This window comes from Triticum aestivum, chromosome 5D (assembly GCF_018294505.1).
Source record: "Triticum aestivum cultivar Chinese Spring chromosome 5D, IWGSC CS RefSeq v2.1, whole genome shotgun sequence".
Taxonomy (NCBI): Eukaryota; Viridiplantae; Streptophyta; class Magnoliopsida; order Poales; family Poaceae; genus Triticum; species Triticum aestivum.
The window spans coordinates 60,264,838-60,394,731 of NC_057808.1; the positions used below are offsets into that span (position 1 = coordinate 60,264,838).

General features: G+C 46.9%; 2 protein-coding genes across 2 annotated transcripts; both read right to left on the bottom strand.

Annotated features, from left to right (window-relative positions):
- Nucleotides 1–11,749: 11,749 nt before the first annotated feature.
- Nucleotides 11,750–21,285, bottom strand: LOC123120256 (DNA topoisomerase 2-like). Its single transcript, XM_044540230.1, has 13 exons — nucleotides 21,181–21,285; nucleotides 17,885–18,160; nucleotides 17,580–17,750; nucleotides 17,345–17,478; nucleotides 16,114–16,279; nucleotides 15,842–16,009; nucleotides 15,579–15,765; nucleotides 15,443–15,492; nucleotides 14,998–15,360; nucleotides 14,788–14,919; nucleotides 12,582–12,656; nucleotides 12,403–12,499; nucleotides 11,750–12,315 (listed from the first exon to the last, which is right to left on the bottom strand). Exons 1-13 carry the CDS (start codon nucleotides 21,283–21,285, stop codon nucleotides 11,816–11,818), a joined length of 2,424 nt encoding a protein of 807 aa, XP_044396165.1. The 3' UTR covers nucleotides 11,750–11,815.
- Nucleotides 21,286–22,359: 1,074 nt separating this feature from the next.
- LOC123120257 (DNA topoisomerase 2-like) lies at nucleotides 22,360–121,483 on the bottom strand. Its single transcript, XM_044540231.1, has 23 exons — nucleotides 120,888–121,483; nucleotides 98,154–98,443; nucleotides 97,995–98,061; nucleotides 97,651–97,921; nucleotides 97,462–97,565; nucleotides 96,866–97,191; nucleotides 84,848–84,918; nucleotides 82,109–82,299; nucleotides 80,153–80,320; nucleotides 79,894–80,049; nucleotides 79,645–79,778; nucleotides 79,514–79,572; nucleotides 79,243–79,352; nucleotides 78,902–79,135; nucleotides 78,635–78,821; nucleotides 78,489–78,538; nucleotides 78,012–78,254; nucleotides 23,964–24,137; nucleotides 23,747–23,881; nucleotides 23,573–23,647; nucleotides 23,396–23,489; nucleotides 23,096–23,305; nucleotides 22,360–22,991 (listed from the first exon to the last, which is right to left on the bottom strand). Exons 1-23 carry the CDS (start codon nucleotides 121,443–121,445, stop codon nucleotides 22,588–22,590), a joined length of 4,311 nt encoding a protein of 1,436 aa, XP_044396166.1. The 5' UTR covers nucleotides 121,446–121,483; the 3' UTR covers nucleotides 22,360–22,587.
- Nucleotides 121,484–129,894: the final 8,411 nt, after the last annotated feature.

The window sequence follows — 129,894 nt, forward strand, 5'->3', positions numbered from 1 at the left end:
GGGTCATTTTTGAGCTAACTTGGATGAACTGCATCATTTATAAGCTAACCTAGGTAAAATGGGTCATTTTGGAGGAAAATAAGCTAACTCTAGGTCATTATGGTAAGCATATTGGAGGAAATAAAGCTAAGTCTAGGTCTTTATGCATTTGTTAAGCAAAACACTAGAGAAACTTACCGTGATCAGGGAGGTGTAGGAGCGGGGTGGCTAGTGCCGCTACCTGGAGAAGGATCGTGCGATGCGTTTCTGGAGTTAAGCTGCACCAAAGATCATTTCCAATGTCTCGTTAGCATTACGACACTCAAATGTTAAGACTACCAAGTAATGTCCATTCAAACTAAACTCACCGTGCTCCCAGGAGCAATCACTGGCATCGGCGGAGCGGGCTGACCGGACTTCTCGCACACAGACTGCACATTTGGTTTTCAGAACAGAGTCATACTAGTTAGTAATGAGACTCAAATGTTAAGACTAGCAAGTAATCTGCAGAAGAAACTTACCACAAGGAGCTCGTACATGGCCCTTGCCTGCATGTCATTCCGTGCCCTCTCCTCCTCCATCATCTTTCTCGTCCTCTCCTCCATCTCCCGCTGCCTCTCCGCCGCCTCCGCCAGAAGTTTCTCCGTTCTATCTCTCTCAGTCTGTATAGCAGCCTGCAACACCACTCACATGACCATTTGTAATCATTGATGGAAGCGCACACAATGTAATGGAGAAAGATAACTGAGTACGTATCACTAACCTTGATGGCGAGTTGCACTGGCCGTTCACGAGGCCTTATCTCAGGAGCGGAGCTCGACTGGCGCGCCTTGATCTCCGGGAGAGTGCTAGGACAACGGATAAGTCCATCTCCAATGGCTATGGAGCCATGGGACCTCCCGCCACCAGATATCATCACCAGCTCTGGATCAATGGGACCCTGGCTCGGGTTAAAGTCCTCCCCTTTCCTCGCCTTCCCCTCATCTCTATATCTCACGAGCTTGTTGTGGGAGGAGATGTTGGTGAAGTTGTTTGCATCATCGAGGTCAGACTGAGAGAAAGCCTTGACTTTCTTGTAAGAGCCAGTGTGGGCCATGGCATACAGGTCGTACACCTCTGGCACCTTATCCGCCTTATTGTGGCGTGCCTGAAAGAGAGAAACAATGAAAATTAGTAATTAAAGGGCTCAAGCTAGCATGATGAATGAATTGCATGAATCATGAAGCAAACCACATACCCAGTTGCGCCCGAACTGATATAAGTTGGAGCTGCCTTGATGGTGTGGCACACCTTCCATTTGGGCACGTTTGTCCTTGGCCTGGTTGTGGAGGGCTAGCCATTCTTGTGAGCACCACTCATCGACCAACACCTCCCAACAATCCATCCGATCCGCACACCATCTCGGAGGCGCCTAAGTTAGCAAATAGAAACTTGAGCGCTACGGCTAAGAATTACTAAATGAAGGAACTTAAGTAGAAGGCCTTAAGAATTACCTTCATGTACTGCTCCTTACTCAGGAACTTATCGCGGCACGCCGGCTTGGTCTTCTTGATACCACGCAAGGCGTAGTAGTCTCGAACAGCCTGCACCCGAGCCTCGTGCCGTAAGTTCTGGAGTAGGCGCTTGCAGACGTTCTGGATAACATTTGCGCAGTCCTCCTCGTATCCCTCCTCACACCTGTAGAATGTCTGCAATCAAATGAGACAATATTGATTAGTACAATTAATAACTAGCTAGTTGAAGATTTTGAAATGTGTAAAGGAGAAATTACCCAGAACGTCCTGATCACCATGTCTGCCCTCGTGTCGCACACGACACCGTCGATAATGACATCCGGCGGGGCCGGGGCAGCCACGTAGTGCTCCCAGCTCAACCCAAGCTCTGGAAGCCGACCCTCACCAGGCAACGTGACAAACCCCGGGAAGTTTTGCCGGCAAAGAACTCCAAGGACGGAGTTGGGCCGGCGGACACTATGATGGTGGTCCCAACCCCTGCAGCATGACAAGGCCAACGCATTAGTTATTTGAAGAAACGTGAATGCAGAAGGTACAAAAATATTAAATGCACTTACGTACCTCTCCCCATCAGGGAAGATCAACCACCTCTGCTCGCGGGTCGCCGGCACGGACGGGAGCCGTGTAGCACCACGCTGGTAGACGGTGCCACCCTCCTCCTCAAGATCAGTCGGCTCCCCGCCATCATCAGCATGGCCACTCGGCTCCTCGGGCTGATCCGGCCAGGTACCCCATCCGGACGTGTGCTCCTCCGGGGTCTCGTGGGCCGAACTCTCGTGGGCCGAAGGCCAGTCGACCCGAGGCTCGTGGGCCCAAGACCCGTGGACCGGAGGCTCGTGGACCGGAGTCCGTGTAGCCTCCTCCTCGGACGAGTCCACCCTAGCAGTCACGTGCTCGGGTGAAACAGCTGGGGGTGGCGGCGAGGAAGGCGCCCTAGCAGTCACCCTACCTCCTCTCCCGCGACCACGTGCCCCACCTCCTCTCTTCCTACCTCGTCCCCTGCTGGGCACCGCGGTGGACGAAGAAGGGCCCGGCGGTGTGGACATACTGTCCAGCAACGCTCGGCGAAGAGGTACGTCTGGAATCGAAGACCTCAGACCACGCGCCGAGGAAGAAGGGGCCTTGGCGCGCTCCCGACCAGCGCCCACCATCTTTCAACACCTGCCATGACAAACAGTAAACGAAATTAGTACAACATAAAAAAAAGACCGACATGAATAATAATATGTGTATCACTTAAGTGTATCATCATCAAGTACAACATTAAAAAATTTAATACCTGACACTACTAATAATCTCGATCAGTATCATCAATAAATGCATAATCATCATCATCACTATAATCAATGACGGGCTCATAGGGTTCAGTGGCATCAACATGTGCAAGGCCACCTTGACGTAATCGGTCAAGCAATGACAGGTCATCCGCAGCAGTAACCTCTTCTTGTTCCGGCTCTTCTTGTTCCTCCTCTGGGGTGATGTCGGATTCACTGTCACTGTCTACTTCAATGTTTTGGGGTGAAGTATAGCGGTTCTTGAAACGCTTTTTGGAAAGACGTGTCTCTTGGAAGAATTCTCCTTCATATGTGTCTGGGTTAATGTGAGGTTCATAATCCTCTTCCTTTGGGGGAGATAGTCTAGCACGTGGCGGCACTTCATAAACGACATCCCAACCTTTCAGATTTGGATTAGTTTGGCAGGCCCACGGTAGATAGAATACTTGGGTCGCCTGTTGAGCCGTAATATAGACATCAGGAACATCTAAATGGGTGCTTTGGTTGATTTCAACTAGCCCTATATGTTCATGAGTTCTTCTAGTCTCCTTCGGCTGAAACCAATAACATTTGAAGACTACGACATTCGGTGGGTTTTCACCATAGAATAGAAGTTCATAAATTGCTTCAACTCTCCCATAATACTCGGTACCTCCTTCGCCGATAGCAGATACACAACAATTTGTAGACTTTCGGTCGGCCATAGATAGCTCTTTGCCATAGGTACGAAAGCGATACCCGTTGATGTCGTATTTGTCAAATGAACGGACCTTATAGTCAAAACCATTAGCGACTTGTCTCAATTCGGCGTCCATAGACTCTGAATTAGCCTACAAGTTTAATATGAAAGGATTGTTGCATTACGCACAAATTAGCGAATGAAACCGGGATAGCCGCCTACAAATTAGCCTACAAGTCTAATAGAAATTACCGTTTGTTTGAACCAAGAGATGAAACCGGGATAGCCGCCACCTTGCTTTGCGAGAAGCTCATACTCTTCGACAGAATCCTTTTGGATCACCGCTCCATACGAGAATAAGGCGACGTATCGACTGTATGAAATATCCAGGAATAAGAGCAGTTCAAAGGAAATAGAAGTTGCGAAACTATGTACCGAGAACTTACTCGATGTACGGCCGCACTTCTATCAGGTTGTTGAAGATATACAACGAAATGGTCCGCCATTGTTCGTTATCCAAAGATACTGGATTTGAAACACTGGCTGGTGCGAGATTCCCTTTGAATAGGCTGAGGTTGGATCCACCCTTTTTAGGGTCGTCAGCATTGTACCGAGGCTTCGGATTATGCAAATGACGATTTTTGGCTTCGTAGTGTGCTGTCACGAAGTTTGCCGCCTCCTCAGTGATGAATGCCTCAGCCATCGATGCTTCAATTCTACGTTTATTTTTACATTTTTGTCGAAGCGTCTTCTGCATCCTCTCAGTTGGGTAGCACCAACGATTTTGCACGGGCCCCCCCAATCTTGCCTCGGTCGGGAGATGCAAAATCAAATGTTGCATTGGATTAAAGAAGCCCGGTGGAAAGATCTTCTCTAACTTGCAGATCAACTCCGGCGCCAACTCTTCCATTTCTTCTAGCACGCCAGGCGATAGTTCTTTCGCACAAAGAACACGGAAGAAATAGCTGAGTTCTGCCAGTACTAGCCATTCATCCTCAGGGATGAAGCCACGCAACATCACCGGCATTACCCGCTCAATCCATATGTGCCAATCATGACTCTTGAGACCAAATATCTTCAATTTATCAAGACTGGCTCCCCTCTGTAGATTCGCTGCATACCCATCGGGGAACATCAACTGCATTTTCACCCACAAGATAATTTCCCTCATAGCCGGCCTTCCAAGATTGAACCATGCCTTTGGCTTCGTCCAGTTCTGCTTTCCTTTCGGTTCTTTCATGTTTTGTAACGGCCTATCACATAGCGCCTCCAGATCGACTCTAGCCTTAGTATTATCCTTTGACTTCCCATCTATGCCGAACAATGTACCAAAAAGTGCCTCGGCGATATTCTTCTCAGTGTGCATCACGTCGATGTTGTGTGGGCAAAGGAGGTCTTTGAAGTAAGGCAGATCCCATAAGCATGTTTTGTGAGTCCAGGCGTGCTTAGAATTATACCCCTTGAAGTACCCTGGACGCTCGGGATCTGGCTCGAGAGCGTTTAACTGATCCAGGGTCTGTTGGCCTGTCAATGCATGTGGTGCAGAGTTTTTGACAACTCTACCTCTGATGAAGTTCTTCTTGTCTTTCCTGAACTTATGGCGAGGATTCAGGAACTCTCTATGCATGTCGAAGCAAGAAAACTTGCGACCGGCCTGAAGCCAACGAAACTCAAGAGCTCCCTTGCATGTGGGGCACGGGAACCTTCCATGCACACACCAGCCAACGAATAGCGCATACGCCGGCAAGTCATGCGTCGAGTACATGTACCAGACACGCATTATGAAGTTCCGTTTGCTATAGGCATCGTATGTCTTGAACCCATTATCCCAGGCTTCTTGCAATTCGTCCTTAAGCGGTTGCATGTACACATTCATATTTTTCCCCGGATAGTTGGGCCCTGGAATTATCAACGTCAGGAAAATGTTCTTTCTTTGCATAATCTGTCCGGGGGGGAGATTGAGTGGAAAGACAAATACGGGCCAACAACTGTATTGGGCTGCCGTCATACCAAACACACTGAACCCATCCGTGCTGATGCCGACTCGAGGATGCCTCGGATCTGCCGCTTTGTCACCATGTAATTCATCAAACTTTTTCCACGCAACACCATCCGATGTGTGTACAATCATCAGATTCCCATCTGCATCTAGTTCGGTTCTTTTGCCCGTTTTGTGCCATGTCATCTGTCTGGCCGTCTCTTCGACCATGAAAAGACGTTGAAGTCTTGGTACGATTGGCATATACCGAAGAACACTAACGGGGATTTTGGTCTGTGTCTTCTCACCCATACCGTTGTCTACCACAACATACCTGGAAGACTTGCAAATGGGACAACAGTTCAAGTCCGCATAGTCAAGCCTAAACAAGACACATCCTTTCTCACAGGCATGTATCTTATCATAGGGCATCTTCAGTGCACGGAGGATTTTGTCCGACTGGTACAGGTTTGCAGGCATTACATGGCCTTTGGGTAGAAAGCGTCCAAATACTGTCATCATTGCATCGTAGCATTCTCTGCCCAAGTTGAACTGAGCCTTCAGAGCCATTACTTGTGAGATGGCATCCAACTGACAAAGCTCAGTGTGCTCATGGAGCGGACGTTTTGAAGACTCCAACATTTCATTGAAGGCCTTTGCAGATTCCTCCATCTCCTCGTCCGAATCCCGAGCATCATCAAAGTCTTGCACCATGTTTTCCATACCGGTACCATGCTCGTCGGTGCGACGACGATCCACCTCAGCTCGGTCACGTTGGGCAGACTCACCATGAAATGTCCACACCGTATAATCGGGCGTAAAACCACTCTTCTGCAGGTGTTTGCCCATTTCAGCCTCTGTCCTCTTTTCCCAATTGCCGCACCGTAAACAGGGGCACCAGGTTTTCCTCTGGCCATTTGCAAATGCGGCTCGCACAAACCCCTTGGTTTTTGTGAACCATTCAGTGCTCCATTTGTTCTGACCAGTGTGACCGGTGTACATCCACGCACGATCACTCATCTTGACTTTCAGAGCTACTAGACACACAACAAATATATATATATATAATTCACCATGTATGTATTCATCAGTTGATCTACTTTGTCAATTTTATTACGTCCATGCAACCTACACTCTAATAGGTAATGATAGGTCCTAATCCCACCCGAGTATGTTTAGATTGGGTTCATTTTCCCATGCTATGCCCCGGATCCTACGCAAAATTTCGGCAGCACCTCCCCGCTGTTCTCCTGATACACGTCTCTGCAATAAACAGAGAGGATGTGTACCCGGAGAACAACAGGGGAGGCACTGACGAAATTTATGCGTCGGATCCGGAGCAAAGCATATGGGAAAACGAACCCAATCTAAACATACTCGGGCTGTCCATGGATAGCGTTGGACAATTCGAAAGAATCAAGGTTATAAATATGCAAATGCATGCATATTTATAACTATGACGCTTTCGAACGGGAGACACATATTGGTTACGCATACTGATGATTCAAGACACATATATATCTAGCTATCAAGTTTCATCGGAATAGATCAAATAATTAATGGGGGAGGAGGACATGTCATTTGTGCTCACCCACGAACGAAGGGGCAGAGCTCGTCAAACGCACGGCGAGGTCGTCGAACACCAAACCTCGCAGCGATGAAACAACTGCACATTTAAAACTACCCGATCAACACAATTATATATGATGTTTTTCATAACAAAATCGAAAGATATATGACCTAACTAATAATTCACAAATATATGACCCCGTCGGCTTCTGGAAGGCCAAAGAACACCTTTTCGGGGTCGGGGTCTCGGGGTGCCGTGTCGGGGTCGGGGTGTCGTGTCGGTCTCGGGGTGCCGTGTCGGGGTCGGGGTCTCGGGGTCGGGGTCTCGGGTCGGGGTGCCGGGTCGGGGTCGGGGTGCCGTGTCGGTGTCGAGGTCGGGGTGTCGGGTCAGGCTCGGGATCGGGGTGTCGGGGTCGGGGTCGGGGTCGGGGTCGGGGTCTCGGGGTCGGGGTGTCGGGGGTGTCGTGTCGGGGGTCGAGGTGTCGTGTCGGTCTCGGGGTGCCGTGTCGGGGTCGGCGTGTCGTGTCGGTCTCGGGGTGCCGTGTCGGGGTCGGGGTCTCGGGGTCGGGGTGTCGGGTCGGGTTGCCGGGTCGGGGTCGGGGTGCCGTGTCGGTGTCGGGGTCGGGGTGTCGGGTCAGGCTCGGGGTCGGGGTGTCGGGGTCCGGGTCGGGGTCGGGGTCGGGGTCGGGGTGTCGGGGTGTCGGGGGTGTCGTGTCGGGGGTCGGGGTGTCGTGTCGGTCTCGGGGTGCCGTGTCGGGGTCGGGGTGTCGTGTCGGTCTCGGGGTGCCGTGTCGGGGTCGGGGTCTCGGGGTCGGGGTGTCGGGTCGGGGTGCCGGGTCGGGGTCGGGGTGTCGTGTCAGTGTCGGGGTCGGGGTGTCGGGTCAGGCTCGGGGTCGGGGTGTCGGGGTCGGGGTCGGGGTCGGGGTCGGGGTGTCGGGGGTGTCGTGTCGGGGGTCGGGGTGTCGTGTCGGTCTCGGGGTGCCGTGTCGGGGTCGGGGTGTCGTGTCGGTCTCGGGGTGCCGTGTCGGGGTCGGGGTGCTGTTTCGGGGTCGGGGCTTCGGGGTGTCTCCTCCTCCTCCTCCTCTTCTTCTTCTTCTTCTTCTTCTTCTTCTTCTTCTTCTTTCTCCTCCTCCTCCTCCTCCTCCTCTTCTTCTTCTTCTTCTTCTTCTTCTCCTTCTCCTCCTCCTCTTCCTCCTCCTCCTCCTCCTCCTCTTCTTCTTCTTCTTCTTCTTCTTCTTCTTCTTCCCCCTTCTACTTAACCTAAACCTAAACTAACCTAAACTAAAAACCTAAACTAATTAAAACTAAACTATTTAAACTAATTAAACCTAAACTTAAACAGAAAAAAAACAAAAAAACAGAAAAAAAAAACAAAAAAATAGAAAAAAAAGGGGAGGAGGGGCTCACTGTGGGGGGCGGCGATGGGTCGGGGAGGGGCCGGCGACGGAGGGCCGGGGCGGCGGGGGCCGGGGCGGGGCGGTGGAGGAGGCGGGGCGGCGGGGGCCCGGCCGGCGGGGGGCCGGGGCGGCGGGGGGATGGGGGGCGGGGGGCCGGGGCGGGGCAGTGGAGGAGGCGGCGGGGGCGCGGGGCGGCGGGGGGCCGTGGCGGCGGTGGGGCGCGGGGCGGCGGTGGGGCGCGGGGCGGCGGGGGGCCGGGGCGGGGGGGGCGACGGGGCGGTGGGGCGGCGGGGAGCCGGGGCGGCGGGCCGACGGGGCGGCGGGGGCGACGGGGCGGCGGCGCGCGGCGGGCGGCGGCGGCGGGCGGCGGCGTGGGAGGAGAGAAACGGCGAGGGAGAGGGAAGAAGTGAGTAACGGGCGGGGGGTACGGGCCGTTAGGTAGTAGGCTCTTTGCCGTCCGCCCCCCTTTGTCGTCCGCCTTTTTGCCTCTTTGCCGTCTGCTAGCGGACGGCAAAGAGGTGGCCCGTTAAGTTTTTCAAAAACGGGCGGGGGGTGGGGGCCACCTCGCTCTTTGCCGTCCGCTGGCGGACGGCAAAGAGCTTCTTTGCCGTCTGCCCTTTCTTTGCCGTCTGCTTTTGGGTAGCTGATGGCAAAGAGCTTCTTTGCCGTCAGCTAGCAGACGGCAAAGAGCTGGCAGATGGCAAATTAGCTGATTCCAGTAGTGTGAAATGATGATACCATGCCAAGTTTCAACCTTTTCAGAGTTCATTTGTAGTGCTTTTCAATTTCAGGGTCATTTAGCTCAAAACAAATCATTAAATGCATGGAAAATAACAAATGAAGGCAGAAAGGGTTAAAAGTTGATGACGTGGATTTGAATGGTGCATACTGAACGCACAAAAAGTCTGGAGTTGTAATAAGTTTAAAAAATGAAATGTCTTTTGTAACAGATGAGTTTTCTTCCGAAACCCTCATACTTCGAAAGAGATTATCCAGTTTGTACACAAAGTGCATCCAGTTTTTGCCGTAACCCTCTCAACTTTTTAGCACATGCTATCTGGGTGAAATGATGATACCATGCCAAATTTCAACCTTTTCAGACTTCATTTCTATAGTTTTTCAATTTCAGGGTCATTTAGCTTAAAATAAATCATTAAATGCATGAAAAATAGTAAATGAAGGCAGAAAGGATTGAAAGTTGATGACGTGGCTTTGAATGGTGCATAATGAACGCACAAAAATTCTGGAGTTGTAATAAGTTTAAAAAAATGAAGGAGAGGCGCAATGCTCACCTGCACGTTGCTTAGCTTCAGGCCTTGAGAAACTACACATAGCTCCGTGCAGTCTATACCATTTCCTCAAGGCCTGAAGTTAAGCAACGTGTAGGTGAGCATTGCGCCTCTCCTTCATCGTCGTTCCTCGTCTCTGCACTCAGGGCTTATAAACCGCTGCGAGTCCCTCTCGCTTGGCGAGGTGGGACTAAAAAACCGCTACAAAAAGAATCAGCTAAAGAACTCTAGTACCGGTTCATGGCATGAACCGGTACTAAAGGTTCGCCACGAACCGGTTCTAATGAGCGCCGCCCGCCTAGCCGTTGGAACCGGCACTAATGGTCACATTAGTGCCGGTTCAGTTACAAACCGGGACTAATGTGCTTCACATTAGGCCCTTTTTCTACTAGTGTATACCCACCGTATGCTATTATTATGAGAGAGAAGCCTCTAGTGAAAATTATGGCCCACGGGTCTATTTTAATTATATTACAAAAACCAAAATACCTCACTGCAATTTTCTTTTATTTATTTTACTTTGCAATTTATCTATCTACCATTATCAGATTTAATCCTTGCAATTAACGAGTACAAGAGGGTTGACGGGTGTTTGCGTGAGTCTCCTATTGGTTCGATTACCTTGATTCTTTACTGAAGGAAATACTATCTGCTACTTTATTGCTTCACCCTTCCTATTCGAGAAAAATCCCAAGGCAGTTCACAAGTAGCAATTGTATGTATGGCAGGCACTCCCTATTTCGACTGTCGGTGATAGTCATTCTTCCACATCTCCTCCTGTTGTACAAATGTCTAAGAGGAAGAGTGACCCCCTACAACAACAGTCGATATCCTTCCTCTTGGAATATATTTCATCTCTCAAGTGGTTGTATATATGGCGGACACTCCCTCACTCGTATTTTGACTGCCGACGATGGTCGCTCCTCTCTCTCCTTCCTTGTTACCAAGGTCAGCAAAGGGAGAAGAAAAGAGGAATGCCCCCCTACGACAATAGTCGAGACCTTCCACCGGGAACATCTCTTACAAAGGGAGCCCCGTCGGACTGAAATTTAACACACAAACTCCGTGACGCTAAACCTAAACCTTAACCTAGAAGGCTCAAAATAATTGAACACTACACATATCATCGCTACTACGATGATAATTAAACACGAATACAAAATGTTCAACATTAAATGACCAGATGGTTCAACACTAGTACTCCCTCCGTCCCATAATGTAAGACGTTTTTTGACACTACACTAGTGTCAAAAAATGTCCTATATTATGGGACGGAGGGAGTACAACATAATAAAATACTACTACTACATAGATCCCTTAAACCACGTTGACTTTCGTATAGGGACCCAAGGCTGATTGGAACCCTATTCCAACCGTCTGCACTATATATAAAGTAGAGGAAGAACCGACGTCTTGATTTTTAGATCGCCCACGCCTCTTTGATTCATCAGTTCAACTTCTCGCAGCCGTCATCACCATTCCCATCTACAACCGCCATCTCCAAAGCCATCTCCGCCGCCATAGCCTCCATCTCCATTAGTTTAATCACTTGTAATCAAGAGTACATCGCAATCAACAAAATTGTAAGACTTCCAATCATTCATATTCATGAAAGTATTTTCAAAATGCTTACTGCTTGTGATTTATTCACGATGTGTGAGTAGTCCCCTCGGGCTAACGACGCACTATACCTTGAAATTTCACTCGATGCCTGAGCTACAAGAAGCCTGAGGTTTTAGTATCCTCAATAGTTATGCTTGGTTTGGTATGAGTTCTTGTGTTTCATTCTGGTACTTGTATGTATTTGACAACTTGAAAGTTAAAAATTAAAAATCTTTTTAGCATAAAAGAGTTATAGAATTGTGACACGATGCATGGGTGAACCATATACTCCTCCTAGGCTTGTGCGAAAACATGAGCATGTGCTAAGGCCAGCTGTGATACCACAGAACAAGCCTAGTATATGGCTCAAATGGGGTTCAATGGATGGGAAATCATTCTCACCCGAATATTTTGCTCAAAATATTTACCCGCACACGACATCCGAGGAGAAGAAAAGAGCGCCAAAGAGTAGCGATTGTTTGGCAAATCACACCACAGAACAGTCAGCGCCAAAAAGAGGCACCAGGAGTGTGACTAGATGGATGATCTATGTTTTAAGTTGACCACCGTGTCAAATGTCACAACTAGATGGAATTGAAAAAATGTAAATGGTGATACCAGACTCGCTGACCTTCTCGGTGCTATAGGCTGAGCAGAGCTGCCAGAGGGAAGAGGAGCCTCAGCATCTTCTGTTGCTGTTGAAGCGCTTGCAACCGTCTGTGGAACCAAGCCGCTCTTCTTGTTGAAGGAGTCACTCATCTTTCGCACCTTCTTCTCAGGAGAAGGATCACCGGAGTTGCTCTGAGCAGGCGCCCTCTTCCTGTTGGTAGTCTTCTTTGGCTTCTCGGCAGCAGGCTTTCTTCCACCGGTTTTATTTGCAACTTGCACTTCTTCGACGGTAAACTTCTTGTCCTCGTTCTCACTAGACAACTCGGTTAAGGGTGTCGTGGCCTTATTTGCCGGGCCTCTTTTGCTTGGCTCGTTCTTCCCCTTTTTTCCTTCCTGTTGTCCTTCTGTAGTCTCAGTCTTAATGGCTGCACAAACATAACATTGTAAGTGATCAGCTTAAACTTTTGTAAGAGATATGAATATTTTGCTGTGCATAAATACATGGCTATTACCACTATGTTCTGGAGGGGAGTCATCAAAATTATAAACAGCCAGACGATCTGTTAGTTCGAGCGCTTCGTCCTCATCATCTTCCATCGATGCACTTGCCTATGAAATTGTTAGTTTGACTTGTAAAAGCAACAAGGAAACTATAACACACACAGTAAGAAGGCTTGCTCGAGGACCCAACCTTGTTGGGTCGTTTCTTCTTTTGTGCTGCAGGCTTCGTTTCAAAATCTTCATTGTTGCTCCCAGCAAAATTTTCCTTGAAAAATTGATTGTTTTATCAGTAAAATTGTAAAAGAACAATATATACTGCCTGGTCCTCTGTAATTTAAGAAGTGTATCATTGGTGTTACTCTCTACCTTCTGAGGTTTCGCTGCAGTCTTCTTCTTTTTTTACGAAACGCAGTCGGAGCAGCTTCTCTTTTTCATTTATAAGAGGAAAGGTGTTACAAGTATTTGGTCGGAGCAGGCCGCTATACATCAACTATGCCAACAGCCGGCAACCCAGCAACATACATCAGCACATAATTCAGTCTGCTCTCGAGGTCTGTCCAAAAACAGCTGAATCCTATGACGCCCAGCCTGGTTCCATATCCTAAATTCATCAATCATCAAGTTGAAGACCGCACTGACGGTGGACGCCTTGCTTTGGAAAATCCGGGCATTCCTCTCACACCACGTGAACCACCAGATTGCCACTGCCAGACCACCCCAGCCCTTTGAGTTGGTCAGGTTAGCGTTCACCACGTTGGACTCCCACCAGTCAGCAAGGCTGGTTGTCGCCGCCGTCGGCGCAAGAGTGGTGGGAAGGTTGCAGCGGTTGAGCATCAGACTCCATAGAGCTTGGGTGTAGGAGCAGCGTGCTAGGAGGTGATCAGCACACTCGTCCGCCGCCCGGCAGAGAGAACAAATTGGGTCGTGCGGCCATCCTCTTTTCTGCAGGTTATCCGCTGTAAGACATTTTCCTAGGATCACAAGCCAGGCGAAAATTATGCATTTTAGCGGAGCATCAGCCGCCCATATGTGTCGCTGACCGGCGAGGCGAGTACACCCCTCGAACTGCACGGCATATGCAGTGGCCGAGGAGTAGGCGCCATTCGGCGTCCATCTCCAGATCACTGAGTCGGGAGTTCCCAGCAGCAGGTGCACATCAGCAACCGCCTGCCAGAGCTTTGTGTATTGGATAATAGCTGCTGGCGTAAGAGGGCGACGCAGGTGTCTGATCCAACGGCCATCTTGTAGGGCTTGGGACACCGTGAGGTTTTTGCGAGTGCAACAAGCAAATAGGTCCGGCGCTGCACAACTCAAGGATACCCCATTCAGCCAAGGCTCATACCAGAACTTAATCCTTTCCCCATTTCCGAGAACAAACTTGACGGATGCATTGAAGAGGTCGTTAAGTTTCTTGTCCACTGTCATAGGTAGGCATGCCCATGGCTTGTCCGGCTCGTTCCAGGATTGCCAAAGCCAGCGAAGGCGGAGTGCCATGCCTTGAGCTTGCATGTTGGAGATCCCAAGTCCCCCATACATCTTTGGCCGACACACAAGCTTCCAGCTCACCAAGCATTTGCCCCCAACGGCAACCTCCTTGCACTCCCAAAGAAAGCCCCTTCTTATTTTGTCAACAAGTTTATGTAACCAAATCGGTTGCGCCAGGGCAATCATCTGGAAAACCACCATCGCAGACAGGACCTGCTTGACAAGCATAAGCCGCCCGTCCAGGCCCAGGAGCCCAAGCTTCCAACAACGAACTTTGGATAGTATCTTGTCTATATATTCCTCATAATCAACCATCTTCAGTCTGGAGTCAGAAAGCGGCATTCCCAGGTACTTGCAAGGGAATTTTTTACAGGCATCCATTGAGGCACCCATAATCAACGACAAATTCAAGCCCTCACAGCGGATGGGTGTGAAAGAACTCTTTTCAAAATTTGTGTGTAAACCGGTCGCATTGCCAAAGAGTTGGAGCAGTTGCTTGATGGATGCAATTTCATAAGGGTCCGGGTTGATGAAGATTACAGCATCATCGGCATACAACGAGGTGCGAAAAGGCATGCGAGATGATCCAATAGGCTTGAGCACCTCGGCTTCAACAGCGGCACTGATGAAGGCAGAAAGGCAGTCCATCACAATGACAAAAAGCAGCGGGGACATAGGGTCTCCCTGCCGAAGGCCCTGCTGATGGTGAATTGAGTCTGTGAGTCTTCTTACGCTGTTTCTTATGCGCTGCTTTACACACCTTCTCGCCTATGGAGTATTTTGCTAGTCTACGTCTTGTCTCCTGTTCAGCTTCTTTTGCATCAAGCACCTGTATCATAATAAATGAGTGAGAAAACGTGAAACACACATAACATGGAGCAAAACTCTAAAAAGAAACATTGTTCAATTACATCCAGTTCCTTTTCAAGAGCAGCAGTCTTTTTAGGCGGGTTTTTTAGCGCTGCTTTACACACCTTCTCGCCAATGGAGTTTTTTGCCAGTCTACGTCTTGTCTCCTGTTCGGCTTCTTTTGCATCAAGCACCTGTATCAAAATAAATGACTGAGAAAACATGAAAGACAAATAACATGGAGCAAAACTGTAGAGAGAAGAACTGCTCACATCTAGTTCCTTTTCAAGAGCAGCAAGGTCTCTCAGCCAAAGAATTTCTGGAGTTGCTTTGCCCAGACTTTCAAGTTCGTCCTCTAATTTCTTCTGCCGTGCAACAAGCTCCTGTACCTTCTCCAGAGTCAAGGTACCAATTGGCATTGCGAGAAGATACTCGTAATCATTTTCTTCATCTACTTCTTTAGCAGTATTTTTTCTCTTTGGTAAAGGCTCATACCCCTTGTGTTTAAGCTCCAGGAATAGCTCTGACCTCTTTCTGTTGCTGACTACGATATCCCCGGAAATAACGGCAAGAATAAACCTCACTTGGTTCTTAGGCTTCAACAACTCTTTCCCAATATTTTCCAACATTACTTCCTGCACGGCATAAATATTAGTTAATGCGGCAGTTTGCACTCGAGCATCATCATGACAAAGGAAATGGTCAAACTGTACGTACCTTTCTTCTCCGATAGTATTCGAGCCTCAGTTTGAAGAACTCTGTAAGTACTGAAAAGGTAACATGACTTTAGATTCAAATCCGCAAAAAGGGTTTTGTAGTTCAATACAGGTCCATATTAGATAGAGATACTCACTGTCCTCTGGGGTGTCATATTTTCGAATTTTACCATCCGAGTCAAACAAGTGCATGTTTGTTGTTCCTATTGTGGTTGTCAGATTGAATTTCTTCTCGAGGCCTTCTTGCTTAGCAATGTTCATGTTTTGTTCACTCAAGAAAATGTCAAACTCCACATTCTCATAATTCCATCGCCACCGTATTTCCTGTAAATTGGTTGCAACTGACGAAAGTCAAAACATCTGAAACACAAGAGAATGAGCTATTTGTATGATTAACTACCTCTAGAAACGATGGACACATGGATTTAAGAAATTCTCTGTAATCCCGAGTCCAGCAGCGGATGGGAAGCTCGGTAATTTTAAGTTTCATGTCATCAACTTGCTCTATAACACCAGCAATTGTATATGTGGCAGCAGCTGCCTTTGAACTTGTCTTCTTCAAAGAGCCCTGTCATGTTATTAGCAGAAAATTTATATCAAAAACCAATTGTTGAATTAAGGAGCCAAATTGCGAGTTTAACAAAACCATGCTAGTAAAAGCATTTCACGGACCTTGAACCCCTTGTACCAAGGGTCCATTGGTACAACGGCCTCTTCATTTAGCAACCTTTTCAGATTAGCGATAATGTCTCTTGGATTGTAGTTTGGGACATAGCTGCTCGATCCAGTGCCAATGCCACTCCCATTGACCAAAACCATGGGAATGATTGGCATATACTCTTGGAAATACCCCAACAGGCCTTGGGTTGGATCGCAACTCCCTTGCACTTGTACTGACATGCAGCTATTCAACACCTCCACAACTGTCAAGCTCGGCGACGGTCAAAGGGCCAAGTTTTGGAGTAGTACGTGGTTAAGTGGAACAGCTCCTAAGGACATTGCCCCAAACCTCCACAAGCTTGCAAGGAGGAAAAATTCTTCTGTGGCTGCTGCTCTCCACCAAGGCCGCTGGATGAAAGGAATCGAACGTCTTAGCACCACTGAAGACCTGCTTTCTTTTATTGACCTTTAGCACCGGATTCAAGGGATTACTCTTTCGGATCATCCAGACGACATTGAATGGAAATGGAACGACAGCAAAACGCACACTGCTGCTTGCCTATGATGCCCAATTCATCGGAACCATTGCGAAGCCAGAGTTAAATGCCATTTGGAAAGCAAAGGTGGAGGGAAAAATCAAATTTTTTGCTTGGCTGCTAGCTCAAAATAGACTGCCAACTGCTGACCGTCTCTGTGCGAGAGGATGTGAACACAATGATACCTACTCCCTCTGCGATCAAACGATTGAGACTGCCGCCCACCTGATCAGTTCCTGCCCTTTTGCAAAGGAAGTGTGGCAGAAGATTATTGTCATGCTCCCTAACTGTCAGCTACAAACAACCTTGCCGTTCACCTCTACCACATCCTGGTGGAGAAGCTTTGCCTACGGGCAGCAAAACAAGGCAGCAGCTGCGCTTTACTTCGCCTGGAACATCTGGAATGAGCGAAACTGAAGAATCTTTCAAAACCTTTCTTCAACTGCTGATATAGTGGCTTGCTTAGTCAGGTCTGACTTAACATACCTGGACTTGGCTTTTTCGAGGCCTCTAGCTATGTAATTCTGTTCTTTTTCTCTTTTTGTCTGCCCTAGGGCTTCAGACTTCTCTCTTGTAAATTCCTAATATATAATGAAAAGGCAGAGCACCTGCCATTAGCCCTGAATAAAAGGCGACATATTTTTTAGTACACAAAAATCAACCAATTTGCAATCATGCGGGATGAGTGTTCGAAGAGATTATATTACCAACTGGGTTCGATTGACTTTCCAGATTTACTCAAATAATTGAGAAGAAGATCATCATCCTTTGGAAAAATTAAACGGGTGATAGGTTGCAATCTAGTGTAGATATACAAGGCTTCAGCAGCATCTTCGCCCCCCTGAAATGGATGATTGTAAGCAAGGAAAGAATCATGGGAACTTGTTAATTAGTAATTACAAGCAGGGTTTATGGTATTCGGCTCTCGCAAGGCTAACCCACCGAATTCCTGGTACCAAACTGCCCGCGGGGCTCCAAAAGAGGAATGTTGTTGCTGCCAACAAAATCTTGAGCCATGCGTATAAGCATAACTACCCATGCTATAGCCTGCTCAACATGGTCATCATGGTATGCTGATTGTTTTGACACAATATCACCAATAAAATGTGCCACCTGCAGTCAATCAAAGGCAACGTGTTTAGGACACGCGCACACACACCTTGGCACAAATTCGAAAACTCCTTAATTTCTTTAGAACCAATATATAAACTCTGCCACCTGCAGTCAATGAAAGGCATACGGCGCACCTTTATTTCTTTAACCAGATTCTTCTTGAAGGAGGAAAACAAAACCTTCATCTGCCCTGGTTTCAGGCCGTCGACCATTGAAGGAGGTGTCGACCGTTCGGGGTCCGCCTCTGGCTTCAAGAAGGGACTGAGGTCATGGTCGTAAAACATCGGCGAGGATCGCTCCGGCTCCGGCTCCGGCGAGTTCTTGGGCTGGGCGCTCGTGAGTTTCAGAATCCAGAATGGAGCGTGCTGCTCGTTTCCATTCCTCTTGAACGTGCAGCCGCGTGATATGCGCTGGGAGGCCGCGGGCCAATCGCGTGCGGTTAAGACGGATGCGTATCAATCAAGATTTCCCCGCGATGGTAACCAATCGTCCCGATTTCTGGTCTCCCGGGCCCAAAGGCCTGGTGATCTGAAGGTGCGTTTCTTTCTCATAAAAAAAATCTGAAGGTGCGCGTTTCTTTCTCAAAAAATAAAATACTACTGTAAATCTGAAGGTGCGTTTGCCCCTCCCAAAAAAATACTGAAGATGTGTATACATTCAGTAGGACTGCGATCGATCGACGTCACAAATCCCTTTTGGAGATGCTGACATACCAATTTTGTAGACATGCTTGCCACAGGAACGAGCATCCAGATTGCAATCATCGTCATCAACTCATCGTCCTACAAACAAAATGAGCAACAATTTTGATGTTGATCCGCGAGATTACTTCACGTCTTCGGGAACATGGTGAATTCTTAGTTAAGCTTGTGAGGCGTGAACAAAACGCTGTTAGTCACATTTTAGCGAACTTTGGTCGAATAAAGAAGCGCACTGCGATGTGGCTTTGTTCTGGGCCGGACGAGGTTCTGGACCTATGTAATGCAGACATGGCTGCCACTTAATTAATGAATTTCCCTTTTTCCTCGCAAAAAAAAAGAGCAACAGTTCTAAGAAGAGCAGACACGACTGTAAGACTTGCAGGCTTGCAACATCACTCGGATCAGTTCACGGCAAACACTTATTCTTTTGAAAAGTCTGGCAAATGTGGCGTTTCATTGATAAGTAGGGAGCAGTAGTCCAGTGCCGTGTTAAACGGCAAGGAAGAAAAATGAGAGAACGAGAAAAGGAGGTCCCCCTAAGGATCTCCAAACGGGCTAAGCGAACACTTAGTGATTGCAGCACACCAAATCCTTTTATGGAGCAGCAGCCATGCAAAAAAATTCGCACCTCGATGGCACCCAGGCTTTCCAGAATCCGGATCAGCGATTGCACAACGGAAACCTCCCTACCGCAGAACAGACCCTTGTATACTGGATCTCAAGTGGGCAATTAGGGCATGTAGTTTGCTCCACTGCCGAGAATGGTGGGCTGAGTATACTGGATCTCAAGTGTATGAACATTGCTTTGCTTGTGAAATGGTTGTGGAAGATGGGAACTAAAGAGAGCCTTTGGCAGCAAATCATGCAAAGTACTTCGTTCATAAATACGAAATGTTTTGGATATTTCAATAAAGATTGCATACAAACTGAAATGAGTGAACAAACACACTCAAAGATGTCTATATATATCCGATTCAGAAAAAAAGTTAAAACATCTTATATTAACCGAGGGAGTAATATGTTCTCGGGGAGCGAGCTCGAACCAGAGGACTCCTGTTTCCAGCAGGGTTTATGTATTTTTTTATTCCTGCTGCACTAGGGTAGTGGGTGATGGCAAGAAAACAAGATTCTGGGAAGATGGGTGGCTGGGAGATGTTCCTTGGCCACCAAATTTAGAAATTTATAATGATATTTGCACCAGAGTGGCAGCCACTGTCGAATGGAGTATTTCATCTCTGCGGGTTTTGATTGTCTTAACTTCCGCAAAATTCTCACTGGCGCAAATTTAATATGTGGGAGAAGCTTAGAAGTATGTGTTCTGGGATTACTCTGTCTGATCAACTTGACACACTAACGTGGATGTTGGACTCTTAAGGATTTCTCAGTTACCACCTTTTATGGAATGCTTAAATGGAACGGCCTTGGATTAACCATAAATTCTTATGGAAATTCAAATTGTTCACTAAAATCAGTGTTCTTGTGGCTGTTGTTGAAAAGAAGTGTGGGTACCAAACATGTGCTTCACGGGAGAGGATGGAAGAGAAAAGACGATCTGCGTGAATTTTGTGGAGATAAAGAAATAGTAAATGAGTGATCATATGTTTTTTTTCTTTATTCCATGTGTAATTTGGCGTGGAATGTGGCCTGTTACGCCTTAAATTTTCCAAGGAAACCTTGCTCTATGAGTAATCTTTTCGATGATTGGTTACTGGTTTTGCTAATTCCCGTTGACTGGTGATATGGGTATATATGTAGTTGTTTGGTCGATCTGGAAAATGCAAGATGATGCTTGTTTCGGAAACATACACATTTCTAATCTTGTACTCCCTCTCTCCCAAAATAAGTGTCATTGATGTAGTACAACTTTGTACTAAATCAGCGACACTTATTTTGCGACAGAGGGAGTAGTCTTACTAACAGGTTTCAGTATTGGATTTCTGCTTGGTCTATGGTACAGGTCAAGGAAGGCCGACGCAAAGCTCTCAGCTGGGAAGACATTGTAGGCGCAACAATCAAATGAAGTTTACCAAGTGGGCTTGGGGGTGGAAGCACCAGCCGCTGCCCAGAAATTCCCGATATGATCCCTCCCTATAATACCTTCTCCTCTCTGGCAAACCACATCAATGGCGCCATCGATGTTAATCTTAATCCAGCCCGGTTCAGGTGGGCTCCATTTGATTTCTACTCCCTCCGTCCTATAATATAAGATGTTTTCGCAAGCTAAAACAGCTTGCAAAAACATCTTATATTGTGGGGCAGAGGTAGTACATCTCAAGTGGACTCCCCCCCTCCCCTCGCGTCGCCCCTGCTCGGGCGATTCGGGGGCCCCAAACCCTAGCTCCGCCGCCTCCCCTTTCTTCTCCCCTCCTCCTCGCCGCCGCCTGAGGCCGCCGCCGGGCAAGCCCGGGGTGTCGCCGAGGAAGGTGGCGGCGGGGCCCTGGCGCCCCTGCCTCTGCTGCGGGGGGCCGTGTTCCCTAGGGCGGCGGCCCTGGTCGGAGAGGCGTCACCGGCCCGGCGGCAGGCGGTGGTGCGGGCGTGGGCCGGCGTTCCTGGCCGTGTGGATGGCGGGTGCCCCGATGGACGGGAGCCCTGGCGGCTCGCGGTGGCGCCAGATCTGGCCGCCCCTGCCCCCCTGTTTCGAGTGCTACGCCCCGGCCAGATCTGCCCGGCTCCTTTGCGGGCCGCCGGATCTTGCGTCGTGGAGGTGGTGGAGGCGAGGATTCGCAGACCGGGAGAAATTCCAGGCCGGCCTCGTCGGTCTTGGCGGCGGCGACGCTCGTGGCGCCGTTCCCCTCCCTGGAGGCGCCGTTCAGGTCAGATCCGTCGCCCCCCATCCCTCTAGTCTCCCGGGTGAAAACCTCAACTCTGTTGGGCGGCGGCGGCGCCCTCGGCGTCGCGTCCTTCCTGAAGGCGCCGTTTTTGGGAGCTAGGTGGGCAGTGGGCTCCTCGGCGAAGTGATGGGTGTGTAGCGGCGGCAGTAGCTGGTCTTCTTTGTCGGCGGCGAGTTCGTCAGCGGCTCAACGCCTACAGGGACACTGTGCTACTGCTCCTCCGTCCGTCCCGGCAGTTCTTCCTCATCCGTGTCCAGTCCGTGGGTGTTGGGTGGTGCTCTGCTCCTTGAGATCATTTCGTGGCTAGTCGGGTGAGCTAGGTTCCTTTCCAAATGCAGTCTGCCGGTGTCTTTCCTCCCAGGTTCTAGGGTGAACTGCTACACTGTCAACGGTTCGGCGCCTTCGAGCCAGGCGAGGAGACAGGGGTCTTCTTTGACAGTGGAGCTGGGAGGACATGGCAATCCGGGGCCGCTGGTGATTTGGCGACGGCGTGCCCTTCCTCGCCGTCCGTAATGCTGCTCCTGTGCTGACATTCTCCTTCTCCCTGGTGATTTGTATGCGATTGAGGACCTACATATCCCCGTGCTGCGTGCTTCCTTGTTCGATCCTTTAGCTGGGTGTGTGTGCGGCTTGTGTGCTGTTGTCCAGCGCCTCTGTATCTTGTCATTTTTTCGCTTTCTTGTGTTGGTTTCGAGTTTGTAATCCTGGCCGGTTGATGGCTTTGTTAATTCAAAGCCGGGCTCTTCTGGAGCCTTCGTTCTAAAAAAAAGAGTACATCTCAAGTGATCGCACAATCTCGTCTATAATTATCAGACTTGTGTGGCTGGCATTGGGCCTATATATGTTTCATTAGCTGATCCTGGTGTTTCCTCCCTACTGTTTCATGTTTGTTTTAAATTTTAGCTTTTGAACTTTTGCGTGCTATCCAGTTTGTAGTAATAGAAAATGGGGGGCCACCCCTTTTGCTCAAAAGGTAAAAATAGAAGTGGACTAGTAATCATATATGGTTAAGTGCTGCTGCTGACAGTGCTGAGACACAACTCAAGCCGGGAGAGCAGCACGTCTCAAGCAAATCACTAACCGAAGGAGCACAAGACGCATCACTGCTTAAAATCAGGATATACGCTTTGCGTGCACGCACACAACGAAGAACATCCAGGGGGAAAATAAAAATAAGAAACACGAAGAGTTTACGACTAGATGGATGATCTAACCAACGTGTCAAATTTCACAAGTAGATGGATTTGAGAATTAGCTAAAAAAAATCTCAGAAACTAGACATTATTTTCAATCGATTTAGATTGGTTACGCCTTCCCGTGCCTTGCTGACCTTCTCGGTGCTACAGGCTGAGCAGAGCTGCCGGAGGGAAGAGGAGCCTCAGCGTCTTCTGTTGCGGTTGAAGCGCTCGCAACTCTCTGCGCAACCGAGCCACTCTTCTTTCGCACCTTCTTCTCAGGAGAAGGAGCACTGGACTTGCTCTGACCAGACGCCCTCTTCCTGATGGTAGTCTTCCTTGGCTTCTTTGCAGCAGGCTCTGGTCCACTGCTGTTCTTCTCAACTTGCACTTCTTCCACGGCAAACTTGTCCTCGTTCTCACCAGACAACTCGGTTAAGGGTGCCATGGCCATCTTCACCGCACCTCTTTTGCTTGGCCCGTTTCTCTCTTTCTTTCCTTCATGGTGTCCTTTTGTAGTCTCAGTTTTAATGGCTGCACAAACACAACATTGCAAGAGATCAGCTTAAACTTTTTGTAAGAGATATGAACATTTTGAGGTGCACAAACACAACATAGTGCATGGGTATTACTATTACCACTATTTTGAGAGATGCTTTTCTTCTCAATTTGTGCTTCTTCCACGGTAAACTTCTTGTCCTCGCTCTTGTGGATGGGCACTGCTATGTCTTCACCAGACAAGTCGGTTAAGGGTGCCACGGCCTTCTTTGTTGTGCCTCTTTTGCTTGGCTCGTTCCTCCCTTTCTTTCCTTTCTTATTATGTTCTTTTGTAGTCTCAGTTTCCATGGCTGCACAAGTGGTCACGCCATCAGCTTAAACTTTTGTAAGAGATGGACATTTCAAGTGCACAAACACACAAAATTGTACACAGGCATTACCACTAAGTTCTGAGGACACGCCAAAACTATAAACATCGAGACGATTTTTTAGTTCCAATGCTTCGTCCTCACCATCCCTCGCCAGTGAACTTGCCTATGAAATTGTTAAAACTGACTTGTAAAAGCAACAAATCAACTATGACACGCACAGTAAGAACGCTTGCTCGAGGACCAAACCTTCTGGCGTGGTTTCTTCTTTTGTGCTGCAGGTTTCGTTTCAAAATCATCGTCGTCGTTCCCAACCAAATTTGTCTCAAAAAGTAAGATTATTTTATCAGTTAAAGAGCAACATATACTGTCTAGTCCTCTCCTCTGTAACTTGAGAACTTTATCACTTGTGTTACTCTGTACCTTCTGAGATTTGGCTGCAGTCTTATTAGGCCGTCGTCTCTTGGGTGCGGCTTTAGACGCCTTCTCGTCTTTGAAGTAATTTTCCCGCTTACGTCTTGTCTCCTCCTGTTCAGCTTGAAATTTTGCATCAAGCACCTGTATCAAAATCAATGAGTCGGAAGAACGGAGAAACAAATAACATCGATCAAAACACTAGAGAGAAACATTGTTTAATTACATCCAGTTCCTTTTCAAGAGCATCAAGGTCTCTCAGCCAAAGAATTTCCGGAGTTGCTTTGCCTAGAAATTCATGTTCGTCCTCTAATTTCTTCTGTTCTGCAAGGAGCTCCTGTACTTTCTCCAGTGTCAAGTTACCAATCGGCATTGCGAGAAGGTACTCATAATTACTTTCCTCGTCTACTTCATTAGCTACAACTTTTTTCTGTGGGAAAGGTTGATAGCCCTTCTGCTTAAGCTCCAGGAATAGCTCTGCCCTCTTCCTGTTATTGACCACGATGTCCCCGGAAATAACAGCAAGAATAAACCTCACTTGGTTCTTAGGCTTCAACAACTCTTTCCCAATATTTTTCAACATTACTGCCTGCACAGCATAAATTAGTTAATGTGCCAGTCTGCACTTTATCGTCATCATCATCATGAAGGAAAGGTCAAGATGTACCTTTCTTCTCCAATAGTATTCGAGCCTCAGTTTAAAGAACTCTTTAAGTACTGAAAAAGGTGCAATGATTTTAGATTCAAATCCATAGGAAGAGAACTGGTTTGCAGTTCAATACAGGTCCATATTACATGAAGATACTCACTGTCCTCTGGGGTGTTATATTTTCGAATTTTTCCATCCGAGTCGAGCAAGTGCATGTTTGTTGTTTCTATTGTGGTTGTCAGCTTGAATTTCTTCTCAAGGCCTTCTCGCGTAGCAACATTCATGTTTTGCTCACTCAAGATAACCTCAAACTCCACACTTGCATGATCGCATCGTGATTGGCATTCCTGTAAATTGGTTGCAATTGAAGAAAATCAAAACATCTGAAACCCGAGGGAAGGGACTATTTGTGTAATTAACTATACCTCTAGAAACGTTGGTTCTTTCCAAACATGTATGGATTCAAGAAACTCTTTGTAATCGTTAGTCCAGCAGCGGATGGGAAGCTCAGTAATTCTAAGCTTGGTGTCATCAACCTTCTCTATAACACCACTGATGGTATATGTGGCACCCGCTGCCTTTGACCTTGTCTTCTTCACAGAGCCCTTGTTATGAACAGAAAAAATGCATCAAAAAGCAATTGGTAAATTAAGGAACCAAACTGTCAATGTAACCGAACTATGCTAGTAAAAGCATTCCACTGACCTTGAAACCCTTGTACCAAGGTTCCATTGGTACGACAGCCTCTTCATTTAGCAACCTTTTCAGATTAGCGATAATGTCCCTTGGATTGTAGTTTGGGACATAGCTGCTCGATCCAGTGCCAATGCCACTCCCATTGACCAAAACCATGGGAATGATTGGCATATACCTGAAGAAAAGGTGGCATATTACAGGACCGCAAAACCAATCCATTCGAAATCTTGCATGATGAGTGTTAGAATAGATATTATTACCAACTGGGTTCAATTGACTTTCCAGCTTCAGTCAAGTAGTTGAGCAGAGCATCGTCGTCCTTCGGAAAAATTAAACGGGCGATAGGTTGTAATCTGGTGTAGATGAACAAGGCTTCAGCAGCATCTTCGCCCCCCTGAAATGAACGATTGCAACACGCAGAGAAGCATCAGAAGTGATTAACTAATTACAAACAGGGTGATAAGGTACTCTGCATTTATACAAAACTAACCCACCGAATTCCTGGTACCATACTGCCCGCGGGGCTCCAAAAGGTTAATGTTATTGGCGCCAACAAAATCTTGAGCCATTCGTATGATCACGCATGCCAGACTCTGCTCACCGTGGGTGTATGCCGAGTGTTTTGACACATAACTAATAAAATCTGCCACCTGTATGTAATCAATAAGAGGCGACGAATTTAGGATACAAATTCAAGAACTCCTTGGCACAAATTCAAGAACTCCTTTGGCACACAACAGACCTTGGTTTCTTTAACCAGATTCTTCTTGAAGGAGCAGAACAAAACCTTCCTCTGCCCTGGCTTAAGGCCGTCCACCATTGAAGGAGGCGTCCGTGGCGGCGGCTGGCGGCGCTTGTGAGTATTTCAGAATGCAGGATCGAGAGCGGTGCGCGTTCCCAGTCCTCTTGAACGAGCAGTCGCGTGATTTACGCTAGCAGGCCACGTTCAAAATGGCGCACGGTTAGGTCGGACTCGGATGCATATCAATCACGATTTCGTCGCGATGGTAACCAATCGTCCCGATTTCTGGTCCCGCGGGTCCAAATGTGGAACGTGGGTCAGACGACCGTTCAGTACCTGGAAGCTGGAACAGGGGAGAGAGCTCCTCGTTGACGCTCGTTTTTTTGTTGTTGTTGTTGTTGAGAAATGCTCGTGTGCGTCAACTTTTTTTTTTTTGAGTGGTCTTCTGCGTCAACTTTTTATTTTTGGAAGCCTACGCGAATGGACCGACCCACCTTGCCCACGACGCAGTTTCTTATATTTTTCCACTTCGTGTTTTTAGTCCGTTTTTCACCGAAAACCAGCTATTGTTTTCTAGAAGATAGACATTTTTCTAACCTATTAAAAATAGAATATATTTTCAAAGAAAATCAGTATATGTTCTATAAAAGTATAGTTTATATTAAAAAAATCAGCGTGCGTTAAAAATTATTCAATGTTTATACCAAAATTGTTCATCATATATAAAAACATTCAGTGTGTGCTTTGAGAAATGTTTTCCGTATGCTAAAAAGGGGTTGAATTATGAATCTAGACGGTGAGAAGGTATGGATATCAATATGGTGTATTACTTACCTGTCGAATTTCGTACTAGAGAAGTTAATATGGTGTATTACTTACCTGTCGAATTTCATACTAGAGAAGAACGGGAGGTAGCTCAGGTGGATTTTGGCCCTAAGAACGCCATCTTCGAGAAGTCAAAAGAACCGGTGAAACAAAACTAGAGCCATTGTACCTCAAAGATCATATTAATGGATCGCCGGTTGCTAGGATGCTCGTTCATGATGATGCCGTAGTAAATCTTATACCCTGCTCGATCTTCAAAAAAATTGGGTTAGATGATGAGGCATTAATTCTGACACTTCGAGGAGACCCCATGACTGCGACAAGGACATTTGAGATTAGGCAGGAGGAGCAGGCATGACGTCGGTGCCCAAGAGGTGGTCGATTGTGACGCCCGGATAATTAAGCTACAATAACCTATGCTAATCATGCCACGTCACCTCTGTTGGAGTTGCTAATCTCGCGTTAGTTCAAAAAACCGATTCAAAATCCAAATTCAAAAACAAGCCAAACGATAAAAGTTTTTAAAAAATTAAAATTAAATGTTCGGGTTGTGCCAAATAATGCATAGGTAATTATGGCGGAGAAACCACACCTTTATAAAATATTAAAATACTCTAAAATGAGTAAAACAGGGGCTAAATCAATTATTTAAATGCTTTTAGGATAGTAAATGAATACAAACTAATTAATTAATGTGCCAAATTATTTGTGGCAGTGGTATGTTTTGAAACACTATTTTAGGTGCTACTGTGGTATTTTATAAAACTAAGTTTATTAGAATATAAACAGAAAACAGTAAAAGACAATAAACAAAAGAAAAATCAAAACTAAAACAAAAGACAAAAGGCCCCCCCGGGCGTTCGGCCCAACTGGGCATCCAGGCCACCGGCCGGCCCAACTAGCCACCGTCCCCTTCCTCCTGTTCATAGGGGGGGGGGGGGGGGGGGGGATCGTGGCAGAGATCCCCCGGCTGTGGTCGGGGCATGTCGCCGTGGCGGCCATCCTCGCCTCCCCGACGACTACAAGAGCCCCCAGACGCCCTCGTCCCCTGGATCAAACCCTAGCGCCATTCCCTCCTTCCCCGCTCACTTTTCTTCTCCCCTGCGCACACCCGAGCACCTCGTCGCCATGGCCGTCGTCGATTCACGCGCCCACCGTCGACCTCGGGCCCAAGGACCTTGTCCAGAAGAACCGGCACCGTCTGCTACATCGCATATGCTGACCAGGTCGAGTTGGGATCCCCATCAACGAGCGCATCATCGTCTTCTTCCTCTGCCCGTCGGCAATCTCCTTCGATCCGCTGCCGTTCGTCCACCCCAGCGTCCACGAGCCGTCCGCACGACCTTAGGGTGAGCGCCACAGAAAAAGCCCCCTATTTCCTATTCGATTCCACCCCGTAGTTGCTATCCCACCTGTAGCCGACCCCGTTGTTCGCCTTGGCCGCTAGCTTGACCGTGTCGAGCTCGGCGAGCCTCGAGCGCCTCTGCCTCGTGCTCTCGCATGCCTATGGCCGTCGTCGTTCCGCCGTGGTCGCGCGCTCGCCGCGCCCGCACACGCCCGTGGCTGCGCTCCCGCGAGCCCCTGCCAGTCGGCCGTGTTCCCCGTGCACGCCTACCCCTGCCGCTGCTTGCTACTGCTACTGTGCTGCCTACCGCTGCTCTGTTGGCCGCGTAGCTGCTGCTGCTGGCTGCGCTGCTGTACTGCCGCTGCTGCTATATTGCTTAGCTGCTTAGTTCCTGCCGCTTTAGCTGCTGCCGAGCGTTTCTTGCTGCTGCTAATGGACATGGCCGTGGCTATGCTATGTGTGTGGGTGTGCACAACCATCACTGGCCGGCCGTGCAATTAGATTAGGGACTAATTAGTAGTACTAGCTAGGTTAGTTACTACACTATGACATAGGGCCCCACTGTTAATTAAAGAAAATGACTAATCTAATTAAGCTAGAGAAAATGACAAGTGGGACCCACAACACTATTCACCTTTTGACCAGTCAACTTTTGACTGGGTCAACTCAGTCAATGACCCCACCTACCAGCCTGATATGCAACACCCTAGGTACATTTCTGTGTACCCATAGCAATTTAACATTTAATTTTCAAATTAAAACAATTTAGAAAATGATTTAAAACTTTGATAAATCATAGAAAATAAACCGTACCTCGGATGGGAAAACTTTATAAATGAAAGTTGCTCAGAACGACGAGACGAATCCAGATACGCAGCTCGTTTGTCCGCCACACATCCCTAGCATAGCGAACACACAACTTTCCCCCTCCGGTTCATCTGTCCGAAAACGCGAAACACCGGTAATACTTTCCCGGATGTTTCCCCCCTTTGCCGATATCACCTACTACCGCGTTAGGGCACATCTAGCACCGCGTTTGTCTTGTTATGCTTTGTGATGCTTCGATTGCTCTGTTATTTATTGTGTTCCCCTTCGATACTTCTTTCCGGTAGACCCTGAGACCGATGCCGATACCCCTGGGCTCGACTACATCGACGACGAACCCTTCTTGCCAGAGCAACCAGGCAAGCCCCCCTTGATCACCAGATATCGCCTATTCTTCTCTATACTGCTTGCATTAGAGTAGTGTAGCATGTTACTGCTTTCGGTTAATCCTATTCTGTTGCATAGCCTGTCATTGTTGCTACAGTTGTTACCCTTACCTGCTATCCTACTGCTTAGTATAGGATGCTAGTGTTCCATCAGTGGCCCTACACTCTTGTCCGTCTGCCATGCTATACTACTGGGCCGTGATCACTTCGGGAGGTGATCACGGGTATATACTATATACTTTATATACATGACACATGTGGTGACTAAAGTCGGGTCGGCTCGTTGAGTACCCGCAAGTGATTCTGATGAGGGGGCTGAAAGGACAGGTGGCTCCATCCCGGTAGAGGTGGGCCTGGGTTCCTGACGGCCCCCGACTGTTACTTTATGGCGGAGCGACAGAGCAGGTTGAGACCACCTAGGAGAGAGGTGGGCCTGGCCCTGGTCGGCGTTCGCGGATACTTAACACGCTTAATGAGATCTTGGTATTTGATCTGAGTCTGGCCATTTGGTCTATACGCACTAACCAGCTACGCGGGAACAGTTATGGGCACTCGACGTCGTGGTATCAGCCGAAGCTCTTCTTGACGTCAGCGATGGAGCGGCGCGCGCCGGATTGGACTGGAACGCCTGCTAGGCTAGGTGAAAGTGCAAGTATCACTTAGATTATATTTTGGTGTGATGACAATGTGGTTAGTGGAACTAATGTTGGTTGCTAAAGTTATCTCAGGACTTTGGTTCCAAGGTGTCCATTGATGGAGATGTGCGACCCCCCAGTCCAAAAAGATCAAAGGCGTGGTTACCGGCGACTCGAAGGTTTTTCGTTTTGGTTCGATTTGAGTCGTAGGTAAAACCGCACTATCAAGAGGGGTCTTCGTGGAATTAGTGTCGTGTGGGAATGCCTCCAAGACAGATACACCAGCCCTCCTACACCTCCTCAGATATTCCACTTGTTGTGTGCTTTGCCGTGGTGTCCTGTGATGTTTCATCAGAAATCTTCTGGACACCCCGTGTGCACGGGGTCTCTGACCCCCGTGCGCACGGGGTAGTCAGAATATTTCTGGACACCCCGTGCGCACGGGGCTGACTTGGCCCGTGCGCACGGGGTACCTCGAAACTCACTGGACACCCCGTGCGCACGGGGCTGACTTGGCCCGTGCGCACGGGGTCCAACGGGCAGAAATCCCCTCCCGGCCAAGAACCCTATAAAAGCCCCCTTCTTCCTCCTCCATCCCCAACCCTAATGTCTTGTTGAGCTCCTCCATTGCTACACCCCATTTTGCTCACTACTCTCAATCCCTCCACCCAATCTTGTTGAAACTTTGGGGATTGGGAGAGCAAGACCCGATCTACACTTTGACCAAACCAAATCGCATTCCCCGCAACATTCATCCACCATGACTTGTTACTCTTGGAGCTTGGGCTCCTAGGCGGTTAGAGGTTCCTCCGGAAGCTTCCTTGCTTGTGGTGTGCTCCGGAGAAGTTTGTAAAGGTGTGGTGGTCGCCTTCAAGACCAACCCCGAGTGATTCGAGGCTCATCCGTTGGGGGTGACTCGAAGGAGATTACGGTGAGCCTTCGGTGGCGTTCCGCAAGCTTTGGCTCCGGCACCGCTCCAAACGGAGAGTAGCTCTTCCCCAAGGAAGAGTGAACTTCGGGATAAAATCCGCGTCCTCGTCTCACTTGTGGTTAATCCTTTCCCGCACTTTACTTAGCCTTGTATGCTTGTTGGCTTGCTAATTAGTTTGTTGCCTAGCATATTTAGCTTAGAGCTTGCTTGTCATATAGGTTGTGTTCACCTAGTTGCATATCTAGTGAACCCTTTTTATCCGCTAAGCCTTAAAATTGACAAGAAAGAGTAAAATTTGTAGTCTCCTATTCACCCCCCTCTAGTCGACCGTATCGATCCTTTCAATTGGTATCAGAGCCTCGTGCTCTAATATAAGGTTTTACAACCTTAGAGGATATGGTCGATCTAGGGAATGAGGGAGGTGACGCACCACTTGCGGAGGATGGTCAAAACCTACCCCCCGCCGCGGCCGACGCACTTGTTGCTCGGCCGTTGCTCCCGTCGCCCCCATTAACCCGGGTGCCCCGTTGACCGCGGCCGATATTCTTTCAATGTTTGCGGACCTCAAAACTTCTATGTTGAAAGAAGTTTGCTCCTCGGTCAAGGAGGAAATTGATGCTCGCTTAAAGCCCTCGACATCCGCCTCAAACTCATTTTATCCAAATGCGGTTCATGATGCGGATGATTCGAGAGAACCTCTTGCATCCCCGGCTCGCACTCAAGTTCCCAAGTACAATGCCGTGGAACCCTTTTACTCACCACAACCCTTGCAGCACCCTCGCATTAATCCAGTGGGGCCTCCGCCCCCTTTGAAAGCTAACGTGTTTGCTAAGTGGAAGCTAGATATGGAGTCTCATATTCGCAGTGCATCTACACAACTATGGTGGATTGTGGTCAACGGTTTCAACCCCAAGGATCCCATGAATCTCACTCCAAGAGAAGCAGTTGATGATCAACTCAATGCTACCGCCCACCACATGTTGCGCACCGCGGTGACCGATGACTATAGTGACTCCATTGCTCTACTCAAGACCGCCAAGGAAATTTGGGATTGCCTTGAGGAGGCCCTCGAAGGTGATGAAGCAATTCGAAGATCTCGGTTGGCTTTGCTCAAGCAAGAAGTCAACCTATTTGTGAGAAATGAGGGTGAGTCCGCGGAAGAGGTATATCGAAGGTTGAAGTCTCTTGTGCTCAATTTGAGAACCTTTGGGTGCACTTGGGCAAATGATGATTTCATTAAGGACAAGTTCATTGATGCTATGGTTCTCACGGAACATACCATGGTGATGATGATACATCAACGCCCGGACTATCAAAAGTTGACCGCGGCACAAGTTGTATCCACTTTCTCAACTCATGTTCTTTTGGAGACCAAGTCCAAGAAGACCTTTGCCATAGCTCAAGCCACCAAGAACTCAAATCTTGCATTGAAGGCCAAGAAAGTAGTTGCCCAACCCTCAAGGGATGAAGAAGTTGTTGAAGAGACTTGTGAGGAAGATGTTGACACCTCATGCCCGGCAAATGACTTTGCGGAAGACTTGGCTCTCTTGGTCAAGAAATATTCCGGGACCATGGCAAACAAAGGGAAGAATCTGCAAGGAAGATCGTTTGGACGAAGAAAATGCTACAATTGTGATAGCCCAAGACATTTTGTGCACGATTGTCCTTATGAGAGACGTGAAGACAAGTCCGAGAAGCTTGTGCTCAAGAAGAAGAAGTTCACCAAGTTTTCCAAGAGGAAAGATGACAAGGCTCTTGTTCATGAGGAGTACATGTCCGGAGATGAAGATGATGATCATGTGGGCACAGCCGCCATTGCCATGCATGCCACTACCTCCTCCTCCACCACCGGCCTCTTCGACTCTCCCAACGAGGACAAGCCGTTCACTCATCATTGCCTCATGGCCAAAGAGGTAAAAACAAAGTCCAAATCTCAAAAACCCTTCATCCACACTCCCAATGTTTCATGTGAGATAGTGGAGGATGAGTGTGATGATGGTGTGGATAATGATGAGGAATCCTTGATGGCTTTCATGAAAACTCTTCATGGTGAAGCTCGTGCTCGTTTTAGCGATCTCCTTAAATCACTCGCCGAACGCGATGATTTTATTGAGAACGTTGAAAACCTCCTCATAGAGGAAAAAGAGAGAGTCGAACTCCTTGAGCACGAGCTACATGAAGAGAGTGTCATGAGAGCATCACTTGAGGAAGCTTTGTCTTCTCATAAAATTGACTTCGTCAAAACCGATGATGCGTTGCAACTTGCTCTTGAGAACAACGATGCCCTTAAAGTAAGGGTTGAAAAGCTTCTAGTTGATCACACGAGACTTGTTGAGGAACATGAGCTCCTTGTGACTAGTTCCAAGGTTGTCAAAGGTGACCTCATTGCCCTCACCGAGTCTTATGCTCAACTTAAAGCTACAACCATTAAGGCTCTTACTTCCGTCCCTCATATTGATTTAAATGATGAATCTTGTACGGCTAACTTTGCTCATGATTGCACCTCTCTCCAAGAGGAGAATAAGAAGTTAAAAGCCCAAATTGAGAAAGGGCTTGTGTCGTGCATTCAAGGGGAGAAAAACCTCAATGACCTCCTGAGCAACCAAAAGGAGTGTGTTGCCAAGGAGGGAATTGGGTTTGACCCCTCTTCTAAGAAGAAGAAGACCAAGAAGAAGAGCCACAAGAAGAAGATCGGTCCTACTTCTCCTCCCCAACAAAAGATAGCATTTGTTCATGAAGGACACAAGGAGAAGGAGAAGGAAAAAGGGAATGTCGGGGATGGCAAGGTTATTAGGGACAAGGCCATTCCCAAAGAGTTTGCCGGCAAGAACAACCCATCTTATGTCCTCATGAGAGGAGATGATGGTCATACCTTTGCTAAATTTGTTGGCACTAACTATGATGATTATGCTTGGACTATTTGGGTTCCTAAGACCCTTGTTGCTAACTCTCTAGGACCCATTGCAAAATGGGGACCTAAAATCAAAGCTTGATTCTTGTAGGACTATACCTCCGGTGGAACACAATGGGTGATCGATAGTGGTTGCACCAATCATATGACCGGAGAGAGGGAGATGCTTGTGGAGTTCATTGATTCGCTCAAGGCCACTTCAAACATCTCTTTTGGTGACAATAGCAAGGGCAAGGTATTGGGTTTGGGCAAGGTGGTAATCTCTAGTGATGCATCACTTAAGAATGTCATGCTTGTTCAATCCCTTCACTACAATTTACTTTCTACGATTCAATTGGCACGTGCCGGTTATGATTCTCATTTCGGTGAATTTCATGTGACCGTCTTTAAGGGAAGCAATCTCAAAGTGGTCTTTGTTGGGCATGTTGAAGACAACCTTTACGTGGTTGATTTCTCAAATGAGAAAACTTATCTTGCAACATGTCTAATGGCCAAGGCCGACGTGGGGTGGCTTTGGCACCGTCGGCTAGCACACGTTGGCATGAGAAATTTACAAGCTCTCTGAAAGGGGGAGCACATCCTTGGACTAACCAATGTGTCTTTTGCCAAAGATCGTCCTTGTAGTGCTTGCATTGCCGAAAAACTTCATGAAAAAGCTCATAAGGTGTCGACTATCATTACCACTTTGAGGCCTCTCGAGCTCATTCACTTGGATCTCTTTGGGCCTCCATCTTATGATAGTTTGGGAGGGAGGAGGTATTGCCTTGTCATTGTCGATGACTATACAAGATATACATGGGTGTTCTTTCTCAAGACTAAAGATGAAACTCAAGACACCTTCATCAACTTTGCCAAAGAAGCTCAACGTCAACATAATTGTGAGATCAAGGCAATTCGAAGTGACAACGACACCGAGTTCAAAAATTACACTATGAACGAGTTCTTGAGCGATGAGGGGATCAAGCATCAATATGCCGCGCCATACACTCCCGAACAAAATGGTGTTGCGGAAAGGAAGAACCGGACTCTCATTGAGATGGCAAGGACCATGCTTGACGAGTACAAGTCTCCATACAAGCTTTGCGCCGAAGCCATCAACACCGCGTGCCATGCTACAAACCGGCTTTATCTTCGTAAGCTCAAGAACAAGACTCCCTACGAACTCCTAATCGGGAGAAAGCCTAACGTCAAATACTTTCGAGTATTCGGTTGTAAGTGTTTCATTCTAAATAAGAAATCCCGTTTAGCTAAGTTTGCGCCTAAAACTTATGAGGGCATATTTGTTGGATATGCATCAAACTCGCATGCTTACCGTGTTCTCAACAAATCCACCGGATGTATTGAGGAAACGGTAAATGTGGAGTTTGATGAAGATAATGGTTCCCGTGCGGAGCAAATTGTTCCTAGTGTTGTAGGTGATGAGGCTCCTTCACAAGCTATAAGGACTATGGGGATAGGCCACATTCGTCCACAAGAAACACCCCAAGTCCAAGTAGAAGAAGAAGGAGTAAGAGCCCCTCTTGTGGATTCTCCACAAGGGAAGTCATCACCGCCACCACAAGGTCAAGATGCTATGGAAAATCATGAACCTATCCAAGAACAAGATCAAGTCCCTCATGTTCCCGAGCAAGATCAAGGGCAAGCCCAACCAAATGGCGAAGAACCAATCTGTGAGGCCCAAGGTCAAGCTCTTGATCAAGATCAAGATCAATCCCAACCTCAAGTGTCTTCCACATCATCACATCCAAGTGATCAAGAACTAGAGGTTGTGAAGAGAAGGGTGTCTCCAAGGCTAAAGCATTCTCAAGGCCAAGCTTCTTCCACAAGTTCAAAACCAAGTGAAGAAGAGCTTGCCCTCAAAGTGCAAAACGCGGCCGCCAAGTTAAAGCATCTTCAACATCTCACCGACAACATTTATGGTAGCATCAACAAAGGGGTAACTACTCGTAGACGTTTGGCAAACTTTTGTGAACATCACTCGTTTGTCTCTTGTGTTGAGCCCCTTAAGGTTGAAGATGCACTTGACGACCCGAATTGGGTAAATGCCATGCATGAAGAACTCAACAACTTCACCCGCAACAAAGTATGGACTCTTGTGAAGAGACCCAAAGAACATCATAATGTCATTGGAACAAAGTGGATCTTTAAGAACAAACAAGATGAGCATGGACAAGTCACTAGAAACAAGGCAAGGTTAGTGGCACAAGGGTTCACCCAAGTTGAAGGTTTAGACTTCGGTGAAACCTTTGCCCCCGTTGCCCGTCTTGAGTCCATTCGTATCTTGCTTGCATATGCTTCACATCATGATTTCAAATTGTATCAAATGGATGTGAAGAGTGCATTTCTTAATGGTCCTCTTAAGGAGTTGGTGTATGTCAAACAACCTCCCGGTTTCGAAGACCCCGATCACCCCTCTCATGTTTATGAACTCCATAAGGCGCTCTATGGACTTAAACAACCACCTCGTGCTTGGTATGATCACCTTACGGCGTCCTTAAGCGAGAAGGGGTTCCAGATCGGGTTAATAGATTCCACTCTCTTCACGAAGAGGGTAAAAGGAGAATTGTTTGTGTGCCAAATATATGTTGATGATATTATTTTTGGTTCCACTAACCATGCTATTAACGGTGAGTTTGAGAATCTTATGACCAAGGAATTTGCTATGAGCATGATGGGAGAGTTGAAGTTTTTCCTCGGATTTCAAGTGAAGCAATTGAGAGGAGGAACCTTCATCAACCAAGCACTTTATATTCAAGACATGCTCAAGAGGTTCAAAATGCAAGATGTCAAGACCATGAAGACGCCCATGTCCACAAATGGCCAACTTAATCTTGATCCCAATGGTAAAGATGTGGATCAAAAGGTATATCGCTCTATGATCGGTTCTTTGCTTTACCTTTGTGCATCTAGGCCGGATATTATGTTGAGTGTGTGTATGTGTGCAAGATTTCAATCCGCTCCCAAGGAGAGCCATTTTTCGGCAGTGAAAAGAATCCTTCGATATTTGGTTCATACCCCAAACTTGGGCCTTTGGTACCCCAAAGGAGCAACTTTCAAGTTATTAGGATATTCGGATTCGGATTGGGCCGGAGACAAGGTAGACCGCAAGTCTGTTGGAAATATGCCCTAGAGGCAATAATAAATGGTTATTATTATATTTCTTTGTTCATGGTAATTGTCTATTATTCATGCTATAATTGTATTGTCCGGAAATCGTAATACATGTGTGAATACATAGACCACAACGTGTCCCTAGTAAGCCTCTAGTTGACTAGCTCGTTGATCAACAGATAGTCATGGTTTCCTGACTATGGACATGGGATCACATCATTAGGAGAATGATGTGATGGACAAGACCCAATCCTAAGCATAGCATAAAAGATCGTGTAGTTTCGTTTGCTAGAGCTTTTTCCAATGTCAAGTATCTTTTCCTTAGACCATGAGATCGTGCAACTCCCGGATACCGTAGGAGTGCTTTGGGTGTGCCAAACGTCACAACGTAACTGGGTGACTATAAAGGTGCATTACGGGTATCTCTGAAAGTGTCTGTTAGGTTGGCACGGATCGAGACTGGGATTTGTCACTCCGTGTGACGGAGAGGTATCTCTGGGCCCACTCGGTAATGCATCATCATAATGAGCTCAATGTGACTAAGGCATTAGTCACGGGATCATGCATTGCGGTACGAGTAAAGAGACTTGCCGGTAACGAGATTGAACAACGTATTGGGATACCGACGATCGAATCTCGGGCAAGTAACATACCGTTTGACAAAGGGAATTGCATACGGATTGATTGAATCCTCGACACCGTGGTTCATCCGATGAGATCATCGTGGAACATGTGGGAGCCAACATGGGTATCCAGATCCTGCTGTTGGTTATTGACCGGAGAGGCGTCTCGGTCATGTCTGCATGTCTCCCGAACCCGTAGGGTCTACACACTTAAGGTCCGGTGACGCTAGGGTTGTAGAGATATATGTATGCGGAAACCCGAAAGTTGTTCGGAGTCCAGGATGAGATCCCGGACGTCACGAGAGGTTCCGGAATGGTCCGGAGGTGAAGAATTATATATAGGAAGTCAAGTTTCGGCCACCGGGAAAGTTTCGGGGGTTACCGGTATTGTACCGGGACCACCGGAAGGGTCCCGGGGGTCCACCGGGTGGGGCCACCTATCCCGGAGGGCCCCGTGGGCTGAAAGTGGAAGGGAACCAGCCCTTAGTGGGCTGGGGCGCCCCCCTTGGGCCTCCCCCATGCGCCTAGGGTTGGGAACCCTAGGGGGGAGCTTCCCCCTTGCCTTGGGGGGCAAGGCACCCCTCCCCCCCACTTGGCCGCCGCCCCCCTTGGAGATCTGATCTCCCAAGGGCTGGCGCCCCCCCAGGGGTCCTATAAATAGTGGGGAGGAGGGAGGGCAGCAACCTACAGCCTTGGGTGCCTCCCTCCTCCCCTGCAACACCTCTCTCTCTCTCGCAGAAGCTCGGCGAAGCCCTGCCGGAGACCCGCTACATCCACCACCACGCCGTCGTGCTGTTGGATCTCCATCAACCTCTCCTTCCCCCTTGCTGGATCAAGAAGGAGGAGACGTCGCTGCACCGTACGTGTGTTGAACGCGGAGGTGCCGTCCGTTCGGCACTCGGTCATCGGTGATTTGGATCACGGCGAGTACGACTCCGTCATCCACATTCATTGGAACGCTTCCGCTCGCGATCTACAAGGGTATGTAGATGCACTCCTTTCCCCTCGTTGCTAGTAGACTCCATAGATGCATCTTGGTGAGCGTAGGAAAATTTTAAAATTATGCTACGATTCCCAACAGTGGCATCATGAGCCAGGTCTATGCGTAGTTACTATGCACGAGTAGAACACAAAGCAGTTGTGGGCGTTGAGTTTGCCAATTCTTCTTGCCGCTACTAGTCTTTTCTTGTTTCGGCGGCATTGTAGGATGAAGCGGCCCGGACCGACCTTACACGTACACTTACGTGAGACAGGTTCCACCGACTGACATGCACAAGTTGCATAAGGTGGCTAGCGGGTGTCTGTCTCTCCTACTTTAGTCGGAACGGATTCGATGAAAAGGGTCCTTATGAAGGGTAAATAGAAATTGGCAAATCACGTTGTGGTCATACGTAGGTAAGAAACGTTCTTGCTAGAAACCTACAAACCACGTAAAAACTTGCAACAACAATTAGAGGACGTCTAACTTGTTTTTGCAGCAAGTGCTATGTGATGTGATATGGCCAGAAGATGTGATGAATGATATATATGATGTATGAGATTGATCATATTCTTGTAATAGGAATCACGACTTGCATGTCGATGAGTATGACAACCGGCAGGAGCCATAGGAGTTGTGTTTATTATTTTGCATGACCTGCGTGTCATTGAATAACACCATGTAAATTACTTTACTCTGTTGCTAAACGCGTTAGCCATAGAAGTAGAAGTAATCGTTGGCGTGACGACTTCATGAAGACAGAATGATGGAGATCATGATGATGGAGATCATGGTGTCATGCCGATGACGAAGATGATCATGGTGCCCCGAAGATGGAGATCAAAGGAGCATGATGATATTGGCCATATCATGTCACTATTTGATTGCATGTGATGTTTATCATGTTTTTGCATCTTATTTGCTTAGAACGACGGTAGTAAGTAAGATGATCCCTTATAATAATTTCAAGAAAGTGTTCACCCTAACTGTGCACCGTTGCGAAGGTTCGTTGTTTCGAAGCACCACGTGATGATCGGGTGTGATAGATTCTAACGTTCGAATACAACGGGTGTTGACGAGCCTAGCATGTACAGACATGGCCTCGGAACACACGCAATACACTTAGGTTGACTTGACGAGCCTAGCATGTACAAACATGGCCTCGGAACACGGAGGACCGAAAGGTCGAGCATGAGTCGTATAGAAGATACGATCAACATGGAGATGTTCACCGATCTTGACTAGTCCGTCTCACGTGATGATCGGACACGGCCTAGTTAAACTCGGATCATGTTTCACTTAGATGACTAGAGGGATGTCTATCTGAGTGGGAGTTCATAATCAGATGAACTTCATTATCATGAACATAGTCAAAAGGGTATTTGCAAATTATGTCATAGCTTGCGCTTTAGTTCTACTGGTTAAGATATGTTCCTAGAGAAAAATTTAGTTGAAAGTTGGTAGTAGCAATTATGCGGACTGTGTCCGTAAACTGAGGATTGTCCTCATTGCTGCACAGAAGGCTTATGTCCTTAATGCACCGCTCGGTGTGCTGAACCTCAGCGTCGTCTGTAGATGTTACGAAACATCTGACATACACGTTTTGATGACTACGTGATAGTTCAGTGCGGTTTAGAATTGTGGCACCAAAGACGTTTTGAAACGTCGCAGAACATGTGAGATGTTCCGAAGACTGAAATTGGGATTTCAGACTAGTGCCCACGTCAAGAGGTATGAGACCTCTGACAAGTTTCTTAAGCCTGCAAACTAAGGGAGAAAAGCTCAATCGTTGAGCGTGTGCTCAGATTGTCTGAGTGCCACAATCGCTTGAATCGAGTGGGAGTTAATCTCCCAGATGAGATAGTGATAGTTCTCCATAGTCACTGCCACCAAGCTAGTAGAGCTTCGTGATGAACTATAACATATCAAGGATAGTTATGATGATCCTTGAGCTATTCGCGATGTTTGACACCGCGAGAGTAGAAATCAAGAAGGAGCATCAATTATTGATGGTTAGTGAAACCACTAGTTTAAGAAGGGCAAGGGCAAAAGGGATACTTCATGAAACAGCAAGTCATTTGCTGCTCTAGTGAAGAATCCCAAGGTTGAACCCAAACCCGAGACTAAGTGCTTCTGTAATGAGAGTAACGGTCACTGAAGCAGTACTACCCTAGATACTTGGTAGATGAGAAGGCAGGCAAGGTCGACAGAAGTATATTGGATATATGTTATATGAATGTGTACTTTACTAGTACTCCTAGCAGCACCAGGGTATTAGATACCGGTTCGGTTGCTAAGTGTTAGTAACTCGAAATAAAAGCTGCGGAATAAATGGAGACTAGCTAAAGGTGAGATGACGATATGTGTTGGAAGTGTTTCCAAGGTTGATGTGATCAAGCATCGCATGCTCCCTCTACCATCGAGATTTGGTGTTTGCGTTGAACATGATTGGATTATGTTTACCGCAAAACGGTTATTCATTTAAGGAGAATAATGGTTACTCTGTTTATTTGAATAATACCTTCAATGGTCTTGCACCTAAAATGAATCTCGATCGTAGTGATACACATGTTCATGCCAAAAGATATAAGATAGTAATGATAGTACCACATACTTGTGGCACTGCCACTTGAGTCATATTGGTGTAGAACGCATGAAGAAGATCCATGTAGGTGGATCTTTGGACTCACTCGTTTTTGAAAAGATTGAGACATGCGAACCATGTCTATTGGTATATATGCATGAAGAAACTCCATGCAGATGGATCGTTTGGACTCGCTTGATTTTGAATCACTTGAGACATGCAAATCATACCACATGGGCAAAATGAAGAAAGTCCTCGTTTTCAGTGAGATGGAACAAGAGAGCAACTTATTGGAAGTAATACATTTTGATGTACGCAGTCCAATGAGTGCTGAGGCATGCAGTGGATATCGTTATGTTCTTACTTCACAGATGATTTGAGTAGATGCTGAGTGTATTTACTTGATGAAACACTAGTCTGAATTATTGAAAGGTTCAAGTAATTTCAGAGTGAAGTTGAAGATCGTCGTGACAAGAGGATAAAATGTCTGTGATATGATCATAGAGATGAGTATCTGAGATACGAGTTTGGCACACAATTGAGACATTGTGGAAAGTGTTTCACAATTAATACCGCCTGGAACACCATAGTGTGATGGTGTGTCCGAACATCATAACTGCAACCTATTGGATATGGTGCATACCATGATGTTTCTTATCAAATTACCACTATCGTTTATGGGTTAGGCATTAGAGACAACCGCATTCACTTTAAAGGGGGCACCACGCAATTCCGTTGAGACGACACCGTTTATAGAAACCTAAGTTGTCGTTTCTTAAAAGTTTGGGGCTGCGATGCTTATGTGAAAAAGTTTCAGGCTGATAAGCTCGAACCCAAAGCGGATAAATGCATCTTCATAGAATACCCAAAAACAGTTGGGTATACCTCCTATTTCAGATCTGGAAGCAAAAGTAATTGCTTCTAGAAACGAGTCCTTTCTCGAGGAAAAGTTTCTCTCGAAAGAATTGAGTGGGAGGATGGTGGAGACTTGATAAGGTTATTGAACCGTCGCTTCAACTAGTGTGTAGCAGGGCACATGAAGTTGTTCCTGTGGCACCTACACCAATTGAAGTGGAAGCTTATGATAGTGATCATGAAACTTTGGATCAAGTCACTACCAAACCTCGTAGGACGACGAGGATGCGCACTACTTCAGAGTAATGCGTGATCCTGTCTTGGAAGTCATGTTGCTAGACAACAATGAACCTACGAGCTATGGAGAAGCGATGGTGGGCCCATATTCCGACGAATGGCTCGAGGCCATGAAATCCGAGATAGAATCCATGTATCAGAACAAAGCATGGACTTTGGTGAACTTGCCCGATGATCGGCAAGCCATTGAGATAAATGGATCTTTAAGAAGAAGACGGACATGGACAGTAATGTTACCGTCTATGAAGCTCGACTTGTGGCAAAGAGTATTTTCACAAGTTCAAGGAGTTGAGTACAATGAGTTTTTTCGCATCCGTAGCGATGCTTAGGTCCGTCGGAATCATGTTAGCATTAGCTACATTTATGAAATCTGGCAGATGGATGTCAAAACAAGTTTCCTTACCAGTTTTTCGTGAGGAAAGGTTGTATGTGATACAATCAGAAAGGTTTTGTCGATCCTAAGGATGCTAAAAGGTATGCTAGCTCCAGCGATCCTTCCATGGATTAGAGCAAGCATCTCGGAGTCAGAATACACGCTTTGATGGGGTAATCAAAGTTTTTGGGTTTATACAAAGTTTGTTAGAAACTTGTATTTACAATAAAGTGAGTGGGAGCGCTACAACATTTCTGATGAGTATGTGTGAATGACATATTGTTGATCCGAAATGATGTAAAATTTCTGGAAAGCATAAAGGGTTGTTTGAAAGGAGTTTTCAAAGGAAGACCTGGATAAAGTTGCTTACATATTGGGCATCAAGATCCATAGAGATAGATCAAGACGCCTGATGATACTTTCAAAAGACAGCACACCTTGACATGATTTTGAAAGAGTTCAAAATAGATCAGCAAAGAAGGAGTTCTTGGCTGTGTTACAAGGTGTGAGTATTGAGTGAGACTCAAGACCTGACCACAGCGGAAGATAGAGAAAGGACGAAGGTCGTCCCCTATGCTTTAGACATAGGCTCTATAGTATGCTATGCTATGTACCGCACATGTAGTGTGCCTTGCCATGAGTTGGTCAAGAGGGTACAATGGTGATCCGGGAAAGGATCTCGTGACAGCGGTCGAACTTATCCTTAGCACCTAGTGGATTAAGGAATTTTCTCGATTATGGAGGTGGAAAGGAGTTCGTCGTAAAGGGTTACGTCGATGCGAACTTTGACACTAATCCGGATGACTCTGAGTAGTAAACCGGATTCGTATAGTAGAGCAATTATTTGAAATGGCTCCAAATAGCGCGTGGTAGCATCCACAAGATGACATAGATATTCGTAAAGCACACGGTTCTGAAAGGTTCAGACCCGTTGACTAATAACCTCTCTCACAAGCATAACATGATCAAACCAGAACACATTGAGTGATAATCACATAGTGATGTGAACTAGATTGTTGACTCTAGTAAACTCTTTAGATGTTGGTCACATGGTGATGTGACCAATGAGTGTTAATCACATGGTGATGTGAACTAGATTATTGACTCTAGTGCAAGTGGGAGACTGTTGGAAATATGCCCTAGAGGCAATATTAAATGGTTATTATTATATTTCTTTGTTCATGGTAATTGTCTATTATTCATGCTATAATTGTATTGTCCGGAAATCGTAATACATGTGTGAATACATAGAACACAACGTGTCCCTAGTAAGCCTCTAGTTGACTAAGTCGTTGATCAACAGATAGTCATGGTTTCCTGACTATGGACATTGGATGTCATTGATAACGGGATCACATCATTAGGAGAATGATGTGATGGACAAGACCCAATCCTAAGCATAGCATAAAAGATCGTGTAGTTTTGTTTGCTAGAGCTTTTTCCAATGTCAAGTATCTTTTCCTTAGACCATGAGATCGTGCAACTCCCGGATACCGTAGGAGTGCTTTGGGTGTGCCAAACGTCACAACGTAACTGGGTGACTATAAAGGTGCATTACGGGTATCTCCGAAAGTGTCTGTTGGGTTGGCACGGATCGAGACTGGGATTTGTCACTCCGTGTGACGGAGAGGTATCTCTGGGCCCACTCGGTAATGCATCATCATAATGAGCTCAATGTGACTAAGGCGTTAGTCACGGGATCATGCATTGCGGTACGAGTAAAGAGACTTGCCGGTAACGAGATTGAACAAGGTATTGGGATACCGACGATCGAATCTCGGGCAAGTAACATACCGTTTGACAAAGGGAATTGCATACGGATTGATTGAATCCTCGACAACGTGGTTCATCCGATGAGATCATCGTGGAACATGTGGGAGCCAACATGGGTATCCAGATCCCACTGTTGGTTATTGACCGGAGAGGCGTCTCGGTCATGTCTGCATGTCTCCCGAACCCGTAGGGTCTACACACTTAAGGTCCGGTGACGCTAGGGTTGTAGAGATATATGTATGCGGAAACCCGAAAGTTGTTCGGAGTCCCGGATGAGATCCCGGATGTCACGAGAGGTTCCGGAATGGTCCGAAGGTGAAGAATTATATATAGGAAGTCAAGTTTCGGCCACCGGGAAAGTTTCGGGGGTTACCGGTATTGTACCGGGACCACCGGAAGGGTCCCGGGGGTCCACCGGGTGGGGCCACCTATCCCGGAGGGCCCCGTGGGCTGAAAGTGGAAGGGAACCAGCCCTTAGTGGGCTGGGGCGCCCCCCTTGGGCCTCCCCCCATGCGCCAAGGGTTGGGAACCCTAGGGGGGAGCTTCCCCCTTGCCTTGGGGGGCAAGGCACCCCTTCCTCCCCACTTGGCCGCCGCCCCCCTTGGAGATCTGATCTCCCAAGGGCTGGCGCCCCCCCAGGGGTCCTATAAATAGTGGGGAGGAGGGAGGGCAGCAACCTACAGCCTTGGGCGCCTCCCTCCTCCCCTGCAACACCTCTCTCTCTCTCGCAGAAGCTCGGCGAAGCCCTGCCGGAGACCCACTACATCCACCACCACGCCGTCGTGTTGTTTGATCTCCATCAACCTCTCCTTCCCCCTTGCTGGATCAAGAAGGAGGAGACGTCGCTGCACCGTACGTGTGTTGAACGCGGAGGTGCCGTCCGTTCGGCACTCGGTCATCGGTGATTTGGATCACGGCGAGTACGACTCCGTCATCCACGTTCATTGGAACGCTTCCGCTCGCGATCTACAAGGGTATGTAGATGCACTCCTTTCCCCTCGTTGCTAGTAGACTCCATAGATGCATCTTGGTGAGCGTAGGAAAATTTTAAAATTATGCTACGATTCCCAACAAAGTCCACTTCCGGGTCATGTCAATTCCTAGGGAGGTCATTGGTAAGTTGGTCTTCAAAGAAGCAGAATTGTGTGTCCCTTTCAACCGCCGAGGCCGAGTACATTGCCGCAGGAAGTTGTTGTGCACAATTATTATGGATGAGGCAAACTTTGATGGATTATGGTGTCAAATGTGACAAAGTGCCTCTATTTTGTGACAATGAAAGTGCAATCAAGATCGCCGACAATCCAGTGCAACATAGCCGAACCAAACATATCGAGATTCGTCATCACTTCATTCGAGATCATGTGGCTGTGACACCCAAAATTTTATTTGGCTTTTTTTCAAACCTTTATTTGATTTGAGGGATGTTATTTAAAATTTTCTGAAGAACTCTCCCTCTCAAAATTTTCTTTATGACAAGTGTTTTGTTTGGATTCACCCAAGACTTGATTTTTGGTCTTGGAAGTTTTTCCTTCTTATGTGGACTTAAAACCAAATGCTTTTCACTTGGGAAATTTCTTTTGAAAAATCTTTTAAATAGCCCTATGGCATTTGGAGTGATCTTCTCCCCCTTTTCAAAATCTCTTCTTGCCATGACATAAGTGGAAATCCCCCCCCCCATAAGCCTTTCCCCATCTTTGGATCATGATATGCTTCAAATCCAGCAAGTTGAACCTCCCCAAAAAATTTCTTCCATTTAATTCTTATCAAAAATAATTTCTGCCTTGGGCCAGCGATGGGTGTTCACTAACGTGCCCGAGGGGTTTGTCAAACTCCTCGTCTCCATCACCAAGCTCGCGATTGGGCCAGCGACGCGTCCGGAGTTCACGCTTTACCAGCACAAGCTCAGCGACGACGTGTCTATGCACTAAGCCGTGGTGCAATTCAAGGGAGGACGTTCTGCGTCACGCCACTTCCGTTTTGTGGGAAGGGCCATGCCTACGGAGAGGCATGCCATGCAGATGGCCGCCCGTGAGGCGATAGCTCGCCTTCGGGATATCCTTCCTATGATGAAGACTCCTCGCTACCGCTACCTCCCATGCCATGTGCCATATACTTGTCACTATGCATTCGCCTGCCATAGGGGAGAGCGGGATGAAGCTATCGAGATGCTTGTCGAATACCTCAAAGCTCTGGAGGAATCTTTCGACAACCTCGTGGACGATCTTGTGGCTGCCCGCATGGACTTAGTTCGGGGCGGTCCTGCCAGCAGGAAGGAGCTCCTCCACATGGCACCGCCACTGACATTCGTCTCGTCCTCGGCATCTTATTCACCGGCCATTTTGGCCACTGCTCGCCGTCTGCCTACCACTGAGGAGTTCGACCGAGTCATCGCTCCTACTCCAGTCAGAGCTGCACCGCCTACCGCACCCGCACTGCCGCCTGTCGCTCCCGCGCCATCACCTCAGCGCAGTGCTACGCGCCTGGAGCCTACTAGGGAGGAGGTGGAGGTTGAGTCTCCTGCACCGCTGGGTCTTACCCTCGGCAAGGGGAAGGACATCTTCACCATCTCCGACTGAGTGCGCCTAGTAGCCGCGCGATGTGTCTGCATGTATGTTATGTTTTATGTACTTAAGTTTGTAGTAGTTGTGTGCGCTACATTCCGGAGGAGTGTGCTAGTCTAAATAACATGTCAGGAATGTGTACGCACATCCTGAGTGATGTACCGTATGTTTGCGTATCGCGTGTAAGATATGTGCTAAGCAGTCCTTCTCCGTGCGCAGTCAAATATTTTCTTGGAAAATCTTGAGGTCTTTTAAAAAATTTGTCTTTGCAAGATTTTCCTTGTGCCACACAGTTCTTCTCATGATTTTTGCAACATAATACCCCAGAGTGGAAAATGTCTCGTCCGTGGACTCGTTCCATGCCAAATCCAACCGAAGAAGTTTATGGAACACACACCAACAACAATTTCACTCAGGGACAGTCTAGTCAACAGGACAGTGAGGCAGCCTTATCTCAAGTATGCCGCCTCTTCGAACAAAGCCAGCAACAGCACCAAGAGATGATGAATCACGTCATCAATATGGGAAATTGCCGTGAGCCATACCAACCACACTCCAAGTTGTCTGAACTGCAGAAGACACGCCCTCCAACGTTTGCTCACACTGATAGGCCGCTTGAAGCCGATGATTGGCTTCGTGACATTGAAAGAAAGTTGATTATTGCTCAATGTTCTGATCAGGAGAAGGTGCTCTATGCACCTCACTACCTCACTGGAGCAGCTGCAGCATGGTGGGAAAACTTCCTACACATGCATCCCAGTGAACACAACATCACCTGGGAAGAGTTTAAGGAAGGCTTTCGTGGGGCACACATCCCCAGGAGCATCATAAAAATCAAGAAAAGAGAATTTGATGACCTCAAGCAAAGAGGCATGTCAGTGACAGAATACAACGGTCAGTTTACCCAGCTATCTCGTTATGCCTACGATGAACATATGACTGAGAACAAAAGGATGGAAAAATTTCTGGACGGCCTGGCGCCAGCATTAAGATGCCAACTGGTCGTACACACTTTCCCGGATTTTAAAACTCTGGTTGACAAGGCCATTACCTTGGAGAATGAGCGCCGCAGTCTGGAAGATATTCGTAAGCGAAAGAGGGACAAGACGACCCTTGCTCGCAACAACCGAAGCAAGACTGATGTTCAGAGGGTTGAAGTGAGAAAATCCACGACTACTGATCTAGGGCCAACCAGACAGTTTCATTCCAGGGACAAGGACTTCACGTACCGTCCAAGGGTCACTTGCTATGCTTGTGGTGAAGAAGGGCACTATGCCAAACAGTGCCCAAAACCAAGGAACTCGGCCCCCAAGTCGAACAATGGTGGGAACAATCCAGCCCCCAAGCGCAACAATTTCAATCCCAACAACAATCACAGGAAGGGTCACCTGAACCATGTGACCAGGGAAGAAGCCCAGAATGCCCCAGACATCGTACTCGGTACGTTCCCTGTCAACACAGTACCTGCCACGGTTTTGTTTGATTCTGGAGCTTCTCACTCGTTCATTTCGAAGAGTTTTGTTTTGCAACATGGTTTTCCGATACTTCCCTTGGAAAAATCTATGATCATCAAGTCCCCCGGAAATAAGCAGATCGCTCAGAGTTACTGCCAAGGAGTGATCATTGAGTTCGAAGGACTAAAGTTTCAGGCTAATCTCATCGTGTTGGAAAATAAAGGACTGGATGTCATCCTAGGGATGGACTGGTTGACCACCAACAAGGGATTTATTGATTGTTTCAATCGGACTGTGATTCTCACTCATCATCACGGCAAGACAATAAAGGTTACAGCTCAAGAGAGACCACGGTCACGGCAACCAAAGCTGAACAAAGTGGACATTTCAGAATTGAGAAAAGTTCCAGTGGTGTGCGAATTTCCCGACGTATTCCCTGAAGAACTACCAGGCATGCCACCAGACCGAGAGATAGAGTTCAGCATTGAACTAGCACCTGGCACCACTCCCATCTATAAGAAACCTTATAGAATGGCACCCTCAGAGTTGGTAGAATTGAAGAAGCAAATAAAGGAATTACTGGACAAAGGATTTATTCGAGCCAGCTCCTCACCTTGGGTTCGCCAGTATTATTCGCCAAGAAAAAGGTTGGGACACTGAGACTGTGTATAGACTATCGAGCTCTCAATATGGTCACCATCAAAAACAAATATCCGATGCCACGGATAAATGATTTGTTTGACCAGCTCGCACAAGCCAAGGTGTTCTCAAAAATTGATTTAAGATCGGGATATCATCAATTGAAAGTACGGACAGAAGATATCCCTAAGACAACATTCACCTCCAGATACGGATTATATGAGTTCACAGTGATGCCTTTTGGACTGACGAACGCCCCCGCATATTTTTTCCACCTCATGAACAAAGTGTTTATGAAATTCATGGACAAATTTGTAGTGGTGTTCATTGATGATATTCTGGTATACTCAAGGACACCAGAAGAACATGCCGAACATCTCAGAATTGTTTTGGGAGAATTAAGGAAACATCAATTGTACGCCAAATTTAGCAAGTGTGAATTTTGGCTAAGACAAGTTGGTTTTATAGGCCATATATTAACCCAAGAAGGCGTGGCCGTAGACCCAGAAAAGGTCAAGGCCATACTTGACTGGAAACCACCAGCCAACGTGACCGATGTACGGAGTTTCCTGGGAATGGCCGGATATTACATAAGATTTATTGAAGGATTCTCCACTGTGGCAAAACCAATGACCCAGTTGCTCAAGAAAGACAAGAAGTTTGTATGGACGGAAGCATGCGAGAAAAGCATCCAGGAACTCAAGAAGAAACTAACAACAACACCAGTTTTGACCGTGCCAGACATACACAAGAGTTTCGAAGTGTATTGTGACGCATCCCGGAAGGGCCTCGGATGCGTACTGATGCAAGATGGCAAAGTTGTCGCGTATGCTTCCAGGCAACTACGGAAGCATGAGGAAAATTATCCTACTCATGACTTGGAGCTAGCAGCCATCATCCATGCACTCAAAGAATGGAGGCACTTTCTGTTGGGAAACCGTTGCGAAATATATACGGACCATAAGAGCCTCAAATATATTTTCACACAACCAGAGCTAAATTTACGGCAGCGACGCTGGTTGGAATTGGTCAAGGACTATGATGTCGGTATTCACTATCATCCAGGGAAGGCCAATGTAGTGGCAGATGCTCTTAGTCGGAACCCCAGCCCGGGCAACGACAGTCCACAGAACTTGAGACCTGAGTTTCAGCAGGAGTTCGCTAGACTCAACATGGTGTTAGTCTCTGAGGGCACCGTATCAAATCTGGAGATACATCCCACCCTAATGGAACAAATTAAGAAGGCTCAGCAGGGACATCCCAGCATCGAAGGTATAAAGAGAAAAATGAGCCTAGGCAAGGCTTCAGAGTTCGTCACAGACAATGAAGGAATATTATGGTACGGGGACAGACTTTGCGTACCAAACATTGAGGAATTCAAGCAACAAATCCTAACCGAAAGCCACACCGCTCCATACTCGATCCACCCTGGAGGAACCAAAATGTACAAAGACATTCAGGAAAGATTTTGGTGGCACGGTATGAAAAGGGATATAGCCGCATTCATTGCTTGTTGCGATTCATGTCAGCGCATAAAAGCCGAGCATCAAAAGCCAGCAGGACTGCTACAGCCAAACCGGATACCTGAGTGGAAATGGGATGAAATTGGAATGGACTTCATCGTCGGACTACCTCGATCTCAACGCGGAAATGATGCCATATGGGTCATCACAGATAGGCTCACCAAGGTAGCACATTTCATTCCCGTGAAGACGACCTACTCCACTCAAAGGCTTGCCAAGCTTTATCTCTCCCGTATAGTTTGTCTGCATGGAGTCCCAAAGACTATAATATCCGACCGAGGCACTCAATTTGTCTCTAAATTCTGGGATCACTTACAACAAGCCCTGGGCACTCAACTAGCATTCAGTACAGCGTACCACCCTCAGACGGATGGACAAACAGAACGCGTGAACCAAATCCTAGAGGACATGCTGAGAGCCTGTGTGCTCACCTATGGATCCAGTTGGGAAGAAAGTTTGCCATATGCCGAGTTTGCTTACAACAACAGTTACCAAGCCAGCTTACAAATGGCACCCTTTGAAGCATTGTACGGACGGAGGTGTCGTACCCCACTAAATTGGTCAGAGACAGGTGACAGTCGTATCTTCGGCCCAGACATGCTCAAGGAAGCCGAGGAGAAAGTTAAACAGATCAGGGACAGACTCAAGACAGCTCAAAGCCGACAAAAGAGCTACTACGATCGAAAACATCGTGAGGTCAGCCTTGAACCCGGTGATTACGTATACCTACGAGTATCTCCTATGAGGGGCCTACAACGGTTCAAAATTAAGGGGAAGCTAGCCCCAAGATTTATTGGACCATTCTGTGTGATTGCACGAAGAGGCACAGTAGCCTACCAGCGAGACCTACCCAAAGAGCTGTCAGACGTCCACAACGTGTTCCACGTCTCACAGTTAAGGAAATGTGTGAGTAACCCAGAAAAGCATGTATCTCATGAGAGCGTTGATGTGCAACCAGACCTCACCTACAGAGAGCGGCCAGTAAAGATTTTGGAAGAATCTGAAAGGAGGACCCGTCAGAAAACAACGAAATTTTCAAGGTTCAGTGGAGCAACCACACCGAGGATGAAGCTACATGGGAAAGGGAAGATTTTCTCCAGGCAGAGTATCCATATCTATTTGAGGATCAGCAGAAATCTCGGGGACGAGATTTTTCCTAAGGGGGTAGGAGTTGTGACAGCCAAAATTTTATTTGGCTTTTTTTCAAACCTTTATTTGATTTGAGGGATGTTATTTAAAATTTTCTGAAGAACTCTCCCTCTCAAAATTTTCTTTATGACAAGTGTTTTGTTTGGATTCACCCAAGACTTGATTTTTGGTCTTGGAAGTTTTTCCTTCTTATGTGGACTTAGAACCAAATGCTTTTCACTTGGGAAATTTCTTTTGAAAAATCTTTTAAATAGCCCTATGGCATTTGGAGTGATCTTCTCCCCCTTTTCAAAATCTCTTCTTGCCATGACATAAGTGGAAATCACCCCCCCCCATAAGCCTTTCCCCATCTTTGGATCATGATATGCTTCAAATCCAGCAAGTTGAACCTCCCCATAAATTTTCTTCCATTTAATTCTTATCAAAAATAATTTCTGCCTTCTATTTTGACCCTTGGAGGTTTTCAAAGGAACTACCATTTCTACTTTGAGTTTAGCCTCCAAACAAGTTTCCCTGGCTAGTCCTTAGAGCCCTCAACCAAGATCCATGAAGATCCACTGGTCTCCAGTTCAAATATTTCAAATTGTGCTTGCTACAAGTTTGGACCATTTTTGCCAAATTTGATGAAATTTATTTGAATTCTCCTCCTAAAAATCTGAGAAAATTCAGGCAGCCTCTGGGTGCATTGAGAGGTCACCTCACCAAGTCCCAGCTCTAGAAAAAAAATTCTTCATGCCAAATCATTTCGTCGAACACCTGATGGACACTGTTGCTGTCAATGTTCAGAGTTCAGATAAACAGTTTCAGTAAACTGCTGTTGTTTTCTTTAGAGCCCGATGTCAATCTCGCCAGTACCACGGTGGCGCCTTGCTCCCTGTTCTCTCCTTCTTATCCCTGCGCCACACGATCTCCTGGAGGTTTGCGGGCGTCGGCGACGAGCAGGAGGAGGTGCGCCACCCGTGAGCGACGGCAGCGGCGGCTTTGCGGCTGCCAGAGAGAGGCGCGGCGTTGGACGGCGCCGTCCAGCGCCGCCCAAGCCACCGGAGGACGCCGCGTGGCCATCCACTCACCCGTGCGCACTGCCATCCTTCGTCGTGAACTGCTAGGCGCGGAGCGCGCTCTCTGCCGCCGCTGTGCCCGTACGGCCGCCCCGTCGAGGATCGGCGCATTACGCCAAGCCCGACCGAGGTTTAGCGGGGGAACGGCACCAGTGAACCTCCCTGATGTTGCCTGGCCACTTAAACTCCCTGCCCAACCCCTGCCTCGCCGTAATCGCTCGCCTGAGCTATCCCGTTCACGGCCACCCCCTCGGATCGCCTATAAAAGGAGGCCCTGAGCTCGAACTCGAAACCACACCACCTCTACACACCACCAATACCACGCAAAGCCACTGGAAGAGCCCCGAGGGAGCCTTCTTCCCCAACTCCGGCCGCCTCGACCCGCCACGGGACCCAGCTCGATTCGCTCCCGTGCGTGCACCTCTAACCCTCAGCTCTTGCCAATAGCTTCCTAGTACATCCACTCTCCTGACCCGCGCTTCAATTTGGAGTTTGCAGCACCCACCGGAGTTCTCCACCATCGCCCGAACCACCGTCCGCCGGAGAAAGTGTCGCCGTCGACGTGGTGCTCTCCGACGGCCAAGTCCACCACCCACCGACGCGGAAGAACACACTGAACCTCTTGGTATCCTCCGATCTCTCTATCTCGCCGTGGTTCAACGCCGGCGACCACCGCAGCCTTCGGGCGCCGGCGAAGTTTTAAACCTGACGTGTGGGACCCCCCCCCGTCAGCCTCTCTTCTGTCCCCCTCGAACCGTTTTCTGTTGGCGCCTTCGGGCAAATGCGCTTTCCCTTTGGGCTGGCGCATTTCTTTCCGAACCGTTTTTCTGGTTTTTCAAACAAGTCCCTGGTTCTTTTCTGTTTCATCACAGATTAGTCCCTAGACTAAAACCCTTATATCTTTTTGATAAAAGATGATTTTTGATTGATTCTTTTTCTGTCAGTCTTATAATTTTGTCTAGTTTTGTCTAGTATTTATTTGGAAAAAAATTGGAACATTTTTTATGCACGCGATGATTTTTACATTAGTGTACGGTTTCGTTATACCGTAGGTTCCGGAGGAGGTGACGGAGCCGCGAACTTCGCCGAGCTAGACTCCGACTTCTCCGAACCAGGCAAGCATGTTTGAACCTTTGATATGATAGGTGTTTTGCATGTTTGCTTGAATGGTTGTGCATGGCATATGAGCATCGGTGAGTATCTCGTTGCATGCAAGGCAACTATCTGTGTGTTCCGAAGTTACCGTGATCTTTGATGAGAGATGACCTGATCATGTGGTGACATGAAAGGTAGCGAGGTGGTATTGTTGTAGCATGCCAGCCTTACATCATCCGTTAAACTCCGACGTTAACGTGGACTGAGTCACGTTACCGATCTTCCCCTTTTCGTGCTGCCACATGTTTTCTGCAAAGAATGCGGTTTAGTAAGTGGTTAACCTCTTTCCTTGTACACACCAAATAGAGGGGCCGGGATGAGGGTTCCATGGCCCTGGATTAAAGCCAGTCATCCGGTCAGGGGGCATGGGTGTTTCCGGTTGGGACCGAGAGGGGGGCACCCCTTAGAGCGCGTGTATATAAATTTGATCCCATGCTACGCGAGGTTGTAGCCTCCCCGTCTCAAAGTTTTTCTTGAACGTTGCCGAGGGTGATTCCTGGCATCGGAATGTTGAATGGGTGTGTACTGGTTAGATGTGTTTCTCCTAAAACACCGTAAACGGAACTAGTCCCTTGTGACTACTGAAATCCGTTAGCTGTGGTTAAATAGTACAAGCTCTGCAGAGTCAAATCTTTCCGAGTCATCGTGTCCATGGTCAAGGACTGTGGCCAACTTATCTATATCCATGTCAGTTCCTATGTCAATCTCCATGGTAAATCCCCGGTGAACAAGTCCGAGTGGTAAACCCGGTTAAATTGTTATTCCTGTGGATGGACTAACCTTATATTTATCTCGTACTTGAAATGATATTCTTGAGCTACTGAATTATTAAGTTATGCTATAAGCCCTTTATGTGATGTCGCTCAGACGTCCGACTGTGGCACTCCTGTTATTTACTTTTGATATAAGCCCTTTATGTGATGTCGCTCAGACGTCCGACTGGGGCACTCCTGTTATTTACTTTTGATATAAGCCCTTTATGTGATGTCGCTCAGACGTCCAACTGTGGCACTCTCGTTATTTACTTTTGATATAAGCCCTTTATGTGATGTCGCTCAGACGTCCGACTGTGGCACTCTTGTTATTTACTTTTGATATAAGCCCTTTATGTGATGTTGCTCAGACGTCCGATTGTGGCACTCTTGTTATTTACTTTTGATATAAGCCCTTTATGTGATGTCGCTCAAACGTCCGACTGTGGCATGCACTGTCTTTTATTCTATTATAAGCCCTTTATGTGGTGTCGCCTTGACGCCCGACTGCGGCATTGTTATTTCATTTTTACCCTTCCGAGGAGTCTTTCAGACACTCGATTGGCCTTCAGTATTACTTTGGGACTTCGGGAGGACTACCGCCCGACTTCCCTTTTATATTTCCATGCATTGCTATCTCATTGTCTGAGTGCGCTCTATTAATCTGTTCATATGCACCATGTTTACATTTGTTATATCTTATGTCCGAACTGTCTTGCGAGTACTTTCATAGTACTCACCTGGCTTGTTGATTTGGCCAGATATTGACGAAGGCGATCTCATGGATGAAGAGTTTGATAGTGAGTCCGACGCCTAGAGGAATCCCAGTCAGTCCCGTGCGATCCTGGATATTGGTCACTTGTATTATATACGCTTCTGCCACCCACAATAAGAATCCTCGAGCCTCACCCAGACGCTCAAAGAGTTATTAGATTCAGGAGTCATGTCACCCACTTCACTGTGACATATCTACCACCGTTGTCTCTTTGAGAGTCAGTAGTATGCCACCCTATCCGCCTTTATGTATAATTGGTGTGCTTGTAATAAATTGTTGAGCAGTCTCCGCTCAGCCTTGTATTATATTTAGTACTCCTGGCTTTTCTTCTGTGATCAAGATTTTGTCTACCAGTGGGAAGGATTCTTCTTTACTGGTCCGTAAAAGGGATCGATTTCTCAATAAATATTTTTATTGGAAAACCGGTCGTGACAGTGGCCAAGGGAGACATTGATTTATTCCATGTCAACACCGAGAAGCAACTTGCCGACATTTTCACCAAGCCACTTGATGAAGCAAGATTCCGCGAGTTAAGGCATGAGCTGAATATCGTGGATATAAGTAACTTGGATTGAGGTTCTTGCATACACACACATACTCTACTAGTATCTTGTTTTAGATGTAGGCACCTAAGTAGGGGGAGTTAGCTCAACTAATGAGCTATCTTATCCTACTAGTGCATAAATTGATCAAAATCTTTCACATTAGCCATTTGAAGATGGCATTTGTGCTTCAAAGATGAGTATTGGTCTTGGGCCCAAGGTTCATATCTTCGCGGTGCCATACCAAACAAACTCAAACATGGTGGCTTCGGCCACCGCCCTCCGTTGGAGGTTGGATCGTTTTTTTTTCTTTTTTTGTGTGGTTCTTCTTGTCCTTGTGTTCGTGTTTCCGTGTGTGTGTGTTTCTCGATTCTCTTCCAGTGCAAGTGCTACACATACTCCTTTCTAGTAGTGTTGGATTTCTTCTGCGACGTGTTCAGAAGTGAGGCGGGAATGCTCATTGGGGTGTTGGTAAGAATTTGCATTCAGCAATAACCCAACAAGCTTCTTCCTGTCAAAATCCTTTGGATACCCCGTGCCCACGGCCCTTGTACCGTGCGCACGGGGACCCCGTGCCCACGGCCCTTGTACCGTGCGCACGGGCCTCCGTGCGCACGGGGCCTTTAGCCCGTGCGCACGGGGTCTGCGGTTTCTAGCCCTGAAGAGGTGGGACGTGGGGGGGGGGGGTTGGGTTCTTTCCCACCCAGTCGCCCCCTCCACGCCCCAGATCGCCTCCAGGCCGCCGCCGTCGCCTCCTTGTCGCCGGTGCTCCTCCGTGCGCCGTGGGACTTCGCTGCTCCGTGGAGATCTCCTGGGATGGGGTCCTCCTCTGGTATCCCCCTCCCCTTGTTCTTCTTTTTCCTCCTTTGGATCCTTATGAGTCTAGGGTTTCCTCCTCTACTAGTCTAGGCCAGTTGTTCCCTTGTGGTAGACTAGAGGCGGATGGGCATTACTGTGGCGGTTCTCCCTGCCGCACTCACTCCCGGATCTCGATCTGGAAGTGGTTGCCGCTGGGCGAACCCCGTGTCCACGGGCCTTGTACCGTGCGCACGGGGCCCCCGTGTCCACGGGCCTTGTACCGTGCACACGGGACCCCCGTGTCCACGGTGGTCAGACCCCGTGTGCACGGGGTACACAGTGGTGCCAGTCCTGTTTCTTCTCTGTCTTCCATTCCTCGCCAGCTTCTCGAGCACTTGTACTTATTTGTGTCTCTCGTGTTTGTTGTGTTTTGTTACTGTTGTGTTTCAGACTCTGCTGACAAGAGGTCCGAGCTCTGTCGCAAGCGCACCAAGGCAGGTTCCAAGGAATTCTCTTTGGCTCCTCGTCAGCCGTCCGAAGGAAGTGGTCAGGGCTCTGAGCTGGGCCGTGTTCGCCGTGCCGCCTCCAAGCAGCCAGTGATTGAAGCCTCCGAGGATTTAGAAGAGGAGTATGATTCGCAGGAAGATGCTCACTATGAGAACCCCGCAGATGCAGAGATAGAAGATGAGGATGATTCTGCTGATGATGTTGATGAGGAGGAAGGAGAGGAACATGTGCTCCCAGGAGGTCGGAATGTCAAGAATCTACCTCTCTCTAAGTGGACCAAGCCAGAGCTTTGGGCTTGCAGGCAGGATTTCCCCTATGTGCCAAACACTGATGCAGGGGTTGACCCAAGATTCAAGAATGAATCTCAACACCGTGTGTTCTCTGAGCTGATCATGACCAAGAAAAACAAGTTTGCCCCCCACAAGCAAATCAATGTGGAGGCTCTTCGGGACAATGATCATACCTATCCCGGTGTGTATAGTGCTCTTGGGAGGCTTGGCTTGATCCCGTTCGTCGCCTTCCACCATCCGTTCAGTGAAGATCTTGTGATGCAGTTCTTTCCCACCATATACTTCCACAGTGATGAGGCTCGCACTATGACTTGGATGTCTAGCACATATGAGTGTGAGGCCTCCATGGCCAAGTTCTCTGACATCATTCCGTATCGGTTCTTTGCTGAGGAGCATCCTGAGTATGGCCGTGTTCGTGAGACAGGTAGAGACAAGGATGAGATTGCTTTTGCTTACAAGCCAGACAAGGCCTTCACCACTGGTTCTATCAAACATTTGAAGCCAACCTATGATACTATGCGTCACATTCTTAGGTACACGCTTAATCCTAAGACCGGGGACTCTCACAATCTGAGGAGCTCCATGTTGGACATCTTTGTCTACCTTCATGACAAGAAGAAAGTGGATGTTCTGGACTTCATGTTCTTTGAGATCAGGCAGTGTGTTCAGGAGAACAAGTCATGCATCTATGCTCCGTTCATCCAAGCTTTGATTGAGTCTGTCTGTCCCGCCAGGTACATTGCCAAGTACCGCACCTCCTTTCCGAAGCGTGATTCCAACTGGCTTCCGGCTGCTCCTCCACCATATGTGCCTCCCAAGAAGGGGCGCAACCCCAGGCCTAAGGATCGTGCTACCTACACTGAGGGATGTTCATCCTATCTGCGGATTCCGCGTAGCAAAGGGAAGCAGGTTGCTACTGATGCCAGTTTCACCAGAGAGGAGAAGAAGTCTCTTCTGAAGACCGTGAGCAACATGTTCAAAATGTGTCAGTCCATTCAGCGCCGTCAGGTCAAGGAGATCAACAAGGGCAAGCTGGTGAGGCGTCAGAAGAAGGCTGAGCGTGCTGCAGCTGGTGAGGAGGTTGGTCCAGGGTCCGAGGACATCGACAGTGTGGCCACAACTCGTTCTTTTCCCTTGGGGGGATGGCACTTTGATGATGATGATGATGGTTCAAGCGCACCTCCTCTTGTCTAGAGTCTCGTTAGCATCGCCTTTTCCCTTTTTGTTGTCTTGATGACAAAGGGGGAGAAGTGTTCTATTAGGGGCGTTTGTAGTTGGTTTCAGTTGGGTGAGATCTCAAGGCCTCGTTTGTTTTGGTTGTGTTTATTTGGCTTGAGATACTCTTATTTACTTGCTTTCGCGGTGTGGTCGTGAGCTACCTAGTCTATGTGAGAGACTATCTACTTTATGGAATTTATCTATGCTTATGTTGATATATCTTGTGGAGTTTGATCAAGCTTCTATATGTTAGTCTCACGTTTTCTGCTCACCACACTTGCATGTGATCTAGGCACCGTGTTGGGTTTTATTATGTTGATCGCATGCCTTGACAATGTGGATCTAGGGGGAGCCTCATATGTGTGTGCTTGATGCATAATCAAGCATTTTTTTCCCTTGCACATATATAGGGGGAGCTCCTTTGATCAACTATTGTCGCTTGGATGTTTACTTAAGTTGTATCCTATATGCCATGTCCTAACCATGTTGTCATCAATGCACCAAAAAGGGGGAGATTGAAAGTGCAAGTATCACTTAGATTATATTTTGGTGTGATGACAATGTGGTTAGTGGAACTAATGTTGGTTGCTAAAGTTATCTCAGGACTTTGGTTCCAAGGTGTCCATTGATGGAGATGTGCGACCCCCCAGTCCAAAAAGATCAAAGGCGTGGTTACCGGCGACTCGAAGGTTTTTCGTTTTGGTTCGATTTGAGTCGTAGGTAAAACCGCACTATCAAGAGGGGTCTTCGTGGAATTAGTGTCGTGTGGGAATGCCTCCAAGACAGATACACCAGCCCTCCTACACCTCCTCAGATATTCCACTTGTTGTGTGCTTTGCCGTGGTGTCCTGTGATGTTTCATCAGAAATCTTCTGGACACCCCGTGTGCACGGGGTCTCTGACCCCCGTGCGCACGGGGTAGTCAGAATATTTCTGGACACCCCGTGCGCACGGGGCTGACTTGGCCCATGCGCACGGGGTACCTTGAAACTCACTGGACACCCCGTGCGCACGGGGCTGACTTGGCCCGTGCGCACGGGGTACCTCGAATCTCACTGGACACCCCGTGCGCACGGGGCTGACTTGGCCCGTGCGCACGGGGTCCAACGGGCAGAAATCCCCTCTCGGCCAAGAACACTATAAAAGCCCCCTTCTTCCTCCTCCATCCCCCAACCCTAATGTCTTGTTGAGCTCCTCCATTGCTACACCCCATTTTGCTCACTACTCTCAATCCCTCCACCCAATCTTGTTGAAACTTTGGGGATTGGGAGAGCAAGACCCGATCTACACTTTGACCAAACCAAATCGCACTCCCCGCAACATTCATCCACCATGACTTGTTACTCTTGGATCTTGGGCTCCTAGGCGGTTAGAGGTTCCTCCGGAAGCTTCCTTGCTTGTGGTGTGCTCCGGAGAAGTTTGTAAAGGTGTGGTGGTCGCCTTCAAGACCAACCCCGAGTGATTCGAGGCTCATCCGTTGGGGGTGACTCGAAGGAGATTACGGTGAGCCTTCGGTGGCGTTCCGCAAGCTTTGGCTCTGGCACCGCTCCAAACGGAGAGTAGCTCTTCCCCAAGGAAGAGTGAACTTCGGGATAAAATCCGCGTCGTCGTCTCACTTGTGGTTAATCCTTTCCCGCACTTTACTTAGCCTTGTATGCTTGTTGGCTTGCTAATTAGTTTGTTGCCTAGCATATTTAGCTTAGAGCTTGCTTGTCATATAGGTTGTGTTCACCTAGTTACATATCTAGTGAACCCTTTTTATCCGCTAAGCCTTAAAATTGACAAGAAAGAGTAAAATTTGTAGTCTCCTATTCACCCCCCCCCCTCTAGTCGACCGTATCGATCCTTTCACTAGGTCTGCTTCCGACCGCCCTCGCAACGTGCAGGTGTGCAATGGGCGATGGGCCCAGACCCCTGCGCGCATAGGATTTAGACCGGCGTGCTGACCTCTCTGTTGAGCCTAGGTGGGGCCGCGACGTGTTGATCTTACGAGGCCGGGCATGACCCAGAAAAGTGTGTCCGGCCAAATGGGATCGAGCGTGTTGGGTTATGTGGTGCACCCCTGCAGGGAAGTTTATTTATTCGAATAGTTGTGTCCCTCTGTAAAAGGACGACCCGGAGTTGTACCTTGACCTTATGACAACTAGAACTGGATACTTCCAAGTGCCAGATATAACCCGGTGATCGCTCTCTAACAGGGCGACGAGGAGGGGATCGCCGGGTAGGATTATGCTATGCGATGCTACTTGGAGGACTTCAATCTACTCTCTTCTACATGCTGCAAGATGGAGGCTGCTAGAAGCGTAGTCTTCGACAGGATTAGCTATCCCCCTCTTATTCTGGCATTCTGCAGTTCAGTCCACCGATATGGCCCTTTACACATATACCCATGCATATCTAGTGTAGCTCCTTGCTTGCGAGTACTTTGGATGAGTACTCACGGTTGCTTTTCTCCCTCTTTTCCCCCTTTCCTTTCTACCTGGTTGTCGCAACCAGATGCTGGAGCCCTGGAGCCAGACGCCACCGTCGACGAGGACTCCTACTACACCGGAGGAGCCTACTACTACGTGCAGCCCGCTGACGACGACCAGGAGTAGATAGGAGGATCCCAGGTAGGAGGCATGCACCTCTTTCGATCTGTATCCCCGTTTGTGCTAGCCTTCTTAAGGCAAACTTGTTTAACTTATGTCTGTACTCAGATATTGTTGCTTCCGCTGACTCGTCTATGATCGAGCACTTGTATTCGAGCCCTCGAGGCCCCTGGCTTGTATTATGATGCTTGTATGACTTATTTATGTTGTAGAGTTGTGTTGTGATATCTTCCCGTGAGTCCCTGATCTTGATCGTACACATTTGCGTGCATGATTAGTGTACGGTCGAATCGGGGGCGTCACATCGATGCAGGAGGCTTGCCGCGAAGCACCATGGAGGACCGTATTCTAAATGTTCACGCCGTGTGGGCGCGCGAAGAACAGGTGCTCGATAGTTCCATTGGTGGGGCAGAAACGCAGGTGGACGACACAGGATGTGATGGTGCCATGGTGGTGTGGTGAAGAGACCTGCATGGAAGCCTACGTCGGTGGCAGAGCGACAGGAACAGCTTGCACCAGACTAAATGGAAAATTGAACTCTTGCATAGGCTGAGGCCTAAGTGAACATACCTCAGAATGGGGCTGACGAGTTCGAGCCACAGGAAACAGCTCGCACCAGACTAAATGGAAAAAAAAAACAACTCTTGCTTAAAGGCTGGGGCCTAAGAGAACATACTGTTTGAGATTGAACGAGAGGTGAATAAATAGTAAAGCAAAACTGTTGATCTCTTTCATTAATGATTAGGCTTACATACAATCTGAGAAGACGCAACAGAGGGACGCGTCCATTCCCGAACAGCGCATCGAGGGATGCGGTTGTTGCGGAGGGGCGGTTAGGACAAGGGGAGATTTCCCTTCAATTAAGTGTCTTAATTAAATCCTAACACTCCCCCTAATCTACGCTTGTCCATACCATATCATCATGTTGAAAAGAGCCTCCTCCAAAAACCCTGTGGGAAAAATGTGAGGAGTATAATATGTTGCCGAAACTCCTTCAAACTCAGTGGGAAAATAAGGAGAAAATTATGCAACATATAATGGTTATTGTCTCCTTTAACTCAATACGAGAAAACTCATAGAATCAAGAGAACAATAAATATGTCGTATATACTTTTCTAAAAACCCCGGTGGGGAAAACCGAAAGTATGACATATGATCTCATGTTGATATTACCTCATTAAAAACCTTTATGAGAACCTGTATAGTAAACTCATGAAGGGAAAAAGAGTATAATATGATGCATTGAACAGGAACACTTCAGGAAGATACTCCCCCTGATTCTTGCAAATTTCGAAGCCGTCACACACCAATTCCAAGAACATATGTCTGGAATGTAGATGTTGGTAGAGCCTTCGTGAACAAATCAGTCATATGGTTTGACTTGCAAGATATGCAATATAGTGATATTGCTTATTGTAGGGGAACGTAGTAATAATTCAAAATTTTCCTACGTGTCACCAAGATCAATCTAGGAGATGCTAGCAACGAGAGAGAGAGGGAGTGAATCTTCATACCCTTGAAGATCGCTAAGCGGAAGCGTTACAAGAACGCGGTTGATGGAGTTGTACTCGCGACGATTCGAATCGCGGAAGATCCGATCTAGCGCCGAATGGACGGCGCCTCCGCGTTCAACACACGTACAGCCCGGGGACGTCTCCTCCTTCTTGATCCAGCAAGGGGAGAGGAGAAGTTGAGGGAGAACTCCAGCAGCACGACAGCGTGGTGGCAATGGAGCTCGTGGTTCTCCGGCAGAGCTTCGCTAAGCACTACGGAGGAGGAGGAGGTGTATGAGGAGGGAGGGCTGCGCCAGGGAAGAGGTGCGGTTGCCCTCCCACCCCTCCACTATATATAGGGGCAAGGGGAGAGGGGGAGGCGCCCTAGGGTTTCCCCTAGGGGGCGGCGGCCAAGCAGATTGGATCTCCCTAGGGAAAATCCTAGGGAGACTTGCCCCCCAAGCCAAGCAGGTGGAGGCTTGCCTCCCAAGCCAGGTGGAGGCGCCCCACCTCCCCAAGTAACGTGGGAAAGGGTGTGGGGGGCGCACCACCCCTTAGTGGGCTGGTTTGCCCCTTCCCCTTTGGCCCATGAGGCCCTCCAACACTTGCCGGGGCTCCCGAAACACCTTTCGGTCATGCTGGCCATAGCCTGGTACCCCCGGAACACTTCCGGACTCCAATACCCTTCGTCCAATATATCGATCTTCACCGCCGGACCATTCCGGAACTCCTCGTGATGTCCGGGATCTCATCCGGGACTCCGAACAACCTTCGGTAACCACATACTATTTCCCATAACAACTCTAGCGTCACCGAACCTTAAGTGTGTAGACCCTACGGGTTCGGGAACTATGCAGACATGACCGAGACACCTCTCCGGCCAATAACCAATAGCGGGAATCTGGATACCCATATTGGCTCCCACATGTTCCACGATGATCTCATCGGATGAACCACGATGTCGGGGATTCAATCAATCCCGTATACAATTCCCTTTGTCTATCGGTATGTTACTTGCCCGAGATTCGATCGTCGGTATCCCAATACCTCGTTCAATCTCGTTACCGGCAAGTCACTTTACTCGTTCCGTAATGCATGATCCCGTGACTAACTACTTAGTCACATTGAGCTCATTATGATGATGCATTACCGAGTGGGCCCAGAGATACCTCTCCGTCATACGGAGTGACAAATCCCAGTCTCGATTCGTGCCAACCCAACAGACACTTTCGGAGATACCTGTAGTGCACCTTTATAGCCACCCAGTTACGTTGTGACGTTTGGTACACCCAAAGCATTCCTACGGTATCCGGGAGTTGCACAATCTCATGGTCTAAGGAAACGATACTTGACATTAGAAAAGCTCTTAGCAAACGAACTACACGATCTTGTGCTATGCTTAGGATTGGGTCTTGTCCATCACATCATTCTCCTAATGATGTGATCCCGTTATCAATGACATCCAATGTCCATGGTCAGGAAACCATAACCATCTATTGATCAACGAGCTAGTCAACTAGAGGCTTACTAGGGACATGTTGTGGTCTATGTATTCACACATGTATTACGGTTTCCAGTTAATACAATTATAGCATGAACAATAGACAATTATCATGAACAAGGAAATACAATAATAACCATTTTATTATTGCCTCTAGGGCATATTTCCAATAGTCTCCCACTTGCACTAGAGTCAATAATCTAGTTCACATCACTATGTGATTGTAATGAATCCAACACCCATGGGGTTTGTTCATATCTCGCTTGTGAGAGAGGTTACTAGTCAACGGGTCTGAACCTTCCAGATCCGTGTGTGCTTTACAAATCTCTATGTCATCTTGTAGATGCAGCTACCACACGCTACTTGGAGCTATTCCAAATAACAGCTCTACTATACGAATCCGGTTTACTACTCAGAGTCATCCGGATTAGTGTAAAAGTTTGCATCGACGTAACCCTTTAAGACGAACTCTTTTACCACCTCCATAATCGAGAAAATTCCTTAGTCCACTAGATACTAAGGATAAGTTCGACCGCTGTCATGTGATCTATTCCTGGATCACTATTGTACCCCTTGACTAACTCATGGCAAGGCACACTTCAGGTGCGGTACACAGCATAGCATATTGTAGAGCCTACGTCTAAATCATAGGGGACGACCTTCATCCTTTCTCTCTCTTCTGCCGTGGTCAGGTCTTGAGTCTTACTCAATACCCACACCTTGTAACACAGCCAAGAACTCCTTCTTTGCTGATCTATTTGAACTCCTTCAAAATCTTGTCACGGTGTGTATTCATTTGAAAGTACTATTAAGCGTTTTTGATCTATCCTTATAGATCTTGATGCTCAATGTTCAAGTAGCTTAATCCAGGTTTTCCATTGAAAAACACTTTTCAAATAACCCTATATGCTTTCCAGAAATTCTACATCATTTCTGATCAACAATATGTCAACAACATATACTCATCAGAAATTCTATAGTCCTCCCACTCACTTCTTTAGAAATACAAGTTTCTCATAAACTTTGTATAAACCCAAAATCTTTGATCATCTCATCAAAGCGTACATTCCAACTCCGAGATGCTTACTCCAGTCCTTAGAAGGATTGCTGGAGCTTTGCATACTTGTTAGCATCTTTCAGGATTGACAAAACCATCTGGTTGTATCACATACAACCTTTCCTCAAGAAAATCGTCGAGGAAACAATGTTTTGACATCCTATCTGCAAGATTTCATAAATAATGCAGTAACTGCTAATATAATTCCAACAGACTCTTAGCATCGCTACGAGTGAGAAAGTCTCATCGTAGTCAACTCCTTGAACTTGTCGGAAAACATCTTAACGACAAGTCGAGCTTTCTTAATGGTGACACTTACCATCATTGTCTGTCTTCCTTTTAAAATCCATCTGCACCCAACAGCCTTACGACCATCAAGTAGTTCTTCCAAAGTCTACACTTTGTTTTTATACATGGATCCTCTCTCGGATTTTATGGCCTCGAGCCATTCGTCGGAATCCGGGCCCATCATCGCTTCTCCCTAGCTCGTAGGTTCATTGTTGTCTAGCAACATGACTTCCAAGACAGGATTACGTACCACTCCGAAGTAGCATGCATCCTTGTCGTCCTACGAGGTTTGGTAGTGACTTGATCCGAAGTTTCATGATCACTATCATAAGCTTCCACTTCAATTGGTGTAGGTACCATAGGAACAACTTCCTGTGCCCTGCTACACACTAGTTGAAGTCATGGTTCAATAACCTCATCAAGTCTCCACCATCCTCCCACTCAATTCTTTCGAGAGAAACTTTTCCTCGAGAAAGGACCTGTTTCTAGAAACAATCACCTTGCTTCCGGATCTGAAATAGGAGGTATACCCAACTGTTTTGGGTATTCTATGAAGATGCATTTATCCGCTTTGGGTTCGAGCTTATCAGCCTGAAACATTTTCACATAAGCGTCGCAGCCCCAAACTTTTAAGAAACGACAGCTTAGGTTTCTCTAAACCATAGTTCATACGGTGTCGTCTCAACGGAATTGCGTGGTGCCCTATTTAAAGTGAATGCGGTTGTCTCTAATGCCTAACCCATAAACGATAGTGTAATTCGATAAGAGACATCATGGTATGCACCATATCCAATTGGGTGCAGTTATGATGTTCGGACACACCATCACACTATGGTGTTCCAGGCGGTATTAGTCGTGAAACAATTTCCACAATTTCTTAATTGTGTGCCAAACTCGTAACTCAGATATTCATCTCTATGATCATATCACAGACATTTTATCCTCTTGTCACGACGATCTTCAACTTCACTCTGAAATTACTTGAACCTTTCAATAATTCAGACTTGTGTTTCATCAAGTAAATACACTCAGCATCTACTCAAATCATCTGTGAAGTAAGAACATAACGATATCCACTGCATGCCTCAGCACTCATTGGACTGCACACATCAAAATGTATTACTTCCAACAAGTTGCTTTCTTGTTCCATCTTACTGAAAACGAGGCCTTTCAGTCATCTTGCCCGTGTGGTATGATTTGCATGTCTCAAGTGATTCAAAATCAAGTGAGTCCAAACGATCCATCTGTATGGACTTTCTTCATGCATATATACTAATAGACATGGTTCGCATGTCTCAATCTTTTCAAAAACGAGTGAGTCCAAAGATCCATCAACATGGAGCTTCTTCATGCGTTTTATACCAATATGACTCAAGTGGCAGTGCCACAAGTATGTGGTACTATCATTACTATCTTATATCTTTTGGCATGAACATGTCTATCACTACGATCGAGATTCAATAAACCATTCATTTTAGGTGCAAGACCATTGAAGGTATTATTCAAATAGACAGAGTAACCATTATTCTCCTTAAATGAATAACCGTATTGCGATAAACATAATCCAATCATGTCTATGCTCAACGCAAACACCAAATAACAAGTATTTAGGTTTAACACCAATCTCGATGGTAGAGGGAGCATGCGATGCTTGATCACATCAACCTTGGAAACACTTCCAACACATATCGTCATCTCACCTTTAGCTAGTCTCTGTTTATTCCGTAGCCTTTTATTTCGAGTTACCAACACTTAGCAACCGAACCGGTATCTAATACCCTGGTGCTACTAGGAGTACTAGTAAAGTACACATTAGTATAATGTATATCCAATATACTTCTGTCGACCTTGCCTGCCTTCTCATCTACCAAGTATCTAGGGTAGTTCTGCTTCAGTGACCGTTCCCCTCATTACAGAAGCACTTAGTCTCGGGTTTGGGTTCAACCTTGGGTTTCTTCACTAGAGCAGCAACTGATTTGCCGTTTCATGAAGTATCCGTTCTTTCCCTTGCCCTTCTTGAAACTAGTGGTTTTACTAACCATCAACAATTGATGCTCCTACTTGATTTCTACTTTCGCGGTGTCAAACATCGCGAGTTGCTCAAGGATCATCATGTCTATCCCTGATATGTTATAGTTCATCACGAAGCTCTAATAGCTTGGTGGCAGTGACTATGGAGAACCATCACTTTCTCATCTGGAAGATTAACTCCCACTCGATTCAAGCGATCGTAGTACTCAGACAATCTGAGCACATGCTCAACGATTGAGCTTTTCTCCCTTAGTTTGCAGGCTTAAGAAACTTGTCAGGGGTCTCATACCTCTTGACGTGGGCACGAGCCTAAAATCCCAATTTCAGCTCTTGGAACATCTCATATGTTCCGCGACGTTTCAAAATGTCTTCGGTGCCTCAATTCTAAACCGTTCAACATTACGCACTGAACTATCACGTAGTCATCAAAATGTGTATGTCAGATGTTCGCAACATCCACAAACGACGCTCGAGGTTCAGCACACCGAGCGGTGCATTAAGGACATAAGCCTTCTGTGCAGCAATGTGGACAACCCTCAGTTTACGGACCCAGTCGCATAATTTCTACTATCAACTTTCAACTAAATTTTCTCTAGGAACATATCTTAAACAGTAGAACCAAAGTGTAAGCTATGACATAATTTGCAAAGACCTTTTGAATATGTTCATGATAATTAAGTTCATCTGATTATTTAATGAACTCCCACTTAGATAGACATCCCTCTAGTCATCTAAGTGATACATGATCCGAGTCAACTAGGCCGTGTCCGATCATCACGTGAGACGGACTAGTCATCATCGGTGAACATCTCCATGTTGATCGTATCTACTATACGACTCATGTTCGACCTTTCGGTCTCTTGTGTTCCGAGGCCATGTCTGTACATGCTAGGCTCGTCAAGTCAACCTAAGTGTTTCGCATGTGTAAATCTGGCTTACACCCGTTGTATGCGAACGTTAGAATGTATCACACCCGATCATCACGTGGTGCTTCGAAACAACGAACCTTAGCAACGGTGCACAGTTAGGGGGCACACGTCTCTTGAAATTTTAGTGAGGGATCATCTTATTTATGCTACCGTCGTTCTAAGCAAATATGATGTAAACATGACAAACATCACATGCAAATCATAAAGTGACATGATATGGCCAATATCATCTTGCGCCTTTGTTCTCCATCTTCGAGGCGCAGCATGATCACCTTCGTCACCGGCATGACACCATGATCTCCATCATCGTGTCTTCATGAAGTTGTCTCGCCAACTATTACTTCTACTACTATGGCTAACGGTTAGCAATAAAGTAAAGTAATTACATGGCGTTTTCATTGACACGCAGGTCATACAATAAATTAAGACAACTCCTATGGCTCCTGCCGGTTGTCATACTCATCGACATGCAAGTCGTGATTCCTATTACAAGAACATGATCAATCTCATACATCACATATATATAATTCATCACATCCTTTTGGCCACATCACATCACATAGCATACCCTGCAAAAACAAGTTAGACGTCCTCTAATTGTTGTTGCATGTTTTACGTGGCTGCTCTGGGTTTCTAGCAAGAACGTTTCTTACCTACGCAAAAGCCACAACGGTGATATGCCAATTGCTATTTACCCTTCATAAGGACCCTCTTCATCGAATCCGATCCGACTAAAGTGGGAGACACAGACACCCGCTAGCCACCTTATGCATCAAGTGCATGTCAGTCGGTGGAACCTGTCTCACGTAAGAGTACGTGTAAGGTCGGTCCGGGCCGCTTCATCCCACAATGCCGCCGATTCAAGATAAGACTAGTAACGACAAGAAAATTGAACAAATCATCGCCCACAACTACTTTGTGTTCTACTCGTGCATAGAATCTACGCATAGACCTAGCTCATGATGCCACTGTAGGGGAACGTAGCAATAATTCAAAATTTTCCTACGTGTCACCAAGATCAATCTAGGAGATGCTAGCAACGAGAGAGAGAGAGAGGGAGTGCATCTTCATACCCTTGAAGATCGCTAAGCGGAAGCGTTACAAGAACGCGGTTGATGGAGTCGTACTCGCGGCGATTCGAATCGCGGAAGATCCGATCTAGCGCCGAACGGACGGCGCCTCCGCGTTCAACACACGTACAGCCCGGGGACGTCTCCTCCTTCTTGATCCAGCAAGGGGAGAGGAGAAGTTGAGGGAGAACTCCAGCAGCACGACGGCGTGGTGGCAATGGAGCTCGTGGTTCTCCGGCAGAGCTTCGCTAAGCACTACGGAGGAGGAGGAGGAGGAGGTGTATGAGGAGGGAGGGCTGCGCCAGGGAAGAGGTGCGGCTGCCCTCCCACCCCTCCACTATATATAGGGGCAAGGGGAGAGGGGGAGGCGCCCTAGGGTTTCCCCTAGGGGGCGGCGGCTAAGCAGATTGGATCTCCCTAGGGAAAATCCTAGGGAGACTTGCCCCCCAAGCCAAGCAGGTGGAGGCTTGCCTCCCAAGCCAGGTGGAGGCGCCCCACCTCCCCATGTAACGTGGGAAAGGCTGTGGGGGGCGCACCACCCCTTAGTGGGCTGGTTTGCCCCTTCCCCTTTGGCCCATGAGGCCCTCCAACACTTGTCGGGGCTCCCGAAACACCTTTCGGTCATGCTGGCCATAGCCTGGTACCCCCGGAACACTTCCGGACTCCAATACCCTTCGTCCAATATATCGATCTTCACCGCCGGACCATTCCGGAACTCCTCGTGATGTCTGGGATCTCATCCGGGACTCCGAACAACCTTCGGTAACCACATACTATTTCCCATAACAACTCTAGCGTCACCGAACCTTAAGTGTGTAGACCCTACGGGTTCGGGAACTATGCAGACATGACCGAGACACCTCTCCGGCCAATAACCAATAGCGGAATCTGGATACCCATATTGGCTCCCACATGTTCCACGATGATCTCATCGGATGAACCACGATGTCGGGGATTCAATCGATCGCCGGTATCCCAATACCTCGTTCAATCTCGTTACCGGCAAGTCACTTTACTCGTTCCGTAATGCATGATCCCGTGACTAACTGCTTAGTCACACTGAGCTCATTATGATGATGCATTACCGAGTGGGCCCAGAGATACCTCTCTGTCATACGGAGTGACAAATCCCAGTCTCGTTCGTGCCAACCCAACAGACACTTTCGGAGATACCTGTAGTGCACCTTTATAGCCACCCAGTTACGTTGTGACATTTGGTACACCCAAAGCATTCCTACGGTATCCGGGAGTTGCACAATCTCATGGTCTAAGGAAACGATACTTGACATTAGAAAAGCTCTTAGCAAACGAACTACACGATCTTGTGCTATGCTTAGGATTGGGTCTTGTCCATCACATCATTCTCCTAATGATGTGAACCCGTTATCAATGACATCCAATGTCCATGGTCAGGAAACCATAACCATCTATTGATCAACGAGCTAGTCAACTAGAGGCTTACTAGGGACATGTTGTGGTCTATGTATTCACACATGTATTACGGTTTCCAGTTAATACAATTATAGCATGAACAATAGACAATTATCATGAACAAGGAAATACAATAATAACCATTTTATTATTGCCTCTAGGGCATATTTCCAACACTTATTATGTAACCTGTTTGCATCCGAGCAACACAAGAAACATTATCGTTGAGATAATGGTTGGTGGATGTAGCCATGAGGTCTGTTTTGAAGTCTCTCCATGAGAGGGCTACCACACCTAGTAGGAACACTAGACTTGTCTACGATCTGACATAGTGGGGATCTGAACGATGTATCCAATGATATCGGTGTTCACATTTCTGTGAAACTGAAAAACCAGGACAAGATGTTTGATGCCTTGGAGATATCGAAAGATATTCTTGAGTACCAACCAATTGTGTTTGGTGGATCCAATGGCATTATGGAACGTTGAGTCCCAGTCTCTCATTTCCATCATCTCTTGGTCTAAATAGATTTTCTCTATGTCTAGAGAATGAACTACCATGAGAGTTATGGATGGATAAGATTAGTCCACAATGAATTTCTCCAATATATTGTGTATATAGACAACGTAGTATACCATAATGTATGAATGAAGGTGCTCAAGTCATAGTAACGAGCGGTATTTTGGTTTACCCAAATCCTTCATTTTAAAATCCGTCATTTAGATGATTACATGTGTCATCATTGCAGACACACAAACATGGATAATCATCGTTGTAGGAGTAATCCTTGTGTATAAGGATCTCACTACGTTAGTTGTACCATATGTACCGACAACAATAAGTCATATGGTGACTTACTGATTTTACACAATGTATACTGCATTTTGTATTTCAATTCAGAATTGAGATTCCATCGGGAATCAATCATATATGTCTGAATCTAGTGATCGACATGGATATGTAATCACTACATCTGTCAACCGTAGAGATAGATGATTTTGAACCGCCAAAGATATAAGTTATCGGAATGAGGTTCCACCTCTGGAGAATAGTTGGGTATCTGCGTGAACCCTTGTGCTACAATACTTGCTCTTTGTTTGACCACCTCATTGTTCTCAATTCTGTTTCTAGAAGAAAAATGGTGTAGGTATTGCTTATGAATACCTTCCCATTATTGAGCAAGATCATTTCTTCCTAGATTATACCCTTTGCTTGAGTTCAGTCCGAGTGTTGTTCACACTTTGCCATGGCCATGGTCTTTGGATCTGAATCATTTGAAAGGTTTTGCAATCTAGTTGAGATATGTATGTCGACAGTTGTAGACTATGATTCTCCAGAATCTATATATCAATATATAGTTGATGGAAATATCGTTACCCATGGTGACTGCTTGTGAATTCCCAATGCGATTGAGTTGGGTATTCCGATGTCCCGGTCATTGTGTGCACTATGACCTGGGTTGGCGGGGGTTTCCCATCCACTGGGTGTATACTACCCATTAGGTGTCTGTCAACGTGAAGTTGACTTGCATTTACTGAGTCACAGGCCTTGATATCCTTGCTTGCGAGAAGCTGAATCCTGATGTACTTCTGCCATACATCTCCCCCTATTGCTTTGAACGGGGAGTGGAGTGATTTTTGTTGCTACCTCCACTCTTTCAGGCGTACTTTTGCAGGATTGTAGGATTGTGTGACACCTTTATAGTCAGTAAATGAATCTGGCAGGTTATTTGCAATGTGTTGCAAATCTTCTGAACGCATGGTTCAGATCTTTGAGTACGTGGATTTGAGGCAAAAATGTGTTGAACATTCCACTTATTTCCTGGCATTCTTTATGGTACTTGAATGCTCCCCCTAATGCCTGGAAATATTCCTCATTGAATCAACATACTGGCCTTGAATAACTCCCCATTTGAGGGGCTTGAGGTATTGACGAAAATACAGTTATTCCTCACATAGATCCCAACTATATGTTGAGGGGCCAATGATGTATGTCGGGTGGTGATATCGGTATGCAACCGAATTACCGCAGATAGGAAATACTTGGTAGATATCCACATATCAAAGATAGAGGGGAATAATATTATGCAGTTCTATCATGAGCGTGTAAAACTGCATGACTCCAACGTAAAGTTGGTAAGTTGCAATTCCAAAGTAAAGATAATGCAATAATCTTAACTCTTTGGATAGGATTCTACCAAACCATTTTGAGTCTAGGCATTAGGACAAATTGCTAAACTTCAATCCAAGGGCCATAGAGAAGGCACTCAAGGAGAATTCTGCAATGTTATCCATTCGATTTGCTTGAAATCGATGTCAGGATAATGAGCCAATGGTTTCGTGTGAATAAAGCACACACTTAAGACCATCATGTAGATATGTCTTTTAGAACCATGGAATACTTGAATAGTCTAGTCAATGGATGGGAAGAGCCACTTACCTCAACTTGATGCATACAAGGAGTCTGAGTGGTTCAGCGTAGTCTTTAAGGTGTGTGAGCCTTAAAATTAGCTTCCCCGTGTCACTTGTAGTGCACATAAAATCCAAATGTTGTTAGAATTTAGCATCATAATAACCATAAACTATTAGAATTGCTGATACTTTTGGTTTCAACCCAATGTCTCGATGACCAAGGCAAGTATGCCAAGTTTGTCATGTACAAGACACTCTGGGAAACTATCTCGTACGCAACATGTGTTACGGGTTGTGTCGTATATGTAGTACAATCCAGATGATGCACAGAGAATGTGCTTGCCATATCCGTTGCATATGGTAAAGAGAAGTTATTTCTCTTTGTTGTCATCATAAATTTCGTTATGAAAACTATTTTGACGGATACCTCCATAGTTTAGTAGGGTACGAGTTAAACCTGGGAAGCAATAAAGCATCCCGATGTTACTCGAGTACCCACAGGGATAGTAAATATGACTCGAGTTGAGCCAACAAATACCTCATCGCGTCTAGCGATTTTAAAAATCTCCTTTCTCTCAATGAGAGTGGAAACATTGGGCTTCCCTAAGTATAGAGTTTGTGGTGCATATGTCCACAAGGCACATATCATTTTTCATCGGATTGACTCCCGTAAATATATATATATATATATACATGAAGATTCTCAATATGAAAGTCACTGTCAGATATATAGAATACATACAAATGTATTTGTATCAAAGTGCTGATACAATATATTACGATATACAATAGATGATGACAACAATACTTATGTTGTTGTCACAACATCGTAAATGGACATTAATTATATTGACCACTCAGGAGATTGAAAGACTATTCATAGTCTCCAAACATGTCGGTTGAGGCATATTCAACCATCACATTCTCCGTGCCCTATGGTCCCGTCACAACTGGTGATGTCGGATTGAAGGTTGAAGTAAGATTCAAACCTTTGCCCTTGAGGTTCATTGTATCCCAGGAATTGCTGATACAGAATAATCATATGCTGAGATCTGAATCTAATGCCTTATGATATATAAGACACCATTTTTCTGTTAGCGGTGTGATCCTGACTAGAGGTGAATCCAAGGTTGCACACATTATCCCACGAGACACAAGAGCAATCACGATGTCCATGGCCCAGATAGGGCAGTGGTGGCCATTGAGGGCGAATGCCTCAAACTCTATAGCCATATGTATCTCTATGGGTAAACCAGAGATAATTAATTTACAATCAGTAAATTAAAGACCATCATGGTTGATGTTATAATGAACTTAGCAAAATCAATGGGTATTTCAAGAAGTTATCTTGAAACCATTAGTGTGAATTTCAAATTGCTAAATATGACACCTTGACGATAATCTCTAAAATGGAGTAGATCTCGCAGCACTAGAGAGTATAATCTGATGAAAACAGTAGATACTCACTCGTAATGCCTTATGTCATGACTTAGTAAAATGTGTGAGACAACATTTTGTAAAGCAATTATAATGTCAAAATGACAAAATATAGGCTTTAACAGTAATCATTTATAATCTGCGAAGGCAATAGATCTATATGACTACCTTGTGATCCCAATACATCAATTTGAAGAAATCACTTTGAATTTTGCATTCTTATTTGCAAGAAATTAAAAATCTCAATTGCAAATAGACGTATTTATCTCGACATGTAGCGAACATGGAGATACATACATTCCGGAATACATCGTACTCAACAGAAATACTCCACTATTATAATGAATAATAATGATGTTGCAAACTTGATGTTCAAGTGAAGGGCCGATACATACATTCTGGAATACATCGTACCCAACGGGGAATTTTTCTATGCCACAACCATTTGAGATAGGCTCCGCCGGCCGGAGGTGCCGCTGCTTCCGCCGCGGGAGGGGCCGGTTCTGTGGGCGTGCCGGCGTCTCCGCTGCCGGGAGCCACGTCGGTGGAAGCCCCGCGGCGGGCTCGGGTTTGGCCGAGCGTCGGGTGCAGGCTCCTCCACGCGCTGGATGGCGCGATAGCGCCGCACGCCGAGGCAGGGAGCCACCGCGTCGTCGGTCAAGAGCCGCGGGAGCAAACAGCGCCGAGGGCGATGTTGCAGGCTCCACCGCGAGCCGTGATGGGAGAGCGCCGCTGCGCAGCACACCGGACAAAGCGGGGGAGCGTCGCAGGTCTCCGTCGTTGTGGACAGAGAGTGTTTCGAGGCAGCCGCCTGCACGTGCAGGCCGGGCGTCGTGCCGTGTCGACGGCGTTGAGGCCCGCGCAGTGTTGTGCGCCAGGGCTACGCCGACTGCCGCAGGTGCTCAGACTTGAGCACGGGGCCTCCTCCGCCGCGTGATGCGGCTGCGCTGCGGAGAGCCAGGCCGAGGGCCGCTCGGAGGAGCGGCGTGTCATGGCTGTGGTCTCCACCGCGCCGGGGCGGGTTGGTGCTACTGCAGGCCTCTTCCACGAGGATCTTGCTGCTGCAGTGACGTCGAGGCGACGAGCAGCACCGGCCGGTAGTACCAGCACAAGGGAAATTAGAAAATGACATGGTACCTTCTTCTCCCCTTTGCATGACTGGTTGATGCATTCTTGATTGAAGCTTTCTCTTCTTTGATCCATGAATTTCTTTCCGTTGATGCTTCAGCAATCCTTTCAATTCATCATGCCCACATGCTCGAATGAAGCAATTCTCGTAAGTGCAATGACGTTCAGAAAAAAGCAATCAGTAATTGGATCTTTGATTAATCACAAGCAGAGAAGATCAAATAAGCAATCTATTGACAAATTTCCTTCTATACGCAGAACACGGCAGTGGCCGGTTGACTCGTCACAGGTCACAGCGATTTGTGCTAATTAGCCAGACTCTGAACAACGCCACCGGGGCAAGCCATGGACGCTCGCCGTTGTTGTTCGGAGGCCGTGGTCGGGGAGGCACCGGGTTCCGCTGGCGGCGTTTCAGGCGTACATAACCGCTGCCTGGGATGGCCTATTTCTCTCGTCGGAGAGCAAAGGGCTGATAACGTGTTTGAGATTGAACGAGAGATGAATGAATAGTAAAGCAAAACTGTTGATCTCTTTCATTAATGATTAGGCTTATATACAATCTGAGAAGACGCAACGGAGGGACGCGTCCATTCCCGAACAGCACATCGAGGGATGCGGTTGTTGCGGAGGGGCGGTTAGGACAAGGGGAGATTTCCCTTCAATTAAGTGTCTTAATTAAATCCTAACACATACTTCAGAATGTGACTGAATTCCTTAAAAACTTAACAACCTGTTCCACGGAAAGCCTGAAAACAATCATGTTTGGCAGTCACCATTCTTCTCAAAGGAGTTGGAAGCATAGGAGTACACTAGTAGTCAGACAAGAACGGTACGTCTGAAGCAGATCACAACCAAAGGAGCACAAGACAACACTGCTGAAAATCCCAATCCGCTTTGCACGCACGCACGCACACGACAGAACATTCAGCCAAAGGGTAAAAAAAGCACTAGGTGTGTTCGAGTTGATGGATGATCAACGTTTTAAGAAGGTAACCAACGTGTCAAATGTCACAAGTAGATAGATTTGAGAAACAGAAATGGTGATACCAGATTCCGAAAGAACAAGTCTCAGAAAGATTGTCTTACTGATGAATGTCTGGGCAGCCTAACATAACACAAAACGCACAAGAGATGAACCGGAGCAAGCAGCCAAGCGCCAACACATCAGATTAGCTAAAAAAAGGTCTCATAAACTAGACATCATCGTCGCTCCCGGAATCGATGCAGATTGCTTTCGCCTTCCCCTCCCTTGCCGCCCTTCTCGGTGTAACTGGCTGAGCCTCGGCATCTTCTGCTCCTGCTGAAGCGCTCGCGACCCTCTGTGAAACCGAGCCGCTCTTTTTGTTGAAGAGGGAGATCCTCAGCTTTCGCACCTTCTTCTCAGGAGAAGGAGCTCTGGAATTGCTGTCGCCAGTAGGCTTGAATATATCTTTGCTCCGAGCAGGCGCCCTCTTCCTGATGGTAGTCTTTGGCTTCTCGGCAGCAGGACTTCCTGTTTAAGAGATGGACATTTTATTTGGAGACACAAAGCAACATATTATTTGGAGACACAAAACATTGTATGTGGGCATTACCACTATGTTCTGGAGACAAGTCAGGATGATAAGCCTTCTCGCCTTTGGAGTTTTTTCCTGGCTTACGTGTTGTCTCCTCATCTAAATCTTCAAAATTTCCATCAAGCACCTGTATCAAAATCAGTGAGTGAGAAGAGGTGAAACACATAACATTGACCAAAACATTGGAGATAAATAGAGCTTACGTCCAGTTCCTTTTCAAGGGCATCAAGTTCTCCCAGCCAAAGAATTTCTGGAGTTGCTTTGCCCAGACTTTCAGATTCGGCCTCTAATTTATTCATTTGTGCGATGAGCTCCTGTGCCTTCTCCTCAGTAAAGGTAAAAATTGCGACTGCGAGAAGATACTGATAATCGCTCGCCGTAACTCCTGCTGCACCTTCAGCAGGACTCTCTTCATTTTCTTCATCTACTTCTTCTGTACCTCCTACGGGAACCGGCTCGGACATAGAAAAATTCTCTGTGAAAGGTTCATACCCCTTCTGCTTAAGCTCGAGGAAAAGCTCTGCCGTCTTCCTGTTACTGACTATGATGTCCTCAGAGATAACAGCAAGAATAAATTTCACTCTGTTCTTAAGCTTCAATATCTCGTTCCCTATATTTTGCAACATTATTGCCTGCACAGCATTAATTAGTTATTGTGGCGGTTCGCACATGAATACCACAGAGGAAAAAATTAAACATGTACTCCCTCCGTTCCGAAATATAAGTCTTTTTAGACATTTCAAATGGACTACAACATACGGATGTATGTAGACATATTTTAGAGTGTAGATTCACTCATTTTGCTCCGTATGTAGTCACCTATTGAAATCTCTAGAAAGACTTATATTTTGGAACGGAGGGAGTACCTTTCTTCTGGCGTAGAATTCGAGCCTCAGTTGGAAGAACTCTTTAAGTACTGAAAAGGTAACAGAATTATTTGAGATTCAAAACCACAAGAGAAGGGGTTTGTAGTTATAATACAGTTCCATTTTGGAGATACTCAGTTACTCACTGTCCTCTGGGGTGCCATATGTTCGAATTCTACCATCCGAGTCAAACAAGTTCACGTTTGTTGTTTTTATTGTGGCTGTCAGCTTGAATTTGTTCTCAAGGCCTTGTTTCTTAGCAATATTCATGTTTTGCTCACTCAAGATCACCTCAAACTCCACATTCGCATGATCACATTGTGATCTAATTTTCTGCAAAAATTTTGCAATTTGAAGAAAGTCAAAAAAAAATCCAAAATCCGAGAGAAATAACTATTTGAACAACTACCTACCTCTAGAAAGGGTGGCTCTTTGACCTTGACCTTGCCCTTGCCTTTGTTCTTCTCATTGCCATTTTCCTGTTCACTTTGAGGACACATGGATTCAAGAAATTCTTTGTAATCGACAGTCCAGCTGCGGACGGGAAGCTCAGTAATTTTAAGCTTGGTGCCATTGACTTCCTCTATAACACCAGTGATGGTATACGTGACACCAGCTGCCTTTGCTCTTGCATTCTTCACAGAGCCCTATCAGGTTATGAACAGAAAATTCGCATCAAAAAGTAATTGCTGAATTAAGGTGTCAAACTGTCGATAATGTAATAGAACTATGCTAGTGGAAGCATTTCACAGACCTTGAACCCCTTGTACCAAGGGTCCATTGGTATCACAGTGCCTCCATTTAGCAACCTTTTCAGATTAGCAATAATGTCTCTAGGATTGTAGCTTGGGATATACTCCCTCCGTTCCTAAATATAAGTCTTTATAGAGATTCCACTATAAACCACGTACGGATGTATATAGATGCATTTTAAGTGTAGATTCATTCATTTTGCTCCGTATGTAGTCCATTTAGTGGAATCTCTACAAAGACTTATATTTAGGAACGGAGGGAGTAGTTTTTTGATCCAGGCCCAATGCCTTCACTTCCATTGACCAAAACCATGGGAATGATTGGGATATACCTGAAGAAAAGGTGGCATGTGTTAGGTACACAGAAATCAATCCATTTGGCAGGATGAATGTTGGAATACTACCAACTGGGTTCAATGGACTGTCCATCTTCATTCAGATAGTTTAGAAGAAGATCATCATCCTTTGGAAAAATTAAACGGGTGATCCGTGCTAATCTGGTGTAGATGTGCCGAGCTTTAGCAGCATCTTTGCCCCCCTGAAATGAAATGAAATGAAATGAAATGAATGTAAACACACAAAGAAGCATGAGAACTCGTTTTTTCTTTGACAGCATATGAGGTACTTGAATTTTAATTACAAAGCTAACCCACCGAATATCGGGTACCAAACAGGCCGCGGGGCTCCAAAAGGCTAATATTGTTGGTACCGACAAAATCTTGAGCCATTCCTATAATTGTGTTGGCTAGACTCTGCTCGCCATGGTGGTACGCCGAGTGTTCTGCCACATAACCAGCCAAGTGTGACACCTGTATGCATGGAGCCAATGAAGGTAACAAGTTCAGGAATGTGCCATGTGATGGCGATTAATCCCAGATCCACAGATATTCATGAACCCTTTGGCTTACACACCTTGGTTTCTTTCACCAGATTCCTCTTGAACGAGCAGAACAAAACCTTCCTCTGCGCCGGCTTAAGGCCGTCGACCACTGAAGGTAGCGGGCGTTCAAGGTTTGCCATGGTAGAAACCTTACTCTGTACTTTGATGCGTGTCTCACGTTGGTTAAGGCAAGTTCCAGGCTGTGATGCAACAAGAAACCTCTAATAAACCGGAGGAAGATGCCATGTTTAACCTGATTGTTGATCGGGAGCGGACAGCGGAGCGGGTGAGAACTCCGAAGACGACGCTCCGGCGGCGGCCTGTACGGAGGAGGTGATCCCGTACGTCGGAACACCGTGGAGCGCTTGGCGTCGGTGGCGGCGAGCGCGCGCGGCGCTCGTTTTTAAAATCGCCGGCGCCGTGATTTGCGGTAGCACGGTTGAGATGGATACATATCAATCAACGATTTCCTCGTCATGGTAACTAATCAGTTCTAATCTCGCGGGCACCACATTCCAGTTCTGGATGTGGAGGGCCAAGTTGGATTCGCAGGCTATGTTGTTGCAGAGCCGGTACTGGAATGTTGGCGGGCCCGTGGCCGGACTTCATTTACACACGGAAATTAATCCAATGTATTCTGAATTTGATTATACTTAGATATTTCAATATGGTGCCTCACCTTGCTGATAACCGGCCCGAGGCCTTTTGGTTCTCCACTGGGCCATCAGTCCGGCCCATAGGCCTTGTAGTAGAAGACTCTGGAAGACTTGCCATTCAGGACAAGAAAGTCAGAGGCGTGGAGGACTCCCCTCCATCGACGTAGCCGACTAGGTTTTGTAACCCTAGGGGTGCTAGTATGTATATAAGTCAGGGTCTGGCTAGCCGATAGATCATCATACAATCATTTGGTTATCTTGTACTTTATACACCCCAATCACAATATACACGAGCAGGAGCAGGGTTTTACCTCTTACAGAGGGCCTGAACCATGATAAAACAGTCTCCTGCTTCCCCTCTGATCTAATCGTCATGTCGGGATACCCGACCAAGGGATCTGCCAGAATTAGCTCCGAAAGTGGTGGCCCCATAAGGTTCCGCGTGGTGAACACAGTAGCCTGATGGGATCTCCGATGGGCGCCGGTGGTACCTACGCGCTGGGTCAACTCTTCGTGTTCGCCGCCATCATGCCTGGCGCCGATTCGACCGACCACATCAAAAACTACGCTCTTGACCAGATCGTCAGATTTGAGTACGTCCCAGATTCCCGTGTCGAGCTAGTTCTCCAGGGTTTGGTGTGACGACGAGCCTAAGAGCAGTAGGTCAAAATTTTTGACCCACCCACCACTCATCTGACCGCCAACATTGAAGATCTCAGCACCATCCTCGATGGCGCAACCGAGGAGCAGAAAGACCAAGACGAGGAGATGGGCGACTCTGTGGATAGTCTACCACATGCTATGACGCCTTTATGCGTGTGGTAGGCGACCTTGGTCCAAGAGTGCTACATGGTCGATACGTCGAGTTTCATGACCGGTGACGAAAGCAGTGAAGTGGTGCTCAGCAATGTGGAAATTGACACACTTGACCAAGAGGTCAAAGATCCGTTACATAATGCAACCCAGCAGAAGTTCCTGTCAGCCCTCGACAAAGTGTACAGGGAGAATAGATGCCTGGAGCGAAGGGCGGGAGAGTTCGACGATGGAAGAGTATTTTCTTTTGAGGGAAGGCCATCATGGCTAGCTTTATTAGATCAAAAAACAATTACATCGTTCACCAGCTAACTAAGTAAGAACCCAGGTGGTTCATTACACCAGCTCTCATTACGTTTATTACAAAATAAATTTAGCTAGCTCATGTGCTACTGAATATGCATAACGGAAACAATGCTTAAAGATGACCTTCCCAATTAACGTTGCCGTATCTATGCAGCCAGCAAAAATCGTTGCTGATGCATCCCACCATTGGTCTTGCCCTTGACAATAATTCACCACATTTATTGAGTCAGATTCAGCTTCAATTCTATTGAAACCCAGGGAATTTGCAAATGATAAACCATCACGCATAGCAATTGCTTCAATTGTCATCACATCAGCAGCATGATGGACAACTCTGCACTGTGCAGCTATGAAGCGCCCCTTCTCATCACGCAAAATAGCTCCTGTGGCGCCAGCACGGACATCTGCATGGAAGCATCCATCTACATTCAGCTTAATAAAGTTTGGTTGGGGTCTCATCCACTTATGTTTTGTTACTACTTCTTTCTTTGTTGATTTCAAATAATTTCCGACGATCGCTAGGACCGAGATGGTCCATCGAAATGGGGGAGGACATGAATCATGATGAGTATGTTGACGCCGCAGCCACCAAAGGTACCAGGATCCAGCTACAATAATCTCCGTACAGTTTATAGTTGGCATGATCTCCAGTGGTGAGTCTGGCTCTAACAATAGAAATTCAAGAACCGCTGATCCGGATCTATCAATCTGCAAAGCAAAGTTTATACGATCAAGTAGTCCAAACCCCGCCCAGAGACTCTTCGCCAAGTCACATTGGAATAAGAGGTGTCGCATATCTTTTGGTCCTTTACAGCAGATTGGACATTCATCGCTAACGGGATGTGCTTATTTGCTAGAATTGATTTTAAAGGCACAATACCTCGTAAAGCACGCCAACAAAAAATCTGAATTTTCCGCGGTACCTGCAGCTTCCATAACTGATCCCAAATCTTTGGTTGCATAGCACTAGTTGACGTGAAATTTGCCCCAGATTGTCCTTTATACTTATGTGCCCATTCCTCATGGTATGCTGTTCTCACAAAGAAGATCCCATTAGCAGTGAGGTGCCAAGCAATAAAGTCATCAAAAGCTTGATAATTAAGAGGAATTTGCAGGATCCTCGCCACATCCACTGGATTAAAATTATCCTTGAGAAGTTGATCATCCCAGTTGCCCGTACTCGACGATGGAAGAGTTATACTAGACTACCCGCCCAATTGTCAAGAACGTGTCTCCTGGCACCTACAAGGCCACCTGGCCATGAAGAGCATACAGATTGAAGAAGTTATGAAAAATGCCACAAACCACGACCCTGACTCCTTCCACACCTTGGCCAAGAATATGCAGGCAACGGCTCGGGACTTGGTCGGGGTAGATTTTTTCCCCGGGCACCCTGGTGAGAAGCGATTTGAAAGGGGTATGGAGCGCTTGAAGACGGCGGTGATTCAGTGATTACGCTCTTCCCATGAGCCATGTCAGGACGTTCGGTGATATGGGCAGTAAGACTAGCCGATGAACCCACAAGTCGATCAGTCGTAACCAGGAACACCGTGGGCCTAAGGTCTCCAACAAAGCTCCTCATATGATCTATCAGCCAAATATAGGGGGGTGGGGGGCGTGGCCGGATGTAGAGTCCAGAATGGGTGAAAGAACATAAATCCCTGCACTTGTACGAAGTCGACGACACCATTGAACATGTGTAAAACCTTAGAATGATAATGGATAAATGTCCAAGATTTAACCCTCGGGAGCATGCTGATAACGTGTTGAAGTCGAGAGAAACAAGAGAAAATGGTAAATGAATAGTAATGAACTCTGTAAGGATTCTCATTGATGATCTTGATATATAATACAACCTGAGGAGGCTTCTCTAAGGGGCGACGGTTGCAATCAGACAAGGAGAGAGGAGGATCCATCTATACAAAGAGACATGTTTCTTTGAAGAAGCACCTGTTCGGTGTATGGACACAACTTCTAACGACGGTTGTTAATTTGTATGGTAATTAATAAAAAACTAAATGTAATCATAACAGATTATATGAAAAGGGTAAATTTTCCTGATTGCAATGCAATCACCGCCCCCACATTTTTGTTGCCATTGAAAGAATGTTGCTTTTGGCCATGTCATTGTTGTTGGCATATATGACACATCTAAGATGCCACATTTAGGGGTGACATGAAGATAAACTGGTAGCGCTGCGTCCCTAGGTTGTGATCTTTATGCAACCATAAGGGCTTACTTCACACAAGTATGCATATATCTTACACACATTCCATTGAAATTACCATCAGATCAGCAAGAACCATATATAAATAGAAAGCAAACACTCACAAAAGACAATTTTTTCTCATTTGTGACTTTCATTTGAAGTTTGTGCATCATCTTCAAATGCAAGGACTCTAGAAGATGCACTTTGTGATTTTTAAGTACCTCTTGGTAAATTATCTTGTAGCTGTCAGCTATACAAATACTCCCTTCTTAAACTAATATAAGAGCGTTTAGATCACTACATTAGTGATCTAAACGCTCTTATATTATTTTACGGAGGGAGTACATCACAACGTCTTGCCTCATATTGTTACTAGATAGGATTTACAAGAACAAGGAATGGCTCGTCAAAGACCCAGAGATAAGAAGGAGCTATTCAACTTCCATCATACAAAACCTCGAAACCATATTCAAAGGACTATTTGTGGATAAATATTTCTTCTACTGCGGGACTCATAACGTTGCATCCAGGAGATACAAGCATAACGAGTTCACACATGGCCTCTGTATAGTTGAGGTCCACATAGCCAACCGACACACATGCACACAAAAGTAGGCAAGTACATAGCACACACAACTAATACAATGCCTACCGAGGCAAGAGGACCCAATCCGCAAACTACACCGACATGCTGAGCCAATGCCTACACTTTCTTAGCCACCTGCTCCAAGCGCACACTCACCACCATAAGCAGATGTTGGTATTCTGGTCACTGAAAAATAGGTCACGAATTGAGCAATGTGAACAGATGACCTGCAGTACAGATGAGTTTTCGTTATTAAAAAACAAAGTATTTCTACCTAGCCATAGTGAACAAAGCAATGCTGTTGCTCCAACCCGGATGAGGACTCTAAGCTGCGGTCGGCTCCACACAATCAATTAGCTAACATATTGGCAACACTATGTGGCGGGTGCAAGTTAGATGCAGGCAGAAATGTAATATGAGACGCTAGTTCCATTATCATTCTTGTACTCGAAACATTATGCGTTGATGTAAATAATGTTCTCACGCCTTGATATGATATGAGCCTTAGATATGAAGGTAACAAAATGTAAGTTCTGACACCTAGTTACTTTCAAAATAGATATTTGACATCTAAGTTAGTAATACGACTGATTAAAATAGCCAAAAGTATTGCTACCTACTGAATAAAAGCTTCAGTAATGTGTGACCACAATTCTTGGTACAAAATAAATAAACCATACCTAATTCCGATTGTATGGCTGGCTGCGCCCAATCTCCCTTTTAATCCAAGCCAAGCGAAGATCATCTCTAGAGAAGGATAAGAAAACTTCCCTGTTCTCCTTAGTTTTGAAGATATCTGCTGCCACTAAAATATCGTCTACTTGCAGATCTTGTAACTTTTCGATTGTTCTGATACACTTGGTAATGCTGGATGGATCCTCCATCATCTTCTCCTCAATTGCAGCAAACCCATCGTCACGGTCACGTTTCTTGGTTTTTCCATGCTCTGCCCCATATTTCTCTGAAGACATTTGTGTGGGTCTTGGTTGAGAAGGATGGACCCATTGCCCCATCAATGGTTGATCAACCATCTGTAGTAGAGAGAATAACTAAATCAAATTTGTCATAATTTTTTTGTTTCAAAATATCTCAGAGTTTGTAGACAAAAAGCATTCCAATGAGAATTGTGATGCATGATTGCTTCAAACACAGAACCAATACAAGACTCCGCAACAAAGACCAAATACAATACAGTCAATAAGCTCTAGTGCGGCTACAAAAAAAAGAGTTTATCCAATATATGGGAGTATCTGTGCAGCACTGCGGCTTTCAGTAACAAAATAACAGCGAGGATTCAGAGATGTCGAGCATCAACTAGGTTATACACAAAATTATTTCTGTGCGTACTTCCATTTTTTTCCAGACTGGACAAAAATCAACTAGGATGTCAAGCCGCACATCAAAATTTTTTCCAATTATTTCTGAGATGTCAAGCAAACATCAACTAGGTTAAACTATTTTTCTCTGTCAAAATACAATGGATGCACACAATGTTACTGTAATACAGTAGAGGATCTGCCTATACATGCTGTAACACCCACGATGCGACTATATCTCCCACGTGTCGAGGCACGACTTAGAGGCATAACCGCATTGTGGTTTTGTCGCAAGAAGGGTCATCTTCACACAATCCCATGTAGTGATAAAGAGTTGGCTTATAATCACCACTTCACACAATACATAAATGAATTCATACATCATACAAGATACAAATATAGGTCCGACTACGGAACCAAAATAAAAGAAGACAACCCAACTGCTAGATCCCCGATCGTCCCAACTGGGCTCCACTATTGATCAACAAGAAAAGAAACAACACAACGAACAAGATCTTCATCGAGCTCCCACTTGAGCTCAGTTGCGTCACCTGCACTGGTATCATCGGCACCTGCAACTGTTTTGGAAGTATCTGTGAGTCACGAGGACTCAGCAATCTCACACCCGCGAGATCAAGACTATTTAAGCTTATGGGTAGGAAAAGGTAAGGTGGTGAAGCTGCAGCAAGCACTAGCATGTATGGTGGCTAACATACGTAAATAAGAGCGAGAAGAGAAGCAACGGAACGGTCGTCAACTAGCAATGATCAAGAAGTGATCCTGAACTCCTACTTACGTCAAACATAATCCAAAAACCGTGTTCACTTCCCAGACTCCGCCGAGAAGAGACCATCACGGCTACACACGCGGTTGATGCGTTTTAATTAAGGTCAAGTGTCAAGTTCTCTACAACCGGACATTAACAAATTCCCATCTGCCACATAACCGCGGGCACGGTTTTCGAAAGATAATACCCTGCAGGGGTGTCCCAACTTAGCCCATCATAAGCTCTCACGGTCAACGAAGGATAAACCTTCTCCCGGAAAGACCCGATCAGTCTCGGAATCCCGGTTTACAAGACATTTCGACAATGGTAAAACAAGACCAGCAAAGCCGCCCGATGTGCCGACAAATCCCGATAGGAGCTGCACATATCTCGTTCTCAGGGCAACACCGGATGAGACATCCTACGAGTAAAACTAGACCTCGAGTTTCCACGAGGGGACCCCGCAGTCTACTTAGTTCGGACCAACACTCGAAGGAGCACTGGCTCGGGGGGTTAAAATAAGATGACCCTTGAGTCTGCAGAACCCAAGGGAAAAGGGGATAGGTGGTAGAAAATGGTAAAACCAAGGTTGGGCCTTGCTGGAAGAGTTTTATTCAAAGCGAACTGTCAAGGGGGTCCCATAAATCACCCAACCGCATAAGGAACGCAAAATCAAGGAACATAACACCGGTATGACGGAAACTAGGGCGGCAAGAGTGGAACAAAACACCAGGCATAAGGCCGAGCCTTCCACCCTTTACCAAGTATATAGATGCATTAAATAAATAAGAGATATTGTGATATCCCAACATATCCATGTTCCAACATGGATCAAACTTCAACTTCACCTGCAACTAGCAACACTATAAGAAGGGCTGAGCAAAAGCGGTAACATAGCCAAACAACGGTTTGCTGGGAAAGGTGGGTTAGAGGCTTGACATGGCAATATGGGAGGCATGATATGGCAAGTGGTGGGTAGCGCGGCATAGCAATAGAGCGAACAACTCGCAAGCAAAGATAGAAGTGATTTCGAGGGTATGGTCATCTTGCCTGCAAGGTTCTCAGAGTTGTCGAAAGCTTGATCCTCGTAAGCGTACTCAATAGGTTCCTCATTCACGAACTCGTCTCCCGGCTCTACCCAAAACAAGAGCACAAGCAACGGAACCACAATCAATCACAGGGAATGCACAAGCAACATGATGCAATACATGAATGATATGCAAGATATGCTATACAATGCATATGCGTGCTCCGGAAGGAAAATGATGAACAAGACAGTAACTTGGCAAACCAAGCATGCCAATGGAAAGATAAGATGATTTCGGTCGAAATCGATATAAAGATCACCGGAAACGGATGCACGGTTTGCAAATGGCAAGCAAAACAAGACAGACACGAATCTGCGATTAACAGCATGATAGCACTTAGAATACAATAAGTAACAATGCTACAGTACCCCAACATAGCAACAAAGCATATGAAAGTAATCTACAGAAGATGCTTGACAAAAGATAAACACTGAGCCACGGCTAGATCACAGCATAACAGGTTCAAACAAGCATGGCAAAAGTGCAAAAGATATCAGGTTCACAGACGGTGAAATTACTGGACATGACTGAAACAGCATCAGGTAGCAATGTTTAGAGCAAGTAATCAACATGCTACAGGAACTTAACATAGCAAAACAAGGCATGGCATTAATCTACTAAATGCATAAAACAAAAGTCCCTTAATAACCATAAGCCAAAAAGGATCGGAAGATATGATGGCAACCATGTAAATATAGCAAGTTTCGTTATCAGGTTTCAGACTTAACAGAAAACAGAGCATGGCAGAAACAGTAATATAAAGGCATCTTGGTGAGCTTGATGCACTCCCCACAAAGCAATGCATGACAAAACAAGCATACCTACAGCAATATGGCATGTTTATGAAGCTATCCATGGCAAGAGCAAATACATAGCATGTATGAAACAACTACAACAAGCTTGGCAAAATTGAATAACACGTAAACAATCTGCCAGGAACATTTGATAGCAAAAGTAGAGCAAGATTGAGTCATGCTATGGCACTCCATAATTGCAAACAAGGGCATTAATGGATAGAGCACAACTATATCTACAAAACATCCTTACTCAACATCTCCAAAATAAGCATGGATCTCTCTTTAGCCACATGGATACATAGCAACAAAATAACAGCAGTCACCGACTTAGTAAAATTTCTAAGTCCCTGAAAACAAAAACATCACGAAACCTAGTTTTCATGCTTGTGCTAGTCACCACAGAGATCACAAAAATACATGGCATACACCTCTGTAAAGTTGGCATGGCATACATCAAAACACATGTAGAGCTCATGCCCATAAGATGCACCCGTTAAATGCAACAAAAATAACAAATCCTCAAGTTCTGATAAGTAACAGCAGTTAACAGCAATTAGCACTCTTGCACCAGAGATTTGGGCATCAAGATGGACTCACATTAACATGGCACAATGGAACAAAATGAAGAACAGCTCGAGGCGAACATTTCGATATATTACACGCACGAAACGGAGCTATATGCAGAGAGTTATGATGCGATGAACAGGAGCATGTAATGTCAAAATTACGGGACTTAGAGAAATCGAGGGGAGGGGGAAAAGTCAACCTCCGGGATTTGGATCGGGCCGAGGCTCAAGGTTGCCGGAGCGCTCGCCGGCGAAGGGGAAGGAGAAGGGCGCGAGTTGGTGAGGGGCGTGCCGGTCGTCGGTGAGGGGCGTGCGGCGGGGCGCAGCGATGCGCGGCACGGACGCCGACGGGCGGTGGCAGCGGCGAGGCGGCGCCGGCGAACGGGCGGCGGGGCGGCGCGAGGAGGCGGCGGCTCCGGCGAAGTCCAGCGATGGCGCGGGAAGCGGCGCGCTCGGGGCGCTCGGGGCCCGGGGGCGGGCCTGATCTGGGCCCGGTGGGCTGCGCGGCGAGGGAAAGAGAGGGTGACGGGAGGTGGCAGAAGACTAGAGTTCATCCGCGAAATTTCAGGGGGAGGTGCAAATATATAGGCAGAGGGAGTTAGGAGAGTCCAAACGGGGTGCAGTTTTCGCCCACACGATCATGATCGAACGACCTAGAACATGGAAGTGAGTTTGCTGGGTTTTGGGCTGTTTGGAGGGGGTTTTGCTGCAACACACAAAAGGACTTTGCGGTTACCCGGTTAACCGTTAGAGAACCAAACGACCTCCAAATGGAACGAAACTTGACAGGTGGTCTACCGGTGGTATACCAAGGCCACTTGGCAAGACTCGGTCCATTCCGAGAACGTTCAACACCCGCTCGCGAAAAGAAACAAGAGGGGTGCGCCGGAGGAGGTGGGAGTGCTGGATTGCAAAACGTACAACAGGGAAAATGCTCGGATGCATGAGACGAACACGTATGCAAATGAGATGCACATGATGACATGATATGAGATGCATGACATGAAGAAAATGCAAAACGAAAAACAAAACCCGACCACGAAGGGAATATCATAACACATAGCCGAAAATGGCAGAGTTGGAGTTACAAATATGGAAAGTTACATCCGGGGGTGTTACACATGCTCTGCCTTTGGGAACTACAAACAGTCAACAGGGTACTTCCATTCTCCTATGTACATACTGCTTCTCAGTATTGAGAGCACGCTGTGAGAAGCTCGACTTATTTTTGCACATGGGAACTAGCCTCTCTTAAGCAAGATATTCTTAAACAAAGCAGGTGGTAGTTTTCTTTACAGTTAAAACAAGAGATCATACATCCACTAGAAATTAAAAATAAATTACATATAGAATCTCAGGAAGCATGGAAGAATCTCACTTACCAGTGATGCACCGGAATCAGAAAAAGTACATAAGCAGAGATGCACAATAACTTCAGTGAATAATATATCAAACAATCAACTGGAACAATCACAACTTAGTACTTAAATATTTATAGACATGCAACTTACTATTCTGTGTGGCCAAATAATCGCTGTTGGACTGTGACCAAATTCAAACTTTCACCACTGAGGCGCTAAGATCATTTTCAACTGGATTTATTTGTGTACTGCAACTAAGACATGATGGAATTTCAAGGTTGGTAGCTACTTTAGGTTTTCTACAAAATTTGTGTTTTTTTTCCATTGTAAACTGAAAATTAGGCAACTTCTTAAGCTCTGTATTTAGGAGGGTAGTAGATTATATGAAAGTTAGCATTGCTATGGATGTTTTGAGGTGGGACCAGAGTTTTGGTTTTCGTTATCGGGATATTTTCAGTCCCAGGCCGAATTTCGGTCAATTCAAAAAAAATTGGCAAAATCTCGGACGAAATTGCAAAACCAAAATTTAAAATTTTAACAAAATTTGACCAAAATTGAATGAAACTTGACCAAAGTTTTGACTGGGCCAAACTTTTCGCCCCATGCCCAAATGGCTGAAATTGGAATTTTTGGGCTGAAAATCAAAACTCTGGGTGGGACTCAGGATATGGACTGCTGCGAAGATTGAGCATATAAATCCAGATTGCCACCCCCAAAATCAGGATTGTGTAGACACGTCGGCCGCATTGCCACTCCCAAAACCAACAGAGTAACAGCCAAAGATGTGATTTTGTGCCAACTTAATAGAAGAAATTCTAAATTCGCACTCTATTTAAAGAAACTATGTTGTTATAAATTACATTGCGGTCCGTCCCTCAGGGTGACGGTTAGCGAAAGTTATGGTGTGGCGATCGGCAGGTGATTTCGGCTTCGCTAGGGTTTACCCCGGCGAGGATCGGAGCAGGAGGGCTGCAGATCTGCGGCCGCCTCCCCGTGTTGTCGTGCAAATTCATCCCTCCCATCCACCACAAGCCTTCCGTGAGCTAGGGATCACGGTCGTAAAACACTGGTAGGTTTCCCTAGGGTTCGGTGCAGAAGGGAAGGAGAGAAGAGACGATGGAGGATGTAGAGGGGCTCATGAGGGGGCTGAAGCTGTCGGCAGCGGAGAACAAAGGGGTAAAGATTGGGGAAGCGGAGAAGGGGAAGGCGGTCGACTGGGGGGCGGATGATCCTCAAGCGGTGGGGAAGATATTCTCGGAGAAACTCGCCCACGCAGGAGTTGTGGGACAAACCCTGGGAAGAATATGGTGTCTGATCAAGGGGCTGGACTGCAAGGAATTGAGAACAAATGTCTTCCTCTTTACGTTCAAGCAGGCATCGGGATGGAGGAGAGCTCTTGAGGAGGGGCCATGGTGGTTTGACAAAGAACTGCTTGTGATGGAGAATTTTGATCCAGAAAAGACGATAGATGAATATGAGTTTAACCTAATACCCATGTGGTTTAGGGTTTTTGGGCTACCACTTGGATACATGAACAGAGCAACCGGAGAAAAGATTGGGGCGGACTTCAACGAACTCATTGAGGTGGATGTAGGTCAGGATGGAAAGGCTGTGGGGAAATTTCTTCGGGCAAAAGGTAAAGCTGGACATCACAGAACCGTTAAGGAGAGGTTTTATCTTGGAGAGGGAGAAGAAGAGAGGAGAAAACGGGGGGGGATATGGTGGAGGAGGAGGATGCAGCCAAACAGAAGAAGAAGAAGAAGGAATTGATATGGTGCCGATTTGAGTATGAACACCTGCCAGACTTTTGCTACACATGTGGTATCATCGGGCATGGCGAGAAAGAATGTAATATGAAGCCAATACCGGGGGAAGCACCACAATATGGGGCCTGGATGAGAGCTGAGGAAGGAAGTAGAAGGGTTGAGGATGGAGGAAGATCACTGTGGCAGGTCAGCAGGAGTAGCAGTGGCACGAAATCGAAGAGCACGGGGAGAGGAAGTGGAAGTAATCAAGGGGGAGGAGAGCGGAGATAGTACAACTTAGGAAGGGGCATTGGTAGCGCGGGGAGTGATGCACCAAGTTGGAGAAAGAGTCAAACTTCATCCAAAAACACTGATGACGGTGCGGTAGGAGAGGAGATGGAGGTTAATAGCCCAGTTAAAATCAATGAGAAGGGCGAGAGGGTTGACTCGGTGAAGAACCACACAGTGAAGCACCTTACGTTTGGACCGGACAATGGCGCACAAGGAGCGTCGGGCAAGGAGGGCAGTGAGCCTGAAAAGGAAGAGGTGCATGCAGTTGGCGGGGAACGGTCAGTACAGGAGAGTAAGGGGGAGATGCTGGAAGAGGCAGTGCAAAAGCAAGTGGGAGGAGCTGCTGCGAAGGGAAGGGCAATGGAGGCAAAAAGTTCAGGCGCAAAACACGCATAAACGGAACTAAGAATCAAGAGAAATTGGGAGTCGAGTTGGGTAAAAGAGGAGGAGTGGATATGGAGATTGACGCTACGGCTATTGTAAAAAGGGCTAGACAGGACGAGAGTGGAATGCCAGAGGGGGAGCGGATGTTGACGGAGGAAGATCGGCAGGAAGGAGGTACAATCACCGAAATATCGTCCGGGCTGTCAGAGCAGCCCCGCCGGGCCCAATGAAAATTATAAGTTGGAACCGCCGGGGACTCGGGAACGGCCCGGCGGTTCGTTCTCTTCTCGACCTGGGAAGAGTGGAGGAGCCCGACATTCTGTTTCTGTGCGAGACTAGGTTGGAGGAGAAGGAGTTGGATCGTTTTAGATGGCTGCTAGGGCTCACCCAAATGTGCTCGTGGAAGGGGGAGGGGAGGAGTCGAGGGGTGGCATTGTTTTGGAGGAAGGAGGTGGATGTTACGTTGAGATCGTTCGGTAGAAGGCACATTGACGTGGATGTAAGGATGGATGATGGATTGGTCTGGAGGCTTACTGGTGTGTACGGCGAGTCGGAGATGGACAGGAAGAAAGAGACATGGCAAATGATGCGCCTCCTGAAACAGCAACACCAGGGTGGAAGGCCTTGGCTTTGCCTTGGTGATTTCAATGAGATCTTGACAAGTACGGAGAAAACAGGAGGGGCAGCCCGGCCACAACACTACCTGGATGGCTTCAGGGAAGCGCTACAAATCTACGAGCTGGGTGATATTGGCTTCGAGGGGGACATTTTCACTTGGAGGAACCACAGTAAGGAACTACGAACATATATTTACGAGAGGTTGGATAGGGCCACATCGAATGAGGAATGGTGTGAGCAGTTCCCGGCTTACACAGTGGTTAATGGCCCTCCCAGACATTCAGACCATCGGCCAATTATTGTAGATACGGAAGGTCCTGATAAGGAATGGAGGAGAGGGGATGGGAGTTTTCGGTTTGAGGCGCGTTGGCTGCAGGAGGAAGGATGTGAGGAGGTTGTACGTGCAGCCTGGGAGAGGAGCAGGGAGATGGGAGATGGTACAGTGGCTGTTGCGCTTCAGAAGGTGGCGGGAGATATCTCCACTTGGAGCAAAGATGTGGTCGGGGAGTTGGAAGGCAGGTTAAAAAGTGCGAAAAAAGAGCTAGGAGTTTGCATGAGGACGGCAGTGTCGGAGCATAAAATTAATGAAGAAGCAAGGCTATGGTGTCTAGTCGAGGAGCTGGAGGAGAAGAAGCATACTCAGCTGAAACAAAGGGCACATATGTGGTGGCTGAAGGATGACAATAGGAATATTAAATACCTGGAGTCCGTAGCCTCGGCGAGGAAGAAAGTTAACAGAATTAAGGAGTTGAGGAAGGAGGACGGGTCGGTGGTGGAGGCAGGAGAGGAGCTAACTAAACTATGTGTGTTCGTTTTTTCAGGAACTTTTCTCAGCTTCATCTAATCCTCAACGGTTGCCGAAATTACTTGAAAAAGTACAACCACGGGTTACTGAGGCCATGAACGATGTCTTACTGGCTGACTTCACTCGCGAGGAGGTAAAAGCGGCGCTAGATCACATTGGGGACTTGAAGGCCCCGGGGCCGGATGGCATGCCATCGGTTGTGTTCAAGAGACACTGGCATTTCATGGGGGGACAGATTGTGGAGGAGGTGTTGCGAGTGCTTAATGGAGGTGACATGCCCGGGGGGTGGAACGATACCCATGTGGTCCTCATCCCCAAGGTAAAGAACCCACAGAGAATAAAGGACCTCCGGCCGACCAGTCTCTGCAACGTTCTCTACAAGCTAGTCTCTAAAGTGATAGCCAATAGGCTGAAAATGATTCTTCCATCGCTTATTTCTGATAACCAAAGCACATTTGTTCCGGGAAGATTGATAACGGATAATGTGCTCATCGCATACGAGCTCTCTCACTATGTCATGAACAAGAGGACTGGAAGGATGGGTACACGGCGGTGAAGGCTGACATGAGCAAAGCATACGACCGGGTAGAATGGTGTTTCCTAGAGGCGATGATGTGCAAGATGGGCTTTAGGAGGGAGTGGGTAGACCTAATCATGAAGTGTGTCAGGACGGTCCGGTACCAGGTTAAAGTTAACGGGGAGTTGACGCATCAATTCTGCCCATCGAGAGGACTGCGCCAGGGGGATCCGGCATCACCTTACCTGTTTGTGATATGTGTTGAGGGTCTGTCAGCCCTGCTCAACGACGCGGAACAGAGAGGGAGGATAAGTGGGATCAAGGTATGCCCGAGAGCACCTTGCGTATCCCATCTGTTTTTTGCGGACGACTCTATGTTATTGATGAAAGCGAAGCAACAGGAAGCCGAGGCACTACGTGACATACTCAAGCTGTATGAAGAATGTTCGGGCCAGTGTATCAATGTAGAGAAGTCAGCCCTCATGTTTAGTCCCAATACGGAGGACGGAGTTAAGGAAAGCATCAAGAACACACTCAACATACGAAGTGAAGACTGGAATGAGAAGTACCTTGGGCTCCCGGTACATGTCGGCCGATCTAGGAGGAAAACCTTTGCATATATAAAAAAGAACATGTGTGGGAGGGTTTATGGATGGCAGGAAAGGCTATTGGCAAAGGAGAGCAAGGAGGTGCTTGTTAAGGGGGTAGCACAGGCGATTCCCACGTACGCAATGTCTTGCTTTGACCTAACAAAAACCTTCTGCTCAGAGCTGAATACATTGTTGGGCAAGTTTTGGTGGAGTCAACAGGACAAACAAAATCCGATGCATTGGTTAAGTTGGGACAAGCTTACACAGCCCAAAGCTATGGGCGGTGTAGGGTTCAGGGAGATGCACAGCTTCAATATAGCTATGCTATCGAGGCAGGGATGGCGATTGATCCAAAACCCCGAAAGTTTATGTGCTAGAATCCTAAAAGCCCGGTATTTCCCGAATAGTATTGCGCTCGAAGCAGTAGCACATGATGGCATCTCATTTGCTTGGCGTAGCATCTTACACGAGCTCGATCTGGTGAAGCAAGGGTATATATGGCGAATTGGGGATGGAGTTTCAGTGAATATTTGGAGCGACCCATGGCTGCCAAGGGCCTGGTCGAGGCGAGTCATTACACCAAGGGGGGCGAGCTTGCTGACCAGGGTCGATGAACTTATAAGCCCGGTCACTGGACGGTGGGATGAAGAACTAGTGCGGGACACTTTTTGCGAAGTAGATGCCCGACAGATTCTGCAAATTCCCCTAAGGCAAGGCGTGGACGATTTCATTGCTTGGCATTTTGACAGTAGAGGTAACCACTCGGTAAAGAGCGCCTATAAGCTGCATGTTGAACTCCACAAGCAAGAGCAGAATGGGGCACCGGGAGCGAGCTCAGCACGCGGTGGCAATCTGGATGCATTGGCCGATCAATCCTGGAAAAGGATATGGAAAGTGCCATGTCCTCGGAAGCTTCAGATGTTTATCTGGAGAATGCGCCATGAATCTCTGGCTATATGTGCAAACTTGATGAGGAGGGGTCTCAAGCTAGATCAGTCAAAATGCTTTTTCTGCGGTAGAGCTGAGGAAGATGGAGCGCACTTGTTCATAAAATGTAAGCATGTCAAGCAAGCTTGGAGGGAGTTGGGATTGGAGGAGGAAAGAAGTATGTTGGAGGCATTTACCAGCGTGCATGATATGCTGGATGCCCTGTGGGAGTTCTCTGAAAATAAACGAGTGCTTATCATCACACTCTGGTGGCAGTGGTGGAACATTAGGAACAAGATCAGGGAAGGAGAGTTGGCGCCAGAGATCACTGAAACTATCCGAAGGGTGAGATGTAGCGCCATGGAGTATGCGGACAGATTTGTGCCTAAGAAGAGGGAATTACAAGCGGGGAAATGGCGACCACCCAATCCAGATGAGCTCAAAATTAACATCGACGGAGCCTTTGTGCCTGGTAGCAACTTTTGTGGGTGGGGCGCTGTGGTTCGAGACTCGGAAGGGCAAGTTATTGCGGCCCGTGCAGGACGACAGGAGCAGACTACAGATGCTTTTGAAGCGGAAGTTCAGGCCATGGCTGGAGCTGTCGCCCTTGCAGCTGATATCGGCGTTGTAAGGGTGACTTTTGAGACCGACAGTCAGTTGCTGGTAGAGGCGCTCGACGTTCACAAGACTGACTCCTCGCCGTATGCTGTCATCCTTGAAGATATCAAGCTACAGTTAAAACTCTGGTTTGCAAAACATAGTGTGCGAGCATGCAGGAGGGGTGAGAACACTGTAGCACATGAGCTGGGCCAAATTGACCGTATGTGTTTACCTGATATATGTATGCACTAGGAGAATGATGTACCGCCCTTAGTGGCTGCTCGTGTGTTGGGCGATTTGTCCACGCACCGTTAATCTATAAAGCTCTGCTTTGCTTTCAAAAAAACTCTGTTGTTATAGACAGTAGAGGGATGAATGAGGAGATGGCTCGGGGCATACCTGTCTCTGTTTGAGACAAACACTTGTCCTCTTGCTTCCATCAGTCTTCTTTAGTTCGGATTCGGCCAACGAAAGGAGATTGCTGACAACACCCGAGTTAGAAACTGCAATTGCAAGAAGTGAAAATTAGCGTTAGTGGTGCAGCGACAATAGAAAAATCCAGGGTACGAAAGTTAACTCATCACATACCCCTCTTAAGGAAATCTTCGGAGAGGAAACACGTGGACCCGAAGCTTGACTGATGAGTAGTCAAGGTCTCTTTGGTCTGTGAATCAAAGAGAGGGTTTTCAATGAGCGCATTAACAAATACCCATAGGTAGCCCTTCACTGTATGCAACTTCATGCTAGCTTGCTTGTTTATCTTGTTCACAATGCCCATCAAATGGCTGGCGATTTGGTTTGCAACGTAGTTAACGTGAGTTCCGCCTCTTATGGTCGCAATTCCATTTACAAAGCTGACCTGTAATCCAAGGAAATTGTCTGTGTAAAAACATGCTAAAACGGAGCTGTACAGGACTCTAGCCCACACCAACCTGCTGAAACTGGCCTTGACTTAGACTCACACACACCTCCCAATGATCATTTTCCTTCTGGTAAATACTGAAATAAAGACAAATTTGCATGATCGGAAACAATAGTACTTGTCAGAGCTTTTCATGCACACACCCAAACTCGTAAAAAATGTGCCAAACCTTGGTAGCTCGACTCCTTCCTTGGAAACAGAGTCAATATAGAGTTGCACGTACTCGGAGAAGCTTTTTGCTGCTACCTTCTGACCATTCAACTCAACATTCACGGATTTGCCAAGGATGCCTGCCATATCAACTACTCTCCTCCTCATGAGTGCCACAATGTCATGGTCGAGCTCGGTCAAGTCGAACTTGGCAAGGTCAGGCTTGAAGGTAACTATGGTCCAGTTCTCTGACTGCTTGCACATTTTAACCTCGGGCTCTGACTTCTTCCCCATGTTTTCAGAGAAAACCTGCACAAGCATTCAAGATGGAATGTAATGATATTGCAAGCATTTTGTGAATTGGGAGGCTATGCCTAAAGAACATACAAGGGACATTATAGTTCTTACTCCTACTGACTGTACCAAACGTTGAGTAATATTGAGCGACCCTCTACAAACCGAGTAAATTGCAGAAAACCACCAGTTTGAGGGCTAGGTCATCAGAAAACACTAGGTTACAGTTTCTTGACAAAAAGCACCACCTCTCTCGTAAACATTTTGCAAAAACCACTGATCGGCGGATTAGTCTCGTTTGAGCGCGTTTATGACAGGTGGGCCCCCCTTTTTGCTTACGTGGCATCACTGTTTGGGTTTAAAGCATAAAAGCCCTTAACTTTCTTCCCCTCATGCCCCCTCCCTTCCCTCTCGCGGGCAGCCGCCGCTCCCTTCGCGGGAAGCCGCCGTCGTTCCCTCCGCACGCAACCGCCGCCATTGCCGCTCCCTACGCAGGGCACCGCCGCTCCCTCCGCAGGCAACAGCCGCCGTCGTTCCCTACGCAGGCAACTGCCGCCGTCGCCGTTCCGTCCGCAGACCGCCGTCGTCGTTGCTTCCTGCGCAGGCCGCCGCTGTCACTCCCTCCGCAGGCAGTCGCCGCTCCATCGCAGGCAACCGCCAACGTCGCCTCTCCCTACGCAGACCGCTGCCGTCGCTGCTCCCTACACAGGCCGCCGCCGTTCTCGCCCGGCATCGGATCTGTAGGCTGCCGTCACCGCCGCTCCCTCCGCAGGCCGTCCTCGACGATCTGCAGTTGGCCGGCCAGTGGCGCGCCGCCGCTCCCTAAGCCCTGATGGTGCTCCCTCTCGCCGGCGACGAGACCCATGGTCCGCCCCATCCACCTTCCTTCTGCTCGCGTGAGCCATGGGCGCCGTGCAACCGGTTTTGTGCACACGAGGGCTTGATTGCGTTTTTTATTTTTGATTAAGGGGTGTCTATATAAAATTGTTGGGACTAGTTTGTAAATACAGATAAAAACACATTTGGCATGAAAAGTTATGCCACGTAAGCCAAATAGGGGCCCACCTGTCATAAACGCGCTCAAACGAGACTAATCCGCCGATCAGTGGTTTTTGCAAAATGTTTACGAGAGAGGTGGTGCTTTTTGTCAAGAAACTGTAACCTAGTGTTTTCTGATGACCTAGCACTCAAACTGGTGGTTTTCTGCAATTTACTCCTACAAACCTAATAGACTGTATAAATTAGATATGCGTCTTCAGGGTAAAACTTACTGATCAATGCTACATATTATCAAAGGAAACAATATTTTTGTTGGGAATCGTAGCATAATTTTAAAATTTTCCTACGCTCACCAAGATGCATCTATGGAGTATACTAACAACGAGGGGAAAGGAGTGCATCTACATACCCTTGTAGATCGCGAGCGGAAGCGTTCCAATGAACGTGGATGACGGAGTCGTACTCGCCGTGATTCAAATCACCGATGACCGAGTGCCGAACGGATGGCACCTCCGCGTTCAACACACGTACGGTGCAGCGACGTCTCCTCCTTCTTGATCCAGCAAGGGGGAAGGAGAGGTTGATGGAGATCCAGCAGCACGGTGGCGTGGTGGTGGATGTAGCGGGTCTCGGCAGGGCTTCGCCGAGCTTCTGCGAGACGGAGAGGTGTAGCAGGGGGAGAGGGAGGCGCCCAAGGCTGTCTTGTTGCTGCCCTCCCTCCCCCCCCCTTTATATAGGCCCCCTGGGAGGGGGGGCGCCGGCCAGGGATCCTATCTAGGGTGGGGGCGGCGGCCAAGGGGGGTGCCTTGCCCCCCAAGGCAAGTGGGAAACCCCCCCACCCTAGGGTTCCCAACCCTAGGCGCATGGGGGGAGGCCCATGGGGGGGCGCCCAGCCCACTAGGGGCTGGTTCCCTTCCCACTTCAGCCCATGGGGCCCTCCGGGATAGGTAGCCCCACCCGGTGGACCCCCGGGACCCTTCCGGTGGTCCCGGTACAATACCGGTAACCCCTGAAACTTTTCCGGTGGCCGAAACTTGACTTCCTATATATAATTCTTCACCTCCGGACCATTTCGGAACCTCTCGTGACGTCCGGGATCTCATCCGGGACTCCGAACAACTTTCGGGTTTCCGTATACACATATCTCTACAACCCTAGCGTCACCGAACCTTAAGTGTGTAGACCCTACGGGTTCGGGAGACATGCAGACATGACCGAGACGCCTCTCCGGTCAATAACCAACAGCGGGATCTAGATACCCATGTTGGCTCCCACATGTTCCACGATGATCTCATCGGAGGAACCACGGTGTCGACGATTCAATCAATCCCGTATACAATTCCCTTTGTCAATCGGTATGTTACTTGCCCGAGATTCGATCGTCGGTATCCCAATACCTTGTTCAATCTCGTTACCGGCAAGTCTCTTTACTCGTACCGCAATGCATGATCCCGTGACTAACGCCTTAGTCACATTGAGCTCATTATGATGATGCATTACTGAGTGGGCCCAGAGATACCTCTCCGTCACACGGAGTGACAAATCCCAGTCTCGATCCGTGCCAACCCAACAGACACTTTCGGAGATACCCGTAGTGCACCTTTATAGTCACCCAGTTACGTTGTGACGTTTGGCACACCCAAAGCACTCCTACGGTATCCGGGAGTTGCACGATCTCATGGTCCAAGGAAAAGATACTTGACATTGGAAAAGCTCTAGCAAACGAAACTACACAACCTTTTATGCTATGCTTAGGATTGGGTCTTGTCCATCACATCATTCTCCCAATGATGTGATCCCGTTATCAATGACATCCAATGTCCATAGTCAGGAAACCATGACTATCTGTTGATCAACGAGCTAGTCAACTAGAGGCTTACTAGGGACACGTTGTGGTCTATGCATTCACACATGTATTACGATTTCCGGACAATACAATTATAGCATGAACAATAGACTATTATCATGAACAAAGAAATATAATAATAACCATTTATTATTGCCTCTAGGGCATATTTCCAACAGTCTCCCACTTGCACTAGAGTCAATAATCTAGTTACATTGTGATGAATCGAACACCCATTGCGTCCTGGTGTTGATCATGTTTTGCCCTAGGGAGAGGTTTAGTCAACGGATCTGCTACATTCAGGTCCGTATGTACTTTACAAATATCTATGTCTCCATTTTGAACACTTTCACGAATGGAGTTGAAGCGACGCTTGATATGCCTGGTCTTCCTATGAAACCTGGCACTACTAGAAAAAGGGCTATAGATGGGATTGACACTAATGGCGCACCAGACAAGCGGTGCGCCATTAGTATATACTAATGGCGCACCACCTTCTGATACGCCATTAGAGTTGAAACTACTAATGGCGCACCTGGCGCAGGGTGCGCCATTAGTATCAAAAAAAATTTAACTAGTGCGCCTGTCCAAACATACTAATGGCGCATCCAGACGCAGTGCGCCATTACTAGTTGTAACTTGTAATGGCGCACCTGGCCCAGGGTCCGCCATTAGTATAAAAAAAATTAACTAGTGCGCCTGTCCAAACATACTAATGGCGCATCCAGACAGAGTGCGCCATTACTAGTTGTATCTGGTAATGGCGCACCTGCCGGAAAGTGCGCCACTAATGTTGTTTTTTCTATTATATTTTTTATTCCCTTTTTTGCAAAACTATAATGGCGCACTTTTCCACCGTGCGCCATTACTAGTTTAAACTAGTAATGGCGCACTGTGGAACAGTGCGCCATTAGTATGTTTTTTTTTTGCAAAACTACTAATGGCGCACCACCAGAAGGTGCGCCATTAGTAACCTGGATTACTAATGGCGCATTTAGAGTTGGTGCGCCATTAGTAAGTGGGCAGCAACAAGATATTTTGGACAGCCTCTCCTACCCACACTCACTTTCTCCCCACTTCATTCTCTCCACCTCCTCCTTGTCTCGGGTGCCTCCTCTTTTTCACCTCATTTCCACCATAGATTCATTCAGTTTAAGTGGTTAAATTACCTTGTTTTGATAGGTAAGTAAGGGGGAAGCTATATTTATGTTGTTCTCCCTACAACAATGTGCACATGCACTTTTTATGGCCTAGCTAGATCTATGTATGTTCGTGGTGTTGCATATGTTTGTGGTGTTGCATATGTGTTTGTGTTTGGAGGTGTACCGGTATTTGAAATGCGATAGTTGCCAATATTTTGCCGGAATGTTGATTCATTTCCGTTTCGGCGAGAATTTTGGCATTAAGCATTCTTTTTGGTCCTATTTTTAGGGAAAGTCATGCCAAATTTTTTCTTGGTTCTAAAATATCGTTTTGCTCTACCCCGCAGGCGACCATGGTCCGCATGATGACCGAAGGCATCGTGAATAGGTTTTTGAGGTCCGTGAAGGCCGAGATGCTTCAAAAAAACGAGACGGAGATAAGATGTCCGTGTCGAAGATGCAAGCTGAAGAGCCTTATTGCGGACCCGGAATCCGGGCAGGTGCGGGACCACCTGCTCTTGCGTGGTTTCATGGATGGCTATCGGTGGCAAGGTGATGAAGATGACTACGAAGTCGTCCATGGGGGCCGGGCAAGAAATGAGGAAGGGCAGCAAGACAACCACCGCGGCTCGGGCGGGCGAGAAGACGAAGAATCCCCAGGAGATGATCACGACGGTGATGCTGTACATAATCATCATGTAGAAGATGCAGGACATGATGATGAGGAAGATGCCGGAGCAGACGACGGGCATGATCATGAAGATGATGATGCCGGCGGAGCAGACGACTCTGGACCATCGATGGGCTGGGTGCAGGACCCTCATATTCAAGAGCTGCTTCTCAAGCAGACGGATAACGCAAGAGCTGCCGCCCGAGAGAAAGCCAAGATGGATCAACTTGAGTTAGACGCGGTTACTCCATTGTATGAAGGATGCAGGCCCGAGGATACCCGCCTGAAAGTAACGCTCATGGCTCTGAAGATGAAGGTAAAACACAAAATGACCGACGCATGCTTCGACGAGAACATGTCATTCTGGCACGAACGTCTTCCCAAGGGGAACAAGTGCCCGACCAGTTTGGAGGAGGCGAAGAAAATCGTGTGTCCTCTGGATTTACCGCACGTGAAATACCATATGTGCATGAACAATTGCATCATTTATCGGGACGAGCACGCGGAGTCTACCATATGTCCGGTGTGCGGCGTCACTCGATACAAGAAGAGGAAGAAAGCTCCTCGAAAAGTGGTGTGGTACTTTCCGATCACTCCTCGTCTGCAGCGGTATTTCGCGGACCCTAAGGTAGCAAAGCTCCTGCGTTGGCACGCGGATAGGGAGGAGAAGAAGCGAGAAGATGACGCAAATGATCCGGAGATAGATAAAAAAAGACAAGATGCTGAGTCACCCTAAGGATGCGAGCCAGTGGCAAGCGTTGAACTTCGAAGACCTAGAATTTGGGAATGATCCAAGGAACATCGTGCTGGGCGCGAGCACCGATGGAGTCAATCCGTTTGGCAGCCAGAGAAGCACACATAGCACCTGGCCTGTGTTTGTGTGGACGTACAACCTTCCCCCCTGGTTGTGCATGAAGAGGAAGTACATTCACATGAGTATGCTAATTGAAGGACCGAAACAACCAGGGAACGACATCAATCTGTATCTGGGGCTGCTGAAAGAGGAGCTTGACACGCTGTGGAAAACGCCAGCCAATACGTGGGACGCCGCAGAGAAAGAATATTTCCCTATGAGAGCCGCGCTGCTCACGACGGTGCACGACTATCTCGGTTACGGATATGTCGCGGGGCAGGTGGTCCACGGATTTTCTGGATGCGTCAGGTGCATGGATGACACAACGTATCGCCAGCTAGATAGAGATCCCGGGTCTTCGAAAACCGTGTTCATGGGAAATCGAAGGTGGCTTCGCGACGATGACCCGTGGAGAAAACGCAAGGATCTATTCGATGGTGAAACCGAACCCCGAGGACGCCCGCGTACGAGGAGCGGCGAGGAAATAGACGAGCTGTTGAAAAATTGGAAAGACTGCCCACTGCCGGGAAAGAAGCAAAAGGTGCCAGAGCCGGGAAAGAAGCGAAAGGCGCCAGAGCCGCTGCTGAAGGTATGGAAAACGAGGTCTGTTTTCTAGGACTTGCCGTACTGGAAGATCCACCGTGTGCCTCACAGCCTTGATGTCATGCATATCACGAAGAATGTGTGCGAGAGTCTGCTTGGTACCCTGCTCAACATGCCAGAGAGGACCAAAGATGGGCCGAAAGCAACGGCAGACTTGAAATCAATGGGCATCAGGCAGGAGCTTCACGCTATATATGATGATGATGATGATGATGATGATGATGATGAGGCGAAGCAGGACACGGAAAGTCCTCGCAAAGGCAAAAAGGCCAAGAAGACCGGAAATGACTACCCTCCCGCGTGCTTCACTCTAAGTCAGGAGGAGATCGAGCAGTTTTTCACCTGCCTCGTAGGAGTAAAACTTCCTTACGGTTACGCGGGGAAGATAAGCAGATACCTAGACCTAGCGAAGCTGAAGTTCAGCGGGATGAAGTCTCACGACTGTCACATGCTGATGACACAGATACTTCCAGTTGCAATCCGTGGGATCATGGACGCGCACGTCCGTGAAACGCTATTTGGCCTATGCAACTTTTTCGACGTCATCTCTCGGAAGTCTGTTGGCGTGAGGCAACTCAGAAGGCTACAGGAAGAGATCGTGCTGATACTATGCGAGCTTGAGATGTACTTCCCGCCCGCATTCTTCGACGTTATGGTGCATCTGCTGGTCCATATCGTGGACGATATCATCCAACTCGGGCCGACGTTCCTGCACAGCATGATGCCGTTCGAAAGGATGAATGGTGTCATCAAAGGATACGTTCGCAACATGTCACGTCCAGAGGGAAGCATAGCCAGGGGCTTTCTGACCGAAGAGTGCATCTCCTACTGCACGAATTATCTAGGCATCGAGAACCCCGTTGGTCTGCCCGTCAACAGGCACCTCGGCAGGCTCGCTGGATGGGGTCACCGTGAGGGTCGCCGCGAAATGCATGTCGACTTCGAGGGTCGACTCGCCGACTTTGAAAGAGCAAACCTAGTCGCGCTACAACACATAGACGTGGTCGATCCTTGGGTGGTAGAGCACAAAACCTTTATTAAGAAGACGTACAATGACCGAGGCCAACAGAGGACGGACGGAGATATACTCAAAGAGCACAACTCATGTTTCACGCGTTGGTTCAAGCAGAAGCTTCTGTCGTACCCTTTACATGAGGATTCTTCCGCGGAAGAACAACTCATATTCGCCTTGTCACAGGGCGCCGAGCACAACCTGATGACCTATGAGGCGTACGATATCAACGGCTACACATTCTACACCGAGGCCAAGGAAATGAAGAGCGATGGTTATCAGAACTCCGCGGTAACGATGGAATCCTACACCGGTAACGACAAGGACAGATACTACGGAAGGATCGAGGAGATCTGGGAGCTGAGCTACGCTGGAGAGAAGGTCCCGATGTTCCGTGTTAGATGGGCCAAGAGCGTCCTAAAAGAAGACCGGTATTTCACCACCATGGTTATACCCGAAGCCAAATCCAAGACCGCAGGCGCAAACGTCACCGCGAAAAATGAGCCATGGGTACTGGCTTCCCAAGTGGACCAATGCTTCTTCATTACCGACCCGTCAAAGCCCAGTCGTGTTGTCGTGAGGAGAGGCAAAAGGAAGATCATCGGAATGGATGGAGTAGCCAATGAGCAAGACTTCGACAAGTACGGCGACCCGAGAATCGAACATGACGACGATGATGAAGTAGCAGCATACACCACAAGAAGAAGCAGGACCACCCTACCTAAAGGACGTCCGTTCCACAGAAAAACTCCATTTGCGAAAAAGAAGGGCAAGAAGATTGTGAACAGATAGCTAGCTAAGATCGATTGTATTTAAATCGTAGCCTTCATTTCTCGATTGTATTTCATGGGCACTTTTTGAACTATCATGAATATTTTTAAATTTCATGGACACTCGATCTCGATCCCCCTCCATCTCGATCGCTATCCCACCTCGCCAGATCCGGTCCCCCTCGCCGCCAAGCACCCCCCGGTCCACCGGCCCCCCACACCCCGCGCACCCTCCCCCGCTCCACCGGCATTACTGTTTGATGATATTTTAAAAAAAATTATTACTGTCTTATAAAAAAATATTACTGTTATGATTTAAACAAGTTTGAACATATTTAAACACAAATAAATATCAAACAGCATTTTAAATGCATAAAAAAATTGTGGAGCCTGGGAATCGAACCCAGGACCTCCTGGTGTGAGAACTGGCTGCTGACCAATTGAGCTAGTAGAGGGAACTTGGTGTGGATCAGGTCAGGTGGAAGATAACCTGTTGGCTCGAGCAGAAATAAAAAAAAATACTAATGGCGCACCAGGGTGAGGTGCGCCATTAGTATGGATGTACTTATGGCGCACCAGGGTGAGGTGCGCCATTAGTATGGATGTACGTGTTGGAAGATAACCTATCCCCTCTCTCTCCCTCGCCCTCGCCCTCGATCCCCTTCCCCTCTCCTCTCCCGATGCCGCTGCCCCGCCGCCTCGACGCCGCCCCGTCGTCCTCGTCTCCGCCCCGACGCCCCGACGCCGCTGCCCCTTCCCCTCTCCTCTCCCGATGCCGCTGCCCCGACCTCCTCCTCGCCCCTCGACGTCGCCCTCGATCCCCTTCCCCTCTCCTCTCCCGACGCCGCCGCCCCGTCGTCCTCGTCCTCGCCCTCCTCCTCGTCCGCGCCACCGCCGCGCCGCTCCGACCTCCTCCTTGTCCCCTCTGGCCTCCTCCGCCTCCTCAGGTACTGCCCCCACCTCTCCCTCCCCCTCCGGCCTCCTCCTTCCCCTTTGTAAATTTTAGGATTGTTTTGTTACTCAAAACTACATTTTTGCTCTGTTTCTTCATGTTACCACTGCTGTCATCAAGTTTGGATGTGCAAGACTTAATCATATTGTTCCTGTAGCTCTCTGATGTGCAAGTTTATTTGGATACATAGGAACTTTGCTTGACTAATAATTTAAGTTTGGATTTACATTGTCAAGATTCCTCGAAGTCTCAATCAGGTCTAGGTGACCTGCACGCGTATTGATGTTTACATGATGTCAATTCTTATTTTTCTGATGTGAAAGCATATCCGGACCTGTACAACTTTCCATGAGAAGTAGATGGCCGGTGGTATAAACATGCATATTGACTAGATATGTGTTGACCATTCATCTAGTTTTCTGATTGGTACGTTTATATTTGGATCCATAGGACCGTTGCATGTTTTTTTTTATAGTTTGGATTTATATTGTCAACCAAGTCTAAGTGAACCTGCATGCCTATTGATACGTACCTGTGAGTTGGATCATCTTCTTTAGGTTTCTGACGTGCAAGTTTTTTTGGATCCTTTGCATGACTAATTGTTAAGCTGATACAATATGAGTAGAACTTCACGTGTTATATCAATAGATGGTGATGCTATTGGTCTTCTTAAAATAATCTGTCCTCTTTTGTGCTCATACAATTTTGGAATGGTATGCGTGTCTGCACCCATCAAGCCATTGTTAATTCTGGATGCTGGCCATCAAGACTACATACTACTGCATTGTGGTGCACCTCCAACGACCACATAACAGCAGCCCAAATTTTAATTTTCTTGCTGCTGCTGCTTGTTTGTGGTGCACTTGTTGTAGCAGCAGCACTACATCAAGCACAAGTCTTGTAGTAGTTAGCATAGCAGCCTAGTGGCACTCTTGTAAATAAGAAAAACAAACACATGTAAAAGCGACAAGGATGGCTCTCAGCCAAACCAAAGCAAGCTATCCATGTAAGAGATCAGCTCACTCCAACAACTTTACTTAGTCTATTACAAAAACCAAACAATCTCTTTCTGAAAGCGACTGTCGTTTAAAAGAAGCTCATCACACAATCAACTTCCAGCGTAGCTCGAAACTTTTTCAATCTTCAATTCTTTGCATACATTGGCACACACCCGACGTTCGTGAAACATCTCGGATGCCACCAGCAGTAACCTGCATGTCCCTGCTACTGCTACCTGCAGATTGCACAAGTCAATTCTCTGTTTTATTTGCTTTAACATAACGGAATAACTAATGGTGGCTGCCTAATGATGACAGACTAAGTTTCTGATTTATTTTGTTGTAGAAGTGTATATTCATTGGTAGCAATTGTTTTCAGTGTCTCATGTTGCTTGTAGTGTTTTGTCCAAAATGTTGAATGATACTGCTTGGAGATGCATATATTGTTTCACCTCTTCACATGCCAATGTATTTTCCATGTTGTGATGGAGGCCTTTTTTGCCTTGTCCACCCGAGAGGCCCTTGAGTTTGCCGGAATGTCGATTAACTTCCGTTCCGGCAAATTCGGGTACTCCATATGTCCTATTTTCAGCAAAGGTCATGCTGAAATTTTCCGTGAATTTTAGCATGGCTTTGCTAAAAATAGGACATATGGGGTACTTGTGACTAATGCATGGGCCGGGGTATCTTAGTAGTTAATTAAGTAGGATCAAGTGCCCCGGCGTACTTGTGACTAATGCATGGCTTTTAGGGTGCCTCGGTGTCGATAAAAACCGAAATGATGAAAGCTTAGGCTTTTAGGGTGCCTCGGCGTCGAAAAACCCTCAATGATAAAAGCTTAGCTTTTAGGATGCCTCGGTGTCGACAAACCCTAAATGATGAGACCATGATCTTGTTCCTTGACAATAACCAACTTTTTGACCAAACTTTGTTCCTATTTAGAGAGAAACATGGCCAACAACGATGAGGCCGGGGGTTCGGGCGTCAAGCCATTCTGGAAGCTGTCCCAGGAGATGGAGGAACAACCTCACTTGTATGAGGACGCCGCCTTCCCCACCGATCCTGAGACCACTGATGGTACCGCCGAGGATGACCCCACTGATGCCACCACTGATGGTGCCGCCGAGGATGCCACCACTGATGATGGCGGCGCACGCACAGATGGCAGCCAACCGAAGAGGCAACGGAAGGACCGGCGCCCGACCGTGCTCCGCACCCTCAAGGAGGAAGTTACTGAAGTGGACTCCGACGGGAATCCAACGGCGCCCGAACGAATAGTCAAGGGGTACTCGCTTCAGCTCGGGTGCATTCTCCGGAGCACCGTCTCGATCAACACCGAGAACCTGAGGCATCCTGACCGAGGGAATTTGCGCAACCTCCTCTTCACGAAGCTGCACGAACGATACAAGTTCCCCGCTGAATTTGAAAACACAAGCCTCAAAGGGAATAAAGTGAACAATGCTGCCCTCACGAAGATGAGCAAGGCCCTGTCTACTTGGAAAAGCAATGTGAAGAGAATGATCAAGAAAGGTGAGAGTTATGAGAAGATCAAGGAGAAAAATCCTTCGATCACCGAAGATGACTACAACGACTTCAAGATCAATTGCTCGAGCACCGCAAACTCCGAATCAAGTAAGTGGGGGAAAGAAATGCGGGAGCTGAACTTAGGGGAACACACACTCGGTCCCGGCGGTTACAGAGTGGCAGAGCCTATATGGGACAAGGAGGAGGCGGACCGTGCCGAGCAAGGCCTACCGCCCCTCTTCGATAAATACGGTGACAAGCAGACCAGGAACTTTGTCAGGGCCCGGTACAAGAAGGACCCGAAAACAAAGGAGCTTACCACGGATCCGAAGACCAGGGCGCTTGAGCTTGTTCTGGTAAGGAATACACCCCCGCGTAATTAGCTCCATATGGTTGCATTCTAATTAATGAAGCCAAATTTCTAAATGGTTCACATTCCTTCCGCAGGCGACTGAAAGCAGTAGCGCGGGGTCGACTAAGAGCAACCCTTGGGACACCACTCTAAATAGGGCGTTGAATGTAATGAAGAATAAGGATAAGCTCAGTAAGCCGACGTCAGCTGGTCGTGTGGCCGGCAAAGGCTTGTCGACAAAATGGTCGTCATACTATAACACTGGTGGGCGAAAGGAGAAAAAGACCAGCTCGGAAAGCCAGGCGCGCGAGGTTCAAGAACTCAGGACATAGGTGGCGCGGATTCCGGAGATTGTCCAAGAGCAAGTGCAACAACAACTCGGAGCGACGATCACCGCCATTGTGCCTACCTTGATCCAGGGGATTAGTGCGTGGATTGCGGGCGGCCAACAGGGGCCGCCCCCGATTCCTAGCTTCACGGCCAGCAACTCGCAGAACGCGATGGCGGGGCCATTGGTGTCTCCAGTGGAGGCGGCATTGGTGTCTCCGACGCCGGCACGGGAGCTTAATGCACCCGGGTGTACGCCGGCCGGCACCTCTGCAGCAAGCGGCCCCTCCGTCAACTGCACGCCCGCCGTTGGTGGTGCCTCGACATTAGCCGAGCTCGACGCCATCATCACGGTAACTAATTAAGCCTCTCTCGGCCGAGGACTTCATCTCCTTGCCTTTGACTGGGCATCCCTAACGCCCTACATGTTTTCGCAGGGCGCCGCCGACGTTCCGTGCACTCTCCTGCACTTTGTGAACAACGAGTTGGTCGATGTCGCCAAGGGCAAAATCGTTCAACCGGGCAACCCCTTGTTCCACGGTACCCAGATGCCACCCAACTTGTTTAGGGTTCAACTGGTTCGGGTGCTGCCAGGCTGTGACGAGTTGTTACCTCCGATTCGACCCATCGGGGCCGATGATGATGACATGATGACCCTCAGCGCCTGCCTGAGCTGGCCCCTGCTTTGGCCGAAGAGCCAGATTCGTTTGGGGATGGGGGACACCACCCCAAAGACAACACCGCCAGTCGTGCCGGCGCCAAGTCGGCCCCATGGCAAGACCGCCGCAATGGTGCTGGACATCCCTATGCCACTGGATCCAAACATGCATATGGCACAGGATCAGAACGACGACGACGATGATACATTTGCCAACGTCGATCAGTACTTTGCCGATCATGGGGACGGTGGCGACTTCATGGGGCCTCCTTCTCAAGAACCCAACCCAACAAAAGACGTGTGCGATCTAGCTGGTACCGCGGAGAAGCCAAGTTGCAACAGGCGTCGTCTGCAGTTCAGCTCTCAGGAGACGCCTCCAGCTGCTGACTTCACCGAGCCTCAGATAGGCGAGGTGCGAAATATGATCAGCCCCAACACACTCAATAAGGCGGTCTGTGAGCAGAACTCGGTCCCATTACAGGAGAAGAAGAAGGCACGCAAAAGAAAGACTAACAAGGGTGCGGGCCAGCCGGCACCGAGTACGATCCGTGCTCAGGACGGGCCACCTTCAACTGCGGATATCTCGAGGAGGGTGCATGTGGCGGGTAGGCCGATGCTACCGAGAAATATGCTCGATGCTGCAACCGGTGCTATGCGGAGTCTGCATGACAGTGTTCTTTCTTTGGAGAAGCGGCGTCTCGGAGAGAAGGATGTGGCATACCCGGTTTTCGCGGCCAAGGTGCCAGAGGGCAAGGGCTTTGTGGATAACTCCATCGGGGGTACGATCGTCCTGCGGTTTGATGACATCCACGCTATGTTGAACCTTCATCCGCTGCACTACACCTTCGTTCGGCTATTTTCGCTGAGTATGGAGATGCGGATCATTCGCGACAAGACCCCGGACATCGTGATAGTCGACCCCTTCTACATGCGTGCCAAGATCTTGGGCAGCGCTGGGGATCGGCAAGTCGCGAGTTCTTACCTCGAAGGCGTCATTCTGGCAAACCAAGATAAGGATAACTTCCTCGTGCCTTACTTTCCCGAGTAAGTCCTCCCCTCAACCGCCCCGTAACATATGAATTCTTAGATTTCGATCGTTTTTCTTTTAACATTCCGTGTTTTCTGCAGTGACACACATTGCACGCTCATCCTCCTAAGCCCCAAATATTCCATGGCCACGTATTTCGACCCGGACCGTCAGTCGAACGTAGACTACACAAATGTCAAGAAGGTTCTTGATGATGTTCTCCCCGGCTACGTCAAATCTGGAGGCACCTTCACCAGGCCTATTCGTAAGTACGGCAAGCACGTGTTCTCCCACAATACGACGTTCTGCTGCGTCAAGCAGCCGCCTGGCGGTCAGAAGGGTGCCTACTACGCCATCCATCACATGCGGGCGATCGTACGGGACCATCATCAACTACTGCTACCGAGTAGACTCAAAGATTGGGCCGTGAGCGTGTCGGCAATCCAGGACGCGGACATCAGACAAGAATTCTTTCGCATCCAGTCGGAGTTTGCGGAAATCATCCATCAAGATGTCCTTCGTACCTCGGGGCAGTTCTACCTCAGAAATCAACCGTCCAACAGTGACATCGACACAATCCTACAAATGCAGGCTGACAATGCCCGTTGTTTCATGACTCCCACGATAGACGGCGGCTTCATCCACGCTTCGGTCCCTTGAGTCGAGTCGAAAGCAGTGATGCTGTGTCTAGTTCTGAAACATCGATTGGCTCATGTTGTAATTAAACTTTAATGAACTTGTAGTATGTCTCTTTGGTTTCGAGAGTCCTTCAACTTAGATGTAATCGATGCTATTAATGTCTTGCTTTTCTCTTCCGATCGTTCTGTTGCATACTTATATATTGCTTATGTATTGTCTGTGAATTGGTACTAACGTTTCGTTTGGCTACTGCATAGCGATGCCGTGGTATGTCGTGTACAAGGGTAAGGTTCCCGGAGTCTACGACGACTGGGAGGAGTGTCGGAGACAGGTTCACCGATTCAGCGATAACAGTTACAAAGGGTACGCCACTAGGGCTGAGGCCGAATCTAGATACGCCCGCTATCTAGCGGGAGAGGGGAGGGAGCGTTGGAGGAACCGGATGAAGACGAGTTTCATCGTGATGATGCTCATCGTGATGACCGCAGCTCTCTTCTATGTGATGGTAGTTTAGATGATCGATATCGACTTGTAATGTGAAGACAAACTCGCGGTCTCGAGACTTGTAATATAATGTTCTATCTTTGTTCGGTCTTTTCAATTCGGAGACTAATATGATGAATTGTATTCGGAGACTAAAATGATGAATTGTATTCAGAGACTAATCTTCTATTGTATTCAATGAATCTGTTGTTGATGTGTGATGTCTATATTTTGTCCAATTATACATTTTGTAACCTGTGCAAAAAACAGAAAATTAAAAAATAAAAAAACCTAATATTCATACTAATGGCGCATCACATCATAGTGCGCCATTAGTATGCCAAAGGATACTAATGGCGCATCACTAAACAGTGCGCCATTAGTATGCCGAAGTTACTAATGGCGCATCCTGTTGTTGTGCGCCATTAGTATGCCAAAGCACCTGGGTATACATGGCCCCCTGGGAGGCATACTAATGGCGCACTGTTGTATATACTAATGGCGCATCTGGGGTGCGCCATTCGTAAAATATACTAATGGCGTGCTACTAATGGCGCACCACTAATGCGCCATTAATGGCCAAATTAGGTGCGCCATTAGTAGGCCTTTTCCTAGTAGTGTGGGCTCCTTCGCAAGGGCAATAGCTCCAGTGTTGTCACAGAAGAGAGTCATCGGGCCCGACGCATTGGGAATCACCCCTAGGTCGGTAATGAACTCCTTCATCCAGACTGCTTCCTGTGCTGCCTCCGAGGCTGCCATGTATTCCGCTTCACATGTAGATCCCGCCACGACGCTTTGCTTGCAACTGCACCAGCTTACTGCTCCTCCATTCAAAAATTACACGTATCCGGTTTGTGACTTCGAGTCATCCAGATCTGTGTCGAAGCTAGCGTCGACGTAACCCTTTACGACGAGCTCTTCGTCACCTCCATAAACGAGAAACATATCCTTAGTCCTTTTCAGGTACTTCAGGATATTCTTGACCGCTGTCCAGTGTTCCATGCCGGGATTACTTTGGTATCTTCCTACCAAACTTACGGCAAGGTTTACATCAGGTCTGGTACACAGCATGGCATACATAATAGACCCTATGGCCGAGGCATAGGGGATGACACTCATCTTTTCTATATCTTCTGCCGTGGTCGGGCATTGAGCCGTGCTCAATTGCACACCTTGCAATACAGGCAAGAACCCCTTCTTGGACTGATCCATACTGAACTTCTTCAATATCTTGTCAAGGTATGTACTCTGTGAAAGACCAATGAGGCGTCTTGATCTATCTCTATAGATCTTGATGCCTAATATATAAGCAGCTTCTCCAAGGTCCTTCATTGAAAAACACTTATTCAAATAGGCCTTTATACTCTCCAAGAATTCTATATCATTTCCCATCAATAATATGTCATCTACATATAATAAGAGAAATGCTATAGAGCTCCCACTCACTTTCTTGTAAACACAGGCTTCTCCATAAGTCTGTGTAAACCCAAACGCTTTGATCATCTCATCAAAGCGAATGTTCCAACTCCGAGATGCTTGCACCAGCCCATAGATTGAGCGTTGGAGCTTGCATACTTTGTTAGCATTCTTAGGATCGACAAAACCTTCCGGCTGCATCATATACAACTCTTCCTAAAGGAAGCCATTAAGGAATGCCGTTTTGACGTCCATCTGCCATATCTCATAATCATAGTATGTGGCAATTGCTAGCATGCTTCGGACGGACTTCAGCTTCGCTACGGGTGAGAAAGTCTCATCGTAGTCAACCCCTTGAACTTGTCGATAACCCTTAGCGACAAGTCGAGCTTTGTAGATGGTCACATTACCATCTGCGTCCGTCTTCTTCTTAAAGATCCATTTGTTTTCTATGGCTCGCCGCTCATCGAGCAAGTCAGTCAAAGTCCATACTTCGTTTTCATACATGGATTCTATCTCAGATTTCATGGCTTCTAGCCATTTGTCGGAATCCGGGCCCGCCATCGCTTCTTCATAGTTCGAAGGTTCACCATTGTCTAACAACATGATTTCCAGGACAAGGTTACCGTACCACTCTGGTGCGGAACGTGTCCTTGTGGACCTACGAAGTTCAGTAACTTGATCTGAAGCTTCATGATCATCATCATTAACTTCCTCCCCAGTCGGTGTAGGCACCACAGGAACATTTTCCCGCGCTGCGCTACTTTCCGGTTCGGAAGGGGTGATTATCACCTCATCAAGTTCCACTTTCCTCCCACTCAATTCTTTCGAGAGAAACTCCTTCTCCAGAAAGGACCCGTTCTTGGCAACGAAGATCTTGCCTTCGGATCTGAGGTAGAAGGTATACCCAATAGTTTCCTTAGGGTATCCTATGAAGACGCATTTTTCCGACTTGGGTTCGAGCTTTTCAGGTTGAAGTTTCTTGACATAAGCATCGCATCCCCAAACTTTTAGAAACGACAGCTTAGGTTTCTTCCCAAACCATAATTCATACGGTGTCGTCTCAACGGATTTCGACGGAGCCCTATTTAAAGTGAATGCGGCAGTCTCTAAAGCGTAGCCCCAAAATGAGAGCGGTAAATCGGTAAGAGACATCATAGATCGCACCATATCTAATAGAGTGCGATTACGACGTTCGGACACACCGTTTCTCTGAGGTGTTCCAGGCGGCGTGAGTTCTGAAACTATTCCACATTTCCTTAAGTGTGCACCAAACTCGTGACTTAAATATTCTCCACCACGATCTGATCGTAAGGATTTTATTTTCCTGTCACGTTGATTCTCAACTTCACTCTGAAATTCCTTGAACTTTTCAAAGGTTTCAGACTTGTGTTTCATTAGGTAGACATACCCATATCTACTTAAATCATCAGTGAGAGTGAGAACATAACGATATCCTCCACGAGCCTCAACACTCATTGGACCGCACACATCGGTATGTATGATTTCCAATAAGTTGGTTGCTCGCTCCATTGTTCCGGAGAACGGAGTCTTGGTCATCTTACCCATGAGGCATGGTTCGCATGTGTCAAATGATTCGTAATCAAGGGACTCCAAAAGTCCATCTGCATGGAGCTTCTTCATGCGCTTGACACCAATGTGACCAAGGCGGCAGTGCCACAAGTATGTGGGACTCTCGTTATCAACTTTACATCTTTTGGTATTCACACTATGAACATGTGTAACATCACGTTCGAGATTCATCAAAAATAAACCATTGACCAGCGGGGCATGACCATAAAACATATCTCTCAAATAAATAGAACAACCATTATTCTCAGATTTAAATGAGTAGCCATCTCGAATTAAACGAGATCCAGATACAATGTTCATGCTCGAAGCTGGCACTAAATAGCAATTATTGAGGTTTAAAACTAATCCCGTGGGTAGATGCAGAGGTAGCGTGCCGACAGCGATCACATCGACCTTGGAACCATTCCCTACGCGCATCGTCACCTCGTCCTTCGCCAGTCTCCGTTTATTCCGTAGTTCCTGTTTTGAGTTACAAATATGAGCAACCGCACCGGTATCAAATACCCAGGAGCTACTACGAGTACTGGTAAGGTACACATCAATTACATGTATATCACATATACCTTTGGTGTTGCCGGCCTTCTTGTCCGCTAAGTATTTGGGGCAGTTCCGCTTCCAGTGACCACTTCCCTTACAATAAAAGCACTCAGTTTCAGGCTTGGGTCCATTCTTTGACTTCTTCCCGGTAACTGGTTTACCGGGCGCGGCAACTCCCTTGCCGTCCTTCTTGAAGTTCTTCTTACCCTTGCCCTTCTTGAACTTAGTGGTTTTATTCACCATCAACACTTGATGTTCTTTTCTGATCTCTACCTCAGCTGATTTCAGCATAGAATATACCTCAGGAATGGTCTTTTCCATCCCCTGCATATTGTAGTTCATCACAAAGCTCTTGTAGCTTGGTGGAAGCGACTGGAGGATTCTGTCAATGACCGCGTCATCCAGGAGATTAACTCCCAGCTGAGTCAAGCGGTTGTGCAACCCAGACATTCTGAGTATGTGCTCACTAACAGAACTATTCTCCTCCATTTTACAGCTGAAGAACTTGTCGGAGACATCATATCTCTCGACCCGGGCATGAGCTTGAAAAACTAATTTCAGCTCCTCCTACATCTCATATGCTCCATGTTTCTCAAAACGCTTTTGGAGACCCGGTTCTAAGCTGTAAAGCATGCCGCACTGAACGAGGGAGTAATCATCAGCACGTGATTGCCAAGCGTTCATAACGTCTTGGTTCTGTGGGATTGGTGCATCACCTAGCGGTGCTTCTAAGACATAATCTTTCTTGGCTACTATGAGGATGAGCCTCAGGTTCCGGACCCAGTCCGTATAGTTGCTGCCATCATCTTTCAGCTTGGTTTTCTCTAGGAACGCGTTGAAATTGAGGACAACGTTGGCCATTTGATCTACAAGACATAGTGTAAAGATTTTAGACTAAGTTCATGATAATTAAGTTCATCTAATCAAATTATTTAATGAACTCCCACTCAGATAGACATCCCTCTAGTCATCTAAGTGAAACATGATCCGAGTTTAACTAGGCCGTGTCCGATCATCACGTGAGACGGACTAGTCAAGATCGGTGAACATCTCCATGTTGATCGTATCTTCTATACGACTCATGCTCGACCTTTCGATCCTCCGTGTTCCGAGGCCATGTCTGTACATGCTAGGCTCGTCAAGTCAACCTAAGTGTATTGCGTGTGTTCCGAGGCCATGTCTGTACATGCTAGGCTCGTCAACACCCGTTGTATTCGAACGTTAGAATCTATCACACCCGATCATCACGTGGTGCTTCGAAACAACGAACCTTCGCAATGGTGCACAGTTAGGGTGAACACTTTCTTGAAATTATTATAAGGGATCATCTTACTTACTACCGTCGTTCTAAGCAAATAAGATGTATAAACATGATAAACATCACATGCAATCAAATAGTGACATGATATGGCCAATATCATTATGCTCCTTTGATCTCCATCTTCGGGGCACCATGATCATCTTTGTCACCGGCATGACACCATGATCTCCATCATTGTGTCTTCATGAAGTCGTCACGCCAACGATTACTTCTACTTCTATGGCTAACGCGTTTAGCAACAAAGTAAAGTAATTTACATGGCGTTATTCAATGACACGCAGGTCATGCAAAATAATAAAGACAACTCCTATGGCTCCTGCCGGTTGTCATACTCATCGACATGCAAGTCGTGATTCCTATTACAAGAATATGATCAATCTCATACATCTCATATATCATTCATCACATCTTCTGGCCATATCACATCACATAGCACTTGCTGCAAAAACAAGTTAGACGTCCTCTAATTGTTGTTGCAATTTTTTACGTGGTTTGTAGGTTTCTAGCAAGAACGTTTTCTTACCTACGTATGACCACAACGTGATTTGCCAATTTCTATTTACCCTTCATAAGGACCCTTTTCATCGAATCCGTTTCGACTAAAGTAGGAGAGACAGACACCCGCTAGCCACCTTATGCAACTAGTGCATGTCAGTCGGTGGAACCTGTCTCACGTAAGCGTACGTGTAAGGTCGGTCCGGGCCGCTTCATCCTACAATGCCGCCGAAACAAGAAACGACTAGTAGTGGCAAGAAGAATTGGCAAACTCAACGCCCACAACTTCTTTGTGTTCTACTCGTGCATAGTAACTACGCATAGGCCTGGCTCATGATGCCACTGTTGGGAATCGTAGCATAATTTTAAAATTTTCCTACGCTCACCAAGATGCATCTATGGAGTATACTAGCAACGAGGGGAAAGGAGTGCATCTACATACCCTTGTAGATCGCGAGCGGAAGCGTTCCAATGAACGTGGATGACGGAGTCGTACTCGCCGTGATTCAAATCACCGATGACCGAGTGCCGAACGGACGGCACCTCCGCGTTCAACACACGTACGGTGCAGCGACGTCTCCTCCTTCTTGATCCAGCAAGGGGGAAGGAGAGGTTGATGGAGATCCAGCAGCACGACGGCGTGGTGGTGGATGTAGCGGGTCTCGGCAGGGCTTCGCCGACCTTCTGCGAGACGGAGAGGTGTAGCAGGGGGAGAGGGAGGCGCCCAAGGCTGTCTTGTTGCTGCCCTCCCTCCCCCCCCTTTATATAGGCCCCCTGGGAGGGGGGGCGCCGGCCAGGGATCCCATCTAGGGTGGGGGCGGCGGCCAAGGGGGGTGCCTTGCCCCCCAAGGCAAGTGGGAAACCCCCCACCCTAGGGTTCCCAACCCTAGGCGCATGGGGGGAGGCCCATGGGGGGGCGCCCAGCCCACTAGGGGCTGGTTCCCTTCCCACTTCAGCCCATGGGGCCCTCCGGGATAGGTAGCCCCACCCGGTGGACCCCCGGGACCCTTCCGGTGGTCCCGGTACAATACCGGTAACCCCCGAAACTTTCCCGGTGGCCGAAACTTGACTTCCTATATATAATTCTTCACCTCCGGACCATTCTGGAACCTCTCGTGACGTCCGGGATCTCATCCGGGACTCCGAACAACTTTCGGGTTTCCGCATACACATATCTCTACAACCCTAGCGTCACCGAACCTTAAGTGTGTAGACCCTACGGGTTCGGGAGACATGCAGACATGACCGAGACGCCTCTCCGGTCAATAACCAACAGCGGGATCTGGATACCCATGTTGGCTCCCACATGTTCCACGATGATCTCATCGGATGAACCACGGTGTCGAGGATTCAATCAATCCCGTATACAATTCCCTTTGTCAATCGGTATGTTAGTTGCCCGAGATTCGATCGTCGGTATCCCAATACCTTGTTCAATCTCGTTACCGGCAAGTCTCTTTACTCGTACCGCAATGCATGATCCCGTGACTAACGCCTTAGTCACATTGAGCTCATTATGATGATGCATTACTGAGTGGGCCCAGAGATACCTCTCCGTCACACGGAGTGACAAATCCCAGTCTCGATCCGTGCCAACCCAACAGACACTTTCGGAGATACCCGTAGTGCACCTTTATAGTCACCCAGTTACGTTGTGACGTTTGGCACACCCAAAGCACTCCTACGGTATCCGGGAGTTGCACGATCTCATGGTCTAAGGAAAAGATACTTGACATTGGAAAAGCTCTAGCAAACGAAACTACACGACCTTTTATGCTATGCTTAGGATTGGGTCTTGTCCATCACATCATTCTCCCAATGATGTGATCCCGTTATCAATGACATCCAATGTCCATAGTCAGAAAACCATGACTATCTGTTGATCAACGAGCTAGTCAACTAGAGGCTTACTAGGGACACATTGTGGTCTATGCATTCACACATGTATTACGATTTCCGGACAATACAATTATAGCATGAACAATAGACTATTATCATGAACAAAGAAATATAATAATAACCATTTATTATTGCCTCTAGGGCATATTTCCAACAATTTTTATTAGTAAAAAACTAACAATTAGCATCATTGTACATGCCCTACTATCAAGATCTCATTCACGGAAAAGAAAAGTATGGTCTAGCACTCCAAAATCACCAGATTATGAACTCTAGCATACCGATTTGTTAGATGTCCCATTTATATCTAACTATAATCCACCCACAAAATGGTCAGTCTCACCTGCTTGTACTTTTTCTGTCGGCGCCCATCAGCGATCTCGATGACGAATTCCCTGGAGAAGATGTTGGCGAGTATGGCGCCATAGCCGTTCCTGCTGCCGAAGGTCTTCCGCTCGTTGTCATGGTAGTTGCTGCTAGTGAGGAGGTGGCCGAAGATCAGCTCCGGCACGTAGATGCCCTCCTGCTGGTCGACCACAACGGGTATGCCGTATCCGTTGTTGTAGACAGAGATACAGCAGCCCTCGACGTCGATGTCGACCTGGAGGGAGTCCATGGAGCGGTCGCGCTGCTTGTTGTCGGCGGCGTTGACGAGGATCTCGTCGAAGATCTTGTAGAGGCCGGGGACGTAGGTGACAGGACGGTTCACCATGGCACCGTCCTCGTAGACCCACAGCGTCAGCGTGTGCTTCTCGACCGAGCCGACGTACGTGTCTGGGCGCAGCACCATGTGCTCCAACTGTGTCTTCCTCTGGTAGAACTCCTCGATGGCCTTCTCGGCGCGGACCCCTCCGGCGGAGGAGATGGACTTGAGCGGGGGATTCGTGGAGGCGGCGGCCATGGCGGCACACCGAGGTTGTGTGCCGCTAGGGATTTGGGTGCCGGGGATTGCGGGGTGTGGGAGCAGAAGGGGCGGGATTCGAAATTTAAATGTAGCCTGATCGTGGGGGGGTCGGGGAACGAAAGGCTAGGATCTCGGGCCGTGGGATCATCACTTGTTTCTTTCTTCTTTCTTCTTCTTTTTTTTATTTATGAAGCGAAACACTAAATGAGGAGTACTCCTTGTAAGATCACTTTCACCTCTTGTTGCAACTTGAAAGCTTTCCTTTTTATTTTGTAAATCCGTTTATTCAGAGGGGATGTGCTACGCATCGGCCGGCGGGTCTTTTTTAAAAGATCCGCCGTCTCGCGAGCCGTCCGATTAAGTGACATGGGCCCTCGGCCCCTCTTCTCTAATTTTCTGAAACAATGCTTTTGTTGCAAAACTAATCCTTCTCTAATTTGCTGCAACAAGGCCTTTGTTGAGAAACCTTGTTTTTTCTAATTTCCTGCAGCAAGTCCTTTGTTGCAAAACTCATTCTTTTCTAATTTTCTGCAACAAAACTCTTGTTGCAAAAATTGCAAACACATATTTGTTACAAAAATTGCAACAACAACATTGCAGCCACACCATGCACTAACACGCCATCAACGTTCCGCGACAATGTTGTTGCTGCAAAAACTTGAAATGAACGTGGACGTACAGCGTCGTGATGTGGCTGCTATTAACTCCAGTGGTGCCAGAACGGCGGTGAGGTTGATGCTGGTCCACGCCGGCGTGGCGGATCTCGCTGGATCCATTGATTTGGTCGCTGGGAGGCGTTTGGCGGCAGAGATCCGGCATGGATGCGCTCATGACGACGACCTACGGCGACGCTCGGCGACGACGACCTACAAGCAGCGGCGCTCGGCAAAGAAGCCTTGCGCGTCAGGATGGTGGAAGGATCTCGGCGAGGGCTCCACAACGAGCGGTGGTCGGGCTGTGGAAGTTGGGCCCTCTCACACCGGTGCGCGCGGCGGGCGGATCCCGGCGAGGGATCCACGGCGACCTGACCTCCAGCCTGCTCGCCGGCGGCAGCGATGCTGGCCCGTCAGTTGTGTGCAGCGGTGGTGGCTGGCCGCCAGCGCCTCGCCCTAATCTGTAGCAGGGGAAGAAGATAATGCGAACGAGAGGGAGGAAAGCATGGTTGGGTGTTGTTTCAGGACTGGGAGACGTGTGAGGGCCCACAAGGCACGTGTCGATCGTGCAAGGTGGAGGACAAAAATTACGGATCCGTCCGGTGATGACAATCATTTCTCCCCACATCGAGATCTTCAAAATTAGATCCCATGTTGATAGATTTTGATGTTTTTTTTACGAAAAAACCGGACGAAGAAACCGAACCGTGAGCACGGTTCTTTTTTTGCCCTTTTCGAAAGAGGCATGCAAAGCACAACCATGTCTCTCGCGAAAGCAAAATCGTGTCTCCCGCGAAAGTAAAAAAAACACTTGACACCTTTCTTCCATTTCCGAGAGGCACGAGCAAAAAAAGTGTTTATTTGCGTGAACAATTTTTTTCGAAATTTTATTGGTCCAAAAGCTAAGGAAGACCGATGAAAAACCAAAAAGTCAAAAAAAAGAACATTTGAAAAGCCAAAAACGCGCACGAAAAAATAAATAAAAAACAAAATCCCGGGAAAGTGCCCAGAGCGCGACACGTGGCGGCGGCTTAGTGCGCGCCAAGTGGCGCGCTCTCAGCCCACCCGCAAGTGATCATTGCGAGGCTCCCAAAGGAGCGCTCGCAACTAGTTGCTCTCTGAAGATCGAGGCTTCTAACTTATGTGAGATTGTGTAGCCTGATGATTAGGGATGTAAACCGGAGGCGCCCCTATGTCTCGCTTATAGAAAGACAGAGAGAAGCCTCGTGTCAGGGGCGCGCCGGATGGGCTGGCCCAACTACGCGGGAGGCCACGATCTCGTTTCTTTGTTTTTTCATGTTTATTGAATTTGTTTTTTTCTTTCTTTTAGTTTTTTTACTTTCGTCTATACTTTCAAATATTCTAAATAAATATATTTAAAAAATACACTTTACATAAAACATTTTTTTTAAAAATGTAATCCGGGCATTTGAAAAATGTTGAATGTGTACGAAAAATGTATAGGAAAAATATACACTGTCTGTGAAAAAATTTGATCATGTATTTAAAAATTATTAATCGAGTATCTGAAAAAATGTTAAACAAGTACTTCGTCTGTCTCATAATATAACAGCGATTTTGAAACTAGTGTAGTGGCCGTCTTATATTTTGTGACGTAGGGAGTATTTTTAAAATGTTAAATGTGTGTAGAAAAACTATTGATCATGTATCAAGAAAATGTTAAAATTTTATTTGTAAAATTTTAATCAAGCATTAGAAATTTTACATTTATATAAAAAATATTAACCATGCATTAAAAAAATGTTAATCAAGCATTTGAAAAATGTTATAATGCATATAGAAAAAATGTTGACCATGTGTTGAACATGTTTATCTTGTATATCACAAATGTTAATCAAGCATTCGAAAATGCTTAAAAGTGTGCATAATAAAAATATTGACCATGTATTAAAACATGTTAATCTTTGTATTTGAAATTTTTTAATCAAACATTTAAAAATACTTAAAAGTGTGTGTAGAAAAAAAATATTTACTATGTATTCAAAATATGTTAACCTTGTATTTAAAGAATATTAATTAAACATTTGAAAAAATGTCGAAAATATGTATATTTTTTTATGATGTATTAAAAAATGTTAAATTTGTATTGAAAAATGTAAACATGTTTTAGAAAAATGTTCTTGACATATACGAAAATTGTGAAAATGGAAACCAAAAGAAATGAAGAAAAACCAAAAAAAAGAAAGCTGGTACAAATAATGAAAGAAAGAAAGGAAAACGAAAAGAAAAAAATCGGAGAAGAAAAAGGAAAACAAGAGACAAAAAAAGAAAAGAAAAAAAGAGAGAAAACCGAATTACTGCAGCGCTATACGCAAGAGAAGCTATCATCTTGCTATAAGTGAGGCATAGCTATCGCGGTAAACCAAACCGTTTAAGTCCATTTAGGACATCTGCAATGTGGGGCACCTATATAGACACAAGTAGAGGAAATAAACATCTTAAAATTAGAAAGCATCTAAGCGTTCTCCCTTTCAACGGTAGACGCTAAGCGTAATTGCTAATCACAGATTGGAAACAAATTTATTCTCAAAAATAAAATAAAAAAGATTGAACACAACTTTCCATAGTCTATTTGTACGGGGGCAAACAACCAAGTGCTTGATGCATCTTTTGGCACCGATGGCACACATGACGTCAGGATTTGGGGATCAACTGCCGATCGGCGCCTTGCGCTAGCATCGAGCGTTGGAGATGTCATTATGATCTAACGGTTCAAAAATTTCCTGAAAAATGAACTATCGAGCTAGCTAAAACCAACTAAATGGGGTGGCAGCTGTTTATTTGCCATTTACATCTAGTACCATTATAAAAAAAAAGATGGGCAAATCCAAACAATCACATCCATCCATCATCAAAATCTAATGACCCTTAATCATTCTGGTTTTAACGCTGCCAACCACGCAACAAGCCACTAACAGTCGATCCATCGCTAACCCAGCCCCCGCCGTTCAGAAAAGAAGGACAAACCGCCCGCACGACCTCTCCCGCACTTCCCCACCTCTCGCCCCCTCCACCTCCTCTCGCGTCGTCCGCCTCGCCGCCCCGATCTCTTGCCCCCTCCTCCTCCTCCCGCGCCGTTGGCCTCGCCGCCCCGCAAACTCCCGTATCCGTTAGCCGGAGCCGCCGCTGGAGCCGCCCCGCGCCCTTCGCCGCAGGGAGCCGCCCGCCCTTGTAGCCGCCGCAGGTCGCCGCTAGAGACGGAGCCGCCCGCCCCGCCCCGCCCCGCCGACCTGTCCTTACGGGTAGGTCGCGGCACTCGGGAAGAGCGCGACGATGTTGTATGTGAAGGAAATGATGGCGGCGATGATGGGGATAAGGTGACCTTCTCCAGGCTCGGCAATTGCAAGAGAACGACCTCGGCGAGGCCGAACAGCATCAGATACATTATCCCTTCGTTGCTGCAGGTCACGTCGTGGCCCTTGTAATGGCGGCAGTTGCTGTATGCATGGACCTGCACTCTTAAGGCACGCGACCCTTGTAATGGCAGCAGTTGCTGCGCGGACCTGCACTCTTAAGGCCAGGAACTTCTTTCTTTCCATTGACTATCTTAACAAAATTACCGAAGTCCTTCCTCTCTTCCATGTGGAGATGATCTGCAGCTCTCTGATGGATGGCAAGGCCTTCCCATTGAGTATCTGGGTTCCCTCGAGTTTCTCTTTCTTATGGTAAAGTTCAGTTTGCAGAATGATAGATTTCGGACCTTTGCTTCACGCATAGTTCTGAATTTTGCTGCACGTGCATTTCTAAACTGACAACACTGAACTTGCTACGTCTGGATAATATGCAAAAACTTCAGTTTGCAGAAATGGCAGATTTCAGACCTTTGGTTAACATGATGTTTCCCCCCGGTATCTGGCTCTTCTACAGAATGGAAGCCTGCGTGGAGTTGCCAAGATGGACCAGGCCAAGGAAGCTGCACGATCTGCCGACGCACCTCAACATGTCACTCATGCATCTTTCTCTTGTAAGTTGTAAGGCCTCCATGGAATTGGTGGCTATATGCATGGAAATTATCTCCAATCACGTGTTGTAGTTCTGATCATCTTCCATATTTTTTTGTAAATTTACCTATGTCATACTAAGGATTAGGAATCTCTTATGAGAAATGAAAATTTTAGTTTGTGTGTATGTAGATTGGGTATTGTGTCTGTCAGAAGCAAATCTGATGGGGTTGCGCAACTGGCACTACAGCAAAATGTCGTGAAGCCTGCCTCGCCATGGCGGAGAATAGCATAGTGTTGTTCAATGGGATGCACAATTTTTTGTTTGATTCATCAAGTATCCTTGGTGCTAATTTACATAGCTTAGACGCATTTGCTTTTTTTCAGTGGAAGAATATACCGTAAGGGCAGATAATAAGCTTTTGTGAAATTTTGGTTCCAATCGGTGATTTTCTTATTATAAACTGGTTATGAGGATTGAGGGTGTACTTATTATTAGAAATGAATTGTTGCTATGTGGATTTACATGCCGAAGTGAAGAAATACCCTGCCACTATGGAACGTGTGTGCTGAAACAGTTGAATATATCAGTTCAGCTGCAATGGTAGCGATGGAGACATCATGCAGCGGTTATCAGTACAGTGCAGATGATCATGTGGCCATTTTGTTTTATCTTCAGTACGATGTTTAATATCGGTATGGTTACTGTAATCTCCCAAATGATCTGTTTCTTTTTCCTTTTGTTTTTTTATTCTGATGACTTACTAATATTTTATTTACATTTTATTTCCTGCAGCCAATTCAATCTCGTACCCTGTAATTTGGTTCGTCCGAGAGATACTAGCTGCACCTTTCCGACTTGTCAGTTGCACTAGCAAGTTTTGTAGTAGAGACTTCTTTGATGATATTGTTGATCTTTTAAGGAAGACCTGGTCAATAGGGAGTTCGTTGTATCAAGGTGGTTCTGCATCCAGAGCACTTGCGCTTACATCTGAAACTACCATTTGGGGATCACTCTGGAAAGATCTGTACCAGGTAACTTAAATTTGTTTGCATGCCTACTAATTTTTTTAGTTAGTATATTATGCAACTTACATTGGCTCTTGTTTTAGATTTTGAGTGCAGTCCGGAGCATTTTGTATGGTTTTGTTGTCTTCTTTTCAACGTGCAATAGGCATCGACTCAGGTAAAAAAAATTGGCTTGTATGCAGAGGTAGTATTTGCAAATGAGACAAACAATTAGTCGAAAATCTGAATGATGAGAACATCCATTGACGATACATTCTTCGGCATTGACCACCGCCCTGTCACGATGTTCAGTCTCTAGGTTGTAGTGTGTGAGAAGGACGAGAAATCTGAGCATGTCCACTTGTCCAGGTTTTGAGTACTGCTGTGTGTCGTTTGTGTTTGTTCAGTTGTGATGTGTGCAGTCTGTACTGAATTTTGGCTACAAGCGCTACTATAATCTTTCATATTTTAGAATTATTAATAACCTGACATTCTTATTCATATTTTTGGTAAATGTTTGCGACTAAAATGACCACATGAGTACCTAGGTTATGGCTTGTTAAACTAATGTTCCTTTTTTAGTGCCATTTACATTACTTATAATCTTACACAGTTCATCATTCTGCATCCATTGGATAAGGTGAGCATGTTCTCCTTTAGATTTTTTTCTGCTGTAAACCAAAATGATTGATTTTTTTATAGGTATCCCTCACAGGCCACTGCAGTATCCTATTTGTTGCGCCACTACTACAAATTCATGATAGTCGCAATTCCCATCCACCATGGATGCTCCCAGGAGGACATGGTGTCTGTGGAGGTGCAGTATGTGATTCTAACAAGGGTACAGCTTAAAGGTGTGAACCAAAATGATTAATTTTTTTATAGGTATCCCTCATCGGCCGTTGCAGTATCATATTTGTTGCTGCGGTATCATATCTGTTGCGCCACTACTACAAATTCATATAAGCAAACAGTATTGCACCCATTATTGCATCATTTAGCTATTCTTTATTTCCTCATCCAACAATGTTTCTTTGTAGTTTCATTGAATTAACAAGATAGTTTTTATAACTTATCTGCGCAGGTATATGCATGGATTGTGTCGACCACGTGTGTACTTCATACTACTTATTTTGATGGATTAATTGGTTGAATGATGCTTATCTTCTCTTCTTTTCTTTACAATTTGGTGAGCAAATCAAATTTGAGATGTATTTATAATGATCACATACTTGGTGTGTTTCGTTTTGCAGCAACATGATTTCAGACGAATGTAAGGCTGAAGGAAGATTTTAGAGATGGCAAAGGCGTCAGCAAGGACATGAGACAAGAGGTAAACATTCTTCTATGTGTTCCCCTCTGCTATTTTAGACTATATTATTGAAACTGAGCAACAAAAATTCAAGTTGAATTAGTGCCACCAACTAACCTTGGCTTTGTTTCTATTCATATGCGACTGAGGCCATGGTACATGCCCTTTCAGGTAAACCAACAGAGAATTTCTCGGTGAACCTTCACTTTTAATGCAAGTTCACAGGACGACTACTGTATCTTTAAGTTGCATTTGGTTGCTTGGATGAAGCTGGATGGGAGATTGTCATCCAGCTTTTGGAAGTCCTGGTTTTATTTGTTTGGTTTGATGGACAGGATAGGATATGTATCCCATTAAAACGAATGTATCTCCAACCAGGGAAAATCCAAGTGGTAGAAAATCTCGAGTTAGCTGAGCCACTTCTTGCCCCCACTGATTAAGCTTAAACATGACGTATATATTTCTCTTAGAGAAATATTCACTTGCGGCATTCATCGAACAACACCTTTTCTGAATCACAGAAATGGGCTTGGCCAAATGCCAGGTCGAGTCAACAATCCTCTACCTTCTATAGGCTCTTCACATGCACATACCTCTGGTTCGTGTAACATCTATAATTGATGACTTCCAATAACTTTACACTGAAGGATTTATTAATTCAGAAATTTATTTATGCACCACTGGCAACACTTGTATGTCACTACTGTATGTAATTACTTTATACTACCACTTGTGAGATAAAGGGTATTTTTGGACATATTGTTCCAGTATCTCGAGATGCTATATGAGCACTCCAAGTCTAGCACCAACATTGTTTTTGAAATAGAAAAAAACAAAAATGGTTAAACTATCTACAAGTTTTCAAGAAGTCCACTAAAAGAACATCACAATCTCATTCTAACAATATTCTTCATTAAGTCAACTTCGGCACCATGATTTTTTTTAAGTAGAGGATGGCGTTTTTTTCGGAAGACGATGAATATTTTCAAGAAGAAAAAAATGACTTCCCTTTTTATTCCCTTTGCATGTTGAATATTGCCCGATATGTTTACCACTACATGTATTTGTAACGCCCGGATAATCCTGCTACAGTAATCCCACGCTAATCATGCCACGTCACTTTGGTGGCTGTTGTTAACCGTGCGATGATTCAAAACCGTTTCATAATTTAAATTCAACTAATGTCAACAATAAAAGTTTTTCAAAATTTAAAACAAAATGTTCGGGAGGTGCCATATTTTGGATAAGTAAATATGGTGTAATAATAAAATGCCTAGATAATTTATAATAAAATAAAGCAGAAAAGAGAAATAAATAAAAGAAATGCAAAACAGAAAACAGAAGAAAAGAAAAGAGAAGCCCCCCACTGGGCCAACTGTGGCCCAGCTGGCCAGCCCAACTGGGCAAAGGCCCAGCCGGCCGGCCCACCCCCACTCTCCCCTTATCCACCCCCTAGCAAACCCTAGCCCGATCCACCCCCCACTCCCCCACCCCCTCTCGCTCTCTCTCAC

Coding starts and splice junctions, on each gene's coding strand:
- LOC123120257 (XM_044540231.1), bottom strand. CDS start 121,445: ATGGCCGCCGCCTCCACGAATCCCCCGCTCAAGTCCATCTCCTCCGCC. Junction 24,138..78,011: donor AGAGTCCTGCTGAAGGTGCA/GCAGGAGTTACG, acceptor GAAGTAGACGAG/GAAAGTAATTATGAGTACCT. Junction 23,648..23,746: donor CTGCAGCCAAATCTCAGAAG/GTACAGAGTAAC, acceptor TTACTTTTTGAG/ACAAATTTGGTTGGGAACGA.
- LOC123120256 (XM_044540230.1), bottom strand. CDS start 21,285: ATGGGGGGCGACGGATCTGACCTGAACGGCGCCTCCAGGGAGGGGAAC. Junction 16,010..16,113: donor CTTGGTACAAGGGGTTCAAG/GTCCGTGAAATG, acceptor ATAACATGACAG/GGCTCTTTGAAGAAGACAAG. Junction 12,316..12,402: donor CTCCCCTCCAGAACATAGTG/GTAATAGCCATG, acceptor ATGTTTGTGCAG/CCATTAAGACTGAGACTACA.